The sequence below is a fragment of the Crinia signifera genome, chromosome 1, assembly GCF_055691185.1.
Source record: "Crinia signifera chromosome 1, ASM5569118v1, whole genome shotgun sequence".
Classification (NCBI taxonomy): domain Eukaryota; kingdom Metazoa; phylum Chordata; class Amphibia; order Anura; family Myobatrachidae; genus Crinia; species Crinia signifera.
This window is the reverse complement of record NC_139217.1, coordinates 12,069,121-12,213,299: the sequence shown is the minus strand read 5'-3', so window position 1 is coordinate 12,213,299 and position 144,179 is coordinate 12,069,121. Positions and strand designations below refer to the sequence as shown.

At 52.1% G+C, this 144,179-nt stretch overlaps 2 protein-coding genes and 1 long non-coding RNA gene across 9 annotated transcripts; 2 read left to right on the top strand and 1 right to left on the bottom strand.

Annotated features, from left to right (window-relative positions):
- Window positions 1-53,748: 53,748 nt before the first annotated feature.
- On the top strand, window positions 53,749-94,032 carry LOC146063325 (rho-related BTB domain-containing protein 2-like). The gene is made up of 10 exons (XM_083175643.1): window positions 53,749-53,907; window positions 63,847-64,048; window positions 64,391-64,494; window positions 74,403-74,588; window positions 74,716-75,677; window positions 75,779-75,897; window positions 76,291-76,441; window positions 83,916-84,004; window positions 84,363-84,468; window positions 90,823-94,032. The coding sequence occupies exons 2-10, from the start codon at window positions 63,857-63,859 to the stop codon at window positions 91,005-91,007; spliced, it is 2,094 nt and encodes a 697-aa protein (XP_083031769.1). The 5' UTR covers window positions 53,749-53,907; window positions 63,847-63,856; the 3' UTR covers window positions 91,008-94,032.
- A 16-nt stretch (window positions 94,033-94,048) lies between these two features.
- LOC146063398 (uncharacterized) lies at window positions 94,049-97,434 on the top strand. Of its 7 annotated transcripts, none has more exons than XR_014471612.1 (3): window positions 94,111-95,951; window positions 95,996-96,610; window positions 96,878-97,434. It is a non-coding gene; the product is annotated as an uncharacterized LOC146063398 (long non-coding RNA). The 7 variants fall into 7 exon arrangements; XR_014471586.1 differs by having other exon boundaries at window positions 94,111-96,347; window positions 96,568-96,610; XR_014471585.1 differs by having other exon boundaries at window positions 94,112-95,006; window positions 95,093-96,610.
- Window positions 97,435-108,566: 11,132 nt separating this feature from the next.
- Window positions 108,567-141,217, bottom strand: WDR54 (WD repeat domain 54). Its single transcript, XM_083175521.1, has 9 exons — window positions 140,951-141,217; window positions 133,273-133,335; window positions 133,112-133,178; window positions 126,839-126,895; window positions 125,154-125,281; window positions 124,985-125,085; window positions 122,676-122,838; window positions 110,639-110,713; window positions 108,567-110,556 (listed from the first exon to the last, which is right to left on the bottom strand). The coding sequence occupies exons 1-9, from the start codon at window positions 141,173-141,175 to the stop codon at window positions 110,425-110,427; spliced, it is 1,011 nt and encodes a 336-aa protein (XP_083031647.1). The 5' UTR covers window positions 141,176-141,217; the 3' UTR covers window positions 108,567-110,424.
- Window positions 141,218-144,179: the final 2,962 nt, after the last annotated feature.

The following is a 144,179-nucleotide window of genomic DNA, read 5'->3' as shown; positions in this document are numbered from 1 at the left end:
GTTCCTGGAGATCCCCCGCCCCTCAGATCCGGCTCTGTTCCTGGAGATCCCCCGTCCCCCGTATACAGCTCTGTTCCTGGAGATCCCCTGTCCCCCGGATACAGTTCTGTTCCTGGAGATTCCCCGTCCCCCGTATACAGCTCTGTTCCTGGAGATTCCCTGTCCCCCGTATACAGCTCTGTTCCTGGAGATCCCCTGTCCCCCGGATACAGCTCTGTTCCTGGAGATTCCCCGTCCCCCGTATACAGCTCTGTCCCTGGAGATCCCCCATCCCTCAGATCCGGCATTCGGCGAGTGCTCAGTTCCTGCACTGTGATTCCTATTCTTCCTTAATAGGCCTGTGACCCGCGTAGCCCAGATTCCATGTGACAAAGATATGAGAGGAATGTGCTATATGGGATGTGTGTCAGGCCATAAATCTCCGAGTGTATACAGTACGCCCTGCGTGTCCTGCTAATGTATACACTATGGAGAGACCAGAGATATGTGTGTATGTGCAGCTGGTGATCACAGAGTAACCCCCCACCAGTGACTTACACCCCCTGTGATCACAGAGTAACCCCCCACCAGTGACTTACACCCCCTGTGATCACACAGTAACCCCCACCAGTGACTTACACCCCCTGCGATCACACAGTAACCCCCCCACCAGTGACTTACACCCCCTGCGATCACACAGTAACCTCCCCACCAGTGACTTACACCCCCTGTGATCACACAGTAATCTCCCCACCAGTGACTTACACCCCCTGTGATCACACAGTAACCCCCCACCAGTGACTTACACCCCCTGTGATCACAGAGTAACCTCCCCACCAGTGACTTACACCCCCTGTGATCACAGAGTAACCTCCCCACCAGTGACTTACACCCCCTGTGATCACAGAGTAACCCCCCACCAGTGACTTACACCCCCTGTGATCACACAGTAACCCCCCACCAGTGACTTACACCCCCTGTGATCACAGAGTAACCTCCCCACCAGTGACTTACACCCCCTGTGATCACACAGTAACCCCCCACCAGTGACTTACACCCCCTGCGATCACACAGTAACCCCCCACCAGTGACTTACACCCCCTGTGATCACAGAGTAACCTCCCCACCAGTGACTTACACCCCCTGTGATCACAGAGTAACCCCCCACCAGTGACTTACACCCCCTGCGATCACAAAGTAACCCCCCACCAGTGACTTACACCCCCTGTGATCACACAGTAACCCCCCACCAGTGACTTACACCCCCTGTGATCACAGAGTAACCTCCCCACCAGTGACTTACACCCCCTGCGATCACACAGTAACCCCCCACCAGTGACTTACACCCCCTGCGATCACACAGTAACCCCCCACCAGTGACTTACACCCCCTGTGATCACAGAGTAACCTCCCCACCAGTGACTTACACCCCCTGCGATCACACAGTAACCCCCCACCAGTGACTTACACCCCCTGCGATCACACAGTAACCCCCCACCAGTGACTTACACCCCCTGTGATCACAGAGTAACCCCCCACCAGTGACTTACACCCCCTGCGATCACACAGTAACCCCCCACCAGTGACTTACACCCCCTGCGATCACACAGTAACCCCCCACCAGTGACTTACACCCCCTGTGATCACAGAGTAACCCCCCACCAGTGACTTACACCCCCTGCGATCACACAGTAACCCCCCACCAGTGACTTACACCCCCTGTGATCACAGAGTAACCTCCCCACCAGTGACTTACACCCCCTGCGATCACACAGTAACCCCCCACCAGTGACTTACACCCCCTGTGATCACAGAGTAACCTCCCCACCAGTGACTTACACCACCTGTGATCACAGAGTAACCCCCCACCAGTGACTTACACCCCCTGCGATCACAAAGTAACCCCCCACCAGTGACTTACACCCCCTGTGATCACACAGTAACCCCCCACCAGTGACTTACACCCCCTGTGATCACAGAGTAACCTCCCCACCAGTGACTTACACCCCCTGCGATCACACAGTAACCCCCCACCAGTGACTTACACCCCCTGCGATCACACAGTAACCCCCCACCAGTGACTTACACCCCCTGTGATCACACAGTAACCTCCCCACCAGTGACTTACACCCCCTGTGATCACACAGTAACCCCCCACCAGTGACTTACACCCCCTGTGATCACACAGTAACCCCCCACCAGTGACTTACACCCCCTGTGATCACACAGTAACCCCCCACCAGTGACTTACACCCCCTGCGATCACACAGTAACCTCCCCACCAGTGACTTACACCCCCTGCGATCACACAGTAACCCCCCACCAGTGACTTACACCCCCTGTGATCACAGAGTAACCCCCCACCAGTGACTTACACCCCCTGCGATCACACAGTAACCCCCCACCAGTGACTTACACCCCCTGTGATCACACAGTAACCCCCACCAGTGACTTACACCCCCTGCGATCACACAGTAACCCCCCACCAGTGACTTACACCCCCTGCGATCACACAGTAACCCCCCACCAGTGACTTACACCCCCTGCGATCACACAGTAACCCCCCACCAGTGACTTACACCACCTGCGATCACACAGTAACCCCCCACCAGTGACTTACACCCCCTGTGATCACAGAGTAACCCCCCACCAGTGACTTACACCCCCTGCGATCACACAGTAACCCCCCACCAGTGACTTACACCCCCTGTGATCACACAGTAACCCCCCACCAGTGACTTACACCCCCTGTGATCACAGAGTAACCCCCCACCAGTGACTTCCACCCCCTGCAATCACACAGTAACCCCCCACCAGTGACTTACACCCCCTGCGATCACAGAGTAACCTCCACACCAGTGACTTACACCCCCTGCGATCACACAGTAACCCCCCACCAGTGACTTACACCCCCTGCGATCACACAGTAACCCCCCACCAGTGACTTACACCCCCTGTGATCACACAGTAACCTCCCCACCAGTGACTTACACCCCCTGCGATCACACAGTAACCTCCCCACCAGTGACTTACACCCCCTGTGATCACACAGTAACCCCCCCACCAGTGACTTACACCCCCTGTGATCACACAGTAACCCCCCACCAGTGACTTACACCCCCTGCGATCACACAGTAACCCCCCACCAGTGACTTACACCCCCTGTGATCACAGAGTAACCTCCCCACCAGTGACTTACACCCCCTGCGATCACACAGTAACCCCCCACCAGTGACTTACACCCCCTGCGATCACACAGTAACCCCCCACCAGTGACTTACACCCCCTGTGATCACAGAGTAACCCCCCACCAGTGACTTACACCCCCTGTGATCACACAGTAACCCCCCACCAGTGACTTACACCCCCTGCGATCACACAGTAACCCCCCACCAGTGACTTACACCCCCTGCGATCACACAGTAACCCCCCACAAGTGACTTACACCCCCTGCGATCACACAGTAACCCCCCACAAGTGACTTACACCCCCTGTGATCACAGAGTAACCCCCCACCAGTGACTTACACCCCCTGCGATCACAGAGTAACCCCCCCACCAGTGACTTACACCCCCTGCGACCACAGAGTAACCTCCCACCAGTGACTTACACCCCCTGTGATCACACAGTAACCCCCCACCAGTGACTTACACCCCCTGCGATCACAGAGTAACCCCCCCACCAGTGACTTACACCCCCTGCGACCACAGAGTAACCTCCCACCAGTGACTTACACCCCCTGTGATCACACAGTAACCCCCCACCAGTGACTTACACCCCCTGCGATCACAGAGTAACCCCCCCACCAGTGACTTACACCCCCTGCGACCACAGAGTAACCTCCCACCAGTGACTTACACCCCCTGTGATCACACAGTAACCCCCCACCAGTGACTTACACCCCCTGTGATCACACAGTAACCCCCACCAGTGACTTACACCCCCTGTGATCACACAGTAACCCCCACCAGTGACTTACACCCCCTGTGATCACACAGTAACCCCCCACCAGTGACTTACACCCCCTGCGATCACACAGTAACCCCCCACCAGTGACTTACACCCCCTGCGATCACAGAGTAACCTCCCCACCAGTGACTTACACCCCCTGCGATCACAGAGTAACCTCCCCACCAGTGACTTACACCCCCTGCGATCACACAGTAACCCCCCCACCAGTGACTTACACCCCCTGTGATCACACAGTAACCTCCCCACCAGTGACTTACACCCCCTGTGATCACACAGTAACCCCCACAAGTGACTTACACCCCCTGTGATCACACAGTAACCCCCCACCAGTGACTTACACCCCCTGCGATCACACAGTAACCCCCCACCAGTGACTTACACCCCCTGTGATCACACAGTAACCCCCCACCAGTGACTTACACCCCCTGCGATCACACAGTAACCCCCCACCAGTGACTTACACCCCCTGCGATCACACAGTAACCCCCCACCAGTGACTTACACCCCCTGCGATCACACAGTAACCCCCCACCAGTGACTTACACCCCCTGCGATCACACAGTAACCCCCCACCAGTGACTTACACCCCCTGTGATCACAGAGTAACCCCCCACCAGTGACTTACACCCCCTGCGATCACACAGTAACCTCCCCACCAGTGACTTACACCCCCTGCGATCACACAGTAACCCCCCTCCAGTGACTTACACCCCCTGCGATCACACAGTAACCTCCCCACCAGTGACTTACACCCCCTGCGATCACACAGTAACCCCCCACCAGTGACTTACACCCCCTGCGATCACAGAGTAACCCCCCACCAGTGACTTACACCCCCTGCGATCACACAGTAACCTCCCCACCAGTGACTTACACCCCCTGTGATCACACAGTAACCCCCCACCAGTGACTTACACCCCCTGTGATCACAGAGTAACCTCCCCACCAGTGACTTACACCCCCTGTGATCACACAGTAACCTCCCCACCAGTGACTTACACCCCCTGTGATCACACAGTAACCCCCCACCAGTGACTTACACCCCCTGTGATCACAGAGTAACCTCCCCACCAGTGACTTACACCCCCTGTGATCACAGAGTAACCTCCACACCAGTGACTTACACCCCCTGCGATCACACAGTAACCCCCCACCAGTGACTTACACCCCCTGTGATCAGAGTAACCTCCCCACCAGTGACTTACACCCCCTGTGATCACAGAGTAACCTCCACACCAGTGACTTACACCCCCTGCGATCACACAGTAACCCCCCACCAGTGACTTACACCCCCTGTGATCAGAGTAACCTCCCCACCAGTGACTTACACCCCCTGCGATCACACAGTAACCCCCCACCAGTGACTTACACCCCCTGCGATCACACAGTAACCCCCCACCAGTGACTTACACCCCCTGCAATCACACAGTAACCCCCAACCATACATAGAGACCGGGCTGGTCACAGAGGGGTAATCTCCATCTGTGGCCCTATACTGACACAGGGACCGGGCTGGTCACAGACGGGTAATCTACATCCGTGGCCCTATACTGACACATTACCATCCCACCCATTAAGATGGCACTGTTACCTGTCAGGGGTATGTGGGAGAGGTGAGAGGGTGCTGGGGGTAAGGGGCTGTGACCACAGTACAGCATGGCGTCAGGATCACCCTGTTTATGTTGGCAGTATGTTGGGCGGTACAGTATGTGGGAGAGGTGAGAGGGTGCTGGGGGTAAGGGGCTGTGACCACAGTACAGCATGGCGTCAGGATCACCCTGTTTATGTTGGCAGTATGTTGGGCGGTACAGTACGTGGGAGAGGTGAGATGGTGCTGGGGGTAAGGGGCTATGACCACAGTACAGCATGGCGTCAGGATCACCCTGTTTATGTTGGCAGTATGTTGGGCGGTACAGTACGTGGAACCATAAACATTGTGGTAACATTCCTCAGCGTCTATGAAAATACCACCAGCTCTATCTGCCATTTACATCTCCCCGGAGGCGTTTATAGGTATACACAGGTATACATACAGGTATATACATATGTGTCCTAGCACAGGTATACACATAGGTGTCCTAGCACAGGTATACACATAGGTGTCCTAGCACAGGTATATACATAGGTGTCCTAGCACAGGTATATACATAGGTGTCCTAGCACAGGTATATACATAGGTGTCCTAGCACAGGTATATACATAGGTGTCCTAGCACAGGTATATACATAGGTGTCCTAGCACAGGTATATACATAGGTGTCCTAGCACAGGTATATACATAGGTGTCCTAGCACCTGTATATACATAGGTGTCCTAGCACAGGTATATACATAGGAGTCCTAGCACCTGTATATACATAGGTGTCCTAGCACAGGTATATACATAGGTGTCCCAGCACAGGTATATACATAGGTGTCCTAGCACCTGTATATACATAGGTGTCCTAGCACAGGTATACACATAGGTGTCCTAGCACAGGTATACACATAGGTGTCCTAGCACAGGTATATACATAGGTGTCCTAGCACAGGTACACATAGGTGTCCTAGCACAGGTATATACATAGGTGTCCTAGCACAGGTATACACATAGGTGTCCTAGCATAGGTATATACATAGGTGTCCTAGCACAGGTCCCACATCGCAGACTGTTAAATAAACTTGAAAGCTTGGGATTGGATTCTAAGATAGTTGAATGGATAAGAGCGTGGTTGCAGGACAGAAAACAGAGAGTTGTAGTAAACGGAGTACAGTCAAAGGAGGGAAAGGTTACAAGTGGAGTACCCCAGGGATCTGTACTTGGACCAGTGCTTTTTAATATCTTTATTGGTGATATTGCAAATGGAATTGAGGGTAAAATGTGCCTTTTTGCAGATGACACAAAGGTATGCAACAGGGTAGACACACCAAGAGGGGTAAAACAAATGATTGATGATCTAGGCAGATTAGAGAAATGGTCAAGAGAATGGCAACTACAGTTTAATGCCAAAAAATGCAAAATCATGCACTTGGGTCTCAAATATCCAAAGACTAAATATTGTATAAATGGCACTAGAATGGAAACTACTGAGGAAGAGAGGGATCTAGGTGTCACTATATCAGGGGACTTAAAGGCAGGTAGCCAATGTAACAAAGCAATGAAGAAGGCAAGTCAGATGCTTGGTTGCATAGGGAGAGGTATCAGCAGTAGAAAGAAAGAAGTAATAATGCCACTGTATAGGTCATTGGTACGACCTCACCTAGAGTATTGTGTTCAGTTCTGGAGGCCATATCTCCATAAGGATATAAATACATTAGAGACTGTACAAAGAAGAGCAACTAAAATGGTGCATGGCCTACATCACATAACTTACCAGGAAAGACTAAGAGATCTTAATATGTATACTTTAGAGCAGAGAAGGGAAAGGGGGGACATTATAGAAACTTTCAAATATATCAAGGGTTTTAACAAGGTACAGGTGGGAGACATTCTTCACAGGAAGAGGAGCAACAGAACATGAGGACAGGCACTGACACTAGAGGGAGGAAGGTACAGGTGGGAGACATTCGTCACAGGAAGAGGAGCAGCAGAACACGAGGACATGCACTGACACTAGAGGGAGGAAGGTACAGGTGGGAGACATTAGTCACAGGAAGAGGAGCAGCAGAACACGAGGACATGCACTGACACTAGAGGGAGGGAGGTACAGGTGGGAGACATTCTTCACAGGAAGAGGAGCAACAGAACACGAGGACATGCACTGACACTAGAGGGAGGAAGGTATTAGGTGGGAGACATTCTTCACAGGAAGAGGAGCAACAGAACACGAGGACATGCACTGAAACTAGAGGGAGGAAGATTCAGGGGAAATTTGAGGAAGAATTACTTCACAGAAAGAGTAGTAGATAAGTGGAATAGCCTCCCATCAGAGGTGGTCGAGGCAAATACAGTAGTACAATTTAAACATGCTTGGGATAGGCATATTGATATCCTTACAAAAAAATAAGGATCAAATATGGTTTGAGGTAACATGTTTAAAAAAGGGGCAGACTAGATGGGCCAAGTGGTTCTTATCTGACGTCAAATTCTATGTTTCTATGTTTCTATACACATAGGTGTCCTAGCACAGGTATATACATAGGTGTCCTAGCACAGGTATATACATAGGTTTCCCAGCACAGGTATACACATAGGTGTCCCAGCACAGGTATACACATAGGTGTCCCAGCACAGGTATACACATAGGCGTCCCAGCACAGGTATACACATAGGCGTCCCAGCACAGGTATACACATAGGCGTCCCAGCACAGGTATACACATAGGCGTCCCAGCACAGGTATACACATAGGCGTCCCAGCACAGGTATACACTTAGGCGTCCCAGCACAGGTATACACATAGGCGTCCCAGCACAGGTATACACATAGGCGTCCCAGCACAGGTATACACATAGGCGTCCCAGCACAGGTATACACATAGGCGTCCCAGCACAGGTATACACATAGGCGTCCCAGCACAGGTATACACATAGGCGTCCCAGCACAGGTATACACATAGGCGTCCCAGCACAGGTATACACATAGGCGTCCCAGCACAGGTATACACATAGGCGTCCCAGCACAGGTATACACATAGGCGTCCCAGCACAGGTATACACATAGGCGTCCCAGCACAGGTATACACATAGGCGTCCCAGCACAGGTATACACATAGGCGTCCCAGCGCAGGTATACACATAGGCGTCCCAGCGCAGGTATACACATAGGCGTCCCAGCGCAGGTATACACATAGGCGTCCCAGCGCAGGTATACACATAGGCGTCCCAGCGCAGGTATACACATAGGCGTCCCAGCGCAGGTATACACATAGGCGTCCCAGCGCAGGTATACACATAGGCGTCCCAGCGCAGGTATACACATAGGCGTCCCAGCGCAGGTATACACATAGGCGTCCCAGCGCAGGTATACACATAGGCGTCCCAGCGCAGGTATACACATAGGCGTCCCAGCGCAGGTATACACATAGGCGTCCCAGCGCAGGTATACACATAGGCGTCCCAGCGCAGGTATACACATAGGTGTCCCAGCGCAGGTATACACATAGGTGTCCCAGCGCAGGTATACACATAGGTGTCCTAGCGCAGGTATACACATAGGTGTCCCAGCGCAGGTATACACATAGGTGTCCTAGCACAGGTATACACATAGGTGTCCTAGCACAGGTATACACATAGGTGTCCTAGCACAGGTATACACATAGGTATACACATAGGTGTCCTAGCACAGGTATACACATAGGTGTCCTAGCACAGGTATACACATAGGTGTCCTAGCACAGGTATACACATAGGTGTCCTAGCACAGGTATACACATAGGTGTCCTAGCACAGGTATACACATAGGTGTCCTAGCACAGGTATACACATAGGTGTCCTAGCGCAGGTATACACATAGGTGTCCTAGCGCAGGTATACACATAGGTGTCCTAGCGCAGGTATACACATAGGTGTCCTAGCGCAGGTATACACATAGGTGTCCTAGCGCAGGTATACACATAGGTGTCCTAGCGCAGGTATACACATAGGTGTCCTAGCGCAGGTATATACATAGGTGTCCTAGCGCAGGTATACACATAGGTGTCCTAGCACAGGTATACACATAGGTGTCCTAGCGCAGGTATACACATAGGTGTCCTAGCGCAGGTATACACATAGGTGTCCTAGCGCAGGTATACACATAGGTGTCCTAGCGCAGGTATACACATAGGTGTCCTAGCACAGGTATACACATAGGTGTCCTAGCACAGGTATACACATAGGTGTCCTAGCACAGGTATACACATAGGTGTCCTAGCACAGGTATACACATAGGTGTCCTAGCACAGGTATACACATAGGTGTCCTAACACAGGTATACACATAGGTGTCCCAGCACAGGTATACACATAGGTGTCCCAGCACAGGTATATACATAGGTGTCCTAGCACAGGTATATACATAGGTGTCCCAGCACAGGTATATACATAGGTGTCCCAGCACAGGTATACACATAGGTGTCCCAGCACAGGTATACACATAGGTGTCCTAGCACAGGTATACACATAGGTGTCCTAGCACAGGTATATACATAGGTGTCCCAGCACAGGTATATACATAGGTGTCCTAGCACAGGTATATACATAGGTGTCCTAGCACAGGTATATACATAGGTGTCCTAGCACAGGTATATACATACAGTAGGTGTCCCAGCACAGGTATACACATAGGTGTCCTAGCACAGGTATACACATAGGTGTCCTAGCACAGGTATATACATATGTGTCCTAGCACAGGTATATACATAGGTGTCCTAGCACAGGTATATACATAGGTGTCCCAGCACAGGTATACACATAGGTGTCCTAGCACAGGAACCTTTACACCTATGGGTCTTATTTCTCTGTTACACTCCCTGCCTCTCCTGATTGTCAGCTCTTGTGAGAAAAGGGCTAATTCACAGCTGATCGCTGGGCTGTTAATCCTTTCAATTGGTCGGGAACGCCCAAATCTATTGCCAAATCTATCTGTGTGTACGCACCTTAAGCCCGGCCCTGTGCATGGCTGTGAATGCGACCACATCCATCCACAATCACTCACCACTGAATGGATTCCCTCTCCCCCACCCCATGTGCAGTTGCCGTGTAGCAGTGCTGCAATGATCCGGGGGAGGTCGGAGCCAGAGCCCACTTGAGAGGCTGGGATCAGCCTGCATTTTCTGCAACACTGGCCGGTCAGCCGGGCCCCGGTAACATGGAGGGTGTGTGACCAATGGACAGGGCGTGACCATCAGGCAGGGCGTGGCCTCCGGAGTGGGCGTGGTCACACCCCTGTGGGAGAATCCCAGTAATTTGTGCAGGGTGCGGGATCCTGCTTGCACACACAAAGGGAGAGAGGTGACAGGCCGCTGCAGCAACTGTCTCTTTACCCAGTACAGCACTGAACAGTGTGTACTGAGCTGGGGAGAGAGGCTGTGCTGCTTGGCTGCCTGAGCAGTGTGTGCTGAGCTGGGGAGAGAGACTGTGCTGCTTGGCTGCCTGAGCAGTGTGTGCTTAGCTGGGGAGAGAGCCTGTGCTGCTTGGCTGCCTGAGCAGTGTGTGAGGAGCTGGGGAGAGAGGCTGTGCTTCTGCGGCAGCCTGAGCAGTGTGTGCGGAGCTAGGGAGAGAGGCTGTGCTGCTTGACTGTCTGAGCAGTGTGTGCTGAGTTGGGGAGAAAGGCTGTGCTGCTTGACTGTCTGAGCAGTGTGTGCTGAGTTGGGGAGAGAGGCTGTGCTGCTTGGCTGCCTGAGCAGTTTGTGCTGAGCTGGCGAGAAAGGCTGTGCTGCTTGGCTGCCTGAGCAGTGTGTGCTTAGCTGGCGAGAAAGGCTGTGCTGCTTGACTGTCTGAGCAGTGTGTGCTTAGCTGGGGAGAAAGGCTGTGCTGCTTGGCTGCCTGAGCAGTGTGTGCTTAGCTGGGGAGAGAGGCTGTGCTGCTTGGCTGCCTGAGCAGTGTGTGCTTAGCTGGGGAGAGAGCCTGTGCTGCTTGGCTGCCTGAGCAGTGTGTGCTGAGCTGGGGAGAGAGGCTGTGCTGCTTGGCTGCCTGAGCAGTGTGTGCTGAGCTGGGGAGAGAGCCTGTGCTGCTTGGCTGCCTGAGCAGTGTATGCTGAGCTGGGGAGAGAGCCTGTGCTGCTTGGCTGCCTGAGCAGTGTGTGTTGAGTTGGGGAGAGAGGCTGTACTGCTTGGCTGCCTGAGCAGTGTGTGCTGAGCTGGGGAGAGAGGCTGTGCTGCTTGGCTGCCTGAGCAGTTTGTGCTGAGCTGGGGAGAGAGGCTGTGCTGCTTGGCTGCCTGAGCAGTGTGTGCTGAGCTGGGGAGAAAGGCTGTGCTGCTTGGCTGTCTGAGCAGTCTGTGCTGAGCTGGGGAGAGAGCCTGTGCTGCTTGGCTGTCTGAGCAGTCTGTGCTGAGCTGGGGAGAGAGGCTGTGCTGCTTGGCTGTCTGAGCAGTCTGTGCTGAGCTGGGGAGAGAGTCTGTGCTGCTTGGCTGCCTGTCCTCTCTCTCCCCACTGCCCAGCTACCTACAACAGGGGAGTGGCCCTCCAGCATGCCAGGATGGCCCTGCGCATTAGGACTACGAAGTATGCACATGTGAGGTCCTTTGCTAATCGGCAGGGAATCCACAGCTCAGTGAACGGGTCTGAATTAAGCCCAAATGCTTAACCTATAACCCGGAAACAGGGGCTCTGTGACCACATACTGTAGCACTCATATACTGTAGCACTCTCCTACCGTGTCACCTGTGTTGCCCATATGACATTATATGACAAGTTGTCAGATAAGTGACGTATGCAGAACATGTGACGTGTGCAGAACATGTGACGTGTGCAGGTAACCTCTGCTGCTAACATGGGGCCTTATTTTGATTGATTCCCCCCCCCCCCCCCCCGCACATTCGCATGGGGGAGCGATGTTTTCTGTCTACGCATAGGCTGTGTGGGAGCGGGCACGGCGATCTGATCGTTCGCAATCCTGTTCGCACCTAGCAGTGCGGGCGGGGGCCTGGGGCAGCAGCAATGGGCTGTGCCCATGGGTATGCCTCTTCCCGTACAGGGAGTGTCTTTGTTTTGCGCGCACCTTCCAAATCATTCGATGTTCGGCAACCATCAAATGATTTGGCCCCCGCACCCAAGGCTGTGAATGGAGGCTTTTGGGAAACATCCATTCGCAGCTATGCCGGGAATTCACAGAGCGATCGGGGGACAGGCGGCTGTGGGAGCGTCAGGCTGCATTTTATCCACACGCAACACTGCAAATTTCACAGCGCTGAATGACAGACCCATGATGTGAACACTGGGGGCCATCTAGTGGTTAATAGACAACATGACACTAAACCTGATGAAAGCTCTCAGTACACATGTACTCTGGCGGCACCTAGTGACCAGCAGGGCAAACTGCAATCACACAGGAGCGATACAAGATACGTTTACATAAGTTTGTGATTGTTCTATGTCAGCGGTTCTCAACTCGTATTATCAATTACAGCAGGTATGCGGGAAAACAAAGGTGTAATGCAGCAGGTATGCGGGATAACACAGGTGTAATGCAGCGGGTATGCAGGATAACACATTAGTAATGCAGCAGGTATGCGGGATAACACAGGTGTAATGCAGCGGGTATGCAGGATAACACAGGTGTAATGCAGCAGGTATGCGGGAAAACACAGGTGTAATGCAGCGGGTATTCGGGGTAACACAGTAGTAATGCAGCAGGTATGCGGGATAACACAGGTCTAATGCAGCGGGTATGCAGGATAACACAGGTGTAATGCAGCGGGTATGCAGAATAACACAGTAGTAATGCAGCAGGTATGCGGGATAACACAGGTGTAATGCAGCGGGTATGCAGGATAAGACAGGTGTAATGCAGCAGGTATGCGGGAAAACACAGGTGTAATGCAGCGGGTTTTCGGGGTAACACAGTAGTAATGCAGCGGGTATGCGGGATAACACAGGTGTAATGCAGCGGGTATGCAGGATAACACAGGTGCAATGCAGCAGGTATGCGGGATAACACAGGAGTAATGCAGCAGGTATGCAGGATAACACAGGAGTAATGCAGCAGGTATGCAGGATAACACAGGTGTAATGTAGCAGGTATGCAGGATAACACAGGTGTAATGCAGCAGGTATGCGGGATAACACAGGAGTAATGCAGCAGGTATGCGGGATAACACAGGTGTAATGCAGCGGGTATGCGGGATAACACAGGTGTAATGTAGCAGGTATGCAGGATAACACAGGTGTAATGCAGCAGGTATGCAGGATAACACAGGTGTAATGCAGCAGGTATGCAGGATTACACAGGAGTAATGCAGCAGGTATGCGGGATAACACAGGAGTAATGCAGCAAGTATGCGGGATAACACAGGTGTAATGCAGCGGGTATGCGGGATAACACAGGAGTAATGCAGCAAGTATGCGGGATAACACAGGAGTAATGCAGCGGGTATGCGGGATAACACAGGAGTAAAGCAGCGGGTATGCGGGATAACACAGGAGTAATGCAGCAGGTGTGCGGGATAACACAGGAGTAAAGCAGCAGGTATGCGGGATAACACAGGAGTAAAGCAGCAGGTATGCGGGATAACACAGGTGTAATGCAGCGGGTATGCGGTATAACACAGGTGTAATGCAGCGGGTATGCGGGATAACACAGGTGTAATGCAGCGGGTATGCGGGATAACACAAGTGTAATGCAGCGGGTATGCGGGATAACACAGGTGTAATGCAGCGGGTATGCAAGATAACACAGGTGTAATGCAGCGGGTATGCAGGATAACACAGGAGCAATGCAGCAGGTATGAAGGATAACACAGGAGTAATGCAGCAGGTATGCGGGATAACACAGGAGTAATGCAGCAGGTATGCAGGATAACACAGGTGTAATGCAGCGGGTATGCAGGATAACACAGGTGTAATGCAGCAGGTATGCAGGATAACACAGGAGTAATGCAGCAGGTATGCAGGATAACACAGGAGTAATGCAGCAGGTGTGCAGGATAACACAGGTGTAATATAGCAGGTATGCAGGATAACACAGGAGTAATGCAGCAGGTATGCGGGATAACACAGGAGTAATGCAGCGGGTATGCGGGATAACACTGATGTGCGGGATAACACAGGAGTAATGCAGCGGGTATGCGGGATAACACAGGTGTAATACAGCAGGTATGCGGGATAACACAGGTGTAATGCAGCGGGTATGCGGGATAACACAGGTGTAATGCAGCGGGTATGCAGGATAACACAGGAGCAATGCAGCAGGTATGAAGGATAACACAGGAGTAATGCAGCAGGTATGCGGGATAACACAGGAGTAATGCAGCAGGTATGCAGGATAACACAGGTGTAATGCAGCAGGTATGCGGGATAACACAGGTGTAATGCAGCAGGTATGCGGGATAACACAGGTGTAATGCAGCAGGTATGCAGGATAACACAGTAGTAATGCAGCAGGTATGCAGGATAACACAGGTGTAATGCAGCAGGTATGCAGGATAACACAGGAGTAATGCAGCGGGTATACGGGATAACACAGGTGTAATGCAGCAGGTATGCAGGATAACACAGGTGTAATGCAGCGGGTATGCGGGATAACACTGGTGTAATGCAGCAGGTATGCAGGATAACACAGGCGTAATGCAGCGGGTATGCGGGATAACACAGGCATAATGCAGCGGGTAGGCGGGATAACACAGGAGTAAAGCAGCAGGTATGCGGGATAACACAGGAGTAATGCAGCGGGTATGCGGGATAACACAGGAGCAATGCAGCGGGTATGCGGGATAACACAGGAGTAATGCAGCGGGTATGCGGGAAAACACAGGAGTAATGCTGCAGGTATGCGGGATAACACAGGTGTAATGCAGCGGGTATGCGGGATAACACAGGAGTAATGCAGCGGGTATGCGGGATAACACAGGAGTAATGCAGCGGGTATGCGGGATAACACAGGAGTAAAGCATCAGGTATGCGGGATAACACAGGAGTAATGCAGCAGGTATGCGGAATAACACAGGAGTAAAGCAGCAGGTATGCGGTATAACACAGGAGTAAAGCAGCAGGTATGCGGGATAACACAGGTGTAATGTAGCGGGTATGCGGTATAACACAGGTGTAATGCAGCGGGTATGCGGGATAACACAGGTGTAATGCAGCGGGTATGCGGGATAACACAGGTGTAATGCAGCGGGTATGCGGGATAACACAGGTGTAATGCAGCGGGTATGCAAGATAACACAGGTGTAATGCAGCGGGTATGCAAGATAACACAGGAGCAATGCAGCAGGTATGAAGGATAACAGAGGAGTAATGCAGCAGGTATGCAGGATAACACAGGAGCAATGCAGCAGGTATGCAGGATAACACAGGTGTGATGCAGCAGGTATGCGGGATAACACAGGAGTAATGCAGCGGGTATGCGGGATAACACAGGAGCAATGCAGCGGGTATGCGGGATAACACAGGTGTAATGCAGCAGGTATGCAAGATAACACAGGAGTAATGCAGCGGGTATGCGGGATAACACAGGAGCAATGCAGCGGGTATGCGGGATAACACAGGAATAATGCAGCGGGTATGCGGGATAACACAGGTGTAATGCAGCGGGTATGCAGGATAACACAGGTGTAATGCAGCGGGTATGCAGGATAACACAGGATTAATGCAGCGGGTATGCGGGATAACACAGGTGTAATGCAGCAGGTATGCAGGATAACACAGGTGTAATGCAGCGGGTATGCGGGATAACACAGGTGTAATGCAGCAGGTATGCAGGATAACACTGGTGTAATGCAGCGGGTATGCGGGATAACACAGGAGTAATGCAGCGGGTAGGCGGGATAACACAGGAGTAAAGCAGCGCGTATGCGGGATAACACAGGAGTAATGCAGCGGGTATGCGGGATAACACAGGAGTAATGCAGCAGGTATGCGGGATAACACAGGTGTAATGCAGCGGGTATGCGGGATAACACAGGAGTAATTCAGCAGGTATGCGGGATAACACAGGAGTAATGCAGCAGGTATGCGGGATAACACAGGAGTAAAGCAGCAGGTATGCGGGATAACACAGGAGTAAAGCAGCAGGTATGCAGGATAACACAGGTGTAATGCAGCAGGTATGCGGGATAACACAGGAGTAATGCAGCGGGTATGCAGGATAACACAGGAGCAATGCAGCGGGTATGCGGGATAACACAGGTGTAATGCAGCAGGTATGCAAGATAACACAGGAGTAATGCAGGGAGTATGCGGGATAACACAGAAGCAATGCAGCAGGTATGCGGGATAACACAGGAGTAATGCAGCGGGTATGCGGGATAACACAGGTGTAATGCAGCGGGTATGCAGGATAAAACAGGAGCAATGCAGAAGCTATGCAGGATAACACAGGTGTAATGCAGCAGGTATGCGGGATAACACAGGAGTAATGCAGCAGGTATGCAGGATAACACAGGAGCAATGCAGCGGGTATGCGGGATAACACAGGTGTAATGCAGCAGGTATGCGGGATAACACAGGTGTAATGCAGCAGGTATGCGGGATAACACAGGATAAATGCAGCAGGTATGCAGGATAACACAGGAGCAATGCAGCGGGTATGCGGGATAACACAGGAGTAATGCAGCGGGTATGCGGGATAACACAGGAGCAATGCAGCAGGTATGCGAGATAACACAGGAGTAATGCAGCGGGTATGCGGGATAACACAGGTGTAATGCAGCAGGTATGCAGGATAACACAGGAGAAATGCAGCAGGTATGCAGGATAACACAGGAGAAATGCAGCAGGTATGCAGGCTAACACAGGTGTAATGCAGCAGGTATGCAGGATAGCACAGGAGAAATGCAGCGGGTATGCAGGATAACAAAGGAGCAATGCAGCAGGTATGCAGGATAACACAGGTGTAATGCAGCGGGTATGCGGGATAACACAGGTGTAATGCAGCAGGTATGCAGGATAACACAGGTGTAATGCAGCGGGTATGCGGGATAACACAGGAGTAATGCAGCGGGTAGGCGGGATAACACAGGAGTAAAGCAGCGCGTATGCGGGATAACACAGGAGTAATGCAGCGGGTATGCGGGATAACACAGGAGTAATGCAGCAGGTATGCGGGATAACACAGGTGTAATGCAGCGGGTATGCGGGATAACACAGGAGTAATTCAGCGGGTATGCGGGATAACACAGGAGTAATGCAGCAGGTATGCGGGATAACACAGGAGTAAAGCAGCAGGTATGCGGGATAACACAGGAGTAAAGCAGCAGGTATGCAGGATAACACAGGTGTAATGCAGCAGGTATGCGGGATAACACAGGAGTAATGCAGCGGGTATGCAGGATAACACAGGAGCAATGCAGCGGGTATGCGGGATAACACAGGTGTAATGCAGCAGGTATGCAAGATAACACAGGAGTAATGCAGGGAGTATGCGGGATAACACAGAAGTAATGCAGCAGGTATGCGGGATAACACAGGAGTAATGCAGCGGGTATGCCGGATAACACAGGTGTAATGCAGCGGGTATGCAGGATAAAACAGGAGCAATGCAGAAGCTATGCAGTATAACACAGGTGTAATGCAGCAGGTATGCGGGATAACACAGGAGTAATGCAGCAGGTATGCAGGATAACACAGGAGCAATGCAGCGGGTATGCGGGATAACACAGGTGTAATGCAGCAGGTATGCGGGATAACACAGGTGTAATGCAGCAGGTATGCGGGATAACACAGGATAAATGCAGCAGGTATGCAGGATAACACAGGAGCAATGCAGCGGGTATGCGGGATAACACAGGAGTAATGCAGCGGGTATGCGGGATAACACAGGAGCAATGCAGCAGGTATGCGAGATAACACAGGAGTAATGCAGCGGGTATGCGGGATAACACAGGTGTAATGCAGCAGGTATGCAGGATAACACAGGAGAAATGCAGCAGGTATGCAGGATAACACAGGAGAAATGCAGCAGGTATGCAGGCTAACACAGGTGTAATGCAGCAGGTATGCAGGATAGCACAGGAGAAATGCAGCGGGTATGCAGGATAACACAGGAGTAATGCAGCGGGTATGCAGGATAACACAGGTGTAATGCAGCAGGTATGCAGGATAACACAGGTGTAATGCAGCAGGTATGCAGGATAACACAGGAGTAATGCAGCGGGTATGCAGGATAACACAGCTGTAATGCAGCGGGTATGCGGGATAACACAGGCTTAATGCAGCGGGTATGCAGGATAACACAGCTGTAATGCAGCGGGTATGCGGGATAACACAGGCTTAATGCAGCGGGTTTGCGGGATAACACAGGCTTAATGCAGCAGGTATGCAGGATAACACAGGTGTAATGCAGCGGGTATGCAGGATAACACAGGAGAAATGCAGCAGGTATGCAGGAAAACACAGGTGTAATGTAGCAGGTATGCGGGATAACACAGGAGTAATGCAGCAGGTGTGCGGGATAACACAGGTGTAATGCAGCAGGTATGTGGGATAACACAAGTGTAATGCAGCAGGTATGCGGGATAACACAGGTGTAATGCAGCAGGTATGCGGGATAAAACAAGTGTAATGCAGCAGGTATGCGGGATAACACAGGAGTAATGCAGCAGGTATGCGGGATAACACAGGAGAAATGCAGGGGGTATGCGGGATAACACAGGAGAAATGCAGGGGGTATGCGGGATAACACAGGAGAAATGCAGCAGATATGCGGGATAACACAAGTGTAATGCAGCAGGTATGCGGGATAACACAGGAGTAATGCAGCAGGTATGCGGGATAACACTGGAGAAATGCAGGGGTTATGCGGAATAACACAGGAGAAATGCAGCAGATATGCGGGATAACACAGGTGTAATGCAGCAGGTATGCGGGATAACACAGGAGTAATGCAGCAGGTATGCGGGATAACACAGGTGTAATGCAGCGGGTATGCAGGATAACACAGGAGAAATGCAGCGGGTATGCAGGATAACACAGGTGTAATGCAGCAGGTATGCGGGATAACACAGGTGTAATGCAGCAGGTATGCAGGATAACACAGGTGTAATGCAGCAGGTATGCAGGATAACACAGGTGTAATGCAGCAGGTATGCAGGATAACACAGGTGTAATGCAGCAGGTATGCAGGATAACACAGGTGTAATGCAGCGGGTATGCATGATAACACCGATGTGCGGGATAACACAGGAGTAATGCAGCAGGTATGCGGGATAACACAGGAGAAATGCAGCGGGTATGCAGGATAACACAGGAGAAATGCAGCAGGTATGCGGGATAACACAGGTGTAATGCAGTGGGTATGCGGGATAACACAGGTGAAATGCAGTGGGTATGCGGGATAACATAGGTGTAATGCAGCGGTTATGCGGGATAACACAGGTGTAATGCAGCGGGTATGCAGGATAACACAGGAGAAATGCAGCGGGTATGCAGGATAACACAGGTGTAATGCAGCAGGTATGCGGGATAACACAGGTGTAATGCAGCAGGTATGCGGGATAACACAGGAGAAATGCAGCGGGTATGCAGGATAACACAGGAGAAATGCAGCAGGTATGCGGGATAACACAGGTGTAATGCAGCGGGTATGCGGGATAACACAGGTGAAATGCAGCGGGTATGCGGGATAACACAGGTGTAATGCAGCGGTTATGCGGGATAACACAGGTGTAATGCAGCGGGTATGCGGGATAACACAGGTGTAATGCAGCGGGTATGCAGGATAATAAGCTTAGGAGGTCATTCTGGTTTATTCTCCCCATTGCTTCTGCACATGACTTTTGTGTGGGCTCCTTCGGAGACTTGCATAGTCTCCGTGGCACTCGCACTGAGGAGAAGGGGAAGTGAAGGAGGCGTGCTGAGGGTGTTCACAAAAATTCTGGGGGTGCCTAGGAAAAGGCTAGGTGTCCCCATTTGCACAAGGACAGCTTCCTACCTTCCCTGAGCAGGCGGCTGAGCGACCATATTGCCAGCGATTGGACTGTGCACCAGCGATAAATCGCCAGGTGCGCGCTCCCGTTTTCAGCCCCTGCCTTTGTGGCACCCCAGAGCAGGGACTATCCTAGGTGCCACTTTTGAACAGTGTAAACCAGTGCAGATTGAGGTGCTACAATTTTGACCTGGATACTAAGCAACAGGCTGGGTACAAACTGGAGGACTCTGAGACCCAGGATCACTGCTGCTGCCTGGAAAGTGCTAGGATTGGCTGACAAGCACCATGTGATATGAGATGCTAGAGAGAGCTACAGGAAGTCATGTGAGCTACAGTGTGCTGCAGATAGCTCAGAGGAGTCTGAGTACAGAACAGAGTGAAGAAGTTGGGAGCAGTGCTTGACCTGACCTCATGCTAACAGAATGTCAGGGACAGAGAAGCAGGGAGTCCCCATTTTGGTCCAGCAGACCTCCGGCGGCTGATTGTGGCAACGCGGTGGTGCCCACACTAGTGCGCAGGGAGGAAAGAGTCTGAGAGCAGCCTGTGATTATCTGACAGAAACCGGCGAGTGATAGTGACTGGCAGGAGCCAGTGACAGCAGCTGAGGACAGAGTGCCACATATAAATATTGATGTCTACGAACAGGATCGGAAACATGTCGGAACCCAGCACTCCACCGCCATCCCCCCGTAGATGTCTTCCGTCACTACCAGAGGACAGAGAAATGCCGAAGAAAGCAGCAGCACAGATCACGATGCCCTACTACTTCGGGGCCACATGGCTATCAATGTATTCAGGAGACACGCGGACTAAGGGTACGAGCACCTTTAAGGCATTTAAGGATCTAATGAACTCGACATTCATCTTGTACCAACTGAATGAAGAACAAAAAAAAAGAAATACTACTAGTGCAGTTAAAAGGCTTCGCCCTGAGAGAAGTGAAGGCGTGGGCTGAAAGCGACAAGACGATGGCGAACAAGATACTCAAGAAACTGGCACAAATATTCAATGCTAAGACAATACCCATGTTAAAAATTAGATTATATTCCAGAAAACAAAGACACGGGGAATCACTTGCGCTGGGCTTGCGGGAAGCCATGAAAGCAGTACAGGCCCTGGACCCTAGAGAGATGCAGCAGGTGGATGAGATTCTAATAGACCTCTTCGTCGAAGGAGCACGGTAGGAAATCACACGCACCCAACTTCGTATGTGGAGACGGCAGGAAGAAGGTTGCACGTTTTCTGAATTTAAAGAGTCAGTATTGCATATATTAGGGCAGAATCAAAACACTGATTTTGAACAAGATGCAACGGCTGAGGAAGATGATACAGAAGGCCACCACAAAGCCAAACATTATGGAGCTGTTGCGAAGAAAGGAGCGGTTCTTCAAGACCCTTTCAGCACTATCAACAGCAAACTCTTGGAATTAGCCCTAGACATCACCCGAATGGAGCAACGACTAGAACAAAGTGAAGCCAGACACAGGGAGTGGCACCCACAAAGAGAGAGAGGAGATCGACCCCAGTGGGCCCCACCTAGGGAGTCAGGAAGTGGCAGAAGAAATACAGACAAATTTGATTCCTTAAGTTGTCCCATATGTCGGAGGTGTGATAGAAGCGGTCATATCAAAAGAAACTGCAGATTACAGGAGCCTTTAAACTCCAATGCCCTGAGGTTGGAGGGCGAACCTCAGGGGGAATTAATTAGCATAAACTCCATCAAGACAGGGCAGCAGCCCCACTATGTCAGACAATGTCATATAGGCAGTGATGGGTCAACCGCGATAGTAGCCCCTCAATCTCAAAGGGTTACAAGAAACTTGTTGGGTACAGTTGTCTGGTTCCATGCGAAGAAAGGGTATGGGTTCATTACCTGTGAAGATATAAAACAAGATGTCTTCGTACATTACACTGTTATCCAGACAAGCAACTCCAGAGAATATCGTAGCCTGGAGAATGGAGAAAGAGTGGAGTTTGATATGGTTGAAGGAGCAAGAGGACTAAAAGCCATAAATGTCACTGGTCCTGGTGGCATGCCCGTCCAGGGCAGTAGGTATGCTATAAAAGGTAGGTGTCTTTGGCACTCTTCAAACTACAGGGACCCTCCCCATAATTACCAGCAAAACCACCGATACAGTGAAGTTGGGACAGAGCAAATCCAACACTGTAGTACGTTCGACCAACATTGGGAAACTTCCAGTAGCAAGATCGTCGAAACCCTGTGCCCAGAAAGCGATGCATCCAGAATTGCAAGTCTTGAAAGTAAAAAAATCAATAGATGTTCACTGTGACCAGTTAAAGAAGCACCGACCTGGCTGTCCAGTGGTTAGAGAACCACAGCTTACAAGGGCAGAGAGATTAAGTACACCCAAGCCCTTGTGTAAAGATGACCCTTTTTCTGTATCAGTAAGTGACTGTGATAATGAGGTAAATGAAAGTCTTCCAGAGTATCATGTTCCAGTTCCTGATAAGGTAGAGGCAAGAGATCAGGAGGAAGTAGTTGACCAACCAGAGGTCCGGCGGTCAGTCCGCTCTACCCATGGGCAAATGTCAGCCCATTACAGAGACTAATGTGTCTTGTTTAACTGACTGTTTATTCTTTTTGAGTTTCCAGGCATGAGGACATGCCTCTTTCCAGTGGGGAAGCATGTGGCACCCTAGAGCAGGGACAATCCTAGGTGCCACTTTTGAACAGTGTAAACCAGTGCTACAATTTTCACCTGGATACTAAGCAACAGGCTGGGTACAAACTGGAGGACTCTGAGATCCATGATCACTGATGCTGCCTGGAAAGTGCAGGAAGTCAGAAAGTGCTAGGATTGGCTGACAAGCACCATGTGATATCAGATGCTAGAGAGAGCTACAGGAAGTCATGTGAGCTACAGTGTGCTGCAGATAGCTCAGAGGAGTCTGAGTACAGAACAGAGTGCAGAAGTTGGGAGCAGTGCTTGACCTGACCTCATGCTGACAGAAGGTCAGGGACAGAGAAGCAGGGAGTCCCCATTTTGGTCCAGCAGACATCCGGCGGCTGATTGTGACAACGCGGTGGCACCCACACTAGTGTGCAGGGAGGAAAGAGTCTGAGAGCAGCCTGTGAGCATCTGACAGAAACCGGCGAGTGATAGTGACTGGGAGGAGCCAGTGACAGCAGCTGAGGACTGAGTGTTACTCCTTCTCCCAGTAGTGTGTAATTTTCATCAGCGAGAGAGACACAGTCAGCCCAGCCAGAGAGAAACAGTCAGCTCCATTTACAGACAGACATAATCAGCTCCATCTAGAGAGAGACACAGTCAGCCCCCACCCAGATGGAGCTGGTACAGCAGTCAGACACAGCAGTGGTGGGATTTGTACTACCACCTGTTACAGTCATTCCTATACACACCTATAGATGTATCATTCCAATCTGTCTGCTGGTATTAAATGAAGCATCTGACAACCAATCATTTGCTCCCAAATGCGGGAACAAGTATTTGGGGTACAGTGTGGGCAGAGGACAGGTTAGACCTCAGCCTAGTAAGGTAGAAGCCGTCCTCACCTGGGTTATACCTAAATGTAAGTCACAACTTAGGACATATCTCGGGGTGGTGGGATATTATCGCAGGTTCAGTCCAGATTCCGGCACTAGAGCGTCTAACAGTCCCCAGAAGTAATAACGTGGTCTGGACCAGTGGAAACTGCTTAAGACATCAGCTGTATGTACCAAGCCTGTCCTACAAGCTCCTGATTTTAAGAATCAATTTGTGTTACAGACGGATACCTCTGGGACAGGATTAAGGGCAGTCCTGTCCCAAGAAGTAGATGGAGAGGAAGAGCCCATCCTCTACCTCAGCCATAAATTACTGCCCAGAGAGCACAAGTACTCAACTATAGAGCAGGAGTGCTTGGCCATTAAGTGGGCAGTCAAATCCTTACAAAATTATTACTTACAATGGATACATACAAACAAAGAGGTGAATGCTCGTGTGACCCGTTGGTTTTTGGCATTACAGCCATTTAAAGTTGAAGTGCTGCATCATCCAAGCAACCCTATGGTGAAGCTAGAGGAGGAGGAAAAAGGTGAGGTGGGCAACCTCTGGAAAGTGGTGGAGGGCGGTGTACCCGGGTGGTGGAAGCTAAGGGGGGGGGGGGGGGGGGGAGTATTGTGGCAGAGACAGCATCTCTCCATATGAGAGTAATGTGGAGGATCCAGACCAGGTTTTGGAGCAGTAGCAGAAGCGAGGTTGTGGGATCAGCAGAATATGTCATCTCCTGATAGTGTTTCCAGGGCAGAGGGTAAATGCTCCTGATGGTGTATAAGCTGCCCAAGCGATAGGCCGGGGTGTGAACTATGGTATGGAGTACTGTTATATGCTGTGATTACCTGTGTGCTGCTGCCAGGAACTACACTTACCTGTGGTATTGCTCTGACATTCTGTGACCTGCTTTACAAAAAACCAAAGACTACATTTGAATCTTGTGTATGCGATCCTATTTACACCACCTAATATACCAGTGATGGGTAACCTTGACACTCCAGCTGTTGTTGAACTACTCATCCCAGCATGCCCTGCTACAGATTTACTATTTGGCCATGCTAATACTGATGCAGGGCATGCTGGGATGTGTAGTTCAACAACAGCTAGAGTGTCAAGGTTTCCAACAGAATGTGTATATATACAGGACAGACTGAGTACGCTGTAGCAGCTGGATAGGTCCACACAACCCAAAAAAAGGTTCTCCTTTAAAACCTCCACCAAATACAAATTGCAATATACAATATGGGTCACAGACTCATCCAGCGCTCCGTAGCAATGATTCCTGAGAAGGTTTCTCAGCATATACTCCACATGTAGGGAATATAAAAGAAATATCTAATAGTGTAATACAACCCAAGAATTTATTACATAAGAGACATTCAGACAAGACAGTTTAAAAACATATCCTCCGCTCCACCACCCGCACCTTATACCCGCCGTGCAGTACGAACGAAAGGACCGATCCAGGAATCAGAATAGCGCATCAGGGAGGAAAGGAGAACCGGTATCCTGACTCTTATGGACTGTGCTTAACACGCTCAATTGAACTGTGTTCCAACACTTCCCCTGGATCTGGTAATTACCCCTTTGATATGCTGGCAGCGGATGATATGTTTTTAAACTGTCTTGTCTGAATGTCTCTTATGTAATAAATTCTTTGGTTGTATTACACTATGAGATATTTCTTTTATATTCCCTACATGTGGAGTATATGCTGAGAAATCTTCTCAGGAATCATTGCTACGGAGCGCCGGATTAGTCTGTGACCCATACTGTATGTTGCAGAGTGTCAAGGTTAGCCATCACTGTAATATACCATGCCAATCCCAATCACCGGCTTGGCTGTACAGCACAGAGGAGAATGTTCTACGGTAGCCCCGTGGTCACAGTCCAGATCTCAGATCACTGGGGAATCTGAGTGACCAGGGGCAAATCTGTGAGGCAGAATGTGCAAAATCACTCCTGACCAGTGGGCAATCGTGGCAGACACTTACCCCAGCAGACACAAAGTCGGTATTGCCGCAGCTTACTGATCTGCGGGGTATGAATACTTATGCACGCAGCTTTTTGCAGTTCATGTTTTTGTCAGCCAAGGCGTTTAGATGGACACTAAGTATATGTATTTGTGTGTGTATATATACATATACACACACACACACACACACATACACTTCCCATAAGACAACCATTGCACCAGTGACAGGTAATCCTCTGTCCATGACCAGTGATGGAGATACAGCCCCATGCTGGGCCAGCACAGGAGTGGTTACAGCTAGAACGGGATATAATGGAGATGCTGATGGAGCGCTGTGTATATGCTGTATGTGTGTCTGCTGAGTGCACACTCTCATTGTGTGGGGGGATTACTGGCTGGACCTGGCAGGGGGACAGCTCCCATCCTGGTATCAGCAGTTTTCTATAAATGACTTGTGTGAAGCAGAACTGACATTCTCCTCATGCATTGCCTGGACCAGGTATGTCCTCATTGGACGCTCAGGGCCCATCCAGCAACTGCTGCTCCAGCCCAACCGATAAGTCAGGGAACCGCTGTCAGCTTCTGACCCATCTATATGGTATAACGGTCTAAAGTCCAGCATCGGTGTGTCCAGAGTCCTAGTATCCAGCACTGCCTTCCCCGACCCTGCTGGAGATCTGCTCCGCTCTACACAAATGCACCAATGAGAGTTTTCTTCTCCTGCGATCCATGTCCTATGAGAACATTCACATCATCCTCTGATCCACTGCCCGATGAGAGGACTTCTTTCCTTCTCTGGTCCAATGAGAAGTCTCCCCTCCTCCACTGATCTACTGTCCAAATGGAGGCCCCCTCTCCTGATGTACTGTCCAATAAGAGGTCTTCCATCATCCACTGATCTACTGTCCAATAAGAGGCCTCCCCTCCTCTGCTGATTTCTGTCCAAGAAGATTCCTCCCCTCCTCAGCTGATCTACTGTTCAGTAAGAGGTACCCCCTCCTCCGCTAATCTATTACTATAAGAGGCCTCCCCACCTCCACTGTTCTACTGTCCAATAAGAGGCCTCCCCACCTCCACTGTTCTACTGTCCAATAAGAGGCCTCCCCTCCTCCACTGTTCTACTGTCCAATAAGAGGCCTCCCCTCCTCCACTGTTCTACTGTCCAATAAGAGGCCTCCCCTCCTCCACTGATCTACTGTCCAATAAGAGGCCTCCCCTCCTCCGCTGATCCACTACAGAGTGCTGCTCTTATCTGATCTGTTTTCGTACCCTCATGGAAACGCACTTAACTCTGGTTCACCCATTTTTGGAGATCTACTCTGTGATGGAGATCCGCTACTATATAAACAACTATTGGACTTCTTCCCTCATCTGAGTCAGTACTGGAGATCTTCTTCTACAAAAGAACAGCCAACAAAAGGTAAAACCCTACTGTAATAATGGCACTTATCCTACATAATAAAAGGCTGAAGTTGCCCCTCATCTCTATGGGGGGCTTCATGTGTTTTTGAGCACCGGCTAGATGGTGCCCTATGGAGCAATTCAAGGGTTGCTCTGTTCTGACGCGCACAGCCGATGGCGCTGACAGGAGGACAAAGGGAACAAGGTATACGAAAAGTGTATGAGAGACACACAGCCAAGTACAAATATTGTCTATATACGGATTTATCGTTCCAGGAACCTTCTGTAACGGTAACCGGTAACACAACAAGGGAAAAGGAAAAACGAGATCTGAAATGCCTTTATCTGATGCTAGGAGTTTAACTGGTATATTGGGGGAACTAGGGACCCTAGTTTTGGAGGAAGATTTTGATCTCAGAGGTATCACCAAAACTTGGTGGGATGAATCACATGAGTGGGGGCTAACATAGAAGGTTATAGTCTGTTTAGAAAAAAAACAGATTAGGTAGAAAGAGAGGGGGGGGGGGGGTTGTTTATATGTTAAACCATCCTTAAAGCCATATATAAGACATATACGAGAACACAATGGAGTCAGTAGAATCGGTATGGGTAGAAATCACAGGTAATGTTAAAGGTAAAGGGGCTAAAAAACTTACAGTAGGAACATGTTATAAACCACCCAACATGAATATGGAGGAGGAAAAAGGCCTCTTGCAACAGGTGGGAAAAGCGGCCAGCTTAGGGAACATTATTATTATGGGTGACTGTAACTACCCAGAAATACATTGGAAGGATAGGTCAAGTAGTACCGCTAAGGGAAATGTTTTATTGGATGCCCTAAATGACCTATTTGTATCAATTTATTGAAAGTCCAACCAGAAATAACAATACCCTGGATCTCTTGCTAAGCAACAACGGGACATAACCATAAGGGAGACATTGGGGAACAGTGATCACAATATGATCACATTTTATTTAGATTTTAACAAAGATAATTATATTGGAGCAACTAGGTCCTTAGATTTCAGAAAAGCAAAGTTTGGTAAGTTTGAGGAGTCCTTAAAGTATATAAACTGGACGGAATTATTTAGAGGTATGGATACTACTGAAAGGTGGCAAACTTAAAAACAATACTGCTGGAGGGCACTGATACATTTATTTCTAGGGTAAATAAAAGAACAAATGTCAAAAGGAAACCGATGTGGCTTAACATCAAAGTCCTATTTGAAATAGTTAAAAAAAGGAGGCATTCAAAGTGTTAAAACTAGATGGGACACCCAAATCATTCGCTGCATATAAAGAATGTAATAAGAAATGTTAAAATACAATCAAGATGGCTAAATTAGAGACTGAATGTAAAATAGCCGCAGATAGCAAATATAATCCCCAAAAATTCTACAATTATATAAACGGGAAACGGTTAAGGAAGGAAAATATTGGCCCACTAAACAATAAGCAGGGTACCCTGGTAATAGAAGGAAAAGAGAAAACCAAATTATTCAATTAATTTTTTGCTTTGGTATTTACAAGGGAAAATCTTCAGAAGATCTCCCACAGATTAAATGCTCGGCTCCTGACTGCTCCCAAACTGTATGTTTGAGTGAGGAAATAGTCAAAAATAGATTACAGAACCTAAATAGTAAAAAATCTCCTGACCCGGATGAAATACACCCTAGGACAGGCATGTCCAAACTATGGCCCTCCAGATGTTGTGAAACTACACATCCCAGCATGCCTTGCCATAGTTTTTGCATTCCCTAATAACAAAACTGTGGCAAGGCATGATGGGACTTATAGTTTCACAACATCTGGATGGCCATAGTTTGGACATGCCTGCCCTAGGAAATTAAAGAATTGAGTTCTGTCATAGCACTACCATTATATCTTATATTCGAGGAATCAATAAACTTCGGAACGGTAGCAAGGGACTGTTGCATAGCTAATGGAGTACCAATATGGAAGAAAGGTAGCAAAACTATCCCTGAAAATTATAGACCGGTCAGCCTTACATCCATTGTGGGGAAAATATTAGAAGTAATGATAAGAGATAGTAACCAAAGTGAGAAAGGAGAAAGTGATAAATAAGGCTCAGCATGGGTTTGGCAAAAATACATCATGTCAGACTAATTTAATTAGCCTCTATGAGGAAGTCAGTAGGGGGCTGGACTTTGGGAAATCTGTTGATGTAATACGGCTTGATTTCGCTAAAGCTTTTGACACGGTGCCTCATAAAAGGTTATTAACGAAAGTAGGTAATTTAGGGTTAGGGGATAAAATTTGTAATTTGATTAAAACCTGGTTGCACAATCAGGGATAGCGAGTGGTGGTAAATGGCATACATTCCAGCTGGGGTAAGGTCCAAAGTGGAGTCCCGCAAGGTTCAATATTGGGACCCACCTTGTTTAATACATTCGTTAATGATATTGGAAGTGACATAGTGAGTAAAACTGCAATATTTGCAGACAACACAAAATTGAATAAGGAAAGGAGAGGATGTGGAAACACTACAAAGTAACTTAAATAAACTGGAAAGGTGGAAATTGCAGTTTAATGTTGATAAATGTAAAGCAATTCATTATGGGAACAAAAATGAACAAGCTACTTGGAGTTGTTATAGGGAATTCTGCTGTAGAGAAGGACTTGGGGGTCATTATAGATTAAACATTTGGTAATAGTGCGCACTGCTCAAGTGCAGCAGTAAAAGCAAACCGGATACTGGCATGCATTAAAAGGGAAGTGGATTCAAGGGATGCCAATGTGATAGTGCCACTTTACAAGGCATTGGTGAGACCACACTTGGAATATTGTGTTCAGTTCTGGGCACCGCACCTTAAAAAGGTAATAGGGGCCCAATTATCAAGCAATATTTGCGGCTAAATCCCCGAAAAGGTTAACCGCAAATATTTAGTAGCACTGAAATGCATTAAAGGGAGACCGCAGCCGGAATCTCCGATCCCTGCTGCGATCTCCCCTGCAGCGCCGCCGGCCGCATCCCCCATAGGTTTCTATGGGGGATGCGAAGCTGCCCGATGTATCAACATCGGGCAGCCCGGCTTCGCACCCCTGGGCTATCGCCATACTGATATGGCGATAGCCCATTGTAGCCTATGGGTGCATATCGCACTGCCAGAGCGGCAGTGCGGTCAGTGGTGTCGCAGGGGGGTCAGCGCATAACCGCGCATGTGCAGACCCCCCCCGGCTTCCGGCACCGGGTATCGGTAAATGTGATCTTGATAAATGTGCCCCATAATGAATTGGAACAGGTACAGAGAAGGGCGACTAAGTTAGTAAAAGGTCTCGAATCACTAGAACGCCAAGATAGGTTATACCAGGATGAATATGTCATCACTGGAGAAACGGAGGCTGAGAGGTGATATGATTGGTATGTTCTAATACAGGATTGGGAATCGTATGGAACTGGGAGATGATTGGTCAGTAACAGGCCTATACTTAGGACACACGGGCATGTACTGAGGCTCGAGGAAAATAAATTCCGGACTGAATTAAGAAGAGGATTCTTCACCTTTAGAGCAGTAACAATCTGGAACTCATTGCCGGTGGGGCGATTACAGCAACTACTGTTACTGAATTGACAGCAAAACTGGCCACTAAGGGAATCCTATAGATACGACTTACTGTAGTCAGTAGTTACTGAGGTAAGCATCCTCCATTAAGCCGATATAAAGGGACCTTGTGGGTCAGAATTGGATCCCATCTTGCAAATTTTATTGAGTGAGGCAATATAGGAATGGACACGGATGCTTCCTAGGTGTTCCCATGGAAATTAGGCAGTGACGCCGGTGCTGGGGGTGGGCAGCTGACGTCAGCGGGTGTAAGCTGCCCACCTTCTTCCCATACAGGAAGCATGCAAAGCTAAGACACCAGAGAGTGTCGGCGACCAGCCAATGATTTGGCTCCCGCACCCAAGGCTGCCAATGGATGTTTATACAAAACATCCAATCGCAGCCGTGCAGGGAACTCGCCGAGGGGGGGGGGGGCCTGCTGTTCAAGCGGCATTATATCCACATGCAATGCTGGGAAATTCGCAGCGTTGCCTGTGACCAGAATAAGGTCCCATGTGACTAGTAGCAGCATTGCTGTAACTAGACATGTCGGTGCCCTGTGCCAGAAAGAGATTAGTTCCATCACCACCAGTACTATATATATTGTATTTAGAAATAAAAGCACTCACAGGTGACTTCATAATAAAACTTATCTCATGGAAAGTACATTTTGGCCCAGAACAGGTTCAGGGAAAAATCGCACCGGTCACCACCACACGCACTAAAAACAGGGACACACCAAAAATTTAGGGCATGGCTTCGTGGGGAAGGGGCATGGCCATACAATAGTACCAGTGGCGGCTCTTACTGTTTTGGAGGAGGGGGGTGCCGCAATGCGCTTCAACTGCTGCCACTGTCACGGCCACATTCCCCACCTGCCTCACTCCCTGGCTGCCGGTCCCCTGCACGGGGCCAGCGCAGTAACTTCATTCATGCGCTGGCCCAAGCCTCCATGGGCTGCCTTTGCAGCAGCCCCTGGAGGCTTAATCTGGTACCCGGGACCGGCGCATCGGAGAAAGCTGTCCGTGCGGGGGTAGCCGGCTCTGCAGCAGAAGGGAGACCAGCGCTGGATCCTAGATCGGTGAGTATGTGGGTGTAAAAGTGAGGTGTGTGTGTGTGTGTGTAATAAAGTTTTACTTCTCTGTGTGTGTGTTTTATTTTAACATTCTTTTTACAGGTGGACTACAAGTCCCAGCGGGCCCATTAATGCCCCGCATGCTGGGACTTGTGGTTCTTCAAGTCCCAGCATGTGGGGCAGGTCTGCTGGCACTTGTAGTTCTCCTGCATAAAGCAATGTTAGGTATGTGAGATTTAACCCTATCAGGCCAGCGTCCAATGGCCAGGGACGCCGGTGACAGCCCCGGGCTTCAGCCCTAGACGGGTGAAGCCTGGGCGGGGACCCCTTTATTGGAGGGTTCCCCACTCCTCCAGGTACCCCGTCCAAGGCTGACCAGCCACGGTGCTCATGGTACGGCCGGGGGACCTTATGTAAAAAGTGTCCCCCGGCTGTGGCATGACACTGCGGGCTGTTGGAGCCCGATGCTGGTTTCAACATACGGGGGACCCCCAGATTTTTTGTCCCCTGTATTTTTGGAACCTGGACCGGTCTAAGAGTCCGGGGCTGGTTTCAGAAATACGGTGGACCCCTATGCTTTTTGTCCACCGTATTTTTGGAACCAGGCCGTGTTTTTTTCTTCTTTTTACAAACACAAAATCGCACATTACCTCAAATTCGCACTTTTGCATGCCTAAAAGTCGCCCATTATCGCACTTAATCGCACTTTTCTTTCGGGAATACGCACCTCATTAAATATGCGAATTCGCGGCAAAAATGTGATTTTAAAAAAGTGCGATAATGGGCAATTTTGAAAGGGCGAAAAAAATCGCATCCTATTAAATGTCACCCCAAATGTCTACCGGTACTAGTATGCCGCCAGGACTTACGCTGGTAGGCGGCAGTGTAGGCTTAACACCAGAGGAACCGAGTGACCTACCGGTGTGAGAGGACAGGGTAGGACTACACAACACTATAACGTAACCAGGTACTACAAGACTGAGTGAGACAATAGGCAGGTCTGTAGAAAGGGAACATAGACTGAGACGACACAGGAGCACTGACACGGGGTAACTAGAATGAAGGGGAGTGAGACAAGTGAACACTGCAATGGACACGTGCAAGGTGAACAACTAAGGTACAGGCTGACACCTGCGACAGCCTCTGCTTGGGGCCTAGGAAGCGCCTCTCTATCCCAGGAAAGCGTAACCTACAGAATAAGGTGCTGGTAACACAAAATACACAGATCTACTGTATGAATTAAACAGCTACTAATAAGGAGGAAAGTAATAGTTCTAACCCAGAGAAAACCTCCCACTGACAGGACCAGACACAGACAGCGAGTTGCAGGGTAGCTCCCCTGCACAGGACTCTCTATAACCGGTGCAGGCTCACTGAATAGACTAAAAATAAGCCTGCAGCCAATCAGGTCTCCGGCCAACCCCTGGCACAATTAACCTGGCAGCTGTGACTAACTGCCTCACCTGCCCGCGGCTGCCTGGCTTTCCCTGTTGCCTAGGCAACTGCTTCGGCAGGGGAGGAGGCGGCGCCCCGGGTGCCTAGCAACGGCACCTGGAAGTTCGGAGCCGAACACTCTGTGATGTCCCGGCCGCCCGGGGGCGCAGACTCCGGGACTTGCCGCAGTGTGGCTTCTAACAATACCCTAAGTTCATTAAAAGTCATTTCTGTTATCCTCGGATTCTGTTCCTTAGTAATTATTGTTATTATTCAGGCACTCCTCAGATTCACCTATCAGCATATCTCTACAGGACCATTCACTACTCTCCCCTGCTCACTATGGTCATACCTGGGTCCACAAAACCCCACAGGCATGACAGTTTGCTGAAAGCAATGGACTTACTGATCGAAGTGGAAGTTTGGTGCTTTGTCCTGACTGTGAATTAAGTATGGAGGTGCAGAAGGATCTACAAATATTTTTCATGAGACTGTCGGGTTGTTCTTGCAGACTGCATCAACCCTTGCTCGCCAGTGTCCCGGGAGGACATCTACTCCCTGCAGCCATGTGCTCTTCTGGTTTCACCTAGTCCTGCCTCTTACTCTCTGGCTACTCCAAGCGAGGGTGAGAGAGCCTCCGCGAAGAGGGAATCCTTCACTATCTTGTAGACCTCTGCTTTTACTGTGGTGGTTTAGACCACTTTATTGAGGCTTGTTCTCTCCATCTACCCAAGAATGTGGGGACTCCTACCATCTCGGTCCATAGAGAAACCAGAGCAGATTCCTGGGGTACAAGAGTCAAAATTGTCATCACCAAACAAAGGTCTACTGCCATCCAGAGAGATTCTGAGAAGGTTCCTGTATTTGCTACTGTTAAAAGGTGCCCCAAGTCTCAAACTCAGAGGGGGTCCTCAGTCTTCAGCCCCAGAAGGATGTTCAGATTCTTCAGTCCCAGAAAGGTGTTCAGCTTCTCCAGTCCCAAAAGGGGATGCAGCCTCTCCAGCCCCATAAGGGGGTTCGCAGTCTCCAGCCCCAGGATGGGGTTCACAGTCTCCAGCCCCAGGAGGGTGTAATTCCAGGTGTCCGACCCCAGGAGAGGGCAAATCTTGGTGTCCAGCCCCAGGAGGGGGTGAATCCATGTATCCAGCCCCTGGAGGGTGTGAATCCTAGTGTCCAGCTCTAGGAGGGGGTATTCAAGGTGTCCACTCTCAGGAGGGGGTCCTGTATACCAGGGACCCTGGAGGAGAGTCCAATATGTCAGCCCTAGCCTTTGGGCCTGTGGACATTTGTGCCCTGGTCTCCGGACACTACTGCCCTGGCCTCCGGGCCTGAGGACACAACTGCCCTGGCCTCCGGGCCTGAGGACACTACTGCCCTGGCCTCCGAGCCTGAGGACACTACTGCCCTGGCCTCCGGGCCTGAGGACACTACTGCCCTGGCCTCCTGGCCTGAGGACACTAATGCCCTGGCTTCCGGGCCTGAGGACACTACTGCCCTGGTCTCCGGGCCTGAGGTCCCTAATGCCTTGACCTCCAGGTCTGAGGTTGCTTATGTCCTGGCCTTTGGGCCTGACGTTGTTCCAGCCATTACGGTGGTGCCTGCCTTGCCTGAGGCTCCCTAGGTGCCACTCTTGCCTAAGATGTCCAAGGTTCCTGTACAGCCAAAGTTTTACAAGGTCCCACTCCTATCTAAACCATCAAAAATCTCTGATCAGACAGAGTCGTTTACATTGCTTGTGCTCTGTCCCCTGGGATCCTGACAGTCTCCCTCTGTATATTTTCCTGTAACCTATCTCCCACTTACACTGCTCGTGCTCTGTCCTCAGAGATCTTGTCAGTCTCCCTATGTATATTCTCCTGTAACCTATCTCCCACTTACACTGCTCGTGCTCTGTCCTCAGAGATCCGGTCAGTCTCCCTCCGTATATTCTCCTGAAACCTGTCGCCCCCTTACACATCTTGTGCTCAGTCCTCGGAGATCCAGTCAGTCTCCCTCCGTATATTCTCCTGTAACCTGTCACTCGCTAACACTGCTCGTGCTCTGTCCTTGGAGAACTGGTCAGTCTCCCTCCGTATATTCTTCTCTAAGCTGTCGCCGCTTACACTGCTCGTGCTCTGTCCTCGGAGATCTGGTCAGTCTCCCTCCCTATATTCTCCTGTAACCTGTCACTCGCTTACACTGCTCGTGCTCTGTCCTTGGAGAACTGGTCAGTCTCCCTCCATATATTCTTTTGTTGCCTGATTATACTGCTTGTGCTCAGTCCTCAGAGATCCTGTATATCTCCTGTAACCTGTCGCCCGCTAGCACTGCTTGTGCTCAGTCCTCTGAGATCCTGTCAGTCTCCCTCCATATATTCTCCTGTAACCTGAAACCCGCTTACACTGCTCGTGGTCTGTCCTCAGAGATCCGGTCAGTCTCCCTCTGTATATTCTCCTGTAACCTGTCGCCCCCTTACACGTCTTGTGCTCAGTCCTCAGAGATCTGGTCAGTCTCCCTCTGTATATTCTCCTGTAACCTGTCGCCCCCTTACACGTCTTGTGCTCAGTCCTCAGAGATCTGGTCAGTCTCCCTCCGTATATTCTCCTGTAACCTGTCGCCCGCTTACACGTCTTGTGCTCAGTCCTCAGAGATCCGGTCAGTCTCCCTCCGTATATTCTCCTGTATCCTGTCGCCCCCTTACACTGCTTGTGCTCTCTCCTTGGAGATCCGGTCAGTCTCCCTCCGTATATTCTCCTGTAACCTGTCGCCTGCTTACACGTCTTGTGCTCAGTCCTCGGAGATCCAGTCAGTCTCCCTCCGTATATTCTTCTCTAAGCTGTCACCCGCTTACACTGCTCGTGCTCTGTCCTCGGAGATCTGGTCAGTCTCCCTCCATATATTCTCCTGTAACCTGTCACTCGCTTACACTGCTCGTGCTCTGTCCTTGGAGAACTGGTCAGTCTCCCTCCGTATATTCTTCTCTAAGCTGTCGCCGCTTACACTGCTCGTGCTCTGTCCTCGGAGATCTGGTCAGTCTCCCTCCATATATTCTCTTGTAACCTGTCACTCGCTTACACTGCTCGTGCTCTGTCCTTGGAGAACTGGTCAGTCTCCCTCCATATATTCTCTTGTTGCCTGATTATACTGATTGTGCTCAGTCCTCAGAGATCCTGTATATCTCCTGTAACCTGTCGCCCGCTAGCACTGCTTGTGCTCAGTCCTCTGAGATCCTGTCAGTCTCCCTCCGTATATTCTCCTGTAACCTGAAACCCGCTTACACTGCTCGTGGTCTGTCCTCAGAGATCCGGTCAGTCTCCCTCTGTATATTCTCCTGTAACCTGTCGCCCCCTTACACGTCTTGTGCTCAGTCCTCAGAGATCTGGTCAGTCTCCCTCTGTATATTCTCCTGTAACCTGTCGCCCCCTTACACGTCTTGTGCTTAGTCCTCAGAGATCTGGTCAGTCTCCCTCCGTATATTCTCCTGTAACCTGTCGCCCGCTTACACGTCTTGTGCTCAGTCCTCAGAGATCCGGTCAGTCTCCCTCCGTATATTCTCCTGTAACCTGTCGCCCCCTTACACGTCTTGTGCTCAGTCCTCAGAGATCTGGTCAGTCTCTCTCCGTAAATTTCACCTGTAACCTGTCGCCCGCTTACACTGCTTGTGCTCTCTCCTTGGAGATCCGGTCAGTCTCCCTCCGTATATTCTCCTGTAACCTGTCGCCTGCTTTCACTGCTCGTGCTCTCTCCTTGGAGATCCTGTCAGTCTCCCTCTGTATATTCTCCTGTAACCTGTCGCCCGCTTACACTGCTCGTGCTCAGTCCTCGGAGATCCTGTCAGTCTCTCTCCGTATATTCTCCTGTAACCTGTCGCCCGCTTACACGTCTTGTGCTCAGTCCTCAGAGATCTGGTCAGTCTCTCTCCGTAAATTTCACCTGTAACCTGTCGCCCGCTTACACTGCATGTGCTCAGTCCTCGGAGATCCAGTCAGTCTCCCTCCGTATATTCTCCTGTAATCTGAAACCCGCTTACACTGCTCGTGCTCTGTCCTCAGAGATCCTGTCAGTCTCTCTCCATATATTCTCCTGTAACCTGTCGCCTGCTTACACGTCTTGTGCTTAGTCCTCAGAGATCTGGTCAGTCTCTCTCCGTAAATTTCACCTGTAACCTGTCGCCTGCTTACACTGCTTGTGCTCAGTCCTCGGAGATCCAGTCAGTCTCCCTCCGTATATTCTCCTGTAATCTGAAACCCGCTTACACTGCTCGTGCTCTGTCCTCAGAGATCCTGTCAGTCTCTCTCCATATATTCTCCTGTAACCTGTCGCCTGCTTACACGTCTTGTGCTCAGTCCTCAGAGATCTGGTCAGTCTCTCTCCCTAAATTTCACCTGTAACCTGTCGCCCGCTTACACTGCTCGTGCTCAGTCCTCGGAGATCCAGTCAGTCTCACTCCGTATATTCTCCTGTAACCTGTCGCCCGCTTACACGTCTTGTGCTCAGTCCTCAGAGATCCGGTCAGTCTCCCTCCGTATATTCTCCTGTAACCTGTCGCCCCCTTACACGTCTTGTGCTCAGTCCTCAGAGATCTGGTCAGTCTCTCTCCGTAAATTTCACCTGTAACCTGTCACCCGCTTACACTGCTTGTGCTCTCTCCTTGGAGATCCGGTCAGTCTCCTTCCGTATATTCTCCTGTAACCTGTCGCCTGCTTACACTGCTCGTGCTCTCTCCTTGGAGATCCTGTCAGTCTCCCTCCGTATATTCTCCTGTAACCTGTCGCCTGCTTACACTGCTCGTGCTCTCTCCTTGGAGATCCTGTCAGTCTCCCTCTGTATATTCTCCTGTAACCTGTCGCCCGCTTACACTGCTTGTGCTCAGTCCTCGGAGATCCTGTCAGTCTCTCTCCGTATATTCTCCTGTAACCTGTCGCCCACTTACACTGCTCGTGCTCAGTCTTCTGAGATCCTGTCAATCTCCCTCCGTATATTCTCATGTAACCTGTCGCCTGCTTACACTGCTCGTGCTCTCTCCTTGGATATCCTGTCAGTCTCTCTCCGTATATTCTCCTGTAACCTGTCACCTGCTTACACCGTTTGTGCTCTCTCCTTGGAGATCCTGTCAGTCTCTCTCCGTATATTCTCCTGTAACCTGTCGCCTGCTTACACTGCTCGTGCTCTCTCCTTGGAGATCCTGTCAGTCTCCCTCCGTATATTCTCCTGTAACCTGTCGCCTGCTTACACTGCTCGTGCTCTCTCCTTGGAGATCCTGTCAGTCTCCCTCTGTATATTCTCCTGTAACTTGTCACCTGCTTACACCGTTTGTGCTCTCTCCTTGGAGATCCGGTCAGTCTCCTTCCGTATATTCTCCTGTAACCTGTCACCTGCTTACACCGTTTGTGCTCTCTCCTTGGAGATCCTGTCAGTCTCTCTCCGTATATTCTCCTGTAACCTGTCGCCTGCTTACACTGCTCGTGCTCTCTCCTTGGAGATCCTGTCAGTCTCCCTCCGTATATTCTCCTGTAACCTGTCGCCTGCTTACACTGCTCGTGCTCTCTCCTTGGATATCCTGTCAGTCTCTCTCCGTATATTCTCCTGTAACCTGTCACCTGCTTACACCGTTTGTGCTCTCTCCTTGGAGATCCGGTCAGTCTCCTTCCGTATATTCTCCTGTAACCTGTCGCCTGCTTACACTGCTCGTGCTCTCTCCTTGGAGATCCTGTCAGTCTCCCTCCGTATATTCTCCTGTAACCTGTCGCCTGCTTACACTGCTCGTGCTCTCTCCTTGGAGATCCTGTCAGTCTCCCTCTGTATATTCTCCTGTAACCTGTCGCCCGCTTACACTGCTTGTGCTCAGTCCTCGGAGATCCTGTCAGTCTCTCTCCGTATATTCTCCTGTAACCTGTCGCCCACTTACACTGCCCGTGCTCAGTCTTCTGAGATCCTGTCAATCTCCCTCCGTATATTCTCATGTAACCTGTCGCCTGCTTACACTGCTCGTGCTCTCTCCTTGGATATCCTGTCAGTCTCTCTCCGTATATTCTCCTGTAACCTGTCACCTGCTTACACCGTTTGTGCTCTCTCCTTGGAGATCCTGTCAGTCTCTCTCCGTATATTCTCCTGTAACCTGTCGCCTGCTTACACTGCTCGTGCTCAGTCTTCGGAGATCCTGTCAGTCTCTCTCCGTATATTCTCCTGTAACCTGACGCCCGCTTACACTGCTCGTGCTCAGTCCTCGGAGATCCTGTCAGTCTCTCTCCGTATATTCTCCTGTAACCTGTCGCCCCCTTACACATCTTGTGCTCAGTCCTCAGAGATCTGGTCAGTCTCTCTCCGTAAATTTCACCTGTAACCTGTCGCCCGCTTACACTGCTTGTGCTCTCTCCTTGGAGATCCGGTCAGTCTCCTTCCGTATATTCTCCTGTAACCTGTCGCCTGCTTACACTGCTCGTGCTCTCTCCTTGGAGATCCTGTCAGTCTCCCTCCGTATATTCTCCTGTAACCTGTCGCCTGCTTACACTGCTCGTGCTCTCTCCTTGGAGATCCTGTCAGTCTCTCTCTGTATATTCTCCTGTAACCTGTCGCCCGCTTACACTGCTTGTGCTCAGTCCTCGGAGATCCTGTCAGTCTCTCTCCGTATATTCTCCTGTAACCTGTCGCCCACTTACACTGCTCGTGCTCAGTCTTCTGAGATCCTGTCAGTCTCCCTCCGTATATTCTCCTGTAACCTGTCGCCTGCTTACACTGCTCGTGCTCTCTCCTTGGATATCCTGTCAGTCTCCCTCCGTATATTCTCCTGTAACCTGTCGCCTGCTTACACCGTTTGTGCTCTCTCCTTGGAGATCCTGTCAGTCTCTCTCCGTATATTCTCCTGTAACCTGTCACCTGCTTACACCGTTTGTGCTCTCTCCTTGGAGATCCTGTCAGTCTCTCTCCGTATATTCTCCTGTAACCTGTCGCCTGCTTACACTGCTCGTGCTCAGTCTTCGGAGATCCTGTCAGTCTCTCTCCGTATATTCTCCTGTAACCTGACGCCCGCTTACACTGCTCGTGCTCAGTCCTCGGAGATCCTGTCAGTCTCTCTCCGTATATTCTCCTGTAACCTGTCGCCCCCTTACACATCTTGTGCTCAGTCCTCAGAGATCTGGTCAGTCTCTCTCCGTAAATTTCACCTGTAACCTGTCGCCCGCTTACACTGCTTGTGCTCTCTCCTTGGAGATCCGGTCAGTCTCCTTCCGTATATTCTCCTGTAACCTGTCGCCTGCTTACACTGCTCGTGCTCTCTCCTTGGAGATCCTGTCAGTCTCCCTCCGTATATTCTCCTGTAACCTGTCGCCTGCTTACACTGCTCGTGCTCTCTCCTTGGAGATCCTGTCAGTCTCTCTCTGTATATTCTCCTGTAACCTGTCGCCCGCTTACACTGCTTGTGCTCAGTCCTCGGAGATCCTGTCAGTCTCTCTCCGTATATTCTCCTGTAACCTGTCGCCCACTTACACTGCTCGTGCTCAGTCTTCTGAGATCCTGTCAGTCTCCCTCCGTATATTCTCCTGTAACCTGTCGCCTGCTTACACTGCTCGTGCTCTCTCCTTGGATATCCTGTCAGTCTCCCTCCGTATATTCTCCTGTAACCTGTCGCCTGCTTACACTGCTCGTGCTCTCTCCTCGGAGATCCTGTCAGTCTCTCTCCGTATATTCTCATGTAACCTGTCACCCGCTTACTCCGTTTGTGCTCTCTCCTTGGAGATCCTGTCAGTCTCTTTCCGTATATTCTCCTGTAACCTGTCGCCTGCTTACACTGCTCGTGCTCAGTCTTCAGAGATCCTGTCAGTCTCTCTCCGTATATTCTCCTGTAACCTGACGCCCGCTTACACTGCTCGTGCTCAGTCCTCGGAGATCCTGTCAGTCTCCCTCCGTATATTCTCCTGTAACCTGACGCCCGCTTACACTGCTCGTGCTCAGTCTTCAGAGATCCTGTCAGTCTCTCTCCGTATATTCTCCTGTAACCTGACGCCCGCTTACACTGCTCGTGCTCAGTCCTCGGAGATCCTGTCAGTCTCTCTCCGTATATTCTCCTGTAACCTGACGCCCGCTTACACTGCTCGTGCTCAGTCCTCGGAGATCCTGTTAGTCTCTCTCTGTATATTCTCCTGTAACCTGTCACTCGCTTACACCGTTTGTGCTCTCTCCTCAGGGTTCCTGTCAGTCTCACGCCATATATTTTCCTGAAGCCTCTCATTTGCTCACACTAATGGCTGCATTCTCCGTAAGTTTCCTTATCGTTTCTCTCCATATACAATAAAGGCTACGCAGACATACATCAATCAATCATTTTTGGTACTGAGGGAGTTAATCCCAAAGGTGGGTGACAAGGAGCAGCCTACTGCAAGTATAAAACTGTCTGTTGAAATTAAAAGTTGTGCAATCTTTGGGGAACAGTGCTTTACCCGCTGCTGCGAGCAGTAGTAGTATCAGTACCCCTGGCAATAGTAGTATCAGTGGTATCAATAACCCCTGGCAGTAGCAGTATCAGTGGTATCATTACCACCTGGCATTAGCAGTATCAGTGGTATCATTACCCCCTGGCAGTAGCAGTATCAGTGGTACCATCACCCCCTGGCAGTAGTAGTATCAGTGGTATCAGCACCCCCTGGCAGTAGTAGTATCAGTGGTATCATTACCCCCTGGCAGGAGCAGTATCAGTGGTATCATTACCCCCTGGCAGTAGCAGTATCAGTGGTATCATTACCACCTGGCATTAGCAGTATCAGTGGTATCATTACCACCTGGCATTAGCAGTATCAGTGGTATCATTACCCTCTGGCAGGAGCAGTATCAGTGGTATCAATAGCCCCTGGCAGTAGTAGTATCAGTGGTATCATTACCCCCTGGCAGTAGTAGTATCAGTGGTATCAATAGCCCCTGGCAGTAGTAGTATCAGTGGTATCATTATCCCCTGGCAGTAGTAGTATCAGTGGTATCATTACCCCCTGGCAGTAGTAGTATCAGTGGTATCATCACCCCCTGGCAGTAGCAGTATCAGTGGTATCATTACCCCCTGGCAGTAGTAGTATCAGTGGTATCATTACCCCCTGGCAGTAGCAGTATCAGTGGTATCATTATCCCCTGGCAGTAGTAGTATCAGTGGTATCATTACCCCCTGGCAGTAGTAGTATCAGTGGTATCATTACCCCCTGGCAGTAGTAGTATCAGTGGTATCAGTAGCCCCTGGCAGTAGTAGTATCAGTGGTATCATTACCCCCTGGCAGTAGTAGTATCAGTGGTATCATTACCCCCTGGCAGTAGCATTATCAGTGGTATCATTACCCCCTGGCAGTAGTAGTACCAGTGGTATCATCACCCCCTGGCAGTAGCATTATCAGTGGTATCATGACCCCCTGGTAGTAGCAGTATCAGTGGTATCATCACCCCCTGGCAGTAGCATTATCAGTGGTATCATCACCCCCTGGCAGTAGCAGTATCAGTGGTATCATCACCCCCTGGCAGTAGCAGTATCAGTGGTATCATCACCCCCTGGCAGTAGTAGTATCGGTGGTATCATCACCCCCTGGCAGTAGCAGTATCAGTGGTATCATCACCCCCTGGCAGTAGCAGTATCAGTGGTATCATCACCCCCTGGCAGTAGTAGTATCAGTGGTATCATCACCCCCTGGCAGTAGTAGTATCAGTGGTATCATCACCCCCTGGCAGTAGCATTATCAGTGGTATCATGACCCCCTGGTAGTAGTAGTATCAGTGGTATCATCACCCCCTGGCAGTAGCATTATCAGTGGTATCATCACCCCCTGGCAGTAGCATTATCAGTGGTATCATCACCCCCTGGCAGTAGCAGTATCAGTGGTATCATCACCCCCTGGCAGTAGCATTATCAGTGGTATCATTACCCCCTGGCAGTAGCATTATCAGTGGTATCATCACCCCCTGGCAGTAGCATTATCAGTGGTATCATCACCCCCTGGCAGTAGTAGTATCAGTGGTATCATCACCCCCTGGCAGTAGCAGTATCAGTGGTATCATTACCCCCTGGCAGTAGTAGTATCAGTGGTATCATCACCCCCTGGCAGTAGTAGTATCAGTGGTATCATCACCCCCTGGCAGTAGTAGTATCAGTGGTATCATCACCCCCTGGCAGTAGCAGTATCAGTGGTATCATCACCCCCTGGCAGTAGCAGTATCAGTGGTATCATCACCCCCTGGCAGTAGCATTATCAGTGGTATCATGACCCCCTGGCAGTAGCAGTATCAGTGGTATCATCACCCCCTGGCAGTAGCATTATCAGTGGTATCATGACCCCCTGGCAGTAGCAGTATCAGTGGTATCATCACCCCCTGGCAGTAGCAGTATCAGTGGTATCATCACCCCCTGGCAGTAGCATTATCAGTGGTATCATGACCCCCTGGTAGTAGCAGTATCAGTGGTATCATCACCCCCTGGCAGTAGCAGTATCAGTGGTATCATCACCCCCTGGCAGTAGCAGTATCAGTGGTATCATCACCCCCTGGCAGTAGTAGTATCAGTGGTATCATCACCCCCTGGCAGTAGCAGTATCAGTGGTATCATCACCCCCTGGCAGTAGCATTATCAGTGGTATCATACCCCCTGGCAGTAGCATTATCAGTGGTATCATACCCCCTGGCAGTAGCATTATCAGTGGTATCATCACCCCCTGGCAGTAGCAGTATCAGTGGTATCATCACCCCCTGGCAGTAGCAGTATCAGTGGTATCATCACCCCCTGGCAGTAGTAGTATCAGTGGTATCATCACCCCCTGGCAGTAGTAGTATCAGTGGTATCATCACCCCCTGGCAGTAGTAGTATCAGTGGTATCATTACCCCCTGGCAGTAGTAGTATCAGTGGTATCATCACCCCCTGGCAGTAGTAGTATCAGTGGTATCATTACCCCCTGGCAGTATCAGTATCAGTGGTATCATTACCCCCTGGCAGTAGCATTATCAGTGGTATCATCACCCACTGGCAGTAGCAGTATCAGTGGTATCATTACCCCCTGGCAGTAGCAGTATCAGTGGTATCATTACCCCCTGGCATTATCAGTATCAGTGGTATCATTACCCCCTGGCAGTAGCATTATCAGTGGTATCATCACCCCCTGGTAGTAGTAGTATCAGTGGTATCATCACCCCCTGGCAGTATCAGTATCAGTGGTATCATTACCCCCTGGCAGTAGCATTATAAGTGGTATCATCACCCCCTGGTAGTAGTAGTATCAGTGGTATCATCACCCCCTGGCAGTAGCATTATCAGTGGTATCATTACCCCCTGGCAGTATCAGTATCAGTGGTATCATTACCCCCTGGCAGTAGCAGTATCAGTGGTATCATCACCCCCTGGCAGTAGCAGTATCAGTGGTATCATTATCCCCTGGCAGTAGTAGTATCAGTGGTATCTTTGGGGAACAGTGCTTTACCCGCTGCTGCGAGCAGTAGTAGTATCAGTACCCCTGGCAATAGTAGTATCAGTGGTATCAATAACCCCTGGCAGTAGCAGTATCAGTGGTATCATTAACACCTGGCATTAGCAGTATCAGTGGTATCATTACCCCCTGGCAGTATCAGTGGTATCATTACCCCCTGGCAGTAGCAGTATCAGTGGTATCATTACCCTCTGGCAGGAGCAGTATCAGTGGTATCATTACCCCCTGGCAGTAGCAGTATCAGTGGTATCATTATCCCCTGGCAGTAGTAGTATCAGTGGTATCATTACCCCCTGGCAGTAGTAGTATCAGTGGTATCATTACCCCCTGGCAGTAGTAGTATCAGTGGTATCAATAGCCCCTGGCAGTAGTAGTATCAGTGGTATCATTACCCCCTGGCAGTAGTAGTATCAGTGGTATCAATAGCCCCTGGCAGTAGTAGTATCAGTGGTATCATTACCCCCTGGCAGTAGTAGTATCAGTGGTATCATTACCCCCTGGCAGTAGTAGTATCAGTGGTATCATCAACCCCTGGCAGTAGCAGTATCAGTGGTATCATTACCCCCTGGCAGTAGTAGTATCAGTGGTATCGTCATCCCCTGGCAGTAGTAGTATCAGTGGTATCGTCATCCCCTGGCAGTAGTAGTATCAGTGGTATCGTCACCCCCTGGCAGTAGCAGTATCAGTGGTATCGTCATCACCTGGCAGTAGCAGTATCAGTGGAATCATCACCCCCTGGCAGTAGCAGTATCAGTGGTATCATTACCCCCTGGCAGTAGCAGTATCAGTGGTATCATCACCCCCTGGCAGTAGCAGTATCAGTGGTATCATTACCCCCTGGCAGTAGTAGTATCAGTGGTATCATTACCCCCTGGCAGTAGTAGTATCAGTGGTATCATCACCCCCTGGCAGTAGTAGTATCAGTGGTATCATCACCCCCTGGCAGTAGCAGTATCAGTGGTATCTTTACCCCCTGGCAGTAGTAGTATCAGTGGTATCATCACCCCCTGGCAGTAGTAGTATCAGTGGTATCATCACCCCCTGGCAGTAGTAGTATCAGTGGTATCATTATCCCCTGGCAGTAGTAGTATCAGTGGTATCATTATCCCCTGGCAGTAGTAGTATCAGTGGTATCATCATCCCCTGGCAGTAGCAGTATCAGTGGTATCATTACCCCCTGGCAGTAGCATTATCAGTGGTATCATCACCCCCTGGCAGTAGCAGTATCAGTGGTATCATTACCCCCTGGCAGTAGTAGTATCAGTGGTATCGTCATCCCCTGGCAGTAGTAGTATCAGTGGTATCATCACCCCCTGGCAGTAGTAGTATCAGTGGTATCATCACCCCCTGGCAGTAGTAGTATCAGTGGTATCGTCATCCCCTGGCAGTAGTAGTATCAGTGGTATCATTACCCCCTGGCAGTAGTAGTATCAGTGGTATCATCACCCCCTGGCAGTAGCAGTATCCGTGGTATCATCACCCCCTGGCAGTAGCAGTATCCGTGGTATCATCACCCCCTGGCAGTAGCAGTATCAGTGGTATCATTACCCCCTGGCAGTAGCAGTATCAGTGGTATCATCACCCCCTGGCAGTAGCAGTATCAGTGGTATCATCACCCCCTGGCAGTAGTAGTATCAGTGGTATCATTACCCCCTGGCAGTAGCAGTATCAGTGGTATCATTACCCCCTGGCAGTAGCAGTATCAGTGGTATCATTACCCCCTGGCATTATCAGTATCAGTGGTATCATTACCCCCTGGCAGTAGCATTATCAGTGGTATCATCACCCCCTGGTAGTAGTAGTATCAGTGGTATCATCACCCCCTGGCAGTATCAGTATCAGTGGTATCATTACCCCCTGGCAGTAGCATTATAAGTGGTATCATCACCCCCTGGTAGTAGTAGTATCAGTGGTATCATCACCCCCTGGCAGTAGCATTATCAGTGGTATCATTACCCCCTGGCAGTATCAGTATCAGTGGTATCATTACCCCCTGGCAGTAGCAGTATCAGTGGTATCATCACCCCCTGGCAGTAGCAGTATCAGTGGTATCATTATCCCCTGGCAGTAGTAGTATCAGTGGTATCTTTGGGGAACAGTGCTTTACCCGCTGCTGCGAGCAGTAGTAGTATCAGTACCCCTGGCAATAGTAGTATCAGTGGTATCAATAACCCCTGGCAGTAGCAGTATCAGTGGTATCATTAACACCTGGCATTAGCAGTATCAGTGGTATCATTACCCCCTGGCAGTATCAGTGGTATCATTACCCCCTGGCAGTAGCAGTATCAGTGGTATCATTACCCTCTGGCAGGAGCAGTATCAGTGGTATCATTACCCCCTGGCAGTAGCAGTATCAGTGGTATCATTATCCCCTGGCAGTAGTAGTATCAGTGGTATCATTACCCCCTGGCAGTAGTAGTATCAGTGGTATCATTACCCCCTGGCAGTAGTAGTATCAGTGGTATCAATAGCCCCTGGCAGTAGTAGTATCAGTGGTATCATTACCCCCTGGCAGTAGTAGTATCAGTGGTATCAATAGCCCCTGGCAGTAGTAGTATCAGTGGTATCATTACCCCCTGGCAGTAGTAGTATCAGTGGTATCATTACCCCCTGGCAGTAGTAGTATCAGTGGTATCATCAACCCCTGGCAGTAGCAGTATCAGTGGTATCATTACCCCCTGGCAGTAGTAGTATCAGTGGTATCGTCATCCCCTGGCAGTAGTAGTATCAGTGGTATCGTCATCCCCTGGCAGTAGTAGTATCAGTGGTATCGTCACCCCCTGGCAGTAGCAGTATCAGTGGTATCGTCATCACCTGGCAGTAGCAGTATCAGTGGAATCATCACCCCCTGGCAGTAGCAGTATCAGTGGTATCATTACCCCCTGGCAGTAGCAGTATCAGTGGTATCATCACCCCCTGGCAGTAGCAGTATCAGTGGTATCATTACCCCCTGGCAGTAGTAGTATCAGTGGTATCATTACCCCCTGGCAGTAGTAGTATCAGTGGTATCATCACCCCCTGGCAGTAGTAGTATCAGTGGTATCATCACCCCCTGGCAGTAGCAGTATCAGTGGTATCTTTACCCCCTGGCAGTAGTAGTATCAGTGGTATCATCACCCCCTGGCAGTAGTAGTATCAGTGGTATCATCACCCCCTGGCAGTAGTAGTATCAGTGGTATCATTATCCCCTGGCAGTAGTAGTATCAGTGGTATCATTATCCCCTGGCAGTAGTAGTATCAGTGGTATCATCATCCCCTGGCAGTAGCAGTATCAGTGGTATCATTACCCCCTGGCAGTAGCATTATCAGTGGTATCATCACCCCCTGGCAGTAGCAGTATCAGTGGTATCATTACCCCCTGGCAGTAGTAGTATCAGTGGTATCGTCATCCCCTGGCAGTAGTAGTATCAGTGGTATCATCACCCCCTGGCAGTAGTAGTATCAGTGGTATCATCACCCCCTGGCAGTAGTAGTATCAGTGGTATCGTCATCCCCTGGCAGTAGTAGTATCAGTGGTATCATTACCCCCTGGCAGTAGTAGTATCAGTGGTATCATCACCCCCTGGCAGTAGCAGTATCCGTGGTATCATCACCCCCTGGCAGTAGCAGTATCCGTGGTATCATCACCCCCTGGCAGTAGCAGTATCAGTGGTATCATCACCCCCTGGCAGTAGCAGTATCAGTGGTATCATCACCCCCTGGCAGTAGCAGTATCAGTGGTATCATCACCCCCTGGCAGTAGTAGTATCAGTGGTATCATTACCCCCTGGCAGTAGCAGTATCAGTGGTATCATCACCCCCTGGCAGTAGCAGTATCAGTGGTATCATCATCACCTGGCAGTAGCAGTATCAGTGGTATCATCACCCCCTGGCAGTAGCAGTATCAGTGGTATCATCATCACCTGGCAGTAGTAGTATCAGTGGTATCATCACCCCCTGGCAGTAGTAGTATCAGTGGTATCATTACCCCCTGGCAGTAGCAGTATCAGTGGTATCATCACCCCCTGGCAGTAGCAGTATCAGTGGTATCATCACCCCCTGGCAGTAGCAGTATCAGTGGTATCATCACCCCCTGGCAGTAGTAGTATCAGTGGTATCATCACCCCCTGGCAGTAGCATTATCAGTGGTATCATCACCCCCTGGCAGTAGCATTATCAGTGGTATCATCACCCCCTGGCAGTAGTAGTATCAGTGGTATCATCACCCCCTGGCAGTAGCAGTATCAGTGGTATCATCACCCCCTGGCAGTAGCAGTATCCGTGGTATCATCACCCCCTGGCAGTAGCAGTATCCGTGGTATCATCACCCCCTGGCAGTAGCAGTATCAGTGGTATCATCACCCCCTGGCAGTAGCAGTATCAGTGGTATCATCACCCCCTGGCAGTAGCAGTATCAGTGGTATCATCACCCCCTGGCAGTAGTAGTATCAGTGGTATCATTACCCCCTGGCAGTAGCATTATCAGTGGTATCATCACCCCCTGGCAGTAGCAGTATCAGTGGTATCATCACCCCCTGGCAGTAGCAGTATCAGTGGTATCATCATCACCTGGCAGTAGTAGTATCAGTGGTATCATCACCCCCTGGCAGTAGTAGTATCAGTGGTATCATCACCCCCTGGCAGTAGTAGTATCAGTGGTATCATCACCCCCTGGCAGTAGCAGTATCAGTGGTATCATCATCACCTGGCAGTAGTAGTATCAGTGGTATCATCACCCCCTGGCAGTAGTAGTATCAGTGGTATCATCACCCCCTGGCAGTAGCAGTATCAGTGGTATCATCACCCCCTGGCAGTAGCAGTATCAGTGGTATCATCACCCCCTGGCAGTAGCAGTATCAGTGGTATCATCACCCCCTGGCAGTAGCAGTATCAGTGGTATCATCATCACCTGGCAGTAGTAGTATCAGTGGTATCATCACCCCCTGGCAGTAGTAGTATCAGTGGTATCATCACCCCCTGGCAGTAGTAGTATCAGTGGTATCATCACCCCCTGGCAGTAGCAGTATCAGTGGTATCATCATCACCTGGCAGTAGTAGTATCAGTGGTATCATCACCCCCTGGCAGTAGTAGTATCAGTGGTATCATCACCCCCTGGCAGTAGCAGTATCAGTGGTATCATCACCCCCTGGCAGTAGCAGTATCAGTGGTATCATCACCCCCTGGCAGTAGCAGTATCAGTGGTATCATCACCCCCTGGCAGTAGCAGTATCAGTGGTATCATCACCCCCTGGCAGTAGCAGTATCAGTGGTATCATTACCCCCTGGCAGTAGCAGTATCAGTGGTATCATCACCCCCTGGCAGTAGTAGTATCAGTGGTATCATCACCCCCTGGCAGTAGCATTATCAGTGGTATCATCACCCCCTGGCAGTAGCATTATCAGTGGTATCATCACCCCCTGGCAGTAGCAGTATCAGTGGTATCATCACCCCCTGGCAGTAGCAGTATCAGTGGTATCATTACCCCCTGGCAGTAGCATTATCAGTGGTATCATTATCCCCTGGCAGTAGCATTATCAGTGGTATCATCACCCCCTGGCAGTAGTAGTATCAGTGGTATCATCACCCCCTGGCAGTAGCATTATCAGTGGTATCATTACCCCCTGGCAGTAGCATTATCAGTGGTATCATCACCCCCTGGCAGTAGTAGTATCAGTGGTATCGTCATCCCCTGGCAGTAGCAGTATCCGTGGTATCATCACCCCCTGGCAGTAGCATTATCAGTGGTATCATTACCCCCTGGCAGTAGTAGTATCAGTGGTATCGTCATCCCCTGGCAGTAGTAGTATCAGTGGTATCGTCACCCCCTGGCAGTAGCAGTATCAGTGGTATCATCACCCCCTGGCAGTAGCAGTATCAGTGGTATCATCACCCCCTGGCAGTAGTAGTATCAGTGGTATCATCACCCCCTGGCAGTAGCAGTATCAGTGGTATCATTACCCCCTGGCAGTAGCAGTATCACTGGTATCATCACCCCCTGGCAGTAGTAGTATCAGTGGTATCATCACCCCCTGGCAGTAGCAGTATCAGTGGTATCATCACCCCCTGGCAGTAGCATTATCAGTGGTATCATCACCCCCTGGCAGTAGTAGTATCAGTGGTATCATTACCCCCTGGCAGTAGCAGTATCAGTGGTATCATCACCCCCTGGCAGTAGTAGTATCAGTGGTATCATCACCCCCTGGCAGTAGTAGTGTCAGTGGTATCATCACCCCCTGGCAGTAGTAGTATCAGTGGTATCATCACCCCCTGGCAGTAGCAGTATCAGTGGTATCATCACCCCCTGGCAGTAGTAGTATCAGTGGTATCAGCACCCCCTGGCAGTATCAGTGGTATCATCACCCCCTGGCAGTAGCAGTATCAGTGGTATCATTACCCCCTGGCAGTAGCAGTATCAGTGGTATCATCACCCCCTGGCAGTAGCAGTATCAGTGGTATCATCATCACCTGGCAGTAGTAGTATCAGTGGTATCATCACCCCCTGGCAGTAGCAGTATCAGTGGTATCATCACCCCCTGGCAGTAGCAGTATCAGTGGTATCATCACCCCCTGGCAGTAGCAGTATCAGTGGTATCATCACCCCCTGGCAGTAGCAGTATCAGTGGTATCATCACCCCCTGGCAGTAGCAGTATCAGTGGTATCATCATCACCTGGCAGTAGTAGTATCAGTGGTATCATCACCCCCTGGCAGTAGTAGTATCAGTGGTATCATCACCCCCTGGCAGTAGCAGTATCAGTGGTATCATCACCCCCTGGCAGTAGCAGTATCAGTGGTATCATCATCACCTGGCAGTAGTAGTATCAGTGGTATCATCACCCCCTGGCAGTAGTAGTATCAGTGGTATCATCACCCCCTGGCAGTAGCAGTATCAGTGGTATCATCACCCCCTGGCAGTAGCAGTATCAGTGGTATCATCACCCCCTGGCAGTAGCAGTATCAGTGGTATCATTACCCCCTGGCAGTAGCAGTATCAGTGGTATCATCACCCCCTGGCAGTAGCAGTATCAGTGGTATCATCACCCCCTGGCAGTAGCATTATCAGTGGTATCATCACCCCCTGGCAGTAGCATTATCAGTGGTATCATCACCCCCTGGCAGTAGCAGTATCAGTGGTATCATCACCCCCTGGCAGTAGCAGTATCAGTGGTATCATTACCCCCTGGCAGTAGCATTATCAGTGGTATCATTATCCCCTGGCAGTAGCATTATCAGTGGTATCATCACCCCCTGGCAGTAGTAGTATCAGTGGTATCATTACCCCCTGGCAGTAGCAGTATCAGTGGTATCATTACCCCCTGGCAGTAGTAGTATCAGTGGTATCATTACCCCCTGGTAGTAGCAGTATCAGTGGTATCATCACCCCCTGGCAGTAGTAGTATCAGTGGTATCATCACCCCCTGGCAGTAGTAGTATCAGTGGTATCATCACCCCCTGGCAGTAGCATTATCAGTGGTATCATTACCCCCTGGCAGTAGCATTATCAGTGGTATCATCACCCCCTGGCAGTAGTAGTATCAGTGGTATCGTCATCCCCTGGCAGTAGCAGTATCCGTGGTATCGTCACCCCCTGGCAGTAGCATTATCAGTGGTATCATTACCCCCTGGCAGTAGTAGTATCAGTGGTATCGTCATCCCCTGGCAGTAGCAGTATCAGTGGTATCGTCACCCCCTGGCAGTAGCAGTATCAGTGGTATCATCACCCCCTGGCAGTAGCAGTATCAGTGGTATCATCATCCCCTGGCAGTAGTAGTATCAGTGGTATCATCACCCCCTGGCAGTAGCAGTATCAGTGGTATCATCACCCCCTGGCAGTAGCAGTATCACTGGTATCATCACCCCCTGGCAGTAGTAGTATCAGTGGTATCATCACCCCCTGGCAGTAGCAGTATCAGTGGTATCATCACCCCCTGGCAGTAGCATTATCAGTGGTATCATCACCCCCTGGCAGTAGCATTATCAGTGGTATCATCACCCCCTGGCAGTAGTAGTATCAGTGGTATCATCACCCCCTGGCAGTAGCAGTATCAGTGGTATCATCACCCCCTGGCAGTAGCAGTATCAGTGGTATCATCACCCCCTGGCAGTAGCAGTATCAGTGGTATCATCACCCCCTGGCAGTAGTAGTATCAGTGGTATCATCACCCCCTGGCAGTAGTAGTATCAGTGGTATCATCACCCCCTGGCAGTAGTAGTATCAGTGGTATCATCACCCCCTGGCAGTAGCAGTATCAGTGGTATCATCACCCCCTGGCAGTAGTAGTATCAGTGGTATCAGCACCCCCTGGCAGTATCAGTGGTATCATCACCCCCTGGCAGTAGCAGTATCAGTGGTATCATTACCCCCTGGCAGTAGCAGTATCAGTGGTATCATCACCCCCTGGCAGTAGCAGTATCAGTGGTATCATCACCCCCTGGCAGTAGCAGTATCAGTGGTATCATTACCCCCTGGCAGTAGCAGTATCAGTGGTATCATCACCCCCTGGCAGTAGCAGTATCAGTGGTATCATCACCCCCTGGCAGTATCAGTATCAGTGGTATCATCACCCCCTGGCAGTAGTAGTATCAGTGGTATCATCACCCCCTGGCAGTAGCAGTATCAGTGGTATCATCACCCCCTGGCAGTAGCAGTATCAGTGGTATCATCACCCCCTGGCAGTAGCAGTATCAGTGGTATCATCACCCTCTTGCAGTTGTATTATTGTTGTTATTGTCACAGGAAAAGGAGACACGTGGCTGACCTGGGCGGTGCTCCCTGTCCCTTTAACTGTGTCACGTGCTGAAAGGCGGGGCTTCTGTTAGAGCGTAGCATCCTTTGGTAGGGCGTGGCTGTGTGACTCTAGACGTGTGATTCGCCGAAGAAATTAGAGGGGGCGGTGTTTACTCAGTAATGCGGACAAATCACCGACCAGGAGGGCGTGGCGGCAGGCAGCTGGTTGCTTTGTGATTGGCTGGAGAAGGAGGACGGGTAACGGGCCCGCTGCTGCGGGATACTCACTCAGGCAGTGTGAGGCGGCGGCAGCGGAGGACGGAGCCGCCAGGGGAGGATGAGATCGGGGAACCGGCACCGAAGGAGGGAGAGACGGAGACAGGCGAGAGACCCGCACGCACTCATGCAGAGCCCCCTCGCCTGCCCCGTGTACCCACATACATACCTGCCATATATACCCAATGTATACCCACATATATAGACCTGCCCTGTGTACCCACATATATAGACCTGCCCTGTGCACCCACATATATATACCTGCCCTGTATACCCACATATATAGACCTGCCCTGTGTACCCACATACCTGCCATATATACCCACTGTATACCCACATATATAGACCTGCCCTGTGTACCCACATATATAGACCTGCCCTGTGTACCCACATATATAGACCTGCCCTGTGTACCCACATACCTGCCATATATACCCACTGTAGACCCACATACATACCTGCCATATATACCCACTGTATACCCACATATATATATATACCTGCCCTGTATACCCACATATATATACCTGCCCTGTATACCCACATACCTGCCATATATACCCACATATATACCTGCCCTGTATAAACACATATATATACCTGCCCTGTATACCCACATATATATATACCTGCCCTATATACCCACACATATATATAGACCTGCCCTGTATACCCACATATATATATAGACCTGCCCTGTATACCCACATATATATATAGACCTGCCCTGTATACCCACATATATAGACCTGCCCTGTGTACCCACATATATATACCTGCCTTGTATACCCCACATATATATACCTGCCTTGTATACCCCACATATATACCTGCCCTGTATACCCCACATATATATACCTGCCTTGTATACCCCACATATATATACCTGCCTTGTATACCCCACATATATTTACCTGCCCTGTATACCCACATATATATATACCTGCCCTGTATACCCACATATATATACCTGCCCTGTGTACCCACATACATACCTGCCATATATACCCACTGTATAACCACATATATAGACCTGCCCTGTATACCCACATATATAGACCTGCCCTGTGTACCCACATACCTGCCATATATACCCACATATATACCTGCCCTGTATACCCACATATATATACCTGCCATATATACCCACTGTATACCCACGTATATACCTGCCCTGTATACACACATATATATCTGCCCTGTGTACCCACATACCTGCCATATATACCCACATATATACCTGCCCTGTATACCCCACATTTATACCCCACATTTATACCTGCCTTGTATACCCCACATATATATACCTGCCTTGTATACCCCACATATATATACCTGCCTTGTATACCCCACATATATATACCTGCCTCGTATACCCCACATATATACACCTGCCCTGTATACCCATATATATATATATATATATATATATATATATATATATATATATATATATATATATATATATATATATATATATATATATATATATTGTAGTTTGGCAGAACCGGCACACACAAATTTCCAAGAGACATCTGCTGGGGTGCCACACTCAGGCCACAGTCCATGGGGGTACAGCCAATGTATATAGTAGAAACAGAGAGCACTCACCAGCCTTCCGGCAGTATGATGCAAATAAAAAACTTTTAATACATCACCACAGTCTCAGACCATATGACTGAGACTGTGGTGATGTATTAAAAGTTTTTTATTTGCATCATACTGCCGGAAGACTGGTGAGTGCTCTCTGTTTCTAATATATATATATATATATATATATATATATATATATATATATATATATATATATATATATATATATATATATATATATATATATATATATATATATATATATATATATATATATATATATATATATATATATATATATGTGTATGAAATGGGCACTCACCAAGGTCTTTAAATTCAGCAAATAAATTTTTATTCATGAAAAGGTAGTACATCCGACGTGACGTTTCGATCAAGAGATCGTCATCAGGAAAGTAACAACACAGGTAACAGGTATCATTTCCAACAACAGGCAACCTGGTATCCATCCATGGAGGAGATACAACTGTATAGCCTCACCGGGCCAGTTTAAATACCCTCAGACCGGAAGTGTTCACTTCACTTCCTGGTGTAACACCATAAACGGTACATTATCGCATAAAATCATATATAAAGGGGACAGGGCAATCTGCTGACATGAGCAATACACAATACGGGCAGCGGATGATATCATAATGTAAAACAAAAACATCATATGTCAACAAAAGCGCTGTTTAGCGTTAATCGCTCTAGTTCCGCTAGACCGGAAGTAGAACTTGCGTTCCACCGGTCTGTGTAGCAGAACACTTCCGCGTGTCAGGACTGTCTCAACCCTATAGACGCTAGACCGGAAGTAGAACTAGCGTTCCACCGGTAATAGCGAGGGGAGACTTCCGCGCTCCATTGGACACGTAGTGAACAGTGGTATAGATACCAAAAGTTCAATTTGCGTTACGGCAGTTTAACCAAGCGCAGCATCATGTGTCATAACTAAATCAGAGGAGAACCAATCAGCGGAGTGCAAGGGATGATTTGCAAGGGATGTTTGTATTATGCCAGAATTAGTGAGGCCATCCGGGCTGGTTTCTAAATACCCAAACACCATTCTAATTGCTCATCCCTTGCACTCCGCTGATTGGTTCTCCTCTGATTTAGTTATGACACATGATGCTGCGCTTGGTTAAACTGCCGTAACGCAAATTGAACTTTTGGTATCTATACCACTGTTCACTACGTGTCCAATGGAGCGCGGAAGTCTCCCCTCGCTATTACCGGTGGAACGCTAGTTCTACTTCCGGTCTAGCGTCTATAGGGTTGAGACAGTCCTGACACGCGGAAGTGTTCTGCTACACAGACCGGTGGAACGCAAGTTCTACTTCCGGTCTAGCGGAACTAGAGGGATTAACGCTAAACAGCGCTTTTGTTGACATATGATGTTTTTGTTTTACATTATGATATCATCCGCTGCCCGTATTGTGTATTGCTCATGTCAGCAGATTGCCCTGTCCCCTTTATATATGATTTTATGCGATAATGTACCGTTTATGGTGTTACACCAGGAAGTGAAGTGAACACTTCCGGTCTGAGGGTATTTAAACTGGCCCGGTGAGGCTATACAGTTGTATCTCCTCCATGGATGGTTGCCTGTTGTTGGAAATGATACCTGTTACCTGTGTTGTTACTTTCCTGATGACGATCTCTTGATCGAAACGTCACGTCGGATGTACTACCTTTTCATGAATAAAAATTTATTTGCTGAATTTAAAGACCTTGGTGAGTGCCCATTTCATATACTTCTATATCCTTGTGATGTTCATTCATCTGTTGGAGCACCCCCTATGACAACAATCTACCCTGAGTGCGGACTCTTCCAAATATTTATTTATATATATATATACCTGCCCTGTATACCCCACATATATATCTGCCCTATGTACATACATTCCTGCCATATATACCCACATATATACCTGCCCTGTGTACATACATATCTGCCATAAATACCCACTGTATACCCATATATATATATAGTGTAGCTGTGGCGGCACTCTGATGGGCAATATAGTCCCAATGGGGATACTCAATTGAACGCGGTGTAGGTGCTGCGGTGCCTTCCAAGCTTGAGCTCACAGCCGTGGGTCAAGGAAACATACATCCATATATATATATATATATAGAGAGAGTGATACAAAACAAGTAGAGGCACTCCAGCGGGCTTGGTGATCAAACAAAGTTTACTGGAAAACAGACGTTTCGGGGATATACACACCCCTTCTTCAAGTGTACAATAACACTTGAAGAAGGGGTGTGTATATCCCTGAAACGTCTGTTTTCCAGTAAACTTTGTTTGATCACCAAGCCCGCTGGAGTGCCTCTACTTGTTTTGTATCACTCTCTATCTATCCGGACCGGAAGGCACCCGCGGCAGATGAACCCAGACTCACGAGGAGTGCCAGGCTGACCACGTACATATATATATATATATATATCTCTGTCCTTCATACCCACATATATATACCTGCCCTGTATACCCACATATATATACCTGCCCTGTATACCCACATATATATACCTGCCATGTATACCCACATATGTATGCCTACCCCGTATACCCACATATGTATGCCTGCCCCGTATACCCCACATATGTATGCCTGCCCTGTATACCCCACATATGTATGCCTGCCCTGTATACCCACATATGTATGCCTGCCCCGTATACCCCACATATGTATGCCTGCCCCGTATACCCCACATATGTATGCCTGCCCCGTATACCCCACATATGTATGCCTGCCCCGTATACCCACATATGTATGCCTGCCCCGTATACCCACATATGTATGCCTGCCCCGTATACCCACGTATGTATGCCTGCCCCGTATACCCCACGTATGTATGCCTGCCCCGTATACCCCACGTATGTATGCCTGCCCCGTATACCCCACGTATGTATGCCTGCCCCGTATACCCCACGTATGTATGCCTGCCCCGTATACCCCACGTATGTATGCCTGCCCCGTATACCCCACGTATGTATGCCTGCCCCGTATACCCCACGTATGTATGCCTGCCCCGTATACCCCACGTATGTATGCCTGCCCCGTATACCCCACGTATGTATGCCTGCCCCGTATACCCCACGTATGTATGCCTGCCCCGTATACCCCACGTATGTATGCCTGCCCCGTATACCCCACGTATGTATGCCTGCCCCGTATACCCCACGTATGTATGCCTGCCCCGTATACCCCACGTATGTATGCCTGCCCCGTATACCCCACGTATGTATGCCTGCCCCGTATACCCCACGTATGTATGCCTGCCCCGTATACCCCACGTATGTATGCCTGCCCCGTATACCCCACGTATGTATGCCTGCCCCGTATACCCCACGTATGTATGCCTGCCCCGTATACCCCACGTATGTATGCCTGCCCCGTATACCCCACGTATGTATGCCTGCCCCGTATACCCCACGTATGTATGCCTGCCCCGTATACCCCACGTATGTATGCCTGCCCCGTATACCCCACGTATGTATGCCTGCCCCGTATACCCCACGTATGTATGCCTGCCCCGTATAACCCACGTATGTATGCCTGCCCCGTATAACCCACGTATGTATGCCTGCCCCGTATAACCCACATGTGGTCTGTACATCATCACTGATATGCCAATCAGACCTGTACTAGAAACACCACAGCAGACAGCGACACCCCAGGCAGGGAACAGGAACTGCATTGGTTTTCAAACATAGCGGGTGCTAGAATGAACACTATGGTATATATTTGGGTATTAGTGGGGAGCAGATACAAAAAAAATTTGCAAAAAGCACACTTTAATAGCACAATACACCAACGTTTCAATGCCTACTTGGGCATTTTTTTCAAAAAAATGCCCAAGTAGGCATTAAAATGTTGGTGTATTGTGCTATTAAAGTGTGCTTTTTGCAAATTCTCTGGAGTGCCACATTGTTTTCATATATCTATATCTATATCTATATCAATCCTGATCCTGTCTGGTGTACCTTCCCAATATGTGCCCTCTTGGTGTGCCCCCACACACCCTTACGTGTCACCTATAGTCAGCACTACGTGTGCCCGTACGGTCTCCTTAGCTCCTCCTACCCTCTGCCTGCACCGCGGGGACTGTGCTGTAACCTGTCCTCTCTCTCTCCTCATCCTTATGCATCACCTATATACAGTCAGCACTACGTGTGCCCGTACGGTCACATTAGCTCCTCCTACCCTCTGCCTGCACTGTGGGGACTGTACTGTAACCTGTCCTCTCTCCTCATCCTTATGTATCACCTATACAGTCAGCACTACGTGTGCCCGTACGGTCACATTAGCTCCTCCTACCCTCTGCCTGCACCGCGGGGACTGTACTGTAACCTGTCCTCTCTCTCCTCATCCTTATGTATCACCTATACAGTCAGCACTACGTGTGCCCGTATGGTCACATTAGCTCCTCCTACCCTCTGCCTGCACCGCGGGGACTGTACTGTAACCTGTCCTCTCTCTACTCATCCTTATGCATCACCTATACAGTCAGCACTACATGTGCCCGTACAGTCACATTAGCTCCTCCTACCCTCTACCTGCACCGCAGGGACTGTACTGTAACCTGTCCTCTCTCTCCTCATCCTTATGTATCACCTATACAGTCAGCACTACGTGTGCCCGTACAGTCACATTAGCTCCTCCTACCCTCTGCCTGCCCCGCGGGGACTGTACTGTAACCTGTCCTCTCTCTCCTCATCCTTATGTATCACCTATACAGTCAGCACTACGTGTGCCCGTACAGTCACATTAGCTCCTCCTACCCTCTGCCTGCACCGCGGGGACTGTACTGTAACCTGTCCTCTCTCTCCTCATCCTTATGCATCACCTATACAGTCAGCACTACGTGTGCCCGTACGGTCTCCTTAGCTCCTCCTACCCTCTGCCTGCACCGCGGGGACTGTACTGTAACCTGTCCTCTCTCTACTCATCCTTATGCATTACCTATACAGTCAGCACGACGTGTGCCCGTACGGTCTCATTAGCTCCTCCTACCCTCTGCCTGCACCGGGGGGACTGTACTGTAACCTGTCCTCTCTCTCTCTCTCCTCATCCTTATGCATCACCTATACAGTCAGCACTACGTGTGCCCGTACGGTCTCATTAGCTCCTCCTACCCTCTGCCTGCACCGCGGGGACTGTACTGTAACCTGTCCTCTCTCCTCATCCTTATGCATCACCTATACAGTCAGCACTACGTGTGCCCGTACAGTCACATTAGCTCCTCCTACCCTCTGCCTGCACCGCGGGGACTGTACTGTAACCTGTCCTCTCTCTCTCTCCTCATCCTTATGTATCACCTATACAGTCAGCACTACGTGTGCACATACAGTCACATTAGCTCCTCCTACCCTCTGCCTGCACCGCGGGGACTGTACTGTAACCTGTCCTCTCTCTCTCTCCTCATCCTTATGCATCACCTATACAGTCAGCACTACGTGTGCCCGTACGGTCTCATTAGCTCCTCCTACCGTCTGCCTGCACCGCGGGACTGTACTGTAACCTGTCCTCTCTCTCCTCATCCTTATGCATCACCTATACATTCAGCACTACGTGTGCCCGTACGGTCTCCTTAGCTCCTCCTACCCTCTGCCTGCACCGCGGGGACTGTACTGTAACCTGTCCTCCCTCTCTCTCCTCATCCGTATGCATCACCTATACAGTCAGCACTACGTGTGCCCGTACGGTCACATTAGCTCGTCCTACTCTCTACCTGCACCGCGGGGACTGTACTGTAACCTGTCCTCTCTCTCCTCATCCTTATGCATCACCTATACAGTCAGCACGTGTGCCCATACGGTCACATTAGCTCCTCCTACTCTCTGCCTGTACCGCGGGGACTGTACTGTAACCTGTCCTCTCTCTCCTCATCCTTATGCATCACCTATACAGTCAGCACTACGTGTGCCCGTACAGTCACATTAGCTCCTCCTACCCTCTGCCTGCACCGCGGGGACTGTACTGTAACCTGTCCTCTCTCTCCTCATCCTTATGCATCACCTATACAGTCAGCACTACGTGTGCCCGTACGGTCTCCTTAGCTCCTCCTACCCTCTGCCTGCACCGCGGGGACTGTACTGTAACCTGTCCTCTCTCTACTCATCCTTATGCATTACCTATACAGTCAGCACGACGTGTGCCCGTACGGTCTCATTAGCTCCTCCTACCCTCTGCCTGCACCGAGGGGACTGTACTGTAACCTGTCCTCTCTCTCTCTCTCCTCATCCTTATGCATCACCTATACAGTCAGCACTACGTGTGCCCGTACGGTCTCATTAGCTCCTCCTACCCTCTGCCTGCACCGCGGGGACTGTACTGTAACCTGTCCTCTCTCCTCATCCTTATGCATCACCTATACAGTCAGCACTACGTGTGCCCGTACAGTCACATTAGCTCCTCCTACCCTCTGCCTGCACCGCGGGGACTGTACTGTAACCTGTCCTCTCTCTCTCTCTCCTCATCCTTATGTATCACCTATACAGTCAGCACTACGTGTGCACATACAGTCACATTAGCTCCTCCTACCCTCTGCCTGCACCGCGGGGACTGTACTGTAACCTGTCCTCTCTCTCTCTCCTCATCCTTATGCATCACCTATACAGTCAGCACTACGTGTGCCCGTACGGTCTCATTAGCTCCTCCTACCGTCTGCCTGCACCGCGGGACTGTACTGTAACCTGTCCTCTCTCTCCTCATCCTTATGCATCACCTATACATTCAGCACTACGTGTGCCCGTACGGTCTCCTTAGCTCCTCCTACCCTCTGCCTGCACCGCGGGGACTGTACTGTAACCTGTCCTCCCTCTCTCTCCTCATCCGTATGCATCACCTATACAGTCAGCACTACGTGTGCCCGTACGGTCACATTAGCTCCTCCTACTCTCTACCTGCACCGCGGGGACTGTACTGTAACCTGTCCTCTCTCTCCTCATCCTTATGCATCACCTATACAGTCAGCACGTGTGCCCATACGGTCACATTAGCTCCTCCTACTCTCTGCCTGTACCGCGGGGACTGTACTGTAACCTGTCCTCTCTCTCCTCATCCTTATGCATCACCTATACAGTCAGCACTACGTGTGCCCGTACAGTCACATTAGCTCCTCCTACCCTCTGCCTGCACCGCGGGGACTGTACTGTAACCTGTCCTCTCTCTCCTCATCCTTATGCATCACCTATACAGTCAGCACTACGTGTGCCCGTACGGTCTCCTTAGCTCCTCCTACCCTCTACCTGCACCGCGGGGACTGTACTGTAACCTGTCCTCTCTCCTCATCCTTATGTATCACCTATACAGTCAGCACTACGTGTGCCTGTACATTCACATTAGCTCCTCCTACCCTCTGCCTGCACCGCGGGGACTGTACTGTAACCTGTCCTCTCTCTCCTCATCCTTATGCATCACCTATACAGTCAGCACTACGTGTGCCCGTACGGTCTCCTTAGCTCCTCCTACCCTCTACCTGCACCGCGGGGACTGTACTGTAACCTGTCCTCTCTCCTCATCCTTATGTATCACCTATACAGTCAGCACTACGTGTGCCCGTACAGTCACATTAGCTCCTCCTACCCTCTGCCTGCACCGCGGGGACTGTACTGTAACCTGTCCTCTCTCTCCTCATCCTTATGTATCACCTATACAGTCAGCACTACGTGTGCCCGTACGGTCACATTAGCTCCTCCTACCCTCTGCCTGCACCGCGGGGACTGTACTGTAACCTGTCCTCTCTCCTCATCCTTATGTATCACCTATACAGTCAGCACTACGTGTGCCCGTACAGTCACATTAGCTCCTCCTACCCTCTGCCTGCACCGCGGGGACTGTACTGTAACCTGTCCTCTCTCTCCTCATCCTTATGCATCACCTATACAGTCAGCACTACGTGTGCCCGTACGGTCTCCTTAGCTCCTCCTACCCTCTACCTGCACCGCGGGGACTGTACTGTAACCTGTCCTCTCTCCTCATCCTTATGTATCACCTATACAGTCAGCACTACGTGTGCCTGTACATTCACATTAGCTCCTCCTACCCTCTGCCTGCACCGCGGGGACTGTACTGTAACCTGTCCTCTCTCTCCTCATCCTTATGCATCACCTATACAGTCAGCACTACGTGTGCCCGTACGGTCTCCTTAGCTCCTCCTACCCTCTACCTGCACCGCGGGGACTGTACTGTAACCTGTCCTCTCTCTCCTCATCCTTATGTATCACCTATACAGTCAGCACTGTGTGCCCGTACGGTCTCATTAGCTCCTCCTACTCTCTGCCTGGGACTGTACTGTAACCTGTCCTCTCTCCTTATGTATCACCTATACAGTCAGCACTACGTGTGCCCGTACGGTCTCCTTAGCTCCTCCTACCCTCTGCCTGCACCGCGGGGACTGTACTGTAACCTGTCCCCTCTCTCTCTCTCTCTCTCTCTCTCCTCAGATCCATCTTAATGGATATTGACCTGGACTATGAGAGGCCCAATGTGGAAACCATTAAATGTGTGGTAGTTGGAGACAACGCGGTGGGGAAGACCCGTCTGATCTGTGCTCGAGCCTGCAATGCCACCCTAACCCAGTACCAACTCCTCGCTACCCATGTGCCAACAGTCTGGGCGATTGACCAGTACAGAGTGTGCCAGGAGGTAGGAGACTGAGGGGTGGGAGGTGGAAATGTCTGTTATTAGTGACACCAGTAATATCCTGAGCTGGGATGTGCAGTATACATGAGGCCTTGCCTGGAGTTCCCATCAGTGTCTGCCTTCTGATGTCACATTGGTGCAGTGCCGTCCTATGTAGACAGGGGGCAGTGTCCTCACTAGACGAGTGGCAATTGCTGGATCTCCCATGTTCCTACCCCTGCGTCTCCTCCCTGTAATCGGAGAGGGAACCCCCGTTTTCTGGGTATGGTGGTGCCATCCGGTCAGTACCCGTGCGTACATACATGTTGTGTGACCCCAGCGCTCTGGTGCTTCATGTCATTTCAGGTTCTGGAACGCTCCCGCGATGTGGTGGATGAGGTCAGCGTCTCTCTGCGGCTCTGGGACACTTTTGGGGACCACCACAAGGACCGACGCTTTGCATACGGCAGGTGAGTACCCTGGTGGGCTTCAGTAGGCCGGACGTGGCTGGATGTGGTGTGGTAGAGGGTGAGGTATCTCTGAAGGGAGAGTGGAGGTGATACTGGATGGCCTCTCCTGTGTTGGTGCATAGAGTGAGGTGTGAGGCACATATGGAGAGGGAGTTTGCTGTCATAGCTCTGGTGAGGTGTGAGGCACATATGGAGGGGGGGGGGGGAGTCCACTGTCATAGCTCTGGTGAGGTGTGAGGCACATATGGAGGGGGAGGCTGCTGTCATAGCTCTGGTGTGGTAGTGGGTGAGGTACATATGGAGGGGGGGGGGGGTCCGCTGTCATAGCTCTGGTGAGGTGTGAGGCACATATGGAGGGGGAGGCTGCTGTCATAGCTCTGGTGTGGTAGTGGGTGAGGTACATATGGAGGGGGGGGGGGGGTCCGCTGTCATAGCTCTGGTTTGGTAGTGGGTGAGGTACATATGGAGGGGGGGGGGGGGTCCGCTGTCATAGCTCTGGTGTGGTAGAGGGTGAGGTACATATGGAGGGGGGGGGGGGGGTCCGCTGTCATAGCTCTGGTTTGGTAGTGGGTGAGGTACATATGGAGGGGGGGGGGGGTCCGCTGTCATAGGTGAGGTAGAGGGTGAGGTGTGAGGCACATATGGAGGGGAGGGCGTCCGCTGTCATAGCTCTGGTGTGGTAGAGGGTGAGGTGTGAGGCACATATGGAGGGGGGGTCCGCTGTCATAGGTCTGGTGTGGTAGAGGGTGAGGTGTGAGGCACATATGGAGGGGGGGTCCGCTGTCATAGCTCTGGTGTGGTAGAGGGTGAGGTGTGAGGCACATATGGAGGGGGGGTCCGCTGTCATAGCTCTGGTGAGGTAGAGGGTGAGGTGTGAGGCACATATGAAGGGGGGGTGGGGTCCGCTGTCATAGGTGAGGTAGAGGGTGAGGTGTGAGGCACATATGGAGGGGGAGGATTGCCTCCCATGTGCTGAGGCTGCAGTTAGCCGCTGACCGCCCCTCGGGATGACTGCGTGAGTTACTGCCTGCACAGTATACCATTCAGTACAGTTCTCATGTTTGACTTCTCTTCCCCATAAATATATAATATCCCACCAGATGTTCTCACAGTACCATAGTTTGGGGTAAGACCGAGGCTGGTGGCACTGCATGATGTCAGCAGCCATGTTCCGAGGCATGTGCTACAGCTGTGGCACATGTATGTGTGCAACTGCAGAATGTGAACGGTGATGCCTCGTGCCTCAGAATGGTGACGTTTCCAGCCTGGGGGAAGTTGATTGGTTGGAATAGTTGCTGTTCTCTATGGTAACTAAATAAACATTCCTTGTTTGTGTTTCGGGAAGGGGGGTGGGGGGCTGCGCTTGTGTGTTTGTTCCCAGAACTCGGCCCCTAGCTAGCCCATGGGGGCGCATAGCACCCAGACGGCCGCTTGTTGTTTCCTGTCCATGTAGTGCATCCTGAGTGCCACAGGGAAGTGCTCTGCGTTGTGCTCTGCATTCCTGCCTCTGCTGTGGTGAAACCAGAGAGGTGTTCCGATATTTCCCAGCCCGGCTGGGTGACGGCTGCAGATAGCACAGGAATGTTGTTCTGCTGTCCGTAGCACAGAACCTAACCTCTGCCTGATCTGTGCCCCAAATCCCCCACATGGCCCCACAGCATGGAGCTCACATGGCAGACATCTGCTATAGCTTCATGGGCCTCCCATCTGCAGGAGACTGAGGAGTCTGGGACTGACTCTGCCAGAGCCCTCTACATGCCAGCTATAACCAGCAACAGGGAGCTGGGAGTGTAGGAGCATACAGTGTGATGGTACCCCGCGTCACCCGGCCCAGAGTCCTGCAGCTTCCCCTTATACACTCTGTACTCCGCGTCACCCGGCCCAGAGTCCTGCCGCTTCCCCTTATACACACTGTACTCCGCGTCACCCGGCCAAGAGTCCTGCCGCATCCCCTTATACACTCTGTACTCCGCGTCACCCGGCCCAGAGTCCTGCAGCTTCCCCTTATACACACTGTACTCCGCGTCACCCGGCCCAGAGTCCTGCAGCTTCCCCTGGCCCAGAGTCCTGCAGCTTCCCCTTATACACACTGTACCCCGCATCCCCCAGGCCCAGAGTCCTGCAGCTTCCCCTTATACACACTGTACCCCGCGTTACCCGGCCCAGAGTCCTGGCGATTCCCCTTATACACACTGTACTTATTGTGCCGCTTCACCTTATACACACTGTACCCCGCGTCACCCGGCCCAGAGTCCTGCAGCTTCCCCTTATACACACTGTACCCCGCATCACCCTGCCCAGAGTCCTGCCGCTTCCCCTTATACACTCTGTACTCCGCGTCACCCGGCCCAGAGTCCTGCCGCTTCCCCTTATACACACTGTACCCCGCGTCACCCAGCCCAGAGTCCTGCCACTTCCCCTTATACACTCTGTACTCCGCGTCACCTGGCCCAGAGTCCTGCAGCTTCCCCTTATACACACTGTACCCCGCGTCACCCGGCCCAGAGTCCTGCCGCTTCCCCTTATACACTCTGTACTCCGCGTCACCCGGCCCAGAGTCCTGCAGCTTCCCCTTATACACACTGTACCCCGCGTCACCCGGCCCAGAGTCCTGCCGCTTCCCCTTATGCACACTGTACCCCGCATCACCCGGCCCAGAGTCCTGCAGCTTCCCCTTATACACACTGTACCCCGCGTCACCCAGCCCAGAGTCCTGCAGCTTCCCCTTATACACACTGTACCCCGCGTCACCCAGCCCAGAGTCCTGCCACTTCCCCTTATACACTCTGTACTCCGCGTCACCTGGCCCAGAGTCCTGCAGCTTCCCCTTATACACACTGTACCCCGCGTCACCCGGCCCAGAGTCCTGCCGCTTCCCCTTATACACACTGTACCCCGGGTCACCCGGCCCAGAGTCCTGCCGCTTCCCCTTATGCACACTGTACCCCGCATCACCCGGCCCAGAGTCCTGCCGCTTCCCCTTATGCACACTGTACCCCCGCATCACCCGGCCCAGAGTCCTGCCACTTCCCCTTATGCACACTGTACCCCGCATCACCCGGCCGAGAGTCCTGCAGCTTCCCCTTATGCACACTGTACCGTGCGTCACCCGCCCAGAGTTCTGCTGCTTCCCCTTATATACACACACACACACACTGTACCCCACCTCACCTGGCCCAGAGTCCTACCACTTCCCCTTATACACACTGTACCCCGCGTCACCCAGCCCAGAGTCCTGCCACTTTCCCTTATGCACACTGTACCCCGCATCACCCGGCCCAGAGTCCTGACACTACCCCTTATGCACACTGTACCCCGCATCACCCGGCCCAGAGTCCTGCCACTTCCCCTTATGCACACTGTACCCCGCATCACCCGGCCCAGAGTCCTGCCACTTCCCCTTATGCACACTGTACCCCGCATCACCCGGCCCAGAGTCCTGCCACTTCCCCTTATGCACACTGTACCCCGCATCACCCGGCCCAGAGTCCTGCCACTTCCCCTTATGCACACTGTACCCCGCATCACCCGGCCCAGAGTCCTGCCACTTCCCCTTATGCACACTGTACCCCGCATCACCCGGCCCAGAGTCCTGCCACTTCCCCTTATGCACACTGTACCCCGCATCACCCGGCCCAGAGTCCTGCCACTTCCCCTTATGCACACTGTACCCCGCATCACCCGGCCCAGAGTCCTGCCACTTCCCCTTATGCACACTGTACCCGCATCACCCGGCCCAGAGTCCTGCCACTTCCCCTTATGCACACTGTACCCCGCATCACCCGGCCCAGAGTCCTGCCACTTCCCCTTATGCACACTGTACCCCGCATCACCCGGCCCAGAGTCCTGCCGCTTCCCCTTATGCACACTGTACCCCGCATCACCCGGCCCAGAGTCCTGCCGCTTCCCCTTATGCACACTGTACCCCGCATCACCCGGCCCAGAGTCCTGCAGCTTCCCCTTATGCACACTGTACCCCGCATCACCCGGCCCAGAGTCCTGCAGCTTCCCCTTATGCACACTTTACCGTGCGTCACCCGCCCAGAGTTCTGCTGCTTCCCCTTATATACACACACACACTGTACCCCACCTCACCTGGCCCAGAGTCCTGCCACTTCCCCTTATACACACTGTACCCCGCGTCACCCGGCCCAGAGTCCTGCCACTTCCCCTTATACACACTGTACCCCGCGTCACCCGGCCCAGAGTCCTGCCACTTCCCCTTATACACACTGTACCCCGCCTCACCCGGCCCAGAGTCCTGCCGCTTCCCCTTATACACACTTTACCGTGCGTCACCCGCCCAGAGTTCTGCTGCTTCCCCTTATATACACACACACACACACACACACTGTACCCCACCTCACCCGGCCCAGAGTCCTGCCGCTTCCCCTTATACACAATGTACCCTCCCTCACCCGGCCCAGAGTCCTGCTGCTTCCCCTTATACACAATGTACCCTGCCTCACCCGGCCCAGAGTCCTGCTGCTTCCCCTTATACACACTGTACCGTGCATCACCCTGCCCAGAGTCCTGCCACTTCCCCTTATACACACTGTACCCCTCGTTACCCGCCCCAGAGTCCTGCCACTACCTCTTATACACACTGCACCCCGTGTCACCCAGCCCAGAGTCCTGCCTCCTCCCCTTATACACACTGTACCTGTTGTGCTACTTCCCCTTATACATATTGTATCCCGCGTCACCCGGCCCAGAGTTCTGCCACTTTCCCTTATAATTATACTATATTTCCCCGCTATGGCCATAGGTATGCACCAGCCATTTAAAAACATGAAAAACCCATGTCAACCCTTTTCCATGTCAACCTTTTGCTTGTATTTCCCTTTTAACCATGTTGACCTAATGACTGCCACTGGTGGCTGTGTATGGTGGGGCTGAGGTGGGGTGGGGGGGTTGGAACACTGGCGGCTGTGTATGGTGGGGCTGGGGGGGGGGGGGACTGGTGGCTGTGTATGGTGGGGCTGTGGGGGACACTACTGGCGGGTGTATGGTGGGGCTGTGGGGGACGGCACTAGCGGCTGTGTATGGTGGGGCTGTGGGGGACGGCACTAGCGGCTGTGTATGGTGGGGCTGTGGGGGACGGCACTGGCGGCTGTGTATGGTGGGGCTGTGGGGGACGGCACTGGCGGCTGTGTATGGTGGGGCTGGGGGGACGGCACTGGCGGCTGTGTATGGTGGGGCTGGGGGGACGGCATTGGCGGCTGTGTATTGGGTGCTGGGGGGACGGCACTGGCGGCTGTGTATTGGGTGCTGGGGGGACGGCACTGGCGGCTGTGTATTGGGTGCTGGGGGGACGGCACTGGCGGCTGTGTATTGGGTGCTGGGGGGATGGCACTGGCGGCTGTGTATTGGGTGCTGGGGGGACGGCACTGGCGGCTGTGTATTGGGTGCTGGGGGGACTGCACTGGCGGCTGTGTATTGGGTGCTGGGGGGACGGCACTGGCGGCTGTGTATTGGGTGCTGGGGGGACGGCACTGGCGGCTGTGTATTGGGTGCTGGGGGGACGGCACTGGCGGCTGTGTATTGGGTGCTGGGGGGACGGCACTGGCGGCTGTGTATTGGGTGCTGGGGGGACGGCACTGGCGGCTGTGTATTGGGTGCTGGGGGGACGGCACTGGCGGCTGTGTATTGGGTGCTGGGGGGACGGCACTGGCGGCTGTGTATTGGGTGCTGGGGGGACGGCACTGGCGGCTGTGTATTGGGTGCTGGGGGACGGCACTGGCGGCTGTGTATGGCGGGGCTGGGGGGACGGCACTGGCGGCTGTGTATGGCGGGGCTGGGGGGACGGCACTGGCGGCTGTGTATGGCGGGGCTGGGGGGACGGCACTGGCAGCTGTGTATGGCGGGGCTGGGGGGACGGCACTGGCGGCTGTGTATGGCGGGGCTGGGGGGACGGCACTGGCGGCTCTGTATGGTGGGGCTGGGGGAGACCCTGGCGGCTGTGTATGGTGGGGTTGGGGGGACGGCACTGGCGGTTGTGTATGGTGGGGCTGGGGGACGACACTGGCGGCTGTGTATGGTGGGGCTGGAGGACGGCACTGGCGGCTTTATGGTGGGGCTAGGGAGAAGGCACTGGTGGAGTTGGGGCTGGGGGGCACTGAGGTGTGATGTGAGTGCTGGGCTGTGATATAGGGTTACATGTGTCACTTTTTTGCCCTCTGTTCATGATTTGATATTATCCTGGTGACCACTGTCTGCGGAGCCAGAACCCTTGGAAATTAGAACTTCTGGAAAAGTTTGTGTCCCGTCACACAAGCCATTTGGCTGCCTCTCAATTAATCACATGTTACCGTAATCTCCGTCACACAGATAGCGGTGCTGCCCTGTGTCCACACTGTACACTGCTTACTGGTGGCTTATTTCCCTCTGTTACTCCCTACCAGAGGCGTAACTAGATATTCGTAGGCCCCATAGCAAAAGTTTGTAAGGGCCCCCTATTTAGCAACTGATGGTGATAAATGTATGCAAAACATATTAGTTTGACAGCAAAGATGGGCCCCCTTCAGCTCTGGGCCCCATAGCAGCTGCACCCCCTGCACCTATGGTAGTTACGCCCCTGCTCCCTACACCTCCTCACTGTGTGTCCCTGTTACTCCCTACACCTCCTCACTGTGTCCCGTTACTCCCTACACCTCCTCACTGTGTCCCGTTACTCCCTACACCTCCTCACTGTGTGTCCCCGTTACTCCCTACACCTCCTCGCTGTGTGTCCCCGTTACTCCCTACACCACCTCGCTGTGTGTCCCCGTTACTCCCTACACCACCTCGCTGTGTGTCCCCGTTACTCCCTACACCACCTCGCTGTGTGTCCCCGTTACTCCCTACACCACCTCGCTGTGTGTCCCCGTTACTCCCTACACCTCGCTGTGTGTCCCCGTTACTCCCTACACCTCCTCGCTGTGTGTCCCCGTTACTCCCTACACCTCCTCGCTGTGTGTCCCCGTTACTCCCTACACCTCCTCGCTGTGTGTTCCTGTTACTCCCTGCACCTCCTCGCTGTGTGTCCCTGTTACTCCCTGCACCTCCTCGCTGTGTCCTGCCTGTTACTCCCTACACCTCCTTGCTGTGTCCTGCCTGTTACTACCTATACCTCCTCGCTGTATGTCCCTGTTACTACCTACACCTCCTCGCTGTGTCCCTATTACTCCCTACACCTCCTCGCTGTGTCCTGCCTGTTACTCCCTACACCTTCTCGCTGTGTGTCCCTGTTACTCCCTACACCTCCTCGCTGTGTGCCCTCTGTCTGTTACTCCCTACACCTCCTCGCTGTGTGTCCGTTACTCCCTACACCTCCTCGCTGTGTGCCCTCTGCCTGTTACTCCCTACACCTCCTCGCTGTGTCCTGCCTGTTACTCCCTACACCTCCTCGCTGTGTGTCCCTGTTACTCCCTACACCTCCTCGCTGTGTGTCCCTGTTACTCCCTACACCTCCTCGCTGTGTGTCCCTGTTACTCCCTACACCTTCTCGCTGTGTGTCCCTGTTACTCCCTACACCTTCTCGCTGTGTGTCCCTGTTACTCCCTACACCTCCTCGCTGTGTGCCCTCTGCCTGTTACTCCCTACACCTCCTCGCTGTGTGCCCTCTGCCTGTTACTCCCTGCACCTCCTCGCTGTGTGTCCCTGTTACTCCCTGCACCTCCTCGCTGTGTGTCCCTGTTACTCCCTGCACCTCCTCGCTGTGTGTCCCCGTTACTCCCTGCACCTCCTCGCTGTGTCCTGCCTGTTACTCCCTGCACCTCCTCGCTGTGTCCTGCCTGTTACTCCCTGCACCTCCTCGCTGTGTGTCCCTGTTACTCCTTGCACCTCCTCGCTGTGTCCCTGTTACTCCTTGCACCTCCTCGCTGTGTGTCCCTGTTACTCCCTGCACCTCCTCGCTGTGTCCTGCCTGTTACTCCCTGAACCTCCTCGCTGTGTGTCCCTGTTACTCCCTACACCTCCTCGCTGTGTGCCCTCTGCCTGTTACTCCCTACACCTCCTCGCTGTGTGTCCCTGTTACTCCCTGCACCTCCTCGCTGTGTCCTGCCTGTTACTCCCTGCACCTCCTCGCTGTGTCCTGCCTGTTACTCCCTGCACCTCCTCGCTGTGTCCTGCCTGTTACTCCCTGCACCTCCTCGCTGTGTGTCCCTGTTACTCCTTGCACCTCCTCGCTGTGTGTCCCTGTTACTCCTTGCACCTCCTCGCTGTGTGTCCCTGTTACTCCCTGCACCTCCTCGCTGTGTCCTGCCTGTTACTCCCTGCACCTCCTCGCTGTGTCCTGCCTGTTACTCCCTGCACCTCCTCGCTGTGTCCTGCCTGTTACTCCCTGCACCTCCTCGCTGTGTCCTGCCTGTTACTCCCTGCACCTCCTCGCTGTGTCCTGCCTGTTACTCCCTGCACCTCCTCGCTGTGTCCTGCCTGTTACTCCCTGCACCTCCTCGCTGTGTGTCCCCGTTACTCCCTGCACCTCCTCGCTGTGTGTCCCCGTTACTCCCTGCACCTCCTCGCTGTGTGTCCCCGTTACTCCCTGCACCTCCTCGCTGTGTGTCCCCGTTACTCCCTGCACCTCCTCGCTGTGTGTCCCCGTTACTCCCTGCACCTCCTCGCTGTGTATCACCATGTAATCTTGTCCTATAACTCTTCATAATACACGTAACCCCTGTATAACTCCTATTACTCCCTGCAATGTCTCCTAGCACTTCCTGTACATTACTCCCCTGTCTCCATGTGTCTGATGCGAAGTGTAACAGGGAGCAGTGTTGGGGGGGGTCTGGGTGTGTGTTTATGTGGGGGGGTGTGTGTATGTGCAGGGAAGCGGTGTTGATGGGGGGGTCTGGGTGTGTGTTTATGTGGGGGGGTGTGTGTATGTGCAGGGAAGCGGTGTTGATGGGAGGGTCTGTGCGTGTGTATGTGGGGGGGGGTGTATGTGCAGGGAAGTGATGTTGGTGGGGGGGGGACTGTGTATGTAGGGGTGTGTGCAAGTATGTGCAGGGAAGCATTGTTGATGGGGGGTCTGTTTGTGTATGCTGGGGGAAGGGGTGTTGGTGGTGGTGGGGGTCTGTGTGTATGTGCAGGGAAGCGGTGTTGGTGGTGGGGGGGTCTGTGTATGTGCAGGGAAGTGGTGGTGGTGGGGTCTGTGCGTGTGTATGTGGGGGGGTGTGTGTGTATGTGCAGGGAAGCAGTGTTGGTGGGGGGGGTCTGTTTGTGTATGCTGGGGGAAGGGGTGGTGGGGGTGGTCTGTGCATGTGGGGGGTCTCTGTATGTGCAGGGAAGCGGTGTTGGTGATGGGGGGGGGGAGGTGTATGTGCAGGGAAGCATTGTTGGTGTAGGGGGGGCTGTGAGTGTGTATGTGCAGGGAAGTGGTGTTGGTGGAGGGGGGTCTGTGTGTATGTGGGGGGGTGTGCATGTATGTGCAGGGTAGCATTGTTGGTGGGGGGGGGGGTCTGTTTGTGTATGCTGGGGGAAGGGTGTTCTGTGCAGGGAAGCGGTGTTGGTGGGGGGGTGTCTGTGTATGTGCAGGGAAGCGGTGGTGGCGGGGGGGTCTGTGTATGTGGGGCTGTGTGTGTGCAGTCAAGCAGTGTTGGTGGTGGGGGGTCTGTGCGTGTGAATGGGGGGGGGTTTGTGTGTATGTGCCGGGAAGAGGTGTTGGTGTGGGGGTTCTGTGCGTGTATGTGCAGGGAAGTGGTATTGGTTGTGGGGGGAGGTCTGTCTGTATGTGCAGGGAAGCTGTGTTGGTGGTGGGGGGGGTCTGTGCAGGGAAGCAATGTTGGTGGTGGAGGATTTGAGGGCACGCCCCATGCATGTGTGGTGGGGAGGATTTGAGGGCAGCACCTCAATGTGGCAGGACACTGACAGTTGTGTACAGATGGTTCTTCTGCCTCCAATCAGTAATGGATGATTCTCCTCTGTAGGTCGGATGTGGTGGTTCTCTGTTTCTCCTTGGCCAACCCCTATTCTCTGCGTCATGTCCAGAGTATGTGGCTCCCAGAGATCAAACACTTCTGTCCGCGGACACCGGTGGTGCTGGTCGGGTGTCAGCTGGACCTACGATACGCTGACTTGGATGCTGTGAATCGCGCCCGCCGTCCTCTGGCAAAGTGAGTTCCGCGGTCTGTGCACCGGGCTGTCCTGTCTGGTATAATGTGACTTGGGGGATAGTGGCTGCTCCCACCCCCATCTATTGGTGACATTGCTAATGCTTCCTCGCTCTGTCTTCCTCCTCAGACCCATAAAGCCCACAGACATTCTATCTCCTGAGGCTGGGCACGAGGTGGCCAAGGAAATGGGAATCCCCTACTACGAGACCAGCGTGGTGGCCCAGTTCGGAGTAAAAGATGTCTTTGACAACGCAATCCGAGCTGCACTCATTTCCAGGCGGCACTTGCAGTTTTGGAAGTCTCACTTAAAAAAAGTTCAGCGCCCTTTACTCCAAGCCCCATTCTTACCCCCTAAGCCACCTCCACCAATCATCCACATGCCAGATCCTCCACAGTGCAGTGGGCAAGGACCTGCTGCCCTCTTCAGCACCCCACTATGTGCCGATGTTGTTTTCCAGCTGCAAAATGGGCTGCAGATCTTTGCCCATAAAGTCTACTTGGCCACCGCATGTTCCAAGTTCTATGACCTCTTAACCTTAGAGCTGTTACCTGTGGAGATGAAGAATGACAAGCTGGTCCCCACTGTAGAGGTGGCTGGACCTTCATGGACCAGGAGCCTGGTTGTGGATTGCAAACATGAGGCCTTACACGCAGGGTATGGTGTTTCTGAGATTCTGCTTTCTGGTCATGATGATGACTCTATGAGTGTGGGGGGAAGCTCACCCCTCGGATGGGGCAGGGAATTATCTGAATGGGGCAGAGGGTTCATCCATGTGCAGATGAATATGGTAGAAGATCCTTTAACCCATCGTAAAAGGCCGATGATGGTGGTGCAAATGGATACGTTCATCCATGAAGAGCCCTTACGGGCAGTGCTGGAATACTTGTATACGGGACACTTAAACCAGAGCAGAGCCGACCTCATGCACATCGCCATCATTGCGGAGGCCTTAGAGGTGTTTGACCTTCGCATGATGGTCTCCAACCTGCTGAATAAAGAGGGCTTCATGAATCAGGAGATCACCAAGGCCTTCCATGTGCGAAGAGCAAACCGGATCAGGGAATGTCTGAGTCGAGGTCTCTTCTCAGGTATGAAATGGATGTTTGCCGTGTTCCCCATGGCCAGCGCGCCCCTTTCTTATCTTGGTGCCTAGCAATGTCTCATGGTCTATCTCCCCTCTTCCTCCCAGACGTGGTGTTTACAGTGGATGACGGCTCCGTGCCTGCCCACAAGCCTCTTCTGATTGCAAACTGTGACTGGATGGTGGCCATGTTCCGTGGCTCCTTCAGGGAAAGCTTCATACCACAGGTGATCCCAATTTTTGGCAGTAGCACAATATATATGTGCGGCCTTGATAGTGCAATGGAGGCTCTTCTACCTAGGGCTTACCGACACGGGGGGGGGGGGGGGGGGCAGGATATATACCAAATATGGCTGGGTTGGAGATGGGTCCATGGCGGGATTGCTTAATGTAAAGTTACTAAATGTAGGCCTTTAGGAGGGAAGGGAGGGGGAGGAGTCTCCCTGGCTAGGCCTGAGGGAGGTCGCCCTAGTTGGGCCTCTGGGATGGAGTGAGGTCACTCTAGTTGGGCCTCCTGGGAGTGAGAGTGGGGGCAAGATCTACGTAGGGTGGCGTTTGGGGGAGTCCTCTGTTCAAAGATTGTTACAAGCGAGAAAATGTAAATTCCTGGTCTGTTACAGGTGTCTCTCCCAGGGACGTCGGCCACCTGTCTGCGGGCCGTGCTGGAGTACTTGTACCTGGGACAGTTCTGTCCGGGACCTGAGCTGGACTGTATGGAGCTCCAAGTACTGAGTAACCGGCTGTGTCTTCCGCACTTACAGGCCCTGACAGGTAGGTCGGCCGTACTGCCACCTTCTATAGCACCTGTGTGCCTGGTGCTGGTGCATCTCAGTGGCTCAGCCACGTCATGTAGTAGGATGACAGTTTTATATAGTGGGAGGAGCAGGGTCCCCAGCAGCACAGAGTATATCAGGTGATGAGTGATGTGACAGGGGCAGTGAAATTATGTGAGGAGGGGAAGGGAGGCAGCGGGAAGCCACAGACTGAGAGCTATATAGTAGGAGGAGCAGGGTCCCCAGCAGCACAGAGTATATCAGGAGATGAGTGATGTGTCAGTGAGGACAGGGCTGCATGTGACAGATACAGTGACATGATGTGAGGAGGGGAATGGAGGCAGCAGGAAGCCACAGACTGAGTTATATAGTGGGAGGAGCGGGGTCCCCAGCAGCACAGAGTATATCAGGAGATGAGGGATGTGTCAGTGAGGACAGGGCTGCATGTGACAGGGGCAGTGCCATGATGTGAGGAGGGGAATAGAGGCAGCAGGAAGCCACAGACTGAGTGTTATATAGTGGGAGGAGCAGGGTCCCCAGCAGCACAGAGTATATCAGGAGATGAGTGATGTGTCAGTGAGGACAGGGCTGCATGTGACAGGGGCAGTGACATGATGTGAGGAGGGGAATGGAGGCAGCAGGAAGCCACAGACTGAGGGTTATATAGAGGGAGGAGCAGGATCCCCAGCAGCACAGAGTATATCAGGAGATGAGTGTCGAGGGGAATGTAGACAGCTTACTAAGCAACCTCTGCCATTCTCCTTGATATAAATTGCCCCAGCATACTCCGGTTTGGGGCATTTCACGTCTGGTAGAGGGGGAGCGAGTTCCTCTGTCTCTGGAACATCTGCAGTGTACAGTGCCGGTAACCAGCTGGATGCTCTGTGCTGATGAGCTGTGCTCCACTTTCTGCTGTCCAGTCTGGAATATGGATTATCTGTGACCTCCAGACAACGAGGTTTTGGATCAATAGGAACTTTCCGCCCGGCTGCACTTTGCTCCTGAATAAATACATAACGTACGTAATATGCATGAGATTCCAGCCTGGGGGACAGGACCGCTTCCAGAGCTGTACATAGGCCCCTTATTGCTACAGATTACTGGTCAGATGTAGCCGTGGCACTACAGCTGCTATTGGCGTGTATATGTGGCTGGCTGTGTCCCGGTACTGATGAGGCATACGTGGCACTACAGCTGCTATTGGCAGTATATGTGGCTGGCTGTGTGTCCCGGTACTGATGAGGTATACGTGGCACTACAGCTGCTATTGGCATGTATATGTGGCTGGCTGTGTGTCCTGGTACAGATGAGGTATATGTGGCACTACAGCTGCTATTGGCAGTATATGTGGCCGGCTGTGTGTCCTGTACACATGAGGTATACGTGGCACTACAGCTGCTATTGGCAGTATATGTGGCTGGCTGTGTGTCCTGTACAGATGAGGTATACGTGGCACTACAGCTGCTATTGGCATGTATATGTGGCTGGCTGTGTCCCGGTACTGATGAGGTATACGTGGCACTACTGCTGCTATTGGCATCTATATGTGGCTGGCTGTGTGTCCTGGTACAGATGAGGCATACGTGGCACTACAGCTCTTATTGGCGTGTATATGTGGCTAGTTGTGTCCTGGTACAGATGAGGTATATGTGGCACTACTGCTGCTATTGGCATCTATATGTGGCTGGCTGTGTGTCCTGGTACAGATGAGGTATACGTGGCACTACAGCTGCTATTGGCATGTATATGTGGCTGGCTGTGTCCCGGTACAGATGAGGTATACGTGGCACTACTGCTGCTATTGGCATCTATATGTGGCTGGCTGTGTGTCCTGGTACAGATGAGGTATACGTGGCACTACAGCTGCTATTGGCAGTATATGTGGCCGGCTGTGTGTCCTGTACAGATGAGGTATACGTGGCACTACAGCTGCTATTGGCATGTATGTGGCTGGCTGTGTGTCCCGGTACAGATGAGGTATACGTGGCACTACAGCTGCTATTGGCATGTATATGTGGATGGCTATGTGTCCTGTACTGATGAGGTATACGTGGCACTACAGCTGCTATTGGCAGTATATGTGGCTGGCTGTGTCCTGGAACTGATGAGGTATACGTGGCACTACAGCTTCTATTGGCATGTATGTGGCTGGCTGTGTGTCCTGGTACTGATGAGGTATACGTGGCACTACAGCTGCTATTGGCAGTATATGTGGCTGGCTGTGTGCCCTGTACTGATGAGGTATACGTGGCACTACAGCTGTTATTGGCAGTATATGTGGCTGGCTGTGTGCCCTGTACTGATGAGGTATACGTGGCACTACAGCTGCTATTGGCAGTATATGTGGCTGGCTGTGTGTGCTGGTACTGATGAGGTATACGTGGCACTACTGCTGCTATTGGCAGTATATGTGGCTGGCTGTGTGCCCTGTACTGATGAGGTATACGTGGCACTACAGCTGCTATTGGCAGTATATGTGGCTGGCTGTGTGCCCTGTACTGATGAGGTTTACGTGGCACTACAGCTGCTATTGGCAGTATATGTGGCTGGCTGTGTGCCCTGTACTGATGAGGTATACGTGGCACTACAGCTGCTATTGGCAGTATATGTGGCTGGCTGTGTGCCCTGAACTGATGAGGTTTACGTGGCACTACAGCTGCTATTGGCAGTATATGTGGCTGGCTGTGTGTCCCGGTACTGATGAGGTATACGTGGCACTACAGCTGCTATTGGCAGTATATGTGGCTAGCTGTGTCCTGGTACTGATGAGGTATATGTAGTACTACAGCTGCTATTGGCATGTATATGTGGCTGGCTGTGTGTTCCGGTACTGATGAGGAAGATGTGGCACTACAGCTGGTATTGGCATGTATATGTGGCTGGCTGTGTGTCCCGGTACTGATGAGGTTTACGTGGCACTACAGCTGCTATTGGCAGTATATGTGGCTGGCTGTGTGTCCCGGTACTGATGAGGTATACGTGGCACTACAGCTGCTATTGGCAGTATATGTGGTTGGCTGTGTGTCCCGGTACTGATGAGGTATATGTGGCACTACAGCTGCTATTGGCATGTATATGTGGCTGGCTGTGTCGTGGTACAGATGAGGTATACGTGGCACTACAGCTGCTATTGGCAGTATATGTGGCTGGCTGTGTGTCCCGGTACTGATGAGGTATACGTGGCACTACAGCTGCTATTGGCAGTATATGTGGCTGGCTGTGTGTCCCAGTACTGATGAGGTATATGTGGCACTACAGCTGCTATTGGCAGTATATGTGGCTGGCTGTGTGTCCCGGTACTGATGAGGTATATGTGGCACTACAGCTGCTATAGGCAGTATATGTGGCTGGTTGTGTGTCCCGGTACAGATGAGGTATAAGTGGCACTACAGCTACTATTGGCAGTATATGTGGCTGGCTGTGTGTCCTGTACTGATGAGGTATACGTGGCACTACAGCTGCTATTGGCAGTATATGTGGCTGGCTGTGTGTCCTGGTACAGATGAGGTATATGTGGCACTACAGCTGCTATTGGCAGTATATGTGGCTGGCTGTGTGTCCTGGTACTGATGAGGTATATGTGGCTGGTTGTGTGTCCTGGTACAGATGAGGTATAAGTGGCACTACAGCTGCTATTGGCAGTATATGTGGCTGGCTGTGTGTCCTGTACTGATGAGGTATATGTGGCACTACAGCTGCTATTGGCAGTATATGTGGCTGGCTGTGTGTCCCGGTACTGATGAGGTATACGTGGCACTACAGCTGCTATTGGCATGTATATGTGGCTGGCTGTGTGTCCTGGTACAGATGAGGTATATGTGGCACTACAGCTGCTATTGGCAGTATATGTGGCCGGCTGTGTGTCCTGTACACATGAGGTATACGTGGCACTACAGCTGCTATTGGCAGTATATGTGGCTGGCTGTGTGTCCTGTACAGATGAGGTATACGTGGCACTACAGCTGCTATTGGCATGTATATGTGGCTGGCTGTGTCCCGGTACTGATGAGGTATACGTGGCACTACTGCTGCTATTGGCATCTATATGTGGCTGGCTGTGTGTCCTGGTACAGATGAGGCATACGTGGCACTACAGCTCTTATTGGCGTGTATATGTGGCTAGTTGTGTCCTGGTACAGATGAGGTATATGTGGCACTACTGCTGCTATTGGCATCTATATGTGGCTGGCTGTGTGTCCTGGTACAGATGAGGTATACGTGGCACTACAGCTGCTATTGGCATGTATATGTGGCTGGCTGTGTCCCGGTACAGATGAGGTATACGTGGCACTACTGCTGCTATTGGCATCTATATGTGGCTGGCTGTGTGTCCTGGTACAGATGAGGTATACGTGGCACTACAGCTGCTATTGGCAGTATATGTGGCCGGCTGTGTGTCCTGTACAGATGAGGTATACGTGGCACTACAGCTGCTATTGGCATGTATGTGGCTGGCTGTGTGTCCCGGTACAGATGAGGTATATGTGGCACTACAGCTGCTATTGGCATGTATATGTGGATGGCTATGTGTCCTGTACTGATGAGGTATACGTGGCACTACAGCTGCTATTGGCAGTATATGTGGCTGGCTGTGTCCTGGAACTGATGAGGTATACGTGGCACTACAGCTTCTATTGGCATGTATGTGGCTGGCTGTGTGTCCTGGTACTGATGAGGTATACGTGGCACTACAGCTGCTATTGGCAGTATATGTGGCTGGCTGTGTCCTGGAACTGATGAGGTATACGTGGCACTACAGCTTCTATTGGCATGTATGTGGCTGGCTGTGTGCCCTGTACTGATGAGGTATACGTGGCACTACAGCTGTTATTGGCAGTATATGTGGCTGGCTGTGTGCCCTGTACTGATGAGGTATACGTGGCACTACAGCTGCTATTGGCAGTATATGTGGCTGGCTGTGTGCCCTGTACTGATGAGGTATACGTGGCACTACAGCTGTTATTGGCAGTATATGTGGCTGGCTGTGTGCCCTGTACTGATGAGGTATACGTGGCACTACAGCTGCTATTGGCAGTATATGTGGCTGGCTGTGTGTGTGCTGGTACTGATGAGGTATACGTGGCACTACTGCTGCTATTGGCAGTATATGTGGCTGGCTGTGTGCCCTGTACTGATGAGGTATACGTGGCACTACAGCTGCTATTGGCAGTATATGTGGCTGGCTGTGTGCCCTGTACTGATGAGGTTTACGTGGCACTACAGCTGCTATTGGCAGTATATGTGGCTGGCTGTGTGCCCTGTACTGATGAGGTATACGTGGCACTACAGCTGCTATTGGCAGTATATGTGGCTGGCTGTGTGCCCTGAACTGATGAGGTTTACGTGGCACTACAGCTGCTATTGGCAGTATATGTGGCTGGCTGTGTGTCCCGGTACTGATGAGGTATACGTGGCACTACAGCTGCTATTGGCAGTATATGTGGCTAGCTGTGTCCTGGTACTGATGAGGTATATGTAGTACTACAGCTGCTATTGGCATGTATATGTGGCTGGCTGTGTGTTCCGGTACTGATGAGGAAGATGTGGCACTACAGCTGGTATTGGCATGTATATGTGGCTGGCTGTGTGTCCCGGTACTGATGAGGTTTACGTGGCACTACAGCTGCTATTGGCAGTATATGTGGCTGGCTGTGTGTCCCGGTACTGATGAGGTATACGTGGCACTACAGCTGCTATTGGCAGTATATGTGGTTGGCTGTGTGTCCCGGTACTGATGAGGTATATGTGGCACTACAGCTGCTATTGGCATGTATATGTGGCTGGCTGTGTCGTGGTACAGATGAGGTATACGTGGCACTACAGCTGCTATTGGCAGTATATGTGGCTGGCTGTGTGTCCCGGTACTGATGAGGTATACGTGGCACTACAGCTGCTATTGGCAGTATATGTGGCTGGCTGTGTGTCCCAGTACTGATGAGGTATATGTGGCACTACAGCTGCTATTGGCAGTATATGTGGCTGGCTGTGTGTCCCGGTACTGATGAGGTATATGTGGCACTACAGCTGCTATAGGCAGTATATGTGGCTGGTTGTGTGTCCCGGTACAGATGAGGTATAAGTGGCACTACAGCTACTATTGGCAGTATATGTGGCTGGCTGTGTGTCCTGTACTGATGAGGTATACGTGGCACTACAGCTGCTATTGGCAGTATATGTGGCTGGCTGTGTGTCCTGTACTGATGAGGTATATGTGGCACTACAGCTGCTATTGGCATGTATATTTGGCTGGCTGTGTCGTGGTACTGATGAGGTATATGTGGCTGGTTGTGTGTCCTGGTACAGATGAGGTATAAGTGGCACTACAGCTGCTATTGGCAGTATATGTGGCTGGCTGTGTGTCCTGTACTGATGAGGTATATGTGGCACTACAGCTGCTATTGGCATGTATATTTGGCTGGCTGTGTCGTGGTACAGATGAGGTATACGTGGCACTACAGCTGCTATTGGCAGTATATGTGGCTGGCTGTGTGTCCTGGTACAGATGAGGTGTACGTGGCACTACAGCTGCTATTGGCATGTATATGTGGCTGGCTGTGTGTCCCGGTACTGATGAGGTATACGTGGCACTACAGCTGCTATTGGCAGTTTATGTGGCTGGCTGTGTGTCCGGTACTGATGAGGTATACGTGGCACTACAGCTGCTATTGGCATGTATATGTGGCTTGCTGTGTGTCCTGTACTGATGAGGTATACGTGGCACTACAGCTGCTATTGGCATGTATATGTGGCTGGCTTTGTGTCCTGTACTGATGAGGTATACGTGGCACTACAGCTGCTATTGGCAGTATATGTGGCTGGCTGTGTGTCCCGGTACTGATGAGGTATATGTGGCACTACAGCTGCTATTGGCAGTATATGTGGCTGGCTGTGTGTCCCGGTACTGATGAGGTATATGTGGCACTACAGCTGCTATTGGCATGTATGTGGCTGGCTGTGTGTCCCGGTACAGATGAGGTATACGTGGCACTACAGCTGCTATTGGCAGTATATGTGGCTGGCTGTGTGTCCCGGTACTGATGAGGTATACGTGGCACTACAGCTGCTATTGGCATGTATATGTGTCCTGGTAATGAAGATTAATACAGGGCTGGCCGGGTTATGTGTGGGCGCAGTGTCGCCTTCTCGACCAATTATAGCTGCTATCCGTGACCGGGCTCCTCCACATGAAAATATAGATGTTTATTATTTGGTGGGAGCTGGTGGAAATGGTGGTTTGTTACCAGAAAACACCAAGACTCCTGTTTTATAATACATATTCCTTACTGTCTTGTGGCTCGCATGCTGGTTAGCGGACTCTGGAAGCCAGGGCACAAGGGGGAAGAACAGTCTAGGACCCCCTTTCCTCTGTGGCTGATGGACCTCCATAGTTCTGCCTTTACCTTGTGTTTGTGTGGGGACTTGTCTACATTTACAGTAACACATGGCCCAACGTGTTTCTCCTCCTGTTCTAGAACAACATGCAGTGGACGAGCTCCTGGCTTCCTACGTACAGGGACAGGACATAGACGGGCAGGTGTTACTTTTCCTGGAGATCGCACAGGTGAGAAGCTTCTCATACCTGCACCAGGCCAGGGTGTATACACAGCAAATGTCCCTCACCGATCGCCTTGGGCGAGTCGCGTTCCTCTTCATACTGGGTTGAAAGCCATTAAATGGGGTGTGTTGATTTAATGGTTCCCTTTTAAAGGTACTGGGGCCCCTATAATGCTACTGGGGCCCACAATAATTCCGATTTGAAGAAATGCGATTAGTAAAGTAAAGTAAATCCCTGTAAATTGGGGCAGTCTCCTATATCTGAGAACCACCCGGACATATGTACATACTGTATGTCTGTGGTTCCATGGTCCAATTATGACCCAGGATTGTCCTTTCCCTCTTCCCCTCCCTCTCTATCGCAGTTCCACAATGCCAAGCAGCTGGAGGACTGGTGCCTGCACTACATCTGCACCAACTACAATGCGGTGTGCCGGAAGTTTCCACGTGAGATGAAGTACATGTCGCCAGGTGAGTAACACGCGCAGGTAGTGTTCCGGACTTGTACAGCTAGCGGCAGGATAATATGTATTCATGGTTCTGGCCAGTGCTACAGCTGGATGGATATTGGATGACAGTAACCGAGTCTCTGAGCATAAATACTACACACAATAGTAGCACATAGCATAGTAGCATCGGTATCACGCCACATCGTGGGAAGGACTGATAACCGGGGTGAGGGGAGGGTAGCACGCTGGGACTAGTGGCAGCAGGCAAGCACAAGTCACTGGTGGAAAGTGATCCTGTAGCCAACGTATGGGCGAGCAGACAGCACCAGGGACCAGGATAGTACAAGGGAGGAGCAGGAGGGTATTTCAGAGCTTGCATAGTGGTTATCGATGGTCAGGTGGACTGGGAACATAGCGGAGGCTGAGGGACTACACTGATCAGTTATTGGGAAGGCTGCCACAATCTGGTCAATGGCTACATTTTAAAGGAGTGGGGAGGAAGGAAAGGCCCAGAGGGTGGGGGCACTGCTAGCCAAATCTTGGAGTCCAGCATAAGAGAAAGTGACCAGTGCCTCTCCCCTCACCCTGGTCACTTCCTCTTATGCTGGACTCCAAGATTTGGAGAGGAGGTGACCAGGGTGAGAGGAGAGGCGCTGGTCTGAGGAGACAGGTTGTGTGATCAGAGTTGTTAGAGATTTAGGGAGCAAAGGAGAGTCGGCAGTCAGGAGTAGAGGAAGGGAGGGCAGAGATGAGGTCCGAGAGGAAGGGAGGGCAGAGATGAGGTCCGAGAGGAAGGGAGGGCAGAGATGAGGTCCGAGAGGAAGGGAGGGCAGAGATGAGGTCCGAGAGGAAGGGAGGGCAGAGATGAGGTTAGAAGTGGAGGGAGGAGAGGGACGGAGTGTGGAAAGATCAGGTTGAGATATAGGGAGAAAAGTAGAGGTGGCAGTCAGAGGAGGAATGGAAGGGTGGACTGAGATCAGATTAAAGCTATAGGTAGCAGGCGAGAGGTACTGTAGGGGGAGTGGGAGGGAGTGTGGTCAGCAGTCACATTAGAGATGTGGACTAAGATCAGGATAAATGTTAGAGGCAGCATATACAGAAGTGACCAGGGTGGAGGAGAGACGGCGTCAGGGGCATAGAGGAATGGTGGACAGAGATGAAGTTACAGATAGATTGGGTTAGAGGTGTAGGGAGCAGAGGAGCGGTTGTGTGCAGGGGCTGAAGGGAATTGTGTGCAGACTAGTAAACCTGCTCCAAGCAAATGCTGCGATAGCTAGTCTGCTACCTTGTGATTGCCTCTGTGTTTGTGCATGTGTGAGAGAAAGCTGTAGTTTCACTCGCTGCCAACAGATGGCAGTGTTTAGGAGATATGCAGACACTAGACACATACATATATACATATAGATATGATCAGGATAGAAATATAGGCTACAGATTCTATGAATTCTCTTCTAATAGTTGCTAAATAAATAACAAGTAAATCCGGTTGCTATGGACAACATCCCATCTTCAATAGGATTCCCATCTTCATAAATTTACCCTGTGGAGTAGTGGAATGAGGTTACAGATGTAAGGAGCAGTGGATGTGGTGAAGATGGGTTTAGTGATTAGGGAGCAGGAGTGAGGTGTTGATTGGAGGAGGAAATGCGAACAGATAAGGATGAAGCTGTAGGGAGGAGAGGTGGTGGTCAGAGATAGGGACGATGGATAGCTTAGAGATGGAAGGAAGGTGTGTGGACAAACATCAGGTTACAGATATAGGGAGCGGAGGAGAGACGGTGGTCAGAGGAGTAGAGGAAGGATGGACAAAGCTCAGGTTACAGAAATGGGGAGCGGAAGAGAGGTGGTGCTCAGAGGAGCAGAGGAAGGATGGACAAAGATCAGGTTACAGATATAGAGAGCGGAGGAGAGGCGGTGGTCAGAGGAGTAGAGGAAGGATGGACAAAGCTCAGGTTACAGAAATGGGGAGCGGAAGAGAGGTGGTGCTCAGAGGAGCAGAGGAAGGATGGACAAAGATCAGGTTACAGATATAGAGAGCGGAGGAGAGGCGGTGGTCAGAGGAGCAGAGGAAGGATGGACAAAGCTCAGGTTACAGAAATGGTGAGCGGAGGAGAGGCGGTGGTCAGAGGAGTAGAGGAAGGATGGACAAAGCTCAGGTTACAGAAATGGGGAGCGGAAGAGAGGCGGTGCTCAGAGGAGCAGAGGAAGGATGGACAAAGATAGGTTACAGAAATGGTGAGCGGAGGAGAGGCGGTGGTCAGAGGAGTAGAGGAAGGATGGACAAAGCTCAGGTTACAGAAATGGGGAGCGGAAGAGAGGCGGTGGTCAGAGGAATAGTGGAAGGATGGACAAAGCTCAGGTTACAGAAATGGGGAGCGGAGGAGAGGCGGTGCTCAGAGGAGTAGAGGAAGGATGGACAAAGCTCAGGTTACAGAAATGGGGAGCGGAAGAGAGGCGGTGGTCAGAGGAGCAGAGGAAGGATGGACAAAGCTCAGGTTACAGAAATGGGGAGCGGAGGAGAGGCGGTGGTCAGAGGAGTAGAGGAAGGATGGACAAAGCTCAGGTTACAGAAATGGGGAGCGGAGGAGAGGCGGTGCTCAGAGGAATAGTGGAAGGATGGACAAAGCTCAGGTTACAGAAATGGGGAGCGGAGGAGAGGCGGTGCTCAGAGGAATAGTGGAAGGATGGACAAAGCTCAGGTTACAGAAATGGGGAGCGGAGGAGAGGCGGTGCTCAGAGGAGTAGAGGAAGGATGGACAAAGCTCAGGTTACAGAAATGGGGAGCGGAAGAGAGGCGGTGGTCAGAGGAGCAGAGGAAGGATGGACAAAGATCAGGTTACAGATATAGGGAGCGGAGGAGAGGCGGTGGTCAGAGGAGTAGAGGAAGGATGGACAAAGCTCAGGTTACAGAAATGGGGAGCGGAGGAGAGGCGGTGCTCAGAGGAGCAGAGGAAGGATGGACAAAGCTCAGGTTACAGAAATGGGGAGCGGAGGAGAGGCGGTGCTCAGAGGAGTAGAGGAAGGATGGACAAAGCTCAGGTTACAGAAATGGGGAGCGGAGGAGAGGCAGTGCTCAGAGGAGCAGAGGAAGGATGGACAAAGCTCAGGTTACAGAAATGGGGAGCGGAAGAGAGGCGGTGCTCAGAGGAGTAGAGGAAGGATTGACAAAGCTCAGGTTACAGAAATGGGGAGCGGAAGAGAGGCGGTGCTCAGAGGAGTAGAGGGAAGGATGGACAAAGCTCAGGTTACAGAAATGGGGAGCGGAAGAGAGGCAGTGGTCAGAGGAGTAGAGGAAGGATGGACAAAGCTCAGGTTACAGAAATGGGGAGCGGAGGAGAGGCGGTGCTCAGAAGAGTAGAGGAAGGATGGACAAAGCTCAGGTTACAGAAATGGGGAGCGGAGGAGAGGCGGTGCTCAGAGGAATAGAGGAAGGATGGACAAAGCTCAGGTTACAGAAATGGGGAGCGGAGGAGAGGCGGTGCTCAGAGGAGTAGAGGAAGGATGGACAAAGCTCAGGTTACAGAAATGGGGAGCGGAGGAGAGGCAGTGGTCAGAGGAGTAGAGGAAGGATGGACAAAGCTCAGGTTACAGATATAGGGAGCGGAGGAGAGGCGGTGGTCAGAGGAGTAGAGGAAGGATGGACAAAGCTCAGGTTACAGAAATGGGGAGCGGAAGAGAGGCGGTGGTCAGAGGAGTAGAGGAAGGATGGACAAAGATCAGGTTACAGATATAGGGAGTGGAGGAGAGGCGGTGCTCAGAGGAGTAGAGGAAGGATGGACAAAGGTCAGGTTACAGAAATGGGGAGCGGAGGAGAGGCAGTGGTCAGAGGAGTAGAGGAAGGATGGACAAAGCTCAGGTTACAGAAATGGGGAGCGGAAGAGAGGCGGTGGTCAGAGGAGTAGAGGAAGGATGGACAAAGCTCAGGTTACAGATATAGGGAGTGGAGGAGAGGCTGTGGTCAGAGGAGTAGAGGAAGGATGGACAAAGGTCAGGTTACAGATATAGGGAGTGGAGGAGAGGCGGTGCTCAGAGGCGCAGAGGAAGGATGGACAAAGATCAGGTTACAGAAATGGGGAGCGGAAGAGAGGCGGTGGTCAGAGGAGTAGAGGAAGGATGGACAAAGCTCAGGTTACAGAAATGGGGAGCGGAAGAGAGGCGGTGGTCAGAGGAGTAGAGGAAGGATGGACAAAGCTCAGGTTACAGATATAGGGAGTGGAGGAGAGGCTGTGGTCAGAGGAGTAGAGGAAGGATGGACAAAGGTCAGGTTACAGATATAGGGAGCGGAGGAGAGGCGGTGGTCAGAGGAGTAGAGGAAGGATGGACAAAGATCAGGTTACAGAAATGGGGAGCGGAAGAGAGGCGGTGCTCAGAGGAGTAGAGGAAGGATGGACAAAGCTCAGGTTGCAGAAATGGGGAGCGGAGGAGAGGCGGTGGTCAGAGGAGTAGAGGAAGGATGGACAAAGCTGAGGTTACAGATATAGGGAGTGGAGGAGAGGCCGTGGTCAGAGGAGTAGAGGAAGATGGACAAAGCTCAGGTTACAGATATAGGAATCGGAGGAGAGGCGGTGCTCAGAGGAGTAGAGGAAGGATGGACAAAGGTCAGGTTAGACATAGGGAGCGGAGGGGAGGAGGTGGTCAGAGGTGAACAGAGATGAGGTTAGTGATTAGGGAGCAGGGAAGCGGTGGTAATCAGAGGAAGAAGTTTGGACAGGTCACAATAGTAGGGAGGAGATGAGGGGGAGGGTGGACAGATGTGACTAAAGATAAGAAACAGGAGAGGGGAGAGCGATGAGGATAGAGATGTAGGGAGCAGAGGAGAAGGTGTGAAGGTGGACTGATGTAGTAAGAGCTGTAAGGACCGGGGGAGAGGGAAGGAAGGGTAAGCAGAGATCAGGATGGAGGTGTCTGGAGAAGATGCTGTGAGGATGGACCGATGTAGTAAGAGATGTAAGGACAGGGGGAGAGGGGAGGAAGGGTAAGCAGAGATCAGGATGGAGGTGTCTGGAGAAGATGCTGTGAGGGTGGACAGATGTAGTAAGAGATGTAAGGACAGGGGGAGAGGGGAGGAAGGGTAAGCAGAGATCAGGATGGAGGTGTCTGGAGAAGATGCTGTGAGGGTGGACAGATGTAGTAAGAGATGTAAGGACCGGGGGAGGAAGGGTAAGCAGAGATCAGGATGGAGGTGTCTGGAGAAGATGCAGTGAGGGTGGACAGATGTAGTAAGAGATGTAAGGACCGGGGGGAGGGGAGGAAGGGTAAGCGGAGATCAGGATGGAGGTGTCTGGAGAAGATGCAGTGAGGGTGGACAGATGTAGTAAGAGATGGAAGGACCGGGGGAGAGGGGAGGAAGGGTAAGCAGAGATCAGGATGGAGGTGTCTGGAGAAGATGCAGTGAGGGTGGACAGATGTAGTAAGAGATGTAAGGACCGGGGGGAGGGGAGGAAGGGTAAGCGGAGATCAGGATGGAGGTGTCTGGAGAAGATGCTGTGAGGGTGGACAGATGTAGTAAGAGCTGTAAGGACCGGGGGAGAGGGGAGGAAGGGTAAGCAGAGATCAGGATGGAGGTGTCTGGAGAAGATGCTGTGAGGATGGACAGATGTAGTAAGAGATGGAAGGACAGGGGGAGAGGGGAGGAAGGGTAAGCAGAGATCAGGATGGAGGTGTCTGGAGAAGATGCTGTGAGGGTGGACAGATGTAGTAAGAGATGTAAGGACCGGGGGGAGGAAGGGTAAGCAGAGATCAGGATGGAGGGGTCTGGAGAAGATGCTGTGAGGGTGGACAGATGTAGTAAGAGATGTAAGGACAGGGGGAGAGGGGAGGAAGGGTAAGCAGAGATCAGGATGGAGGTGTCTGGAGAAGATGCTGTGAGGGTGGACAGATGTAGTAAGAGATGTAAGGACAGGGGGAGAGGGGAGGAAGGGTAAGCAGAGATCAGGATGGAGGTGGAGTAGGGCTGATTAAGATGTAGGGAACGGAGTATTGGTATAGGTGCAGGGGTAGCTAACTCCAGTCCTCGAGAGCTACCAATAGTTCACATTTTCCAGCTCACCTCACAGGTGCACTCATTACTCACTAACACATTTTAAAAGATCCACAGGTGGAGCTAATTACTTCACTTGTGATTCTGTGAGAAGATCTGGAAACCTTAACTGTTTGTAGCTCTCGAGGACTGGAGGTGGCTACCCCAGGTATAGGGCGTAGAATGAAGTGGGTTCTAATATAGATTGTTTCCGTGTTAGGGTAGAATTTTGGGGTTCCCTCTGTTTTGGTAGTGCTGGATTATGGGAATATGGGGCACACACAGATTATTCCACATCTAATTAGCATACTAGTATATTGTTCCTCCCAGTACGGTAAGCATTGTTTTTTTACCCAGAGAACAAGCGATACTTTGAGCGCTGTCGCTGGCCCCCGGTCTGGTACCTGAAGGAGGAAGACCGCTACCTGCGTTGTAGGAAGGAGCGAGAGAGAGAAGAGGAGATCATACGTAAGCAGCACAGCAAGAGCAAGTGGTGTTTCTGGCGCCCTTCGTCATCCTCTTCCTCATCGTCCGTGTCCTGAGCCCAATGGCTCCTTGTTCTGTGCCTTTCATGATGGCGGAGACCAATCTGTTCCTGCGTAATTCTCCTGGCCTCCACCACCAAGGCCGGCGCCTATCAGTGTTATTGCACTAGAGCCAGCAACTTGCGGCAGCTTCTGATGGTTTGTGACCACTAGGGGGCACTTTACTTCTCCCTGTGGGAAATCTGTTACATGTATGGCGAGCACCGCATGTCCACCTGGGAGGTCCTACACCATCTCTCTGGTCGGGAACATGTCTACAGCAAGTGGCCTGTACAGTGACGGCACTGACCACTGCGGGGACTGGCCACTAGGACGCATCCCCGGATACACAGTATCACTATACACCATGAGTTTTCCTAGTTACTCAGTATTACTATAGAGCTCAGTATTGTTATGACAGAATGATGGGATACTTGGTACCACTATATGGTGCAGCGTGGGAGTATGGCGTGGCGGCATTCTTGTGGGCTGTTACCGCTTTATACTTGGATAAGGATGTATGGTGCCGCGGCACCTCATGTTTATAGCCTGTGTTTGCCGGAGCATGGCTGGTGGCCTTCAACACGTGTCCTCCATTTCTTGTCCTGTTACATGTATGTCCTCATACATGACATGTATTTCCCCATTACATGCATATGTTACTTTTTGTGCTTTCTATTAGTTTGTTTCTGTTACATGGGAAGATGGATTTTGTTTGGTTTCAGGAAGTTGCACGCATGTAACGTGTTGCAGTACACACATGTGCATGCACAGTAGTGTTACATTTTATGCTACTGTGTTACACTACAGGCATGCGGTGTGGCTCCCCCCACATCACGCTAGCCTTTGGGAAGATTTTAGTGCCCTTTATTATGTACAAAGAAGTCATAAAGAAATGGTTTGCTGTTTTGATAATTTATTGGGACCTGTAACACACATGCATGGGGATCGGTGTTATTGTGTGGCCCCTTGGAGCTGTAACACGCATGTGTGGTATTGTGTGGCCCCTTGGAGCTGTAACACGCATGCGTGGGGATCTGTGGTATTGTGTGGCCCCTTGGAGCTTTAACATGTGCGGTGTGTTCCTGATTTTCAGCATTGATTTGCCGGGTTCTTAGCATGTTGAAGAACAAGTTGGTTTACAGGCAGTGTAATATAAACGACAGACTTGTATGTAGTATCCGCCAAGCACGAGGTGTAGTATTTCCTGTATAATGAGGTCGGGTCAGATCAGGGGCTGGGGTGTGGTCTGCTATCTGGGAGATGTCACATGCTATAGTACCTACATTTGCTGTAGGGATCGTGCACCCATAGATGTAGCTTGTCTGCACTATGGCATGTTCTTCAGGTGGGGTCCGTATGTCATTGCACTAACCAGATGTCCAAACTCATCATATACCGGTGGCCATTCAATAGCAAACTGAAGCCTACACTCTGTGCTGAGGGATCTTCTGAGGTCCACCCTCACAGCTTGGAGGAGTGCTTCAGTAGATGCTTAGACAATCACATTATCTTCTGAGGTCCATCCTCACAGAAGATACTGTGATATTCTCAGCATCTACTGCATTCCATCCTCACAGCTCGGAGGAGTGCTTCAGTGGATGCTTAGACCATCACAGTATCTTTGGTCTGTCCTCAAAGAAGATGCTGTGATAGTATAAGCATCTACTGAGTCCTATGTCTAAGCTGTGAGGATGGCCCTCAGAAGATACTGTGATGGTCTAAGAATCTACTGAGTTCCTTCCTCACAGCTTTGAGGTTTGCTTTGGTGGCTGCCGAGACTGTCACAGTATCTTATGAAGTCCATCCTGATAGCTTTGAGGAGTTCTTCAGTGGATGCTGAGCTTTGTCATCCTCGCAGCATGGAGATGTGGCTCAGTGGTACCTGAGACTTTTATTGTCTTTCACAGCATGGACATCAGACCCTCACTCCTGTTTGTTGACCACACTGCAGAGAGATGTGGTTCAGTGAAATGCTTATACCACACAGAGAAGATATGATTGTATTCCTGACATTTTCTTTCCTCTCACGAATGTGAGCTGACGTGGTTTCGTGGAATGCTGTGGTATTTGCTCTTTCAGAAGTCCAACTTCACAGCTTGGGAATTGAATGCATTCATTAGAGCCAGCCTCATAGTGCTGGTGATGTGATAGTTCCGCAGCCTTATAGTGTAGCATACTGTGGACTTCATGTGCGGTCTGTAGGGACAAGCATGAAGGAGATTCTCGCCTTACATCATACAGGGTTATTTAGTGGCTGCTGTGGCCTTTATTTACTTGCCAGAGGTGTAAACTTGTAGCATGGAGTGAATGTGACTTCACGGATGTTCTGCTGTGGCCTTCACTGCCTCACTTTTAAGGTCCAACCTCATTTCATGGAGATGTGATTTTGTGGAACACTTAGACTTTCCCACTTTTCAGAGACCCACGTTCTCGGCACAGAAGGGAATCCTTTGATAAAACAGACTTTTTTTTATTATTGTTGTGACTTGTGCTAAAACAGACTTGGTCCTTCATCCACGTTGCCAAACACCAGCCACGGTCCTTCTCCCGGCCACGGGGAGCAGTACAAGGGGCAATTCCTGCACGGCTGCTCTCACATGTTTACAGCACAAATCCTGTCCTGCAAAAACAATCCTGCTTCACGACCTCCGTGCCTTTCCGACCCAACGGGAACAAGACAGTCTCCCGTTACCCTAATGGATGATGTCCTACCCACCCCTCTAGCTCCACAAATCTCACCTGCCGCCCCATGGGACTGCGTGGAACGGTGCAGGCTGTTAGTGGGGGGGTTACTGGATGTGGAAGGAGATTGGAGCATGGTCTGGCTGTGCGCTGTACTTTCACTGGCCAGGGCTAATGGACTGACGCCTAACATTATGCCAGAGTACATGTGATGGTCCGTACAGGTGTGTATGGGGTGGCTGTGGGTCAGTACAGGTATGTGTATGTATGGAGGGGCTGTGGGTCAGGCTAGATACATGATTAGAACATGCATGTATATAGATGTGTGCATTTATGGTGGTGGGGGGGGGGGTTCTGTTGGGTCAGTCCAGGTGCCTGTGTGTATGTGTGGGGGGGATGCTTTTGGATCAGTACAGGTGTATGTGTATGTGTGTGTGTGTGTGGAGGGGGGGGGGGGGGGGGGTTGTGCGGTTGGGTCAGTCCAGATGTATGTATGTCTGGTGGAGTGCTGTTGGGTCAGTACAGGTGCGTGGTGTATGTATGGGGGTGTGCTGTTGGGTCAGTACAGGTGTGTGGTGTATGTATGGGGGTGTGCTGTTGGGTCAGTACAGGTGTGTGGTCTATGTATGTATGTCTGGAGTGCTATTGGGTTAGTATAGGGGTGTGCTGTTGGGTCAGTACAGGTGCGTGGTGTATGTCTGGTGGAGTGCTGTTGGGTCAGTACAGGTGCGTGGTGTATGTCTGGTGGAGTGCTGTTGGGTCAGTACAGGTGCGTGGTGTATGTCTGGTGGTGTGCTGTTGGGTCAGTACAGGTGTGTGGTGTATGTCTGGTGGAGTGCTGTTGGGTCAGTACAGGTGCGTGGTGTATGTCTGGTGGAGTGCTGTTGGGTCAGTACAGGTGCGTGGTGTATGTCTGGTGGAGTGCTGTTGGGTCAGTACAGGTGCGTGGTGTATGTCTGGTGGAGTGCTGTTGGGTCAGTACAGGTGCGTGGTGTATGTCTGGTGGAGTGCTGTTGGGTCAGTACAGGTGCGTGGTGTATGTCTGGTGGAGTGCTGTTGGGTCAGTACAGGTGCGTGGTGTATGTCTGGTGGAGTGCTGATGGGTCAGTACAGGTGCGTGGTGTATGTCTGGTGGTGTGCTGTTGGGTCAGTACAGGTGCGTGGTGTATGTATGGGGGTGTGCTGTTGGGTCAGTACAGGTGCGTGGTGTATGTCTTGTGGAGTGCTGTTGGGCCAGTACAGGTGCGTGGTGTATGTATGGTGGAGTGCTGTTGGGGCAGTACAGGTGCGTGGTGTATATATGTCTGGTGGAGTGCTGTTGGGGCAGTACAGGTGCGTTGTGTATGTCTGGTGGAGTGCTGTTGGGTCAGTACAGATGCGTGGTGTATGTATGGGGGTGTGCTGTTGGGTCAGTACAGGTGCGTGGTGTATATATGTCTGGTGGAGTGCTGTTGGGTCAGTACAGGTGCGTGGTGTATGTATGGGGGTGTGCTGTTGGGTCAGTAAAGGTGTGTGGTGTATGTATGGGGGTGTGCTGTTGGGTCAGTACAGGTGTGTGGTCTATGTATGTATGTATGTCTGGAGTGCTATTGGGTTAGTATAGGGGTGTGCTGTTGGGTCAGTACAGGTGCGTGGTGTATGTCTGGTGGAGTGCTGTTGGGTCAGTACAGGTGCGTGGTGTATGTATGGGGGTGTGCTGTTGGGTCAGTACAGGTGCGTGGTGTATGTCTGGTGGTGTGCTGTTGGGTCAGTACAGGTGCGTGGTGTATGTCTGGTGGAGTGCTGTTGGGTCAGTACAGGTGCGTGGTGTATGTCTGGAGTGCTGTTGGGTCAGTACAGGTGCGTGGTGTATGTCTGGTGGAGTGCTGATGGGTCAGTACAGGTGCGTGGTGTATGTATGGGGGTGTGCTGTTGGGTCAGTACAGGTGCGTGGTGTATGTCTGGTGGAGTGCTGTTGGGCCAGTACAGGTGCGTGGTGTATGTATGGTGGAATGCTGTTGGGTCAGTACAGGTGCGTGGTGTATGTCTGGTGGAGTGCTGTTGGGGCAGTACAGGTGCGTGGTGTATATATGTCTGGTGGAGTGCTGTTGGGGCAGTACAGGTGCGTTGTGTATGTCTGGTGGAGTGCTGTTGGGTCAGTACAGATGCGTGGTGTATGTATGGGGGTGTGCTGTTGGGTCAGTACAGGTGCGTGGTGTATGTCTGTCTGGTGGAGTGCTGTTGGGGCAGTACAGGTGCGTGGTGTATGTCTGGTGGAGTGCTGTTGGGTCAGTACAGGTGCGTTGGTGTATGTATGGGGGTGTGCTGTTGGATCAGTACAGATGCGTGGTGTATGTATGGGGGTGTGCTGTTGGGTCAGTACAGGTGCGTGGTGTATATATGTCTGGTGGAGTGCTGTTGGGTCAGTACAGGTGCGTGGTGTATGTCTGTCTGGTGGAGTGCTGTTGGGGCAGTACAGGTGCGTGGTGTATGTCTGGTGGAGTGCTGTTGGGGCAGTACAGGTGCGTGGTGTATGTCTGGTGGAGTGCTGATGGGTCAGTACATGTGCGTGGTGTATGTCTGGTGGAGTGCTGATGGGTCAGTACATGTGCGTGGTGTATGTCTGGTGGAGTGCTGTTGGGGCAGTACAGGTGCGTGGTGTATGTCTGGTGGAGTGCTGTTGGGTCAGTACAGGTGCGTGGTGTATGTATGGGGGTGTGCTGTTGGATCAGTACAGATGCGTGGTGTATGTATGGGGGTGTGCTGTTGGGTCAGTACAGGTGCGTGGTGTATATATGTCTGGGGGTGTGCTGTTGGGTCAGTACAGGTGCGTGGTGTATGTCTGTCTGGTGGAGTGCTGTTGGGTCAGTACAGGTGCGTGGTGTATGTCTGGAGTGCTGTTGGGTCAGTACAGGTGCGTGGTGTATGTCTGGTGGAGTGCTGTTGGGTCAGTACAGGTGCGTGGTGTATGTCTGGAGTGCTGTTGGGTCAGTACAGGTGCGTGGTGTATGTCTGTCTGGTGGAGTGCTGTTGGGTCAGTACAGGTGCGTGGTGTATGTCTGTCTGGTGGAGTGCTGTTGGGTCAGTACTGGTGCGTGGTGTGTGTATGGGGGTGTGCTGTTGGGTCCGTACAGGTGCGTGGTGTGTGTATGGGGGTGTGCTGTTGGGTCAGTACAGGTGCGTGGTGTATATATGTCTGGTGGAGTGCTGTTGGGTCAGTACAGGTGCATGGTGTATGTCTGTCTGGTGGAGTGCTGTTGGGGCAGTACAGGTGCGTGGTGTATGTATGTCTGGTGGAGTGCTGTTTGGGCAGTACAGGTGCGTGGTGTATGTTTGTCTGGTGGAGTGCTGTTGGGTCAGTACAGGTGCGTGGTGTCTGTCTGTCTGGTGGAGTGCTGTTGGGGCAGTACAGGTGCGTGGTGTATATATGTCTGGTGGTGTGCTGTTGGGTCAGTACAGGTGTGTATGCTTTTGGTAGGGGGGGGTACTGTGGGTCAGCATAGGCGTCTGCACTTAGCGCACTTTGCGTTCGGGGAGATTTGCATCAGACGTGCCCGGTGTACAGGTAAGGGGCAGTGTTGGCAGTCTGGCACATCCCTTCCTAATTCTGTCCCTGGCACAGACTTGTGGAGCTGAGGGGGTTGATTTTTTTTTTTCTCCCAAAAACAAGGGCTGTTTGTACCGTTTTCTGTTTTATTGATGCAACCTTTGTACGATGCTGATAGTGACGAGACATTGCCTCCAGCTGCCTGCAAACACTAAATAAACCTTTTATACCGTAGCCCACGTGTGTTCTGTGTCTCTCTGTGCCACGCGGCATCCATACACTGCCGTGTCTTCTGTGTGTCTCTGCCACGTAGCAGCCATACACTACCGTGTGTTCTGTGCCATGTGGCAGCCGTACACTGCCGTGTCTTCTGTGTGTCTGTGCCATGTGGCAGCCGTACACTGCCGTGTCTTCTGTCTGTGCCATGTGGCAGCCGTACACTGCCGTGTCTTCTGTGTCTGTGCCATGTGGCAGCCGTACACTGCCGTGTCTTCTGTGTCTCTGTGCCATGCGGCAGCCGTACACTGCTGTGTCTCTGTACCTTGCGGCAGCCGTACACTACCGTGTCTTCTGTGTGTCTGTGCCACGCGGCAGCCATATACTACCGTGTGTTCTGTGCCACGTAGCAGCCATACACTGCCGTGTCTCTGTGCCACATGGTAGCCATACACTACTGTGTCTCTGTGCCACGTGGTAGCCATACACTACTGTGTCTCTGTGCCACATGGCAGTCACACACTACTGTCTTCTGTGTAACGTGGCAGCTGTACACTACTGTGTCTACTGTGTCTGTGCCACGTGGCAGCCGTACACTACGATGTTAGTCAGAAAGTTTACATTACCCCCATATTGCTGAGGTTTAATCAGGATAAACACTTAGACACTCTGCACCAATGGCATTGCATGCAAACATTTCCTGCCAGTGTGTATTCCCGCTCTGCCAAGTGGTTATCCCTCCATCTGACCAGTGGTTCTCCACTCCAGGCCTCAAATGCCACCAACAGGCCATGTTTTGTGGATTACCTCAATGATGCACAAGTGAGTTACTGTAACGCTGGGTCAGTAATTACCCCCCCTGCTACCACAGACCGAGCCCTGAACCAAAATAAGTACCCCAGCATTCTGCTCTGCGTTGCCACCTAGCAATGTGGTAGGCCTGCAGTCCATCCGCTTCTGTGGGTACACTGACCTCACCAGTGGCGGAACTTGTGAGTGGTCGGCCCAGGTGCAAGAACTTGCAATATGCTCCACCAACCCAAGTTCACAAAATGCCATACAGCAATGGATGGCAGCAGTGGGCCCCTTAGTCCTCAGGGGCCCGGTGCAATGCACCTGCTGCACCAATGGTAGTTCCGCCTCTGGACCTCACTGCTGCTGAACGAACTGATGGGAACCAGAATTTTACCTCCCAGTCCAGCACTGAGGGAAAACGTTGTATATTACAATATCCCAGGATGGGTGACACCCCGGTGCTCGCACATAGCTGATGGTAGGGAGATACGCTGTACATGTGGCAGGGAAGTGTATTCTATGCAGATGTGTCCTCTTTCATCTTTGCTAATAGCGCAGCTATCGGACCTCAGGGTGTTCTAGCAGGGTGGACTGTGCCACTCTGATGGGTCGGCCAGTCGTGTTTAGACAGTGTCAGCGGTACACTGTGCACTGACCGGCAGAATGTAACGCGTGCCCTGTTACACACACACATGTGGTACGCATACAGGAAGTATTTCCGTTTGCATGTGTGCGGGGAAAATTGGCGGGCGTTTGTGCAGGTGGCGGCGGCGTTTAGTTTACCACTTTGGGAGTTAACCAGAATGACCCCCACAGTGTCTGAGAAGACACATGCACAGAACCAGTCACTATTCTTAAGGTGCTGGCGAGCTCTGAACTTCCAACCACATAGAATTTCTGTTATGTCACCAATCTGCATGAGGTTTGTGACCCCTGTATACTGCGTGTGCTGGTACAGATACATGTGGTGCAGTCATTATGCTGGGAGTCCCAGGTAGAGGACATTGCAGTACCCTAGGTGTGATGGTACAGATACATGCGGTGCAGTCATTATGCCGGGAGACCCAGGTAGAGGACATTGCAGTACCCTAGGTGTGCTGGTACAGATACATGTGGTGCAGTCATTATGCTGGGAGACCCAGGTAGAGGACATTGCAGTACCCTAGGTGTGATGGTACAGATACATGTGGTGCAGTCATTATGCCGGGAGACCCAGGTAGAGGACCCTGCAGTACCCTAGGTGTGATGGTACAGATGCATGTGGTGCAGTCATTATGCCGGGAGACCCAGGTAGAGGACACTGCAGTACCCTAGGTGTGATGGTACAGATACATGTGGTGCTGTCATTCTGCCGGGAGACCGAGGTAGAGGACATTGCAGTACCCTAGGTGTGATGGTACAGATACATGTGGTGCAGTCATTATGCCGGGAGACCCAGGTAGAGGACCCTGCAGTACCCTAGGTTTGATGGTACAGATACATGTGGTGCGGTCATTATGCCGGGAGACCCGGGTAGAGGACACTGTAGTACCCTAGGTGTGATGGTACATATAGATGTGGTGCAGTCATTATGCTGGGAGACCCAGGTAGAGGACATTGCAGTACCCTAGGTGTGATGGTACAGATACATGTGGTGCAGTCATTATGCCGGGAGACCCAGGTAGAGGACCCTGCAGTACCCTAGGTGTGATGGTACAGATACATGCGGTGCAGTCATTATGCCGGGAGACCCAGGTAGAGGACATTGCAGTACCCTAGGTGTGCTGGTACAGATACATGTGGTGCAGTCATTATGCTGGGAGACCCAGGTAGAGGACATTGCAGTACCCTAGGTGTGATGGTACAGATACATGTGGTGCAGTCATTATGCCGGGAGACCCAGGTAGAGGACCCTGCAGTACCCTAGGTGTGATGGTACAGATGCATGTGGTGCAGTCATTATGCCGGGAGACCCAGGTAGAGGACACTGCAGTACCCTAGGTGTGATGGTACAGATACATGTGGTGCAGTCAGTATGCCGGGAGACCCAGGTAGAGGACACTGCAGTACCCTAGGTGTGATGGTACAGATAGATGTGGTGCAGTCATTATGCTGGGAGACCCAGGTAGAGGACATTGCAGTACCCTAGGTGTGATGGTACAGATACATGTGGTGCAGTCAGTATGCCGGGAGACCCAGGTAGAGGACACTGCAATACCCTAGGTGTGATGGTACAGATACATGTGGTGCTGTCATTATGCCGGGAGACCGAGGTAGAGGACATTGCAGTACCCTAGGTGTGATGGTACAGATAGATGTGGTGCAGTCATTATGCTGGGAGACCCAGGTAGAGGACACTGCAGTACCCTAGGTGTGATGGTACAGATGCATGTGGTGCAGTCATAATGCCGGGAGACCCAGGTAGAGGACACTGCAGTACCCTCGGTGTGATGGTACAGATACATGTGGTGCAGTCATTATGCCGGGAGACTCGGGTAGAGGACACTGCAGTACCCTAGGTGTGATGGTACAGATACATGTGGTGCGGTCATTATGCCGGGAGACCCAGGTAGAGGACACTGTAGTACCCTAGGTGTGATGGTACAGATGCATGTGGTGCAGTCATTATGCTGGGAGACCCAGGTAGAGGACATTGCTGTACCCTAGGTGTGATGGTACAGATACATGTGGTGCAGTCATTATGCCGGGAGACTCAGGGAGACACTGCAGTACCCTAGGTGTGATGGTACAGATACATGTGGTGCAGTCATTATGCTGGGAGACCCAGGTAGAGGACATTGCTGTACCCTAGGTGTGATGGTACAGATACATGTGGTGCGGTCATTATGCCGGGAGACCCAGGTAGAGGACCCTGCAGTACCCTAGGTGTGATGGTACACATACATGTGGTGCAGTCATTATGCTGGGAGGGGATGCAGTTAATTTGCCGGCGGTCGGAATCCCGACACTGGAATCCCGACCGCCGAAATCCCGAAACTTTCTCCCTCTGTGGGTGTCCACGACACCCATAGAGGGAGAATAAAATAGCGTGCCGAGCGTAACGAGGTACCGGGCCCGCTGCGTGGCGAGCGCAGCGAGCCCGCAAGGGGGGGGCGATCCATGTCCCCCCCTTGTCGGGATTTCGGCGGTCGGGATTCCAGTGTCGGGATTCCGACCGCCGGCAAATCGTATCGGATCCGCCGGGAGACCCAGGTAGAGGACACTGTAGTACCCTAGGTGTGATGGTACAGATGCATGTGGTGCAGTCATAATGCCGGGAGACCCAGGTAGAGGACACTGCAGTACCCTAGGTGTGATGGTACAGATGCATGTGGTGCAGTCATAATGCCGGGAGACCCAGGTAGAGGACACTGCAGTACCCTCGGTGTGATGGTACAGATACATGTGGTGCAGTCATTATGCCGGGAGACTCGGGTAGAGGACACTGCAGTACCCTAGGTGTGATGGTACAGATACATGTGGTGCAGTCATTATGCCGGGAGACCCAGTAAGAGGACATTGCAGTACCCTCGGTGTGATGGTACAGATACATGTGGTGCATGACACAGCTAGCTGCCATGTTGGGTTGGTATTGGGTTTGCCTTACCTGGGGCTCAGTTAGATGCCATGTAGGGTTGGTGTTGGGTTCTAACTGAGCCCCAGGTAAGGCAAACCGAATACCAACCCAACATGGCAGCTAGCTGAGCCCCAGGTACTGAGCCCAACGTACGATAGGTACATGGCACATGGCATCTAGCTGAGCCACAGGTACTGAGAGCCTAAAACAGCCCTACATGGCATCTAACTGAGCCCAGGTAAGGCAAACCCAATACCAACCCTACATGGCATCTAGCTGAGCCCCAGGTACTGAGAACCCAATACCAACCATACATGGCAACTAGCTGAGTCCTAGGTACTGAGAACCCAACAACAAGCCTACATAGCATATAGCGGAGTCCCAGGTACTGAGAACCTAATACCAACTCTACATAATGTCTACCTGAGCCCAAGGTACTGAGAACCCAACAGGAACCCTGCATGGCGTCTGAGTACCCGAGGCTCAGCTAGATGCCATGTACTGTAGAGTTGGTATTGGGTTCTCCATACCTGGGGCTCAGTTAGATGCCATGTAGGGTTGGTGTTGGGTTATCAGTACCTGGGGCTCGAATGCCATGTAGGGTTGGTGTTTGGTTCTCTGTACCCGGGGCTCAGCTAGATGCCTTGTAGAGTTGGTATTGGGTTTGCCTTACCTGGGGCTCAGTTAGATGCCATGTAGGGCTGTTTTGGGTTCTCAGTACATGGGGCTCAGCTAGATGCCTTATAGCAGGGGTGGGGAACCTTTTTTGTGCCAAGGGCCATTTGTATGGGGAAAAAATCCTTCGGGGGCCATATGTAAAAATGTATCTTACAAATTGTCCTGCTGCAGCCATTCCACGCTCCGGCGGCTGCCGCTGAGTAGGACTGACAGTCTCCAGCTGCTGTCGATTTAAGAGGAATCTCGCGAGAAGTACTGACCTATCGCAAGAATTCCCCTGTACTTCTCTCCCGCCAAAGCCGCCAGGTGGGTGGGTAGGTGGGCGGATCAATCAGACCGTCTAGGCGGCCCCCTGGCCTGAGGTTCCCCATCCCTGCCTTAGAGTTGGTATTGGGTTCTCAGTACCTGGGGCTTAGCTAGATGCCATGTAGAGTTGGTATTGGGTTCTCCATACATGGGGCTCGAATGCCATGTAGGGTTGGTGTTGGGTTCTCTGTACCCGGGGCTCAGTTAGCCATGTAGCATTGGTATTAGGTTCTCAGTACGTTGGGCTCAGCTACTGTAGATGCCATGTAGGTTTGGTGTTGGGTTTTCAGTACCTGGAGCTCAGATGCCATGTAGTTAGTATTGGGTTCTCATTACCTGGGCCTCAGTTAGATGCCATGTAGTGTTGGTATTGGGTTCTCATTACCTGGGCCTCAGATGCCATGTAGGGTTGGTATAAGGTTCTCAGTACGTTGGGCTCAGTTAGATGCCATATAGGGTTGGTATTAGGTTCTCAGTACGTTGGGCTCAGCTAGATGCCATGTAGGGTTGGTATAAGGTTCTAAGTACCTGGGGCTCAGTTAGATGCCATGTAGGGTTGGTATTCGGTTCTCAGTACCTGAGGCTCAGTTAGATGCTATGTAGGGTTGGTATTAGGTTCTCAGTACCTGGGGCTCAGTTAGATGCCATGTAGGGTTGGTATTAGGTTCTCCGTATGTTGGTCTCAGCTACTGTAGATGCCATGTAGGGTTAGTGTTGGGTTCTCAGTACCTGGGGTACAGCTTGATGCCATGTAGGGTTGGTTTTGGGTTCTCAGTACCTGGGGTACAGCTAGATGCCATGTAGGGTTGGTGTTGGGTTCTCAGTACCTGGGACTCCATTAGATGCTATGTTGAGCTAGTGTTAGATTCTTGGTACTGCGGTCACAGGACAGGTACAGGTGTGTCATCTGCATAGCAGTGGTAGACCCAGGCCAGGTCATCTGATTATGTCACCCACTGGCAGCAGGCATTGTAGCATTGGGGGATAGTATAGAACCCTGAGGGACACTGCATTGCTGTGCTACAGGTGATGTGTGTACTTCGTATATGTCATGTGTCAGAAGATCAGGTCATGTATATGTTACAGGATGTCTGATGTCACAGATGGAGCTGGTGAACGCTATACCTGCCTTGGCTACAGCTCTTACCCCCATTTCACTGACCATGGATGTGCATTATCTGGTTAGCAGAGACATAGACATTCCCCATTGAGATTTTGAATGAGTGTCCTGAAACATGCGGGGATGACCTCCTCTGGGCTCAGCGAAGGGTCCTCATTGGCACTTTTGGCCTCAGACTGGTTACATGGAAGAGATCACCTACAAATACAGGTGATGTATAATTCACTGAATGTAACCTTGGCCCCTGGCTGGACGGTTGGTCATGTACATTGTACCTGCAACTGAACAGACACAGTCCACCCACGCAGAGTTCCTTCCATCCATCCCTGGCATGTAACACCCAGAGTCTTACTAGGAATTCACAACAGCTCCGGCCTGGGCATTGTATGTTCCCTATTGGGATCTGGATCATAGCTCGGCACAGCTCCGGCCTGGGCGTAGTGTGTTCCCTATTGGAATCTGGATCATAGCTCGGCACAGCTCCGGCCTGGGCGTAGTGAGTTCCCTAGCGGGACCTGGATCATAGCTCGGCACAGCTCCGGCCTGGGCGTAGTGTGTTCCCTAGCGGGATCTGGATCATAGCTCGGCACAGCTCCGGCCTGGGCGTAGTGTGTTCCCTAGCGGGACCTGGATCATAGCTCGGCACAGCTCCGGCCTGGGCGTAGTGTGTTCCCTAGCGGGATCTGGATCATAGCTCGGCACAGCTCCGGCCTGGGCGTAGTGTGTTCCCTAGCGGGACCTGGATCATAGCTCGGCACAGCTCCGGCCTGGGCGTAGTGTGTTCCCTAACGGGATCTGGATCATAGCTCGGCACAGGTCCGGCCTGGGCGTAGTGTGTTCCCTAACGGGATCTGGATCATAGCTCGGCACAGCTCCGGCCTGGGCGTAGTGTGTTCCCTAGAGGGATCTAGATCATAGCTCGGCACAGCTCCGGCCTGGGCGTAGTGTGTTCCCTAGAGGGATCTGGATCATAGCTCGGCACAGCTCCGGCCTGTGCGTAGTGTGTTCCCTAGCGGGATCTGGATCCTAGCTCGGCACAGCTCCGGCCTGGGTGTAGTGTGTTCCCTAGCGGGATCTGGATCCTAGCTCGGCACAGCTCCAGCCTGGGCGTAGTGTGTTCCCTAGCGGGATCTGGATCCTAGCTCGGCACAGCTCCGGCCTGGGCGTGGTGTGCTCCCTAGCGGGATCTGGATCCTAGCTCGGCACAGCTCCGGCCTGGGCGTAGTGTGTTCCCTAGCGGGATCTGGATCCTAGCTCGGCACAGCTCCGGCCTGGGCGTAATGTGTTCCCTAGCGGGATCTGGATCCTAGCTCGGCACAGCTCCGGCCTGGGCGTAGTGTGTTCCCTAGCGGGATCTGGATCATAGCTCGGCACAGCTCCGGCCTGGGCGTAGTGTGTTCCTTAGCGGGATCTGGATCATAGCCCAGGAAGGGGGTGTGGGCGTGGTCACACACCCTTTTACGAATGTGTACTGTACTTTTTTTTTTTACTTTATGCAGAGCCATAGGCTGTATCTTTCTTTGTAACACAGCTTGGTGGGCTGCTGGTGGCATATTAAAATAAATAAGTAATATTTAATATACCAGCACTGCAGCCCACTAAGCCACCGTGTCATGAGCTCAGCTGCAGCCTGCACCACGATGGACTGCACTGGACAGGATTATAGAAGACTGACTCGTGTGGATATTTCAAAAGTATAAGTATTATTACAGCCTGAGCCACTGCGTTACCTTACAGTGCTGAGTAAGGCTCCTCCGCTGGCATCACCGACGGCCCGGCTGTGCGTGATGATGATCCCTGTGGTGTCGCACGCCGGAGCTGGCCACCGCACCCCTCACAGTCACTCTCTCTGGCAGATTCGCATCTTCCCATGAGTGCGCAGGGTGTGCGGTGCTGGCGCGTGGCGTCATGACGCATGGCACCGGCCCGCGCATTGCACTCATGGGAACAGGTGAGCAGGGGGGGGGAGAGCGGGGAGAGCTCAGCCCGGTCCAGTCTGTCGGTCCAGGCAGCACACCGCCGGGGCCAGGAGGAAGATATCTGCATATCTGCAATGCGAGTCTGACCACTGAAAAAGCGGTACATTCGGTACAATTGCAATTTGCCGGTACAGACTGTTAAAAAAACGGTACTATACCGGCAAATTCGGTACAGTTGGAGGGTATGAAACTATGGTTCTCTGGTCTGTGTTTGGGCTCCACGTATTGGCTCAGGCCTCTATGTATGGCAGCTGTTGTGGAACTACACATCCCATCATGCCTTGCCACAGTTTAACAATTAGGGAATGCTAAAACTATGGCAATGCATTCTGGGATGTGTAGTTTCACAACAGCTGGAGGGCCACAGTTTTAACATGCCTGGTGTTTGGGCCCCAGGCTCTCGGTCAGAGAGTTACACAACAGCCTGTGAGATCTGGCAGCTACTTATGTTACCTCAGCCAGAAGCAGAGCCTGGGGTGAGGGTTTCCCGTCTCCCCTCCCCCAGCTCCACTGACAGACATGTTAGGAAACCACTGGAATCCATGCCTGGTGCTGCACCGCCCCCTCCCCTCTGTAAATAGTTAGGCGTCTGGCGTGCTCCGAGTCACGCTGGCTCCTACAGATCCATATACTGATTCCTCCGGGAGCGTATAATCCCAAATGTCATTACCCGCTAGTAGTGTGTGTGCAGCAATTCCCAGCCACACGTGAGGCACCAGTCCTGAGCGAGGCACCGTGTGATGGCGGAGCCGGTCCTGTGCGAGGCACCGTGCGATGGCGGAGCCGGTCCTGTGCGAGGCACCGTGCGATGGCGGAGCCGGTCCTGTGCGAGGCACCGTGCGATGGCGGAGCCGGTCCTGTGCGAGGCACCGTGCGATGGCGGAGCCGGTCCTGTGCGAGGCACCGTGCGATGGCGGAGCCGGTCCTGTGCGAGGCACAGTGCGATGGCAGGGCCGGTCCTGAGGGAGGCACCGTGCGATGGCAGGGCCAGTCCTGAGAGAGGCACCGTGCGATGGCAGGGCCAGTCCTGAGCGAGGCACCGTGCGATGGCAGGGCCAGTCCTGAGCGAGGCACCGTGCGATGGCAGGGCCAGTCCTGAGCGAGGCACCGTGCGATGGCAGGGCCAGTCCTGAGCGAGGCACCGTGTGTTACAAGAGCCAGTCAACACATCTGTATGTATGTATTCAGTGAGACTGATGGGCTGGGGGTGTGGGCTGCAGCCCCACTGCTGGCCATGCCCCCAGCCCCTCGGAGCACTGACCATGCCCCTCACAGCAGGGCCCACAGGAGCATGGGTCCCGTCTGTCATATTTCACAAGTTGGGAGGTATTCTGCAGCTGTTATAGATGTCTCAGCTGTGGTGGTGAAATCACACTGACCGAGGTACTAATAGTCACCTGTGGCCAAGCAGGGATGTACTAATAGTCACCTGTGGCCAAGCAGGGATATACCACTAGTCTGCCTTGAGGACAGAGTGTATACAGCACAGGGAAAAAACTTTGCCAGCTATTGGATAATGGGCCTGGTTCAGATTGCTTGGCTGCGAGTGCTCGGGTGTTCAATAATCACTAGGTCTGTGAATTTGCAGCACAGCGAGTGTGTCTATAAAGCCTACACAGTGCCGCCTGGTGGTGAGTGGGTGAAGTGCGCAGATTTTACAGATGACATCCTTTCATAGTATAAAACAGTGATTTTCAACCATTTTACCTTGTGGCACACTAAATAAGATTTTAAAATTGCCAAGGCACACCAGGAGATCCCCACAGGGCAAAACACATTGGCCCCCACAGGGTCAATGGTTGTCAGTATTTTAAATGTCCGTATTTTGACCGTCGGTCAAAGGTTGTCAGTATTTTGATTACATACCTCCCAACTTTTGAAGTTGGGAGGTCGGGACGTTCCCGAAAAGGGGCGTGGCCTCACGGGGTGACGCGAACTCCGGCCACACCCCCGTTTTCGACGCTCGTCGGCGCTGAATAGACGCTGTGCGCATGCGCACAGCATCTATTCTCGGCAAGCTGGGGGGCTCCCAACTGTCCCCCCCCACTGCGGGACAATGGCGGCCCCGGGCGGGACGTGGGAACGTCCCCGAATATTGGGACGTTCCCGCGGAAAGCGTGACAGTTGGGAGGTATGTGATTATAGGTAAATTGACTGCATCCTGTTGACACTGGCGTTTTGTGGGTACCATTTAATGAAGCTGCCAACTGAGGACCTGTGAGATGTCTAGTTTTCAAACTAGAGACTCTAATGTACTTGTCTTGTGCACTGGGGCCTCCCACTTCTCTTTCTACTCTGGTTGGTTAGAGCCTGTTTGTGCTGTTCTCTGAAGGAAGTAGTACACACCTTTTGTAGGAAATGTTCAGCTTCGTAATTTCTCGTAGAAAAATAATTTAGAAGAAATAGAAGAGACTGTTGAGTTTCACTTGAAAGTCCTCTTTTTCTGGCCCTTTTGAGAGTATAATCAAACCCACAAATGTGATGCTCCAGATACTCAACTAGCTCAAAGAAGGACATATTTGTAGCTTCTCTAAAAAAAAACCATTTTCAGCTGTGCTAACATAATTGAATTAATTTATAATCATCCATTAGTCTTCTAATGTGATTAGCAAACATAATGTACCATTAGAACATTAGAGTGATGGATGCTGGAAATTGGCCTCTATACACCTATGTAGATATGCCTTTGAAAATCAGACATTTGCAGCTAGTTAAGTCATTACCCCAAACTTTGAATGTGTGTGTGTGTGTGTGTGTGTGCGCGCGCCCCCCCCCCAGTGCCAGAATATCCCATTGCAGTATTTACACAGATTTACACCATAGTTGCTAGGGGGCAAACAGGTCCCTGGCTCCAGACTGATCCACCTATCAGTGTGTGCTGGGAGCATCCCCGGTAGCCAGAAGCTGTGGTGCAGGCCACAATCTCTGCAGCATATTGTCACCAGCATTCCCGCAAGAGCATCTGTCCAGGTGCCTGCACTCCATGGACTGGGACCCACAGGTGCAGTAATCTACCAATCAGACACCGGGCACACCTATTTGGTAAAACATTATTAATACATTACTGACACGCATTTAAAAACCTTGATACACCCATTATATAAATAGTTGCCCGTCTTGTGAATCCCAGCACCCCCCCCCCCCCATGAGTACCACTGGGCTGAGCACACAGAAGGGACATGATGGCAGCAATGAAAGGAGTGATGTCATCTATCAGTAATGTAACATATTCAAGTAGTCCTGTCACCCTAGATGTCCTATCTATCCCAGGCGGGTCGCAGCCCTGTCACCCTAGATGTCCTATCTATCCCTGGCGGGTCGCAGCCCTGTCACCCTAGATGTCCTATCTATCCCAGGCGGGTCGCAGCCCTGTCACCCTAGATGTCCTATCTATCCCAGGCGGGTCGCAGCCCTGTCACCCTAGATGTCCTATCTATCCCAGGCGGGTCGCAGCCCTGTCACCCTAGATGTCCTCTCTATCCCAGGCGGCTAGCAGCCCTGTCACCCTAGATGTCCTCTCTATCCCAGGCGGCTAGCAGCCCTGTCACCCTAGATGTCCTATCTATCCCAGGCGGTTAGCAGCCCTGTCACCCTAGATGTCCTCTCTATCCCAGGTGGCTCTCAGTCCTGTCACCCTAGATGTCCTCTCTATCCCAGGCGGCTAGCAGCCATGTCATCCTAGATATCCTATCTATCCCAGAGGACTCTCAGTCCTGTCATTCTAGATGTCCTCTCTATCACAGGTGGCTCGCAGCCCTGTCACCCTAGATGTCCTCTCTATCCCAGGTGGCTGGCAGCCCTGTCATCCTAGATGTCCTATCTATCCCATATGACTCTCAGTCCTGTCATTCTAGATGTCCTCTCTATCCCAGGTGGCTCTTAGTCCTGTCACCCTAGATATCCTATCTATCCCAGGTGGTCGCAGTCCTGTCACCCTAGATGTCCTCTCTGCCCCAGGTGGCTCTCAGTCCTGTCACCCTAGATGTCCTCTCTATCCCAGGTGGCTCTCAGTCCTGTCACCCTAGATGTCCTATCTATCCCAGTTGGCTCTCAGTCCCGTCACCCTAGATGTCCTCTCTATCCCAGGTGGCTCTCAGTCCTGTCACCCTAGATGTCCTCTCTATCTCAGGTGGGTTGCAGTCCTGTCATCATGGATGGTTTAGATAAAGTATATACACTTTGTTTTTAAATATTCTATATCAATGTCCTGAAGGTGATCACATGAAAGTTGCTGGTCTCTATTAGCTGTATCAAGTGGCATCCTAGATGTTCTAGACCACGGTTTTGACACTAAATACTACTGTGAGGATGTGAATATATCAAATGTCTAATGTCCTATCAGTTCCTGGTGACTTCCAGATCTGTAATCCTATATCCAAATTGTATACATAAAGAAGAATATACCCAGGTTCTAGCTATTACAGGGCGTAGAGCCAGTATGGTTCCGGATGTTACAGATCAATGTTCTGATGGTCACTGCCCACATGATGTGACTCCAGGTGCTCCAGTTCCAGCCCAGTGTTCTCCATGACATCTCCCCAGTCCTCCTTCTTATGTATTCAGTCTTATGGGACTCAGACCTGCACATATCGGATAATTTCACTCAGGTCATAGCCAGTCACAGCGAAAGAGGTTCCCTGAGGGTCGCAGAATCGTGCCCCACAAACCTGAGTGTCTGTCACACACTCCGAATGACGGTGTGCTACCTGCATACAAGGAATGATCAGATGAACAGAACCAGGTAAATGAAGATGACGTATTCATCTGATGACATCACAGAGAACTCACCTCAATGGTGCCAGACTCCGAGCAGCGACTCAACTCCCAAATCTGCACAAAGGAATCCTCTGCCCCAGACAGTAACTATGGGCATAAAGAAAGAGTGACGTCACAGTACGGGGACAATGTATGGGGGGACGTCACATATAGACAGACACATACATCCAGAGAGTGACATCACCCTGCAGGGACAATGTATGGGGGGACGTCACATATAGACAGACACATACATCCAGAGAGTGACATCACCCTGCAGGGACAATGTATGGGGGGGACATCACATATAGACAGACACATACATCCAGAGAGTGACATCACAGTACGGGGACAATGTATGGGGGGACATCACATATAGACAGACACATACATCCAGAGAGTGACATCACACTGCGGGGACAATGTATGGGGAGACATCACATATAGACAGACACATACATCCAGAGAGTGATGTCACAGTACGGGGACAATGTATGGGGGGACGTCACATATAGACACACATACATCCAGAGAGTGACATCACCCTGCGGGGACAATGTATGGGGGGACATCACATATAGACAGACACATACATCCAGAGAGTGACGTCACAGTACGGGGACAATGTATGGGGGGACGTCACATATAGATAGACACATACATCCAGAGAGTGACATCACCCTGCAGGGACAATGTATGGGGGGACATCACATATAGACAGACATATACATCCAGAGAGTGACACCACCCTGCGGGGACAATGTATGGGGGGACATCACATATAGACAGACACATACATCCAGAGAGTGACGTCACAGTACGGGGACAATGTATGGGGGGACATCACATATAGACAGACACATACATCCAGAGAGTGACGTCACAGTACGGGGACAATGTATGGGGGGACGTCACATATAGACAGACACATACATCCAGAGAGTGACGTCACAGTACGGGGACAATGTATGGGGGGACGTCACATATAGACAGACACATACATCCAGAGAGTTACATCACCCTGCGGGGACAATGTATGGGGGGACGTCACATATAGACAGACACATACATCCAGAGAGTGACACCACCCTGCGGGTACAATATATGGGGGGACATCACATATATTTTTTTTTTTCGAGAAATCAGGCACACGGCGATGATGTTTGTCCTTACACCAAGAATTCTTTTTGATGGGATTCTCTCGTGACCGGGAAGATATTTCAAGGAGAAAAGAAAGGAAAAGTACAATGTCTAATGGTTCTAGATCAAAAATACAAAAACAGGGATTTTGTACTTACCGTAAATCCTTTTCTCCGAGTCCACAGGTGTCACTGGAGTTACACTGGGGAATAGAAGGCGACCACAGGGAGCATGGGCACTTTAAAATAATTAATCAGTGTGACCAACTCCTCCCCTTCTACTTCCCCTCCCAGGCAGTCATAAAGATCGTGCCCGAAAGGGAGCAGAAAGATATAACACACATTCGAGAGGAGGTTCATCACAACATAACAACATTCAATACAATAGTAGAAAAAGAATGTATATATATGAAAAACAAACACCCACACACAGAGTCAAACCAGACAAGACAGGTGTGTAATAACAATGTTTAAATAACCCTGACAAGGGAAAACTCCAGAGGTTACCCAATAGGAACCTAACACTGAACATAACAGGTGGAGAACAGCGCTGAGGCGGGCGTCCAGTGACACCTGTGGACTCGGAGAAAAGGATTAACGGTAAGTACAAAATCCCTGTTTCTCCTTCATCCACTAGGTGTCACTGGAGTTACACTGGGGACGTCCCAGAGCTTTCAACCCGGGTGGGTGAGCGCTGAGATCCCCTTAAAACAGAGCGGCCAAACTGAGAAGCTGGTGCCGCAAAGGTATCAAACCTATAAAATCACACAAAAGTGTGCCGACCTGACCATGTCGCAGCACGACAGAGCTGTTGCAGGGAGACCCCACGGGCAGCCGCCCATGAAGGACCCACCGATCTGGTGGAGTGCGCGCCTATGTTAGTGGGAGGCGTCTGAGCCTCAGCAAGGTATGCCTGACGAATAGTCAGACGGATCCATCTGGCCAGCGTCTGTTTTGAAGCTGGCCATCCACGACGCACTGGGTCGTAGGTAACAAACAAGACATCCGTCTTGCGAAGAGAAGCCGTGCGAGAGACATAAATCCGCAGGGCCCTCACCACATCCAAAGACCTATCCTCAGGTGAAGCCTCTGTGAATGCTGGAACCACTATGGGTTGGTTCACGTGGAACGCTGAGACCACCTTTGGAAGGAAAGAAAGACTGGTACGGAGCTCCGCTCTGTCCGGATGAAACTGGAGGAACGGTGAGCGACAAGAAAGCGCACCCAATTCCGAGACACGTCTGGCCGAGGCCAGAGCCAAAAGAAGAACCACCTTCCAGGTGAGATATCGAAGATCCACCTCTTCTAAAGGCTCAAATATTGATGACTTCAAATATCTGAGGACCAACTCTAGGTCCCAGGGAGCCGTAGGTGGACGAATAGGGGGCTGAAGCCTCAGCACCCCCTGGAAAAAAGTGTGGATTTCCGGAATGAGAGCTATACGTTTCTGGAAAAAAACTGAGAGTGCTGAAACCTGCACCTTTAGTGTATTCAGCCTAAGTCCAGAGTTTAACCCCTCCTGTTAAAAACAGGAGAAGTCGAGCCTTCTTGAACAGAGTAGAGGACACTCTGCGTCTTTCGCACCACGCCACATAGGATCTCCAAATCCGATGATAGTGTCTGGAGGTGACTTCCTTCCTGGCCCTCATCATTGTGGGTATCACCGCCCTAGGGATACCTGCACGTCTCAAGATGGACCTCTCAGCAGCCACGCCGTCAAATGTAGACGTCCTAAATCTGGGTAGATGAAGGGACCCTGACTAAGGAGGTCCTCCTGATGAGGCAGCGGCCACGGCTCGTCGATTAGAAGATCCGTCAGGTTGGTGTACCACGAGCGCCGGGGCCAATCCGGCGCTATCAGAAGCGCTGTTACCCCCTCCCTGCGAATGCGCTGTAACACCCGAGGGATCAGCGGAAAGGGAGGGAAGAGGTAAACGAACTGGAACGGCCAAGGAGCGACCAGAGCGTCTACCCCTGCGGCCTGAGGATCTCGAGTCCGCGCAAAGTATGCTGGGGAGCTGGAAGTTGTGGCGGGACGCCATCAGATCCACCTGAGGACACCCCCAACGATGTATAAGGGACTGAAATACCTGAGGGTTGAGGCACCACTCCCCTGGTGGGCATGCTGCCGACTTAGAAAGTCGGCCTCCCAATTGTCTACTCCGGGGATGAACACCGCTGACAAGGCCTGAGCATGGTTCTGAGCCCAGAGGATGATCCTGCTTACTTCCTTCATCGCCGCCTTGCTCCGAGTGCCGCCTTGCTTGTTTATGTAGGCGACGGCTGTGGCGTTGTCGGACTGAACTCTGATTGCTCTGCTCCGCAGCAGGTGTCCCGCCTGCAGAAGAGCATAGTAGACTGCTCTGAGTTCCAGCACATTGATGGAGAGTAAGCTTTCCTGCCTCGTCCATAAACCCTGGAACTGGTGTTCCAGCGTTACCGCCCCCCAGCCTCGAAGGCTGGCGTCTGTGGTGAGGAGAGTCCACTCCCATATGCCGAACCTCCTGCCCCTTTGCAGGTTTTCGGAGTTGAGCCACCACAGCAGAGACAGACGGGCTCGAGGAGACAGGGTCACCCGCTGCTGAAGATGCAGGTGAGACCCTGACCACTGGCGAAGGAGAGACAACTGGAATTGGCGCGAGTGGAAGCGGCCATATTGTACCGCCTCGAAGGAGGACACCATCTTCCCCAAGAGTCTGGTGCAAAGGTGCACCGTTACCTGTGGCCGTCGCAAGACCGACCTGACCAGGACCTGCAGGGACTGAACTTTGTCGGATGGTAGAAAAACCTTCATCTGCTGGGTGTCCAGAATCATCCCCAAAAAGAGAAGACGTTGAGACGGCTGTAGCTGAGACTTTGCAAAGTTCAGAATCCACCCATGACTGATGAGAGTCTCCTGGGTGAGCCGTATGTTGGACAACAGGGCCTCCTTCGAACGATTCTTCAGGAGAAGATCGTCCAAGTAGGGGATGATGGTAATCCCCTGAGCCCTGAGGACCTCCATCATCACAGCCATCACCTTGGTGAAGACCCTGGGGGCCGATGAGAGACCGAACGGCAGGGCCTGGAACTGCCAGTGTTGTTCCTGTATAGCGAACCGGAGGAAGGCCTGGTGAGGGGGCCAGATGGGGATGTGCAGGTATGCATCCCTGATATCCAAGGATACCAGGAACTCTCCCTGTTCCAGTCCCTGAATCACCGACTGCAGGGACTCCATCTTGAATTTGACCGCTTGTAAAAACGGATTCAAATCCTTTAGATTTAGTATAGGCCTTACCGAGCCATCCGGCTTCGGCACAAGGAACAGACTGGAGTAGTATCCCTGAGTACGCTGATCCTCGGGTACTGGAATCACAACTCCCGTTGTCCGCAGCTTGTTGATTGCTGACAACAGAAGTTGCGCCTTGTCTCCTGAGACTGGGAGACCGGTCTTGAAAAACCTGTTTGGAGGGACTAACCTGAAATGGATTTTGTAACCCTGGGTTACCAGATCCCTTACCCACGAGTCCTGACAAGACTGCAGCCAGATGTGACAGAAGGACAGCAGTCGAGCCCCGACTCTGGGATCCCCCAGATGGGACCGTGGACAGTCATGCGGTTGGCTTGGAGGACTTGGGCTCCTGGACAGCTGCCGAGGCGCCTCTGCCTCGTCCTCTGGAGCCTCTAGATGGAGCTCCGCCTCTGGAACGACCTCTGAATCTGGTCGTAGGCCGAAAGGACCGAAAGGAGGGCCTTTGAGGGGTCCTGCGTGTAGTTGGAGGAGCCGCTGAGGGAAGGAAGTGGGACTTACCTCCCGTTGCTTGGGAGATCCACTTGTCGAGCTCTGGCCCGAAAAGAACCTCCCCATTGAACGCCAGGGCCTCCACAGCACGCTTGGACTCTGCGTCAGCCTGCCATTTGCGTAACCAGAGAGCTCTGCGAGCTGATATGGATAAGGCCGAAACCTTGGCTGCAATCATGCAGACGTCAGAAGAGGCCTCTATTAAATAATTTGATGCCTCCTGGATCTGTTCAGCCAGCTGAACAATAGAAGCAGGGTCAGAGCCCTCACGGACCTCTGTTAGGATCTGAGAAGCCCACACCCCATGGCTTTATTTACCCAGCACCCGACCTGGGCCGGACGCTGAATAATACCAGCGGCTGAAAAAATGTTCTTAAGGGTTACCTCCAACTTACGGTCAGAAGTATCCTTAAGAGTGGTTGCACCCGGCACCGGGAGAACCGTCTTTTTTGACAGTCGTGAGACTGAAGAGTCCACTACTGGAGGTATCTCAACCCTCTTTCTACCCTCTGGTGGAAGAGGATAAGCAGCCAGAAACCTCTGAGGTACCTGGAATTTTTTATCAGGATGATTCCAAGCCTGCAATATATGTTCATCCAACTCCTCCGCTGGGGGGAAGGTGGGTGACTGCCTTTGTCTCTTTCCAAAGAAAGAAGGACGAGCAGGAATGTCTGTGTCATCTGACACCTTGCAGGCAACCTTAACCATATGTATAAGGTCCTCCAGACCTGGAGTGGCTGAGGCCGGCTCTTGTGTAACTAACACCTGAGCCTCAGGTTCCACATCATCATCATCATCATCATAATTATCTGGAAGAGCATATTCGCCCTCCTCCAGATCAGGCATATCATCATACTCTCCAGAATCCCCAGAGGGCTGTAATACCCTTTTCCTGAGTAAGGTAGGGGGATCTTGCCTAGAAGATGAAGCAATGGCGCCCTCTGCTGGTGTTAAGGCCTTTGTTAAGCTCTGCACAGCAGCAGTCAAGGAAGCCTGTTGAGTTCTGGAAGTTTCTCTGTCCTTTTGAGCTGCAGAGAGCTCGCAAGCTAAATGAGACATCACATCAGCTAATTGTGATGCCCAAACAGGGGTATGAACGGGGGACTCTGGAGCTGGGGGTAAAGCAGCGCATTTATCACATACAGAGTCTCCCTCCTTAGAAGGTGTAAATTTTACAGCACACTTCTTGCAAGTAACCCTCTTGGAGCTACCCCCTGCCATGGTTCAACAGAAACCCCAGCAATCACCACACACTACCAGACTGATCACAGGTAGTAGGTATAGGATAGGCAGCAATATATTATGCTGGAAGGGAGAGACAGTGAAAGTAAAGAGCTGTCACAGAGCTTTGTACAACGCTATGGCATATACCTAGAAGCGCTATAGCTCTAAGTTTGAGACACAGCCCAAACTGTCTCCACCTAGCTCTAATCCCCACTGTAACTCACAGACCGGATAGAGCGTTCAGCAGGACGGTCACCAGGGGACAGGAATCGCCCAACTGCAGTCAGGATAGATCTGCAGCGCAACTGTGGAGCCTCCAGCAGCGTGTTCAAACGGCGCCAAATGTCCAAGATGGCCGCCGCGACTTGCAGGAACGCTGGGGTATGCCAAGGCCTGCTGGGAAGTACCGCGCGGTAACTCCGCCCCCCGCCTGGCAGCTCCGTCACCCATAATGGCGCCAGGTTTAAAAAACCCTCTGCTGCACCGCCGTTTGTGTCCCTGACCTTCCTCTAATAGGAAGGCAGGGTAATACTCACAGTGCTGCGGCCATGCCGTCGGCGGTGGGGCTGGGGGAGGATCGGGTGCACGCTGCGTGAGAGCGGCGCCCGTTACAGCTCCAGAGACGGTGGTCTCTGTCAGCCAGGGAGCCGGGCGCAAACCCTTAAGCAGCAGCCGGCTCCCTCCGGCAGGCTCCCACGTCGCAGGCAGATAGTAGCAGCAACTATCTGCCTGTCCTCAAAGGCAAAACTTGCTGCTTTATGCCCTAATTATCAAAAAGCCCAGGAGATGAGCCAAATGTGACCTGCTCCCTTTTGGGCACGATCTAAGACTGCCTGGGAGGGGAAGTAGAAGGGGAGGAGTTGGTCACACTGATTAATTATTTTAAAGTGCCCATGCTCCCTGTGGTCGCCTTCTATTCCCCAGTGTAACTCCAGTGACACCTAGTGGATGAAGGAGAAATAAGGGATAAAAATGGAGGGCCCCAGAATGCGTACCCTCACTCACATAGAGAAAGATAGGAACCTGTGCATAAAGGTTTCTTTATCATGGGTCACATTCCGTGTATTCCATGTGAGTACGGTATGTTTACAATCATACCGGTGGAGGGAAGCGATACTACTATCACGGAGTGTGACCCATGATAAAGAAACCTTTATGCACAGGTTCCTATCTTTCTCTATGTGAGTGAGGGTACACATTCTGGGGCCCTCCATTTTTATATTTTTGATCTAGAACCATTAGACATTGTACTTTTCCTTTCTTTTCTCCTTGACATATCTTCCCGGTCACGAGAGAATCCCATCAAAAAGAATTCTTGGTTTAAGGACAAACATCATCGCCGTGTGCCTGATTTCTCGAAAAATTGCTGTAAACGAGGACTTTTTGGTGGTCCTATTTTGAAGGCCTGGCTGAAGGTGCTAGGTAGCGCCTTGGGACTTTTCTTTTGTTTTTCATTTGGACATCACATATAGACAGACACATACATCCAAAGAGTGACATCACAGTACGGGGACAATGTATGGGGGGACATCACATATAGACGCACACATACATCCAGAGAGTGACACCACCCTGCGGGTACAATGTATGGGAGAACATCACATATAGACAGACACATACATCCAGAGAGTGACACCACCCTGCGGGTACAATGTATGGGAGAACATCACATATAGACAGACACATACATCCAGAGAGTGACACCACCCTGCGGGTACAATGTATGGGAGAACATCACATATAGACAGACACATACATCCAGAGAGTGACATCACCCTGCGGGTACAATGTATGGGGGGACATCACATATAGACAGACACATACATCCAGAGAGTGACATCACCCTGCGGGGACAATGTATGGGGAGACATCACATATAGACTGACACATACATCCAGAGAGTGACATCACCCTGCGGGGACAATGAATGGGGGGACGTCACATATAGACAGAGACATACATCCAGAGAGTGACGTCACCCTGCGGGGACAATGTATGGGGAGACATCACATATAGAGTGACATCACCCAGCGGGGACAATGAATGGGGGGACGTCACATATAGACACACACATACATCCAGAGAGTGACATCACCCTGCAGGGACAATGTATGGGGGGACGTCACATATAGACGCACACATACATCCAGAGTCTGACATCACCCTCCGGGGACAATGTATGGGGGGGGGGGGGGGGGGGACGTCACATATAGACGCACACATACATCCAGAGAGTGACATCACCCTGCGGGGACAATGTATGGGGAGACATCACATATAGACTGACACATACATCCAGAGAGTGACATCACCCTGCGGGGACAATGAATGGGGGGACGTCACATATAGACAGAGACATACATCCAGAGAGTGACGTCACCCTGCGGGGACAATGTATGGGGAGACATCACATATAGACTGACACATACATCCAGAGAGTGACATCACCCTGCGGGGACAATGAATGGGGGGACGTCACATATAGACACACACATACATCCAGAGAGTGACATCACCCTGCAGGGACAATGTATGGGGGGACGTCACATATAGACGCACACATACATCCAGAGTCTGACATCACCCTCCGGGGACAATGTATGGGGGGGGGGGGGGGACGTCACATATAGACGCACACATACATCCAGAGAGTGACATCACCCTGCGGGGACAATGTATGGGGAGACATCACATATAGACTGACACATACATCCAGAGAGTGACATCACCCTGCGGGGACAATGTATGGGGAGACATCACATATAGACTGACACATACATCCAGAGAGTGACATCACCCTGCGGGGACAATGTATGGGGAGACATCACATATAGACTGACACATACATCCAGAGAGTGACATCACCCTGCGGGGACAATGAATGGGGGGACGTCACATATAGACACACACATACATCCAGAGAGTGACGTCACCCTGCAGGGACAATGTATGGGGGGACGTCACATATAGACAGACACATACATCCAGAGTCTGACATCACCCTCCGGGGACAATGTATGGGGGGGGGGGGGGGGGGGGGGGGGGGGGGACGTCACATATAGACGCACACATACATCCAGAGAGTGACATCACCCTGCGGGGACAATGAATGGGGGGACGTCACATATAGACACACACATACATCCAGAGAGTGACGTCACCCTGCAGGGACAATGTATGGGGGGACGTCACATATAGGCAGACACATACATCCAGAGAGTGACATCACCCTGCGGGGACAATGAATGGGGGGACGTCACATATAGATGCACACATACATCCAGAGAGTGACATCACCCTGCGGGGACAATGTATGGGGGGACATCACATATAGACAGACATATACATCCAGAGAGTGACGTCACCCTGCGGGGACAATGTATGGGGAGACATCACATATAGACTGACACATACATCCAGAGAGTGACATCACCCTGCGGGGACAATGAATGGGGGGACGTCACATATAGACACACACATACATCCAGAGAGTGACATCACCCTGCAGGGACAATGTATGGGGGGACGTCACATATAGACGCACACATACATCGAGAGTCTGACATCACCCTCCGGGGACAATGTATGGGGGGGGGGGGGGACGTCACATATAGACGCACACATACATCCAGAGAGTGACATCACCCTGCGGGGACAATGTATGGGGAGACATCACATATAGACTGACACATACATCCAGAGAGTGACATCACCCTGCGGGGACAATGAATGGGGGGACGTCACATATAGACACACACATACATCCAGAGAGTGACATCACCCTGCAGGGACAATGTATGGGGGGACGTCACATATAGACGCACACATACATCCAGAGTCTGACATCACCCTCCGGGGACAATGTATGGGGGGGGGGGGGGGGACGTCACATATAGACGCACACATACATCCAGAGAGTGACATCACCCTGCGGGGACAATGTATGGGGAGACATCACATATAGACTGACACATACATCCAGAGAGTGACATCACCCTGCGGGGACAATGTATGGGGAGACATCACATATAGACTGACACATACATCCAGAGAGTGACATCACCCTGCGGGGACAATGTATGGGGAGACATCACATATAGACTGACACATACATCCAGAGAGTGACATCACCCTGCGGGGACAATGAATGGGGGGACGTCACATATAGACACACACATACATCCAGAGAGTGACGTCACCCTGCAGGGACAATGTATGGGGGGACGTCACATATAGACAGACACATACATCCAGAGAGTGACATCACCCTGCGGGGACAATGAATGGGGGGACGTCACATATAGATGCACACATACATCCAGAGAGTGACATCACCCTGCGGGGACAATGTATGGGGGGACATCACATATAGACAGACACATACATCCAGAGAGTGACATCACCCTGCGGGGACAATGTATGGGGGGGACGTCACATATAGATGCACACATACATCCAGAGAGTGACGTCACCCTGCAGGGACAATGTATGGGGGGACGTCACATATAGATGCACACATACATCCAGAGTCTGACATCACCCTCCGGGGACAATGTATGGGGGGACGTCACATATAGATGCACACATACATCCAGAGAGTGACATCACCCTGCGGGTACAATGTATGGGGGGACGTCACATATAGACAGACACATACATCCAGAGAGTGACAACATCCTGCGGGTACAATGTATGGGGGGACGTCACATATAGACAGACACATACATCCAGAGAGTGACATCACCCTGCGGGGACAATGTATGGGGGGACGTCACATATAGACAGACACATACATCCAGAGAGTGACATCACCCTGCGGGGACAATGTATGGGGGGACGTCACATATAGATGCACACATACATCCAGAGAGTGACATCACCCTGCGGGGACAATGTATGGGGGGACGTCACATATAGATGCACACATACATCCAGAGAGTGACATCACCCTGCGGGGACAATGTATGGGGGGACGTCACATATAGACGCACACATACATCTAGAGAGTGACATCACCCTGTGGGGACAATGAATGGGGGGACGTCACATATAGATGCACACATACATCCAGAGAGTGACATCACCCTGCGGGTACAATGTATGGGGGGACGTCACATATAGACAGACACATACATCCAGAGAGTGACAACATCCTGCGGGTACAATGTATGGGGGGACGTCACATATAGACAGACACATACATCCAGAGAGTGACATCACCCTGCGGGGACAATGTATGGGGGGACGTCACATATAGATGCACACATACATCCAGAGAGTGACATCACCCTGCGGGGACAATGTATGGGGGGACGTCACATATAGACGCACACATACATCTAGAGAGTGACATCACCCTGTGGGGACAATGAATGGGGGGACGTCACATATAGATGCACACATACATCCAGAGAGTGACATCACCCTGCGGGTACAATGTATGGGGGGACGTCACATATAGACAGACACATACATCCAGAGAGTGACAACATCCTGCGGGTACAATGTATGGGGGGACGTCACATATAGACAGACACATACATCCAGAGAGTGACATCACCCTGCGGGGACAATGTATGGGGGGACGTCACATATAGATGCACACATACATCCAGAGAGTGACATCACCCTGCGGGGACAATGTATGGGGGGACGTCACATATAGACGCACACATACATCTAGAGAGTGACATCACCCTGTGGGGACAATGAATGGGGGGACGTCACATATAGATGCACACATACATCCAGAGAGTGACATTACCTTGTGGTTAGGTGTAAAAGGAGACAACGCAGAGGTACCAGCCTGTAACATGGCAGCTAGGAGCTGATTGGCTGGTACTTTATCTCTCTCTAATGCTTAGTACATAGACCCCAATGTTCAGAAGGATGATACATAAAGACACACGCAACAAGAGGAACATACTTTGCCAGATTCAGGGGCTATATCCAGAGTGTAGATCCACCTGGCATGGGCATCAAGCTCAGCAGTTATATCCCCAGTGGCAGCATCATACAGCCGGATCTGTCCTGTCCCATAAGCTGCAGCGATCATCCCATCCCAGAGCTTCACCGAGGAACAGGTGACCCTGCAGAACACATGAGGGGGAGCGGAGAAACGCGTCACATGTAATAGGAAGAGAGGTTACCAGCAGCACAGAGAGGAATACATGTGGGAAGATATGTGACACCTCATTATTAGGGAGACGTGTGATACCCCTGTTATATTAGGGGAAGACATGATACCCAATGTAACACTATTAGCAGAGATGTGACACCCCTGTGTTATTAGGGGAAGGCGTGACACTCAGCGTACCACTATAAGCAGGCATGTGATACCCATGTGTTATTAGGGGGAAGGCATTGCACACAATGTAACACTATAAGCAGGCATGTGACACCCCTGTGTTATTAGGGGAAGGTGTGACACACAACGTAACACTAATAGCAGATATGTGACACCAGCTGTGTAATAAGGGGAAGGTGTGACACACAACAACACACAGACACGCCCGGGGGCCACCACCACCACAAATGAGGGAGAAACAATCATGCACTTGGGTCTCAAAAATCCAAACACAAAATATAGTATAAATGGCACTATAATGGAAACTACTGAGGAAGAGAGGGATCTAGGTTACGATATGACAGCCGCTCTCAGCATAAGAGGTGAGCAGGCTGTCTGCGAGGCGGGGGACTGGATGTGGCTGGAAGAGCGGACACACTGCTCAACTTAGCGCAGCGTTTCAGCTCTTTCAGCCACATCCAGTCCCCCAGCTCGCAGACAGCCTGCTCACCTACTCTGGTGAATGGTGTATCAGCTTTACCAGCCCCCCCGGGGCAGCGAGCATAAAATGCCCCCCCCCCCCCGGCAACCAGAATATCAAGGGCTTTAACAAGGTACAGGTGGGAGACATTCTTCACAGGAAGAGGAGCAGCAGAACACGAGGACATTCACTGACACTAGTGGGAGGAAGGTACAGGTGGGAGACATTCTGCACAGGAAGAGGAGCAGCAGAACACGAGGACATGCACTGACACTAGAGGGAGGAAGGTACAGGTGGGAGACATTCCTCACAGGAAGAGGAGCAGCAGAACACAAGGACATGTACTGACACTGGGGGAGGAAGGTACAGGTGGGAGACATTAGTCACAGGAAGAGGAGCAGCAGAACACGAGGACATGCACTGACACTAGAGGGAGGAAGGTACAGGTGGGAGACATTAGTCACAGGAAGAGGAGCAGCAGAACACGAGGACATGCACTGGCACTAGAGGGAGGAAGGTTCAGGAGGAAGCCATTAGTCACAGGAAGAGGAGCAGCAGAACATGAGGACATGCACTGACACTAGGGGGAGGAAGGTACAGGTGGGAGACATTAGTCACAGGAAGAGGAGCAGCAGAACACGAGGACATGCACTGACACTAGAGGGAGGAAGGTACAGGTGGGAGACATTAGTCACAGGAAGAGGAGCAGCAGAACACGAGGACATGCACTGACACTAGAGGGAGGAAGGTACAGGTGGGAGACATTAGTCACAGGAAGAGGAGCAGCAGAACACGAGGACATGCACTGACACTAGAGGGAGGAAGGTACAGGTGGGAGACATTAGTCACAGGAAGAGGAGCAGCAGAACACGAGGACACGCACTGACACTAGAGGGAGGAAGGTACAGGTGGGAGACATTAGTCACAGGAAGAGGAGCAGCAGAACACGAGGACACGCACTGACACTAGAGGGAGGAAGGTACAGGTGGGAGACATTAGTCACAGGAAGAGGAGCAGCAGAACACGAGGACACGCACTGACACTAGAGGGAGGAAGGTACAGGTGGGAGACATTAGTCACAGGAAGAGGAGCAGCAGAACACGAGGACATGCACTGACACTAGAGGGAGGAAGCTCCAGGTGGGAGACATTCTTCACAGGAAGAGGAGCAGCAGAACACGAGGACATGCACTGACACTAGGGGGAGGAAGATTCAGGGGAAATGTGAGGAAGAATAACTTCACAGAAAGAGTAGTGGATAAGTGGAATAGCCTCCCATCAGAGGTGGTAGAGGCAAATACAGTAGTACAATGTAAACATGCTTGAGATAGGCATATTGATATCCTTACAAAGAAATAAGGGTAAAATATGGTTTGAGGTAACATGTTTAATAAAGGGGCAGACTAGATGGGCCGGGTGGTTCTTATCTGCCGTCACATTCTGTGTTTCACAAAACGGGCCACACTCACCCATAGGCAGATATCTTTGTCACCAGTCTGAAATCTTCTCCAGACTTCCAAACGCAGAGCACCCCAGCGTCATCGGCTGTCACCAGGTCGGCTGCCCTGTCCTGTGGGAGAGAGAGAGTCAGTGTAGGCTGGGATACCAGGCTGACATAGGAGAGCACCATTACCTCACCTTGGCTTCGCACGTCTCACACGCTATGTCAGTAATGGGGTCTCTGTGCTCCGCCAGCACCTCAGCCAATGTGATGTTAGTGCCTTTAGCTGGGATGTCGAACACCAGGACCAGGCCGGATGATGTTCCTGCGGAGAGATGTAGATGCTGAGACATCCGAACTGGAAACCAAAGACATTATGGGGACTCCTCTCATAAACAGCTATGGGGCCAGATGTGAGAACCGGGGCAGTGACTGGTCCTAAGCCACAGGCAAAATCTGGCACCATCTAGTGGTGCTCCAGTCAGTGTACAAGGTGTTACAGGTCTATGATCACTGTGTGGGGAGGGAGGAATGATGGGGACGGGTGCGGAGAGACGAGAGGACAGAGAGGGAAAAGAGGAGAGGACAAAGAGGAGTTGATAGGGTAGAGAAGGAAGAGAGTAGAGGCCAGAGAGGTTAGAGAGTAGCCAGAGAGGGAAGAGAGGTGAGGGCAGAAAGGGAAAAAAGGAGATGACAGAGAGGGAAGAAAGATGAGGTCAGAGAGGGTAGAGATGAGAGGACAGAGAGGGAAGAGAGGAGAAGCCCTTAAGTGTAGAGAGTAGAGGCCAGAGAGGGTAGAGAGTAGCCAGAGAGGGAAGAGAGGTGAGGGCAGAAAGTGAAAAAAGGAGATGACAGAGAGGGTAAAGAGGAGAGGACAGAGAGGAGTTGATAGGGTAGAGAAGGAAGAGAGAAGAGGCCAGAGAGGTTAGAGAGTAGCCAGAGAGGGAAGAGAGGTGAGGGCAGAAAGGGAAAAAAGGAGATGGCAGAGAGGGACGAAAGATGAGGTCAGAGAGGGTACAGAGGAGAGGACAGAGAGGGTAGAGAGGAGAAGCCATTAAGTGTAGAGAGGAGAGGCCACAGAGGGTACAGAGGAGAGGACAGAGAGGGTACAGAGGAGAGGCCAGAGAGGGTATAGAGGAGAGGACAGAGAGGGTAAAGTGGAGATTATAGAGAGGAAAGAAAGGAGAGGCTAGAAAGGGTACAGAGGGAAGAGAGGAGAGGACAGAGAGGGAAGAGAGGACAGAGAGGGAAGAGTGGAGAGGACAGAGAGGGGGAAAAAGAAGAGGACAGAGAGGGAAGAGGGAAGACGTCAAAGAGGGGAGAGGACAGGAGGGGAGAGGGGAGCAGAGAGTAAGGAAACGGAGAGGAGGTGAGAGGGGAGCGTAGAGGAGCTAACCGGAGAGGAGGCGAAAGGGGAGTGGAGAGGAAGGAGCGGAGATGAGAGAAGTGAGGACACAAATAGAGACTGGTAGTTAATGTAGGGAAGACTCAGTGGAATGAATGGAAGCAGAGAGGAGGATATACGGAGTGAGAGGAATGGAGTGGTAGGGAGCGGAGGTTAGAGTTTGAAGAGGAGAGAATAGGGGAGTGGAGGGAAGAGGAATGGAGATTGGTAAGAAACGGAGGCAAGAGTCGGCGAAGAGAAGGGAAGCAGAGAGGAGGGAAGGGGAGAGGAGGGAAGGGGGAAGAAAGTGGGGAGGTGGAGAAGAGGGAGGCAGAGAGGAGCTAAACGAAGAGGAGGAAAGGGGAGAGGGAAGCGGAGAGGGTTAGGGAGCAGAGGAAAGAATCAGTGGAGAGGAGGGAAGGGGAGAGGTGAGAGGAGGTGAATAGGGAGTTGAGAAAAGAGTCAGAGGAGAGGATAATAACAGAGCAGACTACAGACCTACACAGATATAGCGTCCTCCAGCTGGGGCGATACCACGGGCGAACACTGCCTGAGCTGTACAAAGAGCAAAGAGAACAGGTGAAACATTCCACTACATATCTTATACATAAACTGGCTGCCACTGTGGGGTGACACATACAGAGACCCTCCCACTAGGGGGTGACACAGACAGAGGGGAGCTATGAGAGAGAGAGACCTACCCAGTGCAGGGTGACACAGTCAGAGGGGAGCTGTGAGACACAAAGAGACCCTCCCACTAGGGGGTGACACAGACAGAGGGGAGCTATGAGACAGAGAGACCTACCCACTGCAGGGTGACACAGTCAGAGGGGTGCTGTGAGACACAGAGAGACCCTCCCACTGCGGGGTGACACATACAGAGGGGTGCTGTGAGACACAGAGAGACCCTGCCACTGCGGGGAGAGACACATACAGAGGGGAGCTGTGAGACACAAAGAGACCCTCCCACTGCGGGGTGACACATACAGCGGGGAGCTGTGAGCCACAGAGAGACCCTCCCACTGCAGGGTGACACATACAGAGGGGAGCTGTGAGCCACAGAGAGACCCTCCCACTGCGGGGTGACACATACAGAGGGGAGCTGTGCGACACAAAGAGACCCTCCCACTGCGGGGTGACACATACAGCGGGGAGCTGTGAGCCACAGAGAGACCCTGCCACTGCGGGGTGACACATACAGCAGGGAGCTGTGAGCCACAGAAAGACCCTCCCACTGCAGGGTGACACATACAGAGGGGAGCTGTGCGACACAAAGAGACCCTCCCACTGCGGGGTGACACATACAGCGGGGAGCTGTGAGCCACAGAGAGACCCTGCCACTGCGGGGTGACACATACAGCAGGGAGCTGTGAGCCACAGAGAGACCCTCCCACTGCGGGGTGACACATACAGCGGGGAGCTGTGAGCCACAGAGAGACCCTGCCACTGCGGGGTGACACATACAGCAGGGAGCTGTGAGCCACAGAGAGACCCTGCCACTGCGGGGTGACACATACAGCAGGGAGCTGTGAGCCACAGAAAGACCCTCCCACTGCGGGGTGACACATACAGCGGGGAGCTGTGAGCCACAGAGAGACCCTCCCACTGCAGGGTGACACATACAGAGAGGTGCTGTGAGACACAGAGAGACCCTCCCACTGCAGGGTGACACATACAGTGGGGAGCTGTGAGCCACAGAGAGACCCTCCCACTGCAGGGTGACACATACAGAGAGGTGCTGTGAGACACAGAGAGACCCTCCCACTGCGGGGTGACACATACAGCGGGGAGCTGTGAGCCACAGAGAGACCCTCCCAGGGTGACAGGAGGGGGCTATGTGATGTGTACATTCCCCTCCCACCATAGGGTGATAGGAGGGGCTATGTGATGGGTACACGCCCCTCCCACCATAGGGTGACAGGAGGGGGCTATGTGATGTGTACACTTCCCTCCCATCATAGGGTGACAGGCGGGAGCTATGTGATGTGTACATGCCCCTCCCGCCATAGGGTGGCAGGAGACAGCTATGTGATGGGTGATATAACGAGGATTTTGTACTTACTGTAAATCCTCGTTTTATCTTTCATCCACTAGGTGTCATAACAGTGGGGACGTCCCAGAGCCCCAACACGGGCGGGAAGGCGCTGAGGACCCCTAAGAACTGAACGACCAAACTGAGTAGCAGAGGTCACAAAAGTGTAAAATCTGGAGAAAAAGTCTGGCGCCCCGACCAAGTCGCGGCCCTACAGAGTTGTTGAATCTAGACCCCTTGGGTAGCAGCCCAAGAAAGACCGACTGAACCCGTGGAATGAGCCAAAATAGAGGAAGTGAAGGTTGAGCTGACGCCACATATGCCTGACGGATAGTAATCCTAATCCACATGGCCAAAGTTTGCTTCGAAGCTGGCCAACCACGTCTTACTGGATCATAAGTGACAAAAAGACAATCAGACTTTCTGATTGAGGCCGTCCTATCCACATAGATCCTCAGAGCTCTGACCACATCCAAGGAAGCATCGTCAGACTCCCCCGAAAAAGCCGGTACCACAATCGGCTGATTGAGATGAGTGGATACCACCTTTGGAAGGAAGGCGAGGCTGGTACGAAGTTCAGCACTGTCAGCGTGACAGATCAAGAACGGAGAACGACGAGAGAGCTCCCAGTTCCGACACTCGTCGTGCTGAAGCCAAGGCCAACAGTAGAGGACAGGCCGTCTTGGAGAAATAAGAGAAGTCTGGCTTTCTTAAATGAGGTAGTAGAGACTCCACGCCCCTCACACCAGGATATGTATGACCTCCACTCATCATGGTAGGAATCACTGCAGCTGGAATTCCTGCTCTTAGCCAGATGGACTTCTCAGCAGCCACGCCATCAAATGAAGCCATACTAAATCTGGGAAGACGAAGGGACCTTGAGTCAGGAGATCATCTTGCAGTGGTAGGGGCCACGGCTCGTCCACTAACAGGCTGGTGTACCAGGATCTGCGAGGCCAATCCGGAGCGATGAGTAGAACGGTTACCTTCTCCCTCTGTCTTTTTTGCAGTACTCGAGCTATCAATGGGAACGGAGGAAAGAGATATACAAACTGGAATGCCCAAGGTGCCAGCAGGGCATCCACCCCCGCTGCTGCAGGATCCCGGGTCCTTGCAAAGTAAAGCGGAAGCTGGCGATTGAGACGGGAGGCCATCAGGTCCACTTGAGGACGTCCCCAGCGATGTATCAATTCTGGAAGACCTGGCGGTGGAGACCCCATTCCCCCTGATGCACATCCTGCCGACTTCATGGCTGCGTAACTTCTTGTGCCTCCCTGTTTGTTGATATAAGCTACCGCCGTGGAGTTGTCTGACTGAGCCCCGATCGGTTTACCCTGTAACAGATGATGGGCCTGGCGTTGTGCATAATAAACAGCTTTGTGTTCCAGCACGTTTATAGATAAGAGAGCTTCCTGCTTGGTCCAAAGGACATGAAACTGATGGGTACTTATGTAATATCTGGGCTCCCGTTTTTCTTATGAGACCGCATCCCCTCGCGGGGCTCGCTGCGCTCACCACACTATTTAAAATCAACTCCATGCGTAGTTGGATAGTAGGGGTATGAAAAAATGGGGTGCATTTAACATGGGAGCCCAGATAATACATAAGTACCAACTGATGTTCCTGGGTGACCACACCCCAACCGCGGAGACTGGCATCCATGGTGAGGAGAGTCCAGTTCCATATTGCGAATCTCTTTCCTTTCCTGAGGTTTGTGGAATTGAGCCACCAAGATAGGGACAGACGTGCTTGAGCGGAGAGAGTCACCTTCTGATGTATGTGGAGGTGAGACCCCGTCCACTGCCTGAGAAGGATGAGTTGAAACGGACGTGATACGAACAGTCCGTATTGGACTGCCTCGAACAAGGCTACCATTTTCCCTAATAGCAAAAAAATGTACTGGCACTTTCCTGTGACGAAGAACCAACCGGACGAATTCCTGCAGAGAGACTATTTTCTCCTCCGGACGGAACACCCGTAACTGTAATGCGTCTAGAATTATCCCTAAAAATAGAAGCCTCTGAGACGGTTCTAGTTGTGATTTTTCTAAGTTTAGGATCCAGCTGTGATCCTTGAGGATTTTCTGAGTCAGAGAGAGGTAGTCTATGAGTGACTCCCATGAAGATCCCTTCAACAGGAGGTCACCTAGGTAAGGTATTACCGTTATGCCTCTTGATCGGAGAATCTCCATCACCACCGCCATCACTTTGGTGAAAACGCGAGGGGCTGATGAGAGGCCGAATGGTAAGGCCTGAAACTGCCAATGTTGGTCTAGGATTGCAAACCGTAGGTATGCCTGATGGGGAACCCATATGGGGACATGTAGATATGCGTCTCGGATATCCAGAGAGGCCATGAACTCCCCCTGTTCCAATCCCGCTATCACAGACTGAAGTGATTCCATTTTGAATTTTACTGGTCTGAGATTTGGGTTTAGATGTTTTAAGTTGAGAATAGGACGAACTGAGCCATCCGGCTTCGGAACCAGAAAAGGACTGGAGTAAAACCCTTGGGTTATCTCGTCCTCTGGAACTGGGATCACTACTCCTAATGTTTGCAATCTGGTAATGGCTGTCTTTAGGAGACGACCCTTTTCTGGCAAAACTGGGAAACCTGTTTTGCAAACATGTGTGGGGGTGTGTTTTGGAAAATCATCCTGTAACCTGAGGTTATGAGGTCCAGGACCCAAGCACAGGACTGCATCCACACAGCACTGTAAAGTAGTAAACGCGCCCCCACCCTGGGATTCCCCTCTTGGACGGGGGGATTGTCATGCCGAGGGCTTTGAGGCGGATTTGGTATACTGTTGGGTAGAGATAGCGCCTCTTCCTCTGCCACGGCCTCCTCTTTGAGAAAAGAAGCCTCCCCTGGAGCGGCCACGAAATCTATTTTGTGGACCAAAGGACCGACAGGAAGGTCCCTGTGCTGTCCTTCTTTGGACCGGAGGGGCTGCTGTGGGTAACAAAGGAGACTTACCGCCCGTGGCCTGGGAGATCCACTTATCCAGCTCTGCTCTCTCAAGAAAGGTAGAGCTTCAACTGCCCGTCAGCCTGCCATTACCGAAGCCACAATGCTCTGCGTGCTGAAATAGAAAGAGCCGAGGTGCGGCCCGCCACCAAACAGATGTCGGCAGATGCTTCAACTAAATATGTAGAAGCTTCCCTTCTGTGTTCCGCCCACTGTATCAAGGTGTCAGTGTCTGGATTATTTTGTAGGTTTTCTACCATCTGGGAAGACTCCCATGGCCTTATTTACCCAGCAACCGACCTGGGCCGGGCGCTGGATAACTCCAGCCGCAGTCAAAATGGACTTTAAAGTAAGCTCTAGCTTATGGTCCGAGGCATCCTTAAGAGAAGATGCCCCTGGGACTGGCAGCACTGTCTTTGACAGGCGAGTGACCGAAGGGTCCACTATAGGTGGAGCCTCCACCCTCTTCCTGCCCTCAGCAGGTCACGGGTAATTAATGAAGAATTTTCTGGGTATTATTTATCAGGACGGCTCCAAGCATGTAAAACATGGTCGTCCAATTCCTCTGAAGCAGGGAAAGTGGACGTTTGCTTTTATACCAAAAAAGGAAGGGCGAACGGGGACTTCCCCTTCATCAACCTTAAGGGCCATTTTGACCATATCAATAAGGTCCTCTAATCCTTGTCTAACAGGTTCCGGGTATGGGGCACCCATGACTAGTGGTTCCTCAGCCTCCTGGAACACTCACTCCCCTTCTTCCAGATCAGGCATGTCGTCTGAATCAGAATCAATTCAATGAGGGAAATGCCTCTTTCTTTGTAAGAGAGGATGCGGAACTGTGGAAGGCTGTTGAGGTGCCGGAGCAGTTGTAGGAGACAGGGCCTTAGTCAAACCCTCCACAGCAGTGGCTAAGCTGACCTGCTGTGACCTAGCGGTCTCTCTGTCCTTTTGTGAAGCAGAGAGCTCAGAAGATAACCTGGACATTATGTCCGTGAGTTGTGAGACCCATGCAGGGGTATCCCCCAGGGAGAGGAAGAGGGGCCTCAGCAGACTGTTACACTTTTTGCAGACCACCTTTTTGGTTTTGCCCCCTGCCATACCGTGTTCCCACACAAGATAAACACTCCACTAATATGCAATTAGTGATAGAAAAAGGAAAGGGGTGAGAAACACTGACAGGGAGAGATACAGATGGAGCCGCCTCTTCATTGCAGGGGCCCCTGCCAGGGTCCCCACAGCCTCCCGTTACAATAGCGCCAGTTTTAGTTATATAAAACCTCTGCTACCACCGCCATTTTCGTTTCCTGGCCCACTCCGCTACTCCGCGGGGACAGGGAGTACTCACAATGCTGCAGGCTGCCGGATGGCTCTGCGGCTGGGGGAGGGTTGCGCCGCCGCCGCTATGCAGTGACGTCGATTTCTCACAGAGACCGGTGTTCCTTCAGCCAGGGACCTGCGCAATGCACGTAGCTGCGGTCCGGTCCTCACGGCAGTGCCCACCTAGCAGGCAGGTAGTGCAGCTTCTACCTGCCTGTTCCTCAATGCTTGTATTCCCTATACTAAAGACATTTGCCCGGGAGCCAGGCGGTGTGTGCCCAGCTCCCTCCGGGCACGATCTAGGGCTGCCAGAGAGGGGTGGGGGGGGGGGGGGGGACACGAGTTGGCCACACTGATTTACATTCAAGCTCCCTATAGTCGCCCTTCTATTCCCCACTGTTAAGCTCCAGTGACACCTAGTGGATGAAAGAGAAATATTACGGTCAGCGACTTACCCTGTGGGGTCTCCAGTGCATCCAGAGCATGCCAGTATACCATTATAGAGCCGTCAGACTCGTACATCTACACAAAGACACAACAGGAGGATACATGTGACGTCTGTGGTATGACGATGTATGGAGACCTCGTCCACAGTATATGAGCCCATTATCTGTACCTGAATCCCTTTCTGTGATGTGAGTACCAGCAGCACCCGGGAAGGCAGAACGCACCAGGAGGACTAAAATGGGAGACAGATAGAGAGGTGCAGTACCTATATCTGACCAATAGGCGGAAACATACATGATATATACAAGGGACAGTACTTATCTAACCACTAGGAGGGTAAGCAGTACCTATGTCTGACCAATAGGAGGGTAAGCATTACCTGTGTCTGACCACTAGGAGGGTAAGCATTACCTATACCTGACCACTAGGAGGGTGAGCATTACCTATGTCTGACCAATAGGAGGGTAAGCATTACCTGTGTCTGACCACTAGGAGGGTAAGCATTACCTATACCTGACCACTAGGAGGGTGAGCATTACCTATACCTGACCACTAGGAGGGTAAGCATTACCTATACCTGACCACTAGGAGGGTAAGCATTACCTATACCTGACCACTAGGAGGGTAAGCATTACCTATACCTGACCACTAGGAGGGTGAGCATTACCTGTGTCTGACCACTAGGAGGGTGAGCATTACCTATAAATGACCACTAGGAGGGTGAGCATTACCTATACCTGACCACTAGGAGGGTAAGCATTACCTATACCTGACCACTAGGAGGGTGAGCATTACCTATACCTGACCACTAGGAGGGTGAGCATTACCTATACCTGACCACTAGGAGGGTAAGCATTACCTATCCCTGACCACTAGGAGGGTGAGCATTACCTATCCCTGACCACTAGGAGGGTAAGCATTACCTATACCTGACCACTAGGAGGGTGAGCATTATCTATACCTGACCACTAGTAGGGTAAGCATTACCTATACCTGACCAATAGGAGGGTAAGCATTACCTATACCTGACCACTAGGAGGGTGAGCATTACCTATACCTGACCACTAGGAGGGTAAGCATTACCTATCCCTGACCACTAGGAGGGTGAGCATTACCTATACCTGACCACTAGGAGGGTGAGCATTAACTATACCTGACCACTAGGAGGGTGAGCATTACCTGTACCTGACCACTAGGAGGGTAAGCATTACCTGTACCTGACCACTAGGAGGGTAAGCATTACCTATACCTGACCACTAGGAGGGTGAGCATTAACTATACCTGACCACTAGGAGGGTAAGCATTACCTGTACCTGACCACTAGGAGGGTGAGCATTACCTGTACCTGACCACTAGGAGGGTAAGCATTACCTGTGTCTGACCACTAGGAGGGTGAGCATTACCTATCCCTGACCACTAGGAGGGTGAGCATTACCTATCCCTGACCACTAGGAGGGTAAGCATTACCTATACCTAACCACTAGGAGGGTAAGCATTACCTATACCTGACCACTAGGAGGGTAAGCATTACATGTACCTGACCACTAGGAGGGTGAGCATTACCTATACCTGACCACTAGGAGGGTAAGCATTACCTACACCTGACCACTAGGAGGGTAAGCATTACCTATCCCTGACCACTAGGAGGGTAAGCATTACCTATACCTGACCACTAGGAGGGTAAGCATTACCTATACCTGACCACTAGGAGGGTAAGCATTACCTATACCTGACCACTAGGAGGCTAAGCATTACCTATCCCTGACCACTAGGAGGGTGAGCATTACCTGTACCTGACCACTAGGAGGGTGAGCATTACCTATACCTGACCACTAGGAGGGTGAGCATTACCTGTACCTGACCACTAGGAGGGTAAGCGTTACCTATACCTGACCACTAGGAGGGTAAGCATTACCTATACCTGACCACTAGGAGGGTGAGCATTACCTGTACCTGACCACTAGGAGGGTAAGCATTATCTGTACCTGACCACTAGGAGGGTAAGCATTACCTGTACCTGACCACTAGGAGGGTGAGCATTACCTGTGTCTGACCACTAGGAGGGTGAGCATTACCTGTACCTGACCACTAGGAGGGTAAGCATTACCTATACCTGACCACTAGGAGGGTAAGCATTACCTGTACCTGACCACTAGGAGGGTGAGCATTACCTGTACCTGACCACTAGGAGGGTAAGCATTACCTGTACCTGACCACTAGGAGGGTGAGCATTAACCTGTACCTGACCACTAGGAGGGTGAGCATTACCTATCCCTGACCACTAGGAGGGTAAGCATTACCTGTACCTGACCACTAGGAGGGTAAGCATTACCTATCCCTGACCACTAGGAGGGTAAGCATTACCTATACCTGACCACTAGGAGGGTAAGCATTACCTATCCCTGACCACTAGGAGGGTGAGCATTACCTATACCTGACCACTAGGAGGGTAAGCATTACCTGTACCTGACCACTAGGAGGGTAAGCATTACCTGTACCTGACCACTAGGAGGGTAAGCATTACCTATACCTGACCACTAGGAGGGTGAGCATTACCTATACCTGACCACTAGGAGGGTGAGCATTACCTGTACCTGACCACTAGGAGGGTGAGCATTACCTATACCTGACCACTAGGAGGGTAAGCATTACCTATACCTGACCACTAGGAGGGTAAGCATTACCTACACCTGACCACTAGGAGGGTAAGCATTACCTATCCCTGACCACTAGGAGGGTAAGCATTACCTATCCCTGACCACTAGGAGGGTAAGCATTACCTATCCCTGACCACTAGGAGGGTAAGCATTACCTATACCTGACCACTAGGAGGGTAAGCATTACCTATCCCTGACCACTAGGAGGGTGAGCATTACCTACACCTGACCACTAGGAGGGTAAGCATTACCTGTACCTGACCACTAGGAGGGTAAGCATTACCTATCCCTGACCACTAGGAGGGTAAGCATTACCTGTACCTGACCACTAGGAGGGTGAGCATTACCTGTACCTGACCACTAGGAGGGTGAGCATTACCTGTACCTGACCACTAGGAGGGTAAGCATTACCTGTACCTGACCACTAGGAGGGTGAGCATTACCTGTACCTGACCACTAGGAGGGTGAGCATTACCTGTACCTGACCACTAGGAGGGTGAGCATTACCTATACCTGACCACTAGGAGGGTAAGCATTACCTATACCTGACCACTAGGAGGATGAGCATTACCTATACCTGACCACTAGGAGGGTAAGCATTACCTATCCCTGACCACTAGGAGGGTAAGCATTACCTATACCTGACCACTAGGAGGGTAAGCATTACCTATCCCTGACCACTAGGAGGGTAAGCATGATCTATACCTGACCACTAGGAGGGTAAGCATTACCTGTACCTGACCACTAGGAGGGTAAGCATGATCTATACCTGACCCTGGGGGGGGGGGGGGGGGGGGGGTAGTCTGTGGTATGCAGACGGATGGGGACTGACTTGGGTGATGGGGGGGGGGGGGGGGGGTGAGCTTAGTATGGGGTATGCAAATGGGTGGTGGCTGACCTGAGAGATGAACTTGGTCTGTGGTATGCAGACGTGGGGGCTGACCTGGGTGATGGGGGGTGAGGATAGTCTGGGGTACGTAGATGGGTGGGGGGTGATGGGGGATGAGCTTAGTCTGGGGTACGCAGATTGATGGGGGCTGACCTGCGTGATGGGGGTAAGGATAGTCTGGGGTACGCAGATGGGTGGGGGCTGACCTGGGTAATGAGAGATGAACTAATGCTGGGTACACACCAGGACGACTAGGGCCCGATCCCATCAATCTAGATCCAATTCCGACCAATTGGATGTAGATTGTGTGCTGATTGGACCCTTTTCTGTCCTGGTGTGGACCGATACCGATCCGATGCGCCGCCCCGCGGGTCGGTCGGTCGTTATTGAGATCCTACCTGCTGCAGGTAGGATCTCAATGACGACCATACAGCCGGGTGCGGGTCGGCATCGGATCGGACCCGCTCACGGTGCACATCGTGAGCGGGTCGTGCCCCCCGCGTCATCGTGAGCGGGTCGGACGAGACACTGACGACCCGCTCACGATGTGCATCGTGAGCGGGTCGTCCTTGTGTCTACCCCACATTAGTCTGTGGTAAGCAGACGTGGGGGGCTGACCTGGGTGATGGGGGGTGAGGATAGTCTGGGATACGCAGATGGGTGGGGGTGATGGGGGATGAGCTAAGTCTGGGGTACGCAGACGGATGGGGCTGACATGGGTAATGGGGGGTGAGGATAGTCTGGGGTACGCAGACCTGAGTGATGGGGACAGGCTTAGTCTGGGGTACGCAGAGGGATGGGGGGCTGACCTGGGTAATGGGGGACAGGCTTAGTCTGGGGTACGCAGAGGGATGGGGGGCTGACCTGGGTAATGGGGGACAGGCTTAGTCTGGGGTACGCAGAGGGATGGGGGGCTGACCTGGGTAATGGGGGACAGGCTTAGTCTGGGGTACGCAGACGGGTGGGGGGCTGACCTGGGTAATGGGGGACAGGCTTAGTCTGGGGTACGCAGAGGGATGGGGGGCTGACCTGGGTAATGGGGGACAGGCTTAGTCTGGGGTACGCAGACGGGTGGGGGGCTGACTTGGGTAATGGGGGAGAGGCTTAGTCTGGGGTAAGCAGACGGGTGGGGGGCTGACCTGGGTAATGGGGGACAGGCTTAGTCTGGGGTACGCAGACGGGTGTGGGCTGACCTGGGTAATGGGGGCAAGGCTTAGTCTGGGGTACGCAGACGGGTGGGGGCTGACCTGGGTAAAGGGGGAAAGGCTTAGTCTGGGGTACGCAGAGGGATGGGGGGCTGACCTGGGTAATGGGGGAAAGGCTTAGTCTGGGGTACGCAGACGGGTGGGGGGGCTGACCTGGGTAATGGGGGAAAGGCTTAGTCTGGGATACGCAGATGGGTGGGGGTGATGGGGGGGATGAGCTAAGACTGGGGTACGCAGACGAATGGGGCTGACATGGGTGATGGAGGGTGAGTATAGTCTGGGGTACGCAGACCTGAGTGATGGGGACAAGCTTAGTCTAGGGTACGCAAAGGGATGGGGGGGCTGACCTGGGTAATGGGGGACAGGCTTAGTCTGGGGTACGCAGAGGGATGGGGGGCTGACCTGGGTAATGGGGGACAGGCTTAGTCTGGGGTACGCAGAGGGATGGGGGGCTGACCTGGGTAATGGGGGACAGGCTTAGTCTGGGGTACGCAGAGGGATGGGGGGCTGACCTGGGTAATGGGGGACAGGCTTAGTCTGGGGTACGCAGACGGGTGGGGGGCTGACCTGGGTAATGGGGGACAGGCTTAGTCTGGGGTACGCAGACGGGTGGGGGCTGACCTGGGTAATGGGGGAAAGGCTTAGTCTGGGGTACGCAGACGGGTGGGGGCTGACCTGGGTAATGGGGGAAAAGCTTAGTCTGGGGTACGCAGAGGGATGGGGGGGCTGACCTGGGTAATGGGGGAAAGGCTTAGTCTGGGGTATGCAGACGGGTGGGGGCTGACCTGGGTAATGGGGGAAAGGCTTAGTCTGGGGTACGCAGAGGGATGGGGGGCTGACCTGGGTAATGGGGGAAAGGCTTAGTCTGGGGTACGCAGATGGGTGGGGGGCTGACCTGGGTGATGAGGGACAGGCTTAGTCTGGGGTACGCAGATGAGTGGAGGCTGACCCAGGTGATGGGGGAAAGGCTTAGTCTGGGGTACGCAGACGGGTGGGGGCTGACCCGGGTAATGAGAGACAGGCTTAGTCTGGGGTACGCAGACGGGTGGGGGGCTGACCTGGGTAATGGGGGACAGGCTTAGTCTGGGGTACGCAGACGGGTGTGGGCTGACCTGGGTAATGGGGAACGGGCTTAGTCTGGGGTACGCAGATGGGTGGGGGGCAGGCTTAGTCTGGGGTACGCAGACGGGTGGGGGCTGACCTGGGTAATAGGGGAAAGGCTTAGTGTGGGGTACGCAGAGGGATGGGGGGCTGACCTGGGTAATGGGGGACAGGCTTAGTCTGGGGTACGCAAAGGGATGGGGGGGCTGACCTGGGTAATGGGGGACAGGCTTAGTCTGGGGTACGCAGAGGGATGGGGGGCTGACCTGGGTAATGGGGGACAGGCTTAGTCTGGGGTACGCAGAGGGATGGGGGGCTGACCTGGGTAATGGGGGACAGGCTTAGTCTGGGGTACGCAGAGGGATGGGGGGCTGACCTGGGTAATGGGGGACAGGCTTAGTCTGGGGTACGCAGACGGGTGGGGGGCTGACCTGGGTAATGGGGGACAGGCTTAGTCTGGGGTACGCAGACGGGTGGGGGCTGACCTGGGTAATGGGGGAAAGGCTTAGTCTGGGGTACGCAGACGGGTGGGGGCTGACCTGGGTAATGGGGAAAAGCTTAGTCTGGGGTACGCAGAGGGATGGGGGGCTGACCTGGGTAATGGGGGAAAGGCTTAGTCTGGGGTATGCAGACGGGTGGGGGCTGACCTGGGTAATGGGGGAAAGGCTTAGTCTGGGGTACGCAGAGGGATGGGGGGCTGACCTGGGTAATGGGGGAAAGGCTTAGTCTGGGGTACGCAGATGGGTGGGGGGCTGACCTGGGTGATGAGGGACAGGCTTAGTCTGGGGTACGCAGATGAGTGGAGGCTGACCCAGGTGATGGGGGAAAGGCTTAGTCTGGGGTACGCAGACGGGTGGGGGCTGACCCGGGTAATGAGAGACAGGCTTAGTCTGGGGTACGCAGACGGGTGGGGGGCTGACCTGGGTAATGGGGGACAGGCTTAGTCTGGGGTACGCAGACGGGTGTGGGCTGACCTGGGTAATGGGGAACGGGCTTAGTCTGGGGTACGCAGATGGGTGGGGGGCAGGCTTAGTCTGGGGTACGCAGACGGGTGGGGGCTGACCTGGGTAATAGGGGAAAGGCTTAGTGTGGGGTACGCAGAGGGATGGGGGCTGACCTGGGTAATGGGGGAAAGGCTTAGTCTGGGGTACGCAGACGGGTGGGGGGCTGACCTGGGTAATGGGGGAAAGGCTTAGTCTGGGATACGCAGATGGGTGGGGGGCTGACCTGGGTAATGGGGGACAGGCTTAGTCTGGGGTACGCAGAGGGATGGGGGCTGACCTGGGTAATGGGGGACAGGCTTAGTCTGGGGTACGCAGAGGGATGGGGGGCTGACCTGGGTAATGGTGGACAGGCTTAGTCTGGGGTACGCAGAGGGATTGGGGGCTGACCTGGGTAATGGGGGACAGGCTTAGTCTGGGGTACGCAGACGGGTGGGGGCTGACCTGGGTAATGGGGGAAAGGCTTAGTCTGGGGTACGCAGACGGGTGGGGGCTGACCTGGGTAATGGGTGAAAGGCTTAGTCTGGGGTACGCAGAGGGATGGGGGGCTGACCTGGGTAATGGGGGACAGGCTTAGTCTGGGGGTACTCAGACTGGTGGGGGCTGACCGGGTGTAATGGGGGAAAGGCTTAGTCTGGGGTACGCAGAGGGATGGGGGGCTGACCTGGGTAATGGGGGACAGGCTTAGTCTGGGGTACGCAGACGGGTGGGGGCTGACCTGGGTAATGGGGGAAAGGCTTAGTCTGGGGTACGCAGACGGGTGGGGGCTGACCTGGGTAATGGGTGAAAGGCTTAGTCTGGGGTACGCAGAGGGATGGGGGGCTGACCTGGGTAATGGGGGACAGGCTTAGTCTGGGGGTACTCAGACTGGTGGGGGCTGACCGGGTGTAATGGGGGAAAGGCTTAGTCTGGGGTACGCAGAGGGATGGGGGGGCTGACCTGGTGTAATGGGGGAAAGGCTTAGTCTGGGTTACGCAGATGGGTGGGGGCTGACCTGGGTGATGAGGGACGAGCTGAGGGCCACACTTTCCTCCTTGGATTGCAGCTGACGGTGGGAGAAGTTGAGGCCGTCGGCAGAGGCGCTGACCATGTTGACTGTGTTGCCATGGACAACTGTAAAGTAGGTGAGACTCTTGTTGCCAATTGGTAATACGCTGAGGTTATTGTACAGGGCGGAGGCGCTGCTCTTCATCTGTATGCTCTTATCCTTGCGGTACATGGCGGAGGCCTCTGCAAACCAAAGGACAGTTATCCACTGCAGGCCCATCCCATACCCACCACCGGGCCCATCCCATACCCACCACCGGGCCCATCCAATACCCACCACCGGGCCCATCCCATACCCACCACCGGGCCCATCCCATACCCATCACCGGGCCCATCCCATCCCCATCACCGGGCCCATCCCATCCCCACCACCGGGCCCATCCCATCCCCACCACCGGGCCCATCCCATCCCATCCCCACCACCGGGCCCATCCCATCCCCACCACCGGGCCCATCCCATCCCATCCCCACCACCGGGCCCATCCCATCCCCACCACCGGGCCCATCCCATACCCACCACCGGGCCCATCCCATACCCACCACCGGGCCCATCCCATACCCATCACCGGGCCCATCCCATACCCACCACCGGGCCCATCCCATACCCACCACCGGGCCCATCCCATCCCCACCACCGGGCCCATCCCATACCCACCACCGGGACCATCCCATACCCACCACCGGGACCATCCCATCCCCACCACCGGGCCCATCCCATCCCCATCACCGGGCCCATCCCATACCCACCACCGGGCCCATCCCATACCCACCACCGGGCCCATCCCATCCCCACCACCGGGCCCATCCCATACCCACCACCGGGCCCATCCCATACCCACCACCGGGCCCATCCCATACCCATCACCGGGCCCATCCCATCCCCACCACCAGGCCCATCATATCTCCACCACCAGGCCCATCATATCTCCACCACCATACCCATCACATCTCCACCACCATGCCCATCCCATCCCCACCACCGGGCCCATCCCATACCCACCACCGGGCCCATCCCATACCCACCACCGGGCCCATCCCATACCCACCACCGGGCCCATCCCATACCCATCACCAGGCCCATCCCATCCCCAGGCCCAACACACAACATGTACAGGCCAATTACACCTCGGTATAGGGTGAAGGAGTGGTGTATGGGGGCAGATCTCGGTACAGGGGGAAGGAGTGGTGTATGGGGGCAGATCTCGGTATAGGGGGTAGGAGTGGTGTATGGGGGCAGATCTCGGTACAGGGGGAAGGAGTGGTGTATGGGGGCAGATCTCGGTATAGGGGGAAGGAGTGGTGTATGGGGGCAGATCTCGGTATAGGGGAAAGGAGTGGTGTATGGGGCCAGATCCCTGTATAGGGGATAGGAGTGGTGTATGGGGCCAGATCCCTGTATAGGGGATAGGAGTGGTGTATGGGGGGCAGATCTCCGTATAGGGGGAAGGAGCGGTGTATGGGGGCATATCTCGGTACAGGGGAAGGAGCGGTGTATGGGGGCAGATCTTGGTACAGGGGAAGGAGCGGTGTATGGGGGCAAATCTTGGTATAGGGGTAGGAGTGGGGGAAGGAGTGGTGTAAGTGGGCAGATCTCGGTATGAGGGATAGGAGTGGTGTATGGGGGACAGATCTCGGTACAGGGGGTAGGAGTAGTGTATTGGGGGGCAGATCTCGTACAGGGGGAAGGAGTTGTGTATGGGGGGCAGATCTCGTACAGGGGGAAGGAGTGGTGTATGGGGGCAGATCTTGGTACAGGGGGAAGGATGGGTGTATGTGGGCAGATTTCGGTACAGGGGGTAGGAGTGGTATATGGGGGGGAAGATCATGTACAGGGGGAAGGAGTGGTGTATGGCGGCAGATCTCGGTACAGGGGGAAGGAGTGGTGTATGGGGGCAGATCTCGGTATAGGGGGAAGGAGAGGTGTATGGGGGGCAGATCTCAGTATAGGGGGTAGGAGGGGTGTGTTGGGGGCAGTTCTCGGTATAGGGGGTAGAAGTGGTATATGGGGGCAGATCTCGGTATAGGGGGTAGGAGTGGTGTATGGGGGCAGATCACGATACAGGGGGTAGGAGTGGTGTATTAGGGGCAGATCTCGATATAAGGGGAAGGAGGGGTGTATGGAGGCAGATCTCGGTACAGGGGGTAGGAGGGGCGTATTGGAGGCAGATCTCGGTATAGGGGGTAGGAGGGGTGTATGGAGGCAGATCTCGGTATAGGGGGGTAGGAGTGGTGTATGGGGGCAGATCTCAGTAAAGGGGGTAGGAGAGGTGTATGGGGGGCAGATCTCAGTATAGGGGGTAGGAGGGGTGTATGGGGGGGCAGATCTCAGTATAGGGGGTAGGAGGGGTGTATGGGGGGGCAGATCTCAGTATAGGGGGTAGGAGGGGTGTATTAGGGGCAGATCTCGGTACAGGGGGTAGGAGGGGTGTATTAGGGGCAGATCTCAGTATAGGGGGTAGGAGAGGTGTATGGGGGGGGCAGATCTCAGTATAGGGGGTAGGAGGGGTGTATTAGGGGCAGATCTCGGTACAGGGGGTAGGAGGGGTGTATTAGGGGCAGATCTCGGTACAGGGGATAGAAGCGGTGTATGTGGGGGCAGATCTCAGTATAGGGGGTAGGAGTGGTGTATTAGGGGCAGATCTCGGTACAGGGGGTAGGAGGGGTGTATTAGGGGCAGATCTCAGTACAGGGGATAGGAGCGGTGTATGGGGGGCAGATCTTGGTATAGGGGAAGGAGTGGTGTATGGGGGGCAGATTTCGGTATAGGGGTTAAGGAGAAGTGTATGGGGGGGGGCAGATCTTGGTATAGGGGGAAGGAGGGGTGTATTAGGGCCAGATCTCGGTACAGGGGGTAGGAGTGGTGTATTAGAGGCAGATCTCTGTATAGGGGAAGGAGGGGTGTATGGGGGGGGGGGGGGGGGGGGGGGCAGATCTCCGTATAGGGGGAAGGAGTGGTGTATGGGGGGGGGGGGGGGGCAGATCTTGGTATAGGGGGTAGAAGTGGTGTATTAGGGGCAGATCTCGGTATAAGGGGAAGGAGGGGTGTATGGGGGGCAGATCTCAGTATAGGGCGGCAGGGCTGGGCAACACCAGCCCTCCAGATATTAGTGAACTTCACATCCCAGGATGCTTTGCATTAGTTTTGCTATGTGGCCATGCTGAAACTGATGCAAGGC

Excerpts from the sequence above, each read along its gene's own strand:
- WDR54 (XM_083175521.1), bottom strand. The coding sequence starts at position 141,175 with ATGTACCGCAAGGATAAGAGCATACAGATGAAGAGCAGCGCCTCCGCC. Across the intron at positions 133,336-140,950 it reads GCTCGTCCCTCATCACCCAG|TCCTCCTGGTGCGTTCTGCC; the intron begins GTCAGCCCCCAC and ends CTCCCATTTTAG. Across the intron at positions 125,282-126,838 it reads AGGACGCTATATCTGTGTAG|GAACATCATCCGGCCTGGTC; the intron begins GTCTGTAGTCTG and ends ATCTCTCCGCAG.
- LOC146063325 (XM_083175643.1), top strand. The coding sequence starts at position 63,857 with ATGGATATTGACCTGGACTATGAGAGGCCCAATGTGGAAACCATTAAA. Across the intron at positions 75,678-75,778 it reads GAGTCGAGGTCTCTTCTCAG|ACGTGGTGTTTACAGTGGAT; the intron begins GTATGAAATGGA and ends TCTTCCTCCCAG. Across the intron at positions 76,442-83,915 it reads GCACTTACAGGCCCTGACAG|AACAACATGCAGTGGACGAG; the intron begins GTAGGTCGGCCG and ends CTCCTGTTCTAG.